We start from the raw sequence: 144179 nt of genomic DNA on the forward strand, positions 1-144179 counted from the left end.
TAGATCGCTATGGGGAAAAGGACTTCTCAGATCAAACAAATACACCAGTGTTCCCAAGCTGTCTAGAGTAATTGTTTCATACTTATGAAAACTTTCTTTGGCCTTTAACGGCCTACATTTATTGAATTTATATTGGTCTGAATGTAAAGAATATTTTACTTTTACTCTTCTTCATCTTATATAATGATTCTAATGGACGGTTCCCAATTAATGGCTTCATTTACTAGAGTAACCAGAGAGAGAGCATCAAAGGATAAAATTGTGCTGGGAAGTTTCACAGTCATATAAATGTCTTCATAGTTAATAAAAATAGAGAATTGTATAATTCGCTAATCTTTAATAGTTTTTGTGAACTTTTAAAAACAATTTTTAAAAACTTTCTTTGATATGAATAACCATTGTGGAGGGAAAAACTGTCTCTTGGCCTCATTATGCTACTCTATTCCCACTGTATCTACCATGCTACTACTGATGAAGTCACCTCCTGCTTTAGTAAATGCAAGAATGCCTGTGCTTTGATAATGACTGCCATGTTTTTAACTATAATATTTATGAAGACTCTTCAGCAAATGTAATTCTTAGCCGCATCTCCTATATTTTGTCAAATAACAATATAAAGAAAACATGAGAAAAAATAATGGAAATTTTCTTATTATTTTATATTTCATTGACAGTGAAATATCTGAATGTCTGAAAGATTTGAGGAGCATTTATCAAAACATTCCCAAATTCACTAATCTGATTAGCAATTAATCTAATTTTATAATCTTTCAATTTTCTACTTGAACCTTCAGTGGGGGTTCTCTAAAGGAGTGAATATTGATAACATTGTGCTTTTGCTTTGTCAAATTCTGTAAGGTTATTTTATCTCATCTAATTCCAATTACTAACCCAATATTTCCTCTAGTGTTCAGAAAGATACACCGATGAACACAGAGTAAATGACATATCCAAGGTTTCCTTATTAATGAAAAAAAATGAAGAAGAGAAAAATGCTTAATCATATTCATATCTCACAAGTGTAAGGACAGAAATTTTTAGGAGTAATGCTTCTATAACTTGTTGAGTTGCCATTTGCTGTTATTTTAATTTTTTTTGAATTTGAAATAAAGTTTTTTAAAATTCTATATGGTAAAGTAATTAATTTTCTTAGACAATTTTCTCTTTGTTCATTTGTGAATGTGAATTCCTGTGTTCTCATTTTTAAAATAAAAATACATTTTACACCACTGTTTTACCTGAGTTTATTCTTGATGACCTGGTATTAGAAGTCTTATATTATTTTTAGGTCATGGGTATTTATAACTATAGTTCAGTGAAATAATTCTCACCCAAATGTGGTATTTCTATTTTCAGAAATATTTCTATGGTAAGCTTTAAAGAAAGCAGCACGTTTGGATATCAGCAAGTACTTGTTGAAGGAACATAGAGTTTTCAAATATATGTGTATATTTCATGCCCCCTTTACTAGACTGAGAGAAATAGACCATTGAGTGCTGGGATAATGGTAATCTTGAACAGCAACATGTACAGTGCTTACACAAACTAACTCAGAGAGCAAGATAAATTTCTAGAAAAGTAGTAATCCCAGTATGTAAAAACTGGGTTAGAAAATCATTTATATCATAATATGATTTCACCTTACCATACTGGTCATAGCTACTTTTCACCCTTATTCGCTCCCTCTGATCTAACTCTCTCAGTTTCAACCAGTTTCCACAAATGTGTTTGATGTTTCATACAAGCCTTTCTGGGATGCAATAATCACCGTTAACAATCACATTGAGCAATTTGACAGGTGTAACAACCCTAGTGAAATAGCCTGATCAGAACAACATCAGCATCATCAATATTACAGAGCCTCTAGTACCCTTCTGTGAAGAATAAAGAATGGTGTCCTTTGTTGTGAACTCCAACCATGACAGAACTAAGTCTTTTTGAGCATACAAATTATGATAAAATGGATCTCATATATGACTCTATTGCTTATCTAGATGTTTTGAAAGCCACAATAATGGAGACTTCTCCTACTTAGGTTACTGGTATATAATGTCACCTTGCCCATACTTTTCCTCTAAAAGTATCCACTCCTTTTCCCAGAGACCTGGCTGCTCCATTGGTACTTTGTGACATTTCTTTACAGCTAGATTGATTAAAACAGGAGTAAATGTGCATTTCAAGGGGAACCATGTATAGTCTAATTTGAGACAATAAGATTCTCTTCACTCAAATATTTGAACTAAGAAACAAAAGTAAAGTAAACTGGTGATTTATTACACCAAAACAACTTCTAAACCAAAATTGTAGGGGACCAAACACTGAGAACATTCCCAAGAAAATCAAAAAGCAAGAAAAGAATGGAAATAAAATATGGAAAGATATAGAGATAAGAGACCCTCAAATCCAGAGACAAAGAGATGAAAAGGGTAGTGTCTAAAGACTTTCCAAGACACATAAGAATCAGGTTGGTGGTGGACTTGGCCCAGTGGTTAGGGCGTCTGTGTACCACATAGGAGGTCCACGGTTCAAACCCTGGGCCTCTTTGACCCGTGTGGAGTTGGCCCATGTGCAGTGCTGATGTGCACAAGGAGTGCCCTGCCACACAGGGGTGTCCCCCACGTAGGGGAGCCCCACGCGCAAGGAGTACACCCCATAAGGAGAGCCGCCAAGCGCGAAAGAAAGTGCAGCCTGCCCAGGAATGGCGCCACACACACGGAGAGGTGACACAGCAAGATGATGCAACAAAAAGAGACAGATTTCCGGTGCTGCTGATAAGGATAGAAGCAGTCACAGGAGAACACACAGTGAATGGACACAGAGAGCAGACAACGGGGGTTGGGGCGGGGGGAAGGAAGGGAAGAGAAATAAATAAAAAATAAATCTTAAAAAAAAAGCAATGAAAACCATCAGCGTATATAAGGTGATACTAGAAAAGTGAGTCATCAGGAAGGAGAGGAATTTAAGGGGTTCCATGGAATGCTCCTGTATCTTTTCAATAACCTCATTTTCCCCCCTTAAATTTGAATTGCTTTCTGTCCTCTGCAAAGGGAAAATAATTACCTAGCAGATCCCCTGGCAATCCCTCCCTGTGGCAGATTGAGATTATTTTGTGAATCCTGAAAAGAGAAATATTATGTTTGTAAACTAATTTATTCCTCTGGGTGTGATACCCTTTGATTGTATTAAATTCAGTTGAGGAGCCTTTGATTAGATTACTTGATAAGCTCATTTAAGGCTTTTGATTAGATTGCATCAGTGAGGTATGACTCAGGTTGAGTCTTTAGCCGCTTGCTGGGTCTGATATAAATGGACACAAAGAGAAAAAAGGGAGCCAGCATTTATGTGTGCATGTGTAAGAATCAATTTTATTGATACATATTACTAAACCATAAACCCATCCAATGTGTATAATCAGTGGCATTTGGTATAATCACATAATTGTATATTCATCACATCAATCATTTTAAAAGCATTTTCATTATACCAATACCAATAATAATATTATCAAACAAACAAAAACATCACTTGTCAACCTCTCTATGCTTCCCCTGCCATACATAGCTGCTATTCTGTTTCTATCTCTCTAGTTTATTAGTATTTATATTTTGTAAAAACAGTCTTATATATGCAATATCACCCATATTCATATTTCACAGGAGGTTTTACTGTTTTACAGTCCCATGTTACATGTTTCAGCTTTCCTTCTAGTAATATAAATGACTTAGATTTACCCTTTCATCTACTCTCATACTAATATAATAGCTCTGCTAATTGCAAACACTATGATGTGCTTTCACCATTTCTATTCATTTCCAAAGATTTGCAAACAAACATTTTATCAATTCTGCACAGATTTTGATTTTGATTCTACAATGTGAAAGAGAGGATTGCTAAAGAACGAAGTCCCCAAGAGGGTGGGCCCCCTGAGCACATGAAGAGACCAGTCCAGCTATATGACTGATAGCTTATAGTTGAAATTGGGAAGAGAACTGAACAGTCAAGATCGATATGAGAGGCCTGGAAAGAGACAAGCCCTATACCAGGTGAAATGGGGAAGAAAGTGGAGCAGCTGAGCTGGAGAGAGGAAGCTCAGAAGTGAAGGCAGAGACCAGACAGAGATTGACTATTATCTTGCTTCAGCACATGGCAGCTGAGTTTGGTGAGAAAACACCTGTTAAATAGATTCATTCATCATTAGTAATTTGTCAAGTACCTACTGTGGGTTATGGGGAGTACTGATATGAATAACTCAAAGTGTCCGCTCAGAAAGTATCTCACAGTCCAGAAGGAGGGAAAAAACAATAGAGTGGTAAATGTGATATGAAAGTTAAAGATTAAAATAATGAGAAATATTTGATATTCCATTTATAGATGTAAAAAAAGTTGGAGTTTAATAAGTGCCATAAGAAATCTACAGACAGAAACAGTGAGAGACATTTGGTGTTTACTGTTTATTTTGTGAAATCATGATCCATAAATACAGACAAAGCCCCACACTTGTATGGAGTAGGTTCCTAGAGACCTAACGAGGAAAGTCATCACAAAAAGAACTTGAGAAACAATTTTAAGTTCCTGCCTCCCATTTCTGTTTGTTTAAACTGAGGTATGCATTATAAAATAATATTTGCTTTCTTTTAGTTTATTCTGTATGCCAACAAGCCCATACTGGCTTGAGCATTTCACCTGCATTATTTCATTTAAACCTTATAACAGCCATTTTAACTATTATTTTAAAAGAAAAATCATAATTTGCACCCCAAATATGAGGAAAAGAAAATTTAAAAAAAAAAAGATTTTTCTTGTCTAATAGCACCTGACTGGTAAGCTTCAGAGTCAGCTTATAGAGTCAGTTCTTATTAACTCTCTGTTAATATTGATGTAATGCAGTGGAAAAAGAAAATATGGAGAAGACTGTGGGAAATGACTGGAAGAAACTGCTCTTCTTCAAACACAGAACCCCCAGATGATGATGATTTTTTGGGATATTCAGGAAGATGCCATTCAATTATTGAGATATTACAGTCTACAACATGAGCAAGTTTTAGATAAATGTTGGGTTAAAGTTGGCTAAATAAGAAATCATTGCCTAATGATTATTTTCAATATTTTAAGTGAACTCATAGATGTCCTATTTTCAAAAGAGCAATACTTAACTAATATAATGACATAGTGGAAAAACTGTTGGACTTGACATCAGTTGCATCTTACCCATTACATAAGTATGGCCAATGTTTCTTGGCCTTAGTTTCATCATTGCAAAATAAAAGGGATAGAATAATTGATTTCAAAGTTGAGTTTTTTTCTATAGTCAGATAGAATTGCATAACAACTCATGGCTATTGTGGCAGTTGGAGATTATTTATGAATCCCCAAAGAGAGATTACATTTGTAAACTAATCTAGTCCTCTGGGTATGATACCCCTTGATTGTATTAGATTCAGCTGAGATGTCTTTGATTAAATTATGTTAAATTAGGGCTTTGATTTGACCACATCAATAGGGCATGACTCTGGTTGAATCCCTGCTCCCTTGATGGGCTGATATAAACTGACATTCAAGAAGAAGAGAGAGAAAACTGTCAGTTTTGATCCTGGAGTCCCAGGGAGAGATGAGTCATTAGCCTGATAGTTAGCAGCTGAAGAGAAGAGAGTAGCTGAGCAGCTGATAAGACCTGGAAAGAAATGAACCCTATGCCAGACTGATATAAGAACCACTGAGACCTTCATGTTACTCAAATGTGGCCAGTCTCGAAGCCAAACTCAGCATGTAAATGCAATGCCTTCCCCCCAGCGTGGGACATGACACCCGGGGATGACCCTCCCTGGCAACGAGGGACCACTATCAACTACCAACTGATGATGCAACTGGAAAATGACCTTATACGGAAGGTTCAATGCGGATCAGCAGAATATCCATGTCTACATAAAATACCATGACTTTAAAATGCTGTTTGACCTAAAGTAAGGGGGAAATGGAAAGGAGAAATGAGTTTATATGGCTACGAGTTTCTAAAAAAGAGTCTGGAGGCTGGCAGAAGGTTTGCCCTCATGCACAACTGAGCAGAGTCAGAGAGACAGATAAAGCAGATACAACCCCCAGATATTGGTTCCTTTGAGGGCTAAAGAGACCCATGGGAGTTATGGTCATGGCCGATGGGGTTAACTACCAGGGCAGATGGCCCCTCTTTGGAAATGGTGTTTATGTGTGATGAATCTGGACTCAGATGGGATCTCCCTTCATAAGACTTTCATGCTAATGTGCTGGAGGTGCAGTTAATGTTGGGGTTTAAGATATATTTAGGGGATTTGAATCTCTGGACTGACAATGTGATAACCAGATCCTGAGCCTCAACAGACTCCAGCACCTACAATCTGATTTATTGGACTTACCACACTCAGCTAAGATGGAGGTGAAGAAGGACAACCACCACACCATGGAGACTAGAGTGATTACAACTGAAAATGGGAGGATTGCATCCAGCATCCAGGTGGAATCTGAGCCTCCTCTTGACATAAAGGTGCAATGGACACAACCAATCCAGTGTCCACATAGAAGAGGTGGCATTGGATTGGGAAAAGTGGACATAATGGACAAAGGGTATGGGGAAAGGCAGGAAGAGATGAGAGGTGGAGGCGTCTTCGGGACATGGAGCTGCCCTGGATGGTGCTTCAGAGGTAATCACAGGACATTGTAAATCCTCACAGGGCCTACATGATGGAATAGAGGAGAGTATGGGCCATGATGTGAACCAATGTATATGAGGTGCAGAGGTGCCCAAAGATGTACTTACCAAATCCAATGGATGTGTCATGATGATGGGAACGAGTGTTGTTGGGGGGGGGGAGAGGGGGGGTGGGGGGGTGGTGTTGAATGGGACCTCACATATATATTTTTAATGTAATATTATTACAAAGTCAATAAAAAATAAAAAAATAAAAAAAAAAAAAAAAAAAAAAAAGAACCACTGAGAGACAAGCCCTATGGCAGCCTACAGCTGAGATCAGAAGAAGCTGAAATAAGAACAAGGCCTAGAGCAGCACTGTGCCTGGGAATTTCCTCCTGACAGCCTTCATGTTACTCAAATGTGGCCAGTCTCGAAGCCTAACTCAGCATCTAAATGCAATGCCTTCCCCCCAGCGTGGGACATGACACCCGGGGATGAGCCTCCCTGGCACCGAGGGATCACTATCAACTAACAACTGATAATGCAACTGGAAAATGACCTTGAATTGAAGGTTCGATGCGGATCAGTAGAATATCCCTGTCTACATAGAATAATATGACTTTAAAATGCTGTTTGATCTAATGTAAGGGGGAAATAGAAAGGAGAAATGAGTTTATATGGCTATGAGTCTCTAAAAAAAAAAAGAGTCTGGAGGCTGTCAGAAGGATTGCCCTTATGCACAACTGAGTAGAGTCTAAGAGACAGATAAAGTAGATACAATCCCCAGGTATTGGTTCCTTTGAGGGCTAAAGGGACCCACGGGTTCTATGGTCATGGCAGATAGGGTTCACTGCCATGTCAGATGGCCCTTCTTTGGAGCTGGTGTTTCTGCGTGATGAAACTGGACCCAGAGGGGATCTCTTTTCATAAGACTATCATGCTACTTTACTGGAATTGTAGTTGGTATTGGGGTTTAAGATATATTTAGGGGATTGAATCTTTTTACTGACAATATGATAGCCAGGCCCTGAGCCTCAACAGACTCCAGCTCCTACAATCTGATTTATTGGACTCACCTCACTCAGCTAAGATGGAGTTGAAGAAGGACAACCACCACACCATGGAGCCTAGAGTGCCTACAACTGAAAGCAGGAGGATTGCATCCAGTAACCATGTGGAATCTGAGCCTCCTCTTGACATAGAGGTGCAACGGACACAACCAATCCAAGGACCACAGAGAAAAGGTGGCATTGGAATGGGAAAAGTGGACATGGTGGCTGATGGGTATGGGGAAAGGCAGGAAGAGATGAGATGTGGAGGTGCCTTTGGGACTTGGAGTTGCCCTGGATGGTGCTTCAGGGGCAATCACCGGACATTGTAAATCCTCCCAGGGCTCACTGGATGGAATGGGGGAGAGTGTGGGCCATGATGTGGACCAATGACCATGAGGTGCAGAGATACCCAGAGATGTACTTACCAAATGCAATGGATGTGTCATGATGATGGGAGTGAGTGTTGCTGGGGGGGAGGGGTGTGGTGGGGGTGGTGGGGTTGAATGGGACCTCATATTTTTTTAATGTAATATTTTTATAAAATCAATTAAAAAAAAAAAAAAGAAGAAGCTGGGCCCACAGAGCCTTAAGAGGAAGAAGGAAGGAGAGACCAGGCAGAGATTGCCCACAATTTGCTTCAACACGTGGCAGCTGACTTTGGTAAGAAAGCAGCTTTGAGTTGGACTACTTAGGGCCTATAACTGTAAGCTTTTACCCAAATAAATACCCTTTACAAAAGCCAACAGATTTCTGGTACTTTTCATCAGCACCCCATTGGCTGACTAATATGGGAATGAAGGTCACAGTGCTGGTCTGATACTCCCTACCCCTCAGTGAAGTGCCTAATTTGTATAAAGACCACACACTGAAGAAAAAGCTAAGAAGAAAGGATTAAAGCACAATGAATAAGCACAGAGTATAACAGAGTGTGTTCATAGTGGAAGAATTCCTGAGAATTTTTTGATGGGCATATTTTAATCCTTCTCCAGTTTTCTTCCTTCCCCTCTAGCTACCTGTATTAGTCAAAACTCCAACATCAAAACTGCAACTCTGTCCCTTGCCATGTCTTTTATCTTTGAGTCCCTGCCCCTTGGTGGCCACCCTACTGATGTGCCCCAATCACACCCCTAATCATAATTTAGTCATCCCAGGTACATACCAGTTTACAAATATATATCCAATATCTATTTTTGGAATTCATGAATAATAACAAACTGCTACACTCCACCCTCTGAATTCCAAAAATACATTACAATATTCAAAAAACCTTAAATCAGTAACAATGCTCAGTATAGAATCACAATGAAATCAGTTTAAAGAAATACAGTTTATCTTGGGGCAAAGTCAGGTCTGCTACAGACCTCTGAAACTTACAAAACAATTTATCTACTTCCAATACACAAATGGACAAAGGATAAATATTTTCATTACACTAAGGAGAAATTGGGAGGGAAATGAGTTATGGGTCCAGAACAGTTCAGTATACCTGCAGGACATCTTCAATTTAATTTCAAAGTTTGAGAGTCATTCTTAAGAAGATGGTTTCTTATCCTTGGTGCCCAATGAGGACCTATCCTTTTCACAGGCTTGCCCAATGGCAGTTTTCTTGGTTCTACCCTCATCAAGCATCCGGATGTTGACCAAGCTCTAGACCTCTCCCTCCGAGAGGGTTGGGGTGATTGCCACAACTTACCCAATCTTTGGGTTAGAGACTTAACCCCCCTAGTATAGTGAGGTTAAGCCAACATCCTCCTAACCTTTGGCATATAGGCTCAACTCTCTCAGAGCAACAAGTTAACAACCTGGCTTTCCCTAATCTATGGGAGACAGGCACACACCTCTCAGACCTATGGGATGCAGACCTTAACTGCCCTAATCCTTGAGGAATGTGCTCCACCCTCTCTGTACCCTGAAGTAACAAAACTTTCCCTGAACATCCTGTGGGAACATCCACCCTCTTCAGCTGCTGGGGCAAACTCACCCTCTCTGTACACATGGGTGGGGTTCCTCTCTTGGTCCAAGGTGATGTCTTAATTCCAGATCTCAGCTTTCCTGGTTTTCCTCTTAAAGCTGTTCTCCTTCAATGTCATCTTTCAGTGTGCTTTTTAGTCCAAGTTGACAGTGGTTTTTTTCATACAGCTCTCTCAAAAAGTTTGTTGGTTCAGAATGCAAGAAGCAGGGGTCCAAGCCATCAGACAGTAAGACTTTCCACAAGTCTTTCCTAGATAACTTCATCTTTAATCCTGATTTACAAGTTCCAAGTTTAGTTAAGTCCTCAACTGGGGCTCTATCTCCTGGGACCTTGATTTCCAGAGGATTGGAATTTCCAGAATCAGTTTCTGTTTTCTTTGTGCCTAACAATTTAGTCCTCAGCATATTTCTCTTGTCTAGCATTTTGCTATAAGCTGCAAGGAGAAGCCAAGCCTCATTCTCTGGGTTTACTTTGGAAAGTTCTTCAGCTAAATACCCAGGCTCACCATTTTCAATGTCTACCTTCCATAAAAAATCAGAAGTCAATCTTGCTAAGTTCTGTGCAATTTTAAAACATGGATCACCTTTCCTCCAGTTTCCAATAATAGTTTCATGATTCACTTTGAAGGCATCATAAAAAGTCTCTTTAGCATCCATATTGCTATCAACAGCCTCCTCAAAGTTCCCTAGGCATTTTCCATCAAGCATTTCACAATTCCTTCAAAAAAATACCCTTTACCCATTTATAAAACCATTCCAGCATTTTGGTTATTGCAAAAGCACCTCCCCACTCTTTGGAACCAAATTCTGTATTAATCAGCCAAAGGGGTGCTGATGCAAAATAATAGAAATTGGTTGGTTTTTATAAAGGGTATTTATCTGGAGTAGAAGCTTATAGTTTCCAGGCCATAAAGCATAAGTTACTTCCCTCACCAAAGTCTATTGCCACGTGTTGGGGCAAGATGGCTGCTGACATCTCCCAAGAGTTCATGGGGCTCCATTATTTTTCTCTGGACTCAGCTGCTATGCTCTCTCCACAAGGCCAGCTGTAGATGATCAGGCAAATGGCTCTGTCTCTTTCCCCAGGGCTTCTGCCATGTGTAAGGAGCCATCTCTATTCCTCTGTGTTCTTCTCCTGTGTGTTCACTTCCTGGGCTCCAGCTCAAAACTCCAGCATCAAAAACTCCAACTCTGTCCTTTGACATGTCTTTTATCTGTGAGTCTCCACCCTCCAAGGGGCGGGACTCAACACCCTACTGATGTGGCCCAATCAAAGCCCTAATCATAATTTAATCATGCCCTGGTACAGACCTGTTTTACAAACATGATCCAATTTTTGGAATTCATGAAGCATATCAAACTGCTACACTTCCTGTCTCTAAATTTCTTTTTTGAACAAGAGTGGTTTGGAGTTGTTGTTAATAGGTGTCTTCACTTTATTTGTCAAATGACCTCTCTCAGCTAGTAGACTCATTTCTCATTCCTGACCATGATTATATTTTCGGCTATGACCTCCACATTGTATTTTAAAACCTTGGCAATAGCTTCACTTAAGAGAAAACTTCTCATGTGATTGATTATGATTAATGATCAATTATGTATGTAGGTAACAAAATATATTAATAATAGAACTGTGACTTATTTTACCAGAGAATTCAGATATTTTCATAGCATAATACTGTTGTTGCAAATATAATGAAATATAATTTTGTTCATTACTATTTTGAATTCACCATTGCCTTCAGATCTGTTACTAGATCTTGTTATTTAATGTGTTAATAAATAAGCTCATATATTACTATATCACAAGATTGTTTTAAAATATTTTAATAACTATTTTAGCATTATTAGTTTTCTTTATAACCATTTGAATTTTATGCATGTGATAACGTCTTGAGAGGGGGTTGAGCCGTACTTTTCTTTAGAGTACCAAAGGGATTTGCACATAAATGGAGGGAAGAGCCACTGCACTAGGCAAATTCTAAGGGTCTTGTGATTTCTAAAAGTTAATGAATTTATGGTTTGTGGCAACTGCTGCCAAGCAGATTTACAACAGTCCATCATTATGGTTCTAAAAGATTTATACTGAAGTCAATAAATAGGAATTATATTCAATAAAAATAAGAATTATATAATGAATAAAAACTCATTTCTAAATCTCACCATATGAAATAAGCTTTCCTGAAAAAAATGTCTCAGCATCTCTTAAAAACACTTTCAATTAGGCCACACCATGTGCATTTCTGAATATAATTTTGATGATATAATTAAATTAATTTCAAATTTTAGGTACTTAGTAAACTCAGCATTTATCCAGATTTCATCTTCATTTAAATTTCTAGTTCTAAGCACATAAAGAATGATTTGCCATTAGAATGTGAATGAAATAATGAGTTACTAGAGGATAAATTATATCCATATTTTTCAAATGATGAAATATAAAAATAACTGGCATAACAAATGGAATTTAAAATTCTGACTTAGGTTCATTTTGACCTTTCACAATGGCTACCTTAGATTTATACTAACTCTATTCCTCCTCAGAAACAATAATAATCTATCTTCAAAGACTCAGGGGATGGAAGAGCATGTTCAACAGATTTTCATGTAAAGAAAGGGCTTTCTAAGAATATCTGTTTTATAATAGTCATCGTTGTCACCATTAATATGATTAATTAGCATTTTGTCACCAACAAACCTTTTATTTCTGAGGCAGTGACAAAGATGAATAATGAAAAGACTTCATCAGTCTATAAAAATGCAGTTTTAAAGAAAAGCAAATTTTATGAGGAAAGAAAGAAGTTGGCTGAATTATGTGCAAACTGCAATTTGACCAATACTGTTTTTCATAATAACAACTTTTAATGGGTGAGCCATATTTCTCTTTTTGCAGTAAGGACATATTTGTTTGAACTGACAGTAAATTATTTTTTCCTGTCCTTATTCATTTCAGGTGGTTCTGAATGATTAAAATGAAAACTTACACACTTCAACAGATACATTTTATTTTTTTACTCCCATCAGAGATAATATTTTGGAATCCATTCATTTTGGAATCCATTCATTTTGGTAACAAAATCTGGGTCATACTTCATCATTTTTAGCACATTTAATATAGTTTACTTTGATTAAGACCATTTATGTCTAAGTGTAAATAAAGGACAGTGGGGTGCTTTTGTTACTTACACTTGTGATGATGAATTTTCTTAGCAAAAGAGATTTTTCTAAGTCATATTCTGTAGGTTTGGAAAGGAGAATTTATTTACAGGCTTCCAGATTTCATCCATATAACGAATCCTTTAGTACATTTTTACTTTTGTTAATACATATTTAGAGTTTAAAGTTTGAGTATAATTTTGTAGATAGAGCTTTTTGCATGTTTAAAATACCTTAATATTTGTGAATATTTTTATAATGTGGAAAATATAGGGTCACAGAAATAACCACTTTATAGAATAGAATATACTAAAGTATTTTGTATATGCTTAGAAATTCTATAGTATTTTTTAATGAAAAAAATAAAGATTGAGAAGTAGTTTCCTTAGAACCCCACAAATACATTCGTTGAAGATTTTAAAAAATGTTTCTCTTCTCCCCCCTGCAAAACCTTCCTTGTATTGAGTAAGTGTAAAAGAGTATTGAGGGTCAGTGGGAAACAGTACAGATTAAATTGAACTATGCTTTTATTTTTTAAATGAGGCAAGTATAGACATATTATTTTATAAGCTATTGGTCTTTTAAGTTAAAAATGAATGGAATTATGAAGTCAAAATTTGGCATTGATCTCCTTGCAAATGGCAAAGAAAACTGAAAGCCAGCTTATAAATGCTAAGCCATTTGTGATTTTTTCCGAAGTTATAAAAGTTATAGGAGTGTTTAGTACAGTCACTGCTTTGTTTTGTAGATTATATAGTGTATTTGGAATCCAATACACATATTTTAAGACAGTTTCCATATGTGAAATATAAAACACAGGCAAATCTTGGGCTAGGAAATTACACTGACAAGCTGTATTCACAGTTAAATACAAGACAACAAAGCAGAATAAAGTCAAGGGAAAATATTTAATCCTTAACCAAGTTACAACACAGAAGCAATATGCATGTACGTATGTATGTGTATATATATATATATGTAGGTATGTAGTTGTGTGAGTATATGTATATAAGTGAATGTGTATATATGTATATGTGTGTTTGTATCATACCTGCTTGGGAATGAAACTAGAATTTTAGAACAACATCAATTATTTGCAGTAACGCAGCTAGTCTTGATGTCATCAAATGTCAAGAAAAAAAGCAAAATTTTCTCAAAATAACTGATTATTAAAATGTTGCTCAATTTTTTAAGGAAAATTCTGTTTTTTTCTATTTGTTTAAATTTTATAATAATTTAAGTCCATATATTATGTTTTATTGCCTGACACTGGTATTTAAAAGTTTAAAAAGTATCATAGACATGTCACAGTTATACATGGACTTAGATGTCTAAGCTTAAAATCTCTCTTACTATCTCATTTATATATATATACATACGCACATATATACATGTATGGATATCTGTTTATCTAATTATCTATCTAAAATAATGGCTCTCTGTTAAGGACTTACTATGTGAGAGGCACCGTGTTACCATGTTACAAATTTTGGAAGATATAAAAATGCAAAAGAGACTACACTCAAATATTACATACACTCAAAACAGTTTTCCCTCTGGTACGGGAAGACAGTGCACAAATGTAAGGCAGAAAGTGGTAAATATAAGAAAAGTCTTGATATAATGTTCTGCATATTCATGGAAGAGAACAACTTTAAACTGGGAATCTGTGGAGACCTAATGAAGGAGGTGATGTTTAAACGTGAAATACATCATATCGTGCTACATGGAAAGACAACGCATTCACAATGAATGAAAAAACTTGAGCAAAATCCAGGGAGATGTGGGCCATATAAAAATAAATAAATAGGTGCAGATATGTCTAGTTTATAAAATGAACTTAGAAATGTAATTTGGAGAAAGGGGACCCCAAAGAACCTTGAAATAGAGGACCAGTTCAGACTCTGCTGTGTATAATAGGTACATGAAAATCCTTGAGCAAGAAAGTATCATCACGGGAACTGGGCTTTGGAGCAGCATTTTCAGTGATTTATTATGCATAATACTAATTCTCTATATGTCTTACTTGGAAAATCTTTCCCTTTACCAAATTCATGAAGAATTATTCTCTAATATCTTCAAAAGCTCTATTGTTTTATGGTTACATTCAGATCTTCAGTGCACTTGGAAATGATTTTCGTGCAGAATATGAAGTAGAAGTTAAGATTTCTTTTCTCCAAATGGAGGAAAAATTTAATCTTTTTAATAGACTAGTTTTTGGTGGAAGCTTCACTGTATCATCAAAATATTAAATGGCAATCATTAACAATCAAAGAAACAAAAAGTAGAATGGCATATATTTTTTTGTCTGATTGAAAAGACTTTAATAATGTTAATATTTAATGTTGCTAATTAGAATAGTCTTGGCCTAGGAACAATCTTTTGAGAAACCATTTTGGCAATTGTTTATTAAGTAACTTAAAATATTTCTATTCTTTGACTTTGTAATTATATTTCTAGAAATGTAATGAGAGAAAGAGAAAAAAAGAAAGGCAAATAAGGAAATAAAATAAAGTAGAAATAAATAAAGTAGGAAAGGGGTTAGAGATTGCTCAATTAGAAGGTTAAACTTTTAAATAGGATACTTAGGAAGGCCTCACAAGTAAGGTGATACTTGCCCAAAGACCCAAAGGAGGCAAGAAGGTAGCCATGACCATATGTCTGGGTGTAGAGAAGGGAGGAAAGGCAGTCTCAGGATTCTGGGCAAAGAGTATGGTGGATGCATTTGAGGAGCAGCAAGATGACCAGTGAGTTTGAGGGAAGTAAAATTAGGTGAAGTCAGAGAGATAACTGCACTAAAACAAGAATGGTCTTTTTAGAACCTTGTCCAACCTTGACTTTTACTTTGAATGTTTATCTATAAGGTGAATTTGAATAGCCACATGATCTTATATATGGTTTAACAGATTTACTGTAGCTTTATGTTTTGAATATAAAGTAAGGACTTAAGAAATACACAAAGTTAGATGGAAATTCAATAATCTTGACTAGAGATGATGATTTTTCAGATGAAGGTATAATCAGGGACAGGAGTGAGAAGTGGTCAGATCCTGGACATATCTAGTAGGAGAAGCTAACAGGATTTTTTGTCATGTTGAATTTGGGGTATATGGAAAAGAAAGAGTGAAAATACTTTAATGCTTTTGGCCTGAGTATTAGAAGCACATAATCACTCAAGCAATTGGTCTTCTGCCTACCATATGGGAGGACCCGGATTCAATCTCTGGGGCCTCTTGGTAAAAAAAAAAAATTGTGCCTGCATAGTGAGCCAAGTGCCTGTGTAGTGAGCCAGTCCCTGTGCAAGTTAGTCATGCAGCAAGATGATGACATAACAAAAGAGAGACAAAGGGGAGAGTCAACGTGAGGCATAACAGAAAACCAGGAACTGAGGTGGTGTAAGTGAGAGGGAACCTCTCTCCACATCAGAGGTCCCCAGGATTGAATCCTGGTGAATTCTAGAAGAGAAAAATGAGAAGAGAAGACAAAAAGAGAAATAGATAGAGAAGATCACACAGCAAATAGACACAGACAGCAAAAACAGCTGGGTGGGGTGGGAGGGGAAAAAGTATATAATTGCTATTAAATGAGATGTGTGACACTGTAAGAGGAAAAAGCTTTGAAAAGAAGCTAAAAAACCTGAGTTTGGACATAGATTTGATTCCTCCAAGTAGAATAGAGAGTTGGAAGTACGAGTCTGGTATTCTGTGGAAAGGACTGGACTAGTGATAAACATTTTGAGATCAGCATATGGATGCTGCGGCAGATTAAATAATTTCTTCCACAAAGACTTGTTCCTGGTCCTGTGGGTGTGAACTCATTTGAACAGGCCAAACAGAATCAAAGTGGGTTTTAATCTGATATGACTGGTGTATTAGTCTGCCAAAGGGGTGTTGATGCAAAGTACCAGAAATCAGCACATAGTCTTACTGAGGACCCCTTGTATATGGCATATTGCTTCTCCCTTATAGTTTTCAGAATTCTTCTATCTTTGGCACTTGAAAATGTGATTATCATAAGTCTTGATTAGGTCTATTTGGGTTTATCCTGTTTGGAATTCATTGAGATTCTTGGATATATATAGTGATGTCTTTCACTAAATTTGGTAACTTTTCACCATTATTTCTTTGAAAATTCTTTATACCCCCCTCTCTCTTTTCTTCTCTTTCTGTGACTTCCACAATACATATATTGGTGTGCTTGATGATGTCTCACCGGTATCTCAGACTCTGTTCACTTTCTTCATTCTTTTCTTCTTCTTCTCAGACTGAAAAATTTCAATCGTCTTATCTTTATGTTCACTGATTCTTTCTTCTGTCATCTCCATTCTGTTGTTGAACTCCTGCAGGGAATTTTTCAATTTCTGCCATGTGATCAGGTTTTTTCCTTTTCATAATTTCTTATCTCTTTATTAATGTTCTTGTTTTTTTCCACCTATAATTTTCCTGATTTCCTTTAGTACTTCATCCATGTTTTCTTTTAACTGTTTGAACATATTTAGGTCATTTTCATAAAGTCTTTGTCTGGTATGTCCAACCTGTGGAGTTCCATGATGATGGTTTTTAATTCTTTATCCTGCTCCTTTATACAGGTTGTCATTCCCTGTTTCTTTGTATGTCTTGTAATCTTTTATTGCAACTGGGACATTTTGACACTTTACTGTGTTATCCCTGAAATTTAAACACTGGGTACCATTCTTTGAGTTGTATTCAGCTAGTGTAATGATAGATTTCCTTGAATGCCAAGAACTAACAAAAAAAAAAAAAAAAGGAAAAGAAAGAAAACATCTTTCTCAGTCCTTGTGGATTTATCTATACTACTGTTCTTTTTCAGAGATTAGCTCACATAACAATAAGTTTATATAGTAGCCTGAGGATAAAGAGGTAGTACCCTCCCCAGTACTTTCTATGTATGCATCTTGTCTTGAGCATGTTCATGTGGCCAGAAGAAATTTGCCTGTTTACAGGTATGAGGGTCCCCTTTTTCACAGAAAGTTGTGCTTCTTCATAGTCCCAGGCACTGCACTGTGTGCCCACAATCAGAAAACCTTTGCCTCAGAGAGTTGTGATACAACCACTCTTTTATAGCACTACTTTAAAGAGCTCTGTTATCTGCAGGGCAAGTTCTGGGCAAGCAAGGTTGTGACTCCTACTTGAAGATTACTGAACTACTTGGATATGTAGATTAATATTTTCCATCAAATTTTAAATTTGTTGGTCATTATTTCTTCAAATATTCTTTCAGCCCCTTTCCTCTCTCTTCTCCTTCTGGTACTAATATTACATGTATATTGGTATATATTGGTATGCTTGATGGTGTCCCATAATTCTCTAAGGCACGGTTTCTTCATTTTTTTCCTTTCTGTTCCTCAAATTAAATAATCTCAATTGACCTATCTTCAAGTTCACTCTGCTGATTTTTATTCAGCCTTCTTAAAGGTTGTTGAGCCCCTCTAATGAATTTTTCATTTCAGTGGTATACTTTTCCATTTCTGAATTTTTATGTTTTTTTACAAAATAATTTCTACCTCATTATATTTTCTATTTAGTGAGACAATATTTTTTATAGTTTTCTTAGTTCTTTAGACAAGACTTTCTTTAGTTCTTTGGATATATTTAAAATAGCTGATTTAAATTATTTTGTCTAGTAACACAACATCTGGATTTCCTCAGGGACTAGTGTGAGTTAGTTTTCCTCTGATGATTACTTTATACCCTTTTACTCTGACATATGTTTTATTAGTTTTCTGTTGATACATAACAAATTTCCACAAACACTGTTACTGAAAACACACACACACTTAGTATCTCACCATTTTTGTGGATCAGAAGGACAGGTATGGCTTAGCTGGGTCCTGTGCTCAGGACAGGCTGCAAGCAGGTCTACAGCCTCATCAGAGGCTTGGCTGGGGACAGATCTGCTTCTAAGATCCCTAAGTTGTTGTCAAATTCATTGCTTGCAATTGCAATAACTGAGGCCCTATTTTCTTGCTGGCTTTTGGCTGGGGCCTACTGTCAGCCATTAGAGGCTGTACAAGTTCTATGCCACATGGCTCTTTCATAACTCTCATCACCACAAGGTAGTTTATTCCTTCAGGCCAGCAAGAAAGAAAAGTCTTTTTCTAGTTTTCAAAAACAGCATTATGTAATTTAATACAAAACCGGTCAAGGGAGTGACATCTCATCCACTTTGACATATTCTGTTGGTTAGAATTAAGTCACAGATGCTATTCACTCACATGGATTAAACAGGACATGGATATAAAGGCCTCCATAGAGTTTGTCCTACACGAAGGACGTTTTCATTAACATTAATTATTTTAAATTTAGACAATTTTAAATTTCCTTTCCAACCAAAGTGACTGCTTTATTTCCATTTAGACAGTTATTTACAAAAATATTTATTCATTTCTAGTTTTATTGCATTGTGATCAGAAAATAAATTTTATTCTTTATATTTTATGAAACTTACTTATGCTTTTTCTATGACCAATATGTCTTTTAAAAAATATTCCATGGGTCCTTGAGAGGAAGATAGTCTCTATATCAGAGTAAAAGGGTCCCAATATATCCATAAGATCTACTTTTAGTAATTTGTTCTTTAGTTATTCCTTATCCATATTTTTGATCCACCTGACCTGTCTTTTACTAACAGTGATTATTTTAAAGTCTCTTGTTCTTAGTTTACTTCTGTCTATATAGTTTCTCCTTTATAAAGGTATTTCCTATGTTACGTGATTTATAAATACATAATTGCTTTGTCTTTATTGTACATTATGCTTTAAATATTGCAAAGCATTCTTCTTTTCCATATTTTATTTTTCTGACCTGAATCCTGATCATCTGGATTGTCTGATACCTGGATCACTAACCCATTTTCTATTTCCTGTTTCATATTTCTCTGTCTTTTTACTTTCAGTCCTTCTGAGTTACTGTGATGTAGGTATGAATCTTATGTACCCATAAATAAAATGTGAACTGGTGACTTGTTTTGTGAGCCATTTGAACACGTAAACACATTTACATTTATTGATACAACTGACATATTTGGTCTCACAGCTGTCATTACTTTATATTATATTTACTGTGATTCTGTCTCAATGTGGCCTATTTCCTTATATTTTATCTCTCTCTCTCTCTATCCATCTATATGTATCAATTTATTTATCTACCTTTCTATCTACATACCTACTTACCTATAAATGTTGACCATAGTGCCCTTTTCCTTACATAGTCCTCATCTATTTGGATCATCAGCTTTATGATATCCTTTGACTTCTACTTAATAACTATGTGACAATTAATTAGATGTAATTTGTTTTCCCTCCTCTATCTTTCTTTTCTCTGACCATATTTAGTCATAATATTTTACTTTTTAAGAGCATGTAGCATTCATCTCAACTTTTTTTAGTCTTGTATCTACAATTAAAACTAATCATCAGTCATCATTTCCAAAAACTTTCACCAGTCATCTTTCAGTTGAATAAAGTTTATCTTAGAGTAGATTAGGATTGGCTCATAATTACAATTCTGTATATGTGTGTATGTATGTAGTGCTATTACATTGTGGTTTTGCTTTGTATATTGCTTCTGGGAAATCTTATTCTAACATGATTTTCTTTTTATTTGGGATTAATTTGGTCTTTTTGCCTGAAGATCCTGGTTATTTTCTGTATTATTGAAGCTTCTAGTTGACTGTTCTTCAATTTTCTTAGACAAATAATTGGATATATAGATAGGTAGATTCATAATTTCATTTATTTCTGGAAAATGTTAAGTTAAATATCAAATAATAGTTATACCCATCTTTATTGCTCCCAGAGATTCCGACTATATAAGGCAAACTCTTTGCCAATTGTTTATGTTGATCACATTCTGCCTGGTTAATTTTACCAGCTGGTCTTTAATTTTATTGTCATGGTGTTCATGGTTTTCATACCTCTCCTAAAATCCCTGCTTATAATTTTTATCAAATATATTCTTAATTGAGCATATTTTATTTAGTCATCATTTTTTTTGTTTCTTTACTTTTACTACTTTTCTCCCTGAAATCAGTCAACTTTCATTTGACATTTCCTTGTTTGTTTGTTTTGCCGTCTTTCTGTCTTTTTAAAGCAGACTTGAGTCTTTCATGTTTGATAATTTTTAAGTACATTAATTCAGTTTTTGGTGTTAAGTTTTAGTTTACATTTGCTTCTGGGTTGATTTTGGGGGTAGAATTTTTATCAACTAAAATGTTTTGTTTCTCATTTTCTGTTTTCTTCTTATGATAATAATGCATAAATATTATCTACCACTATTTGTTTATTTCATGATGTTTTATTTTCCTGGATTAGCAGCTAGATTGTGTGCAACCATGGTTGAAGGTTTTATTTGGTTCAGTATGATTTTTGGTTTACAAATAATGTATTATGTGAGTTTACTGAATTGTAGATTTTTAAATAGATGACACTTTATATATATATATATATATATATATATATATAGGGTAGGAAGAAAAGGCTTGTTATGTGCCTATTTTGTGATTTTCTTTTGTTTCTTCAGGATTTTTAATTTAATTGCTTATTTCTTTCCCTTTATCACAAAACCTCTGAGAGGCATCATCCCCTCTGAAGAACTTCATTCTCTCCCAGACAACTCTTTTGTCCCATTTTCTTTTTTTAAAAAATTATTTATTTACTTAGTTAGTTAACATTCTTTTTCCTAATTTTTAAAATATTTTTTCTTCTTTATTTTCTTTTAAATGTTACATTCAAAAAATATGAGGTCCCCATATACCCCCCACCCCACCCACGCCACCCCTCCCACATCAAAAACTCTTCCATCATTGTGGCACATCCACTGCACCTGGCTGAATACATTCTGGAGAACTGCTGCAGTACATGAACCAGGTTTCAGTCTTGTTCTTCATAGCTCACTCAAGGTAGGACTTTCTATTTCTGAATGTGACTTTACCTACAATCTGTAGATCCTCCACTTTCTTCTTCTCCTCCTCATACAATATTTGCTGATAAGTGGGTAAGTTCTAGAGGTGGCTCTAGATTTAAGTGTTGGCTCCTATTTAATATATAATATAAAAGGTTTTATGAAGGTTTTTAGTAGACTCTGTGTCCTAGTTTGAATATGAATAGCTTATGGATGGATTTATGTACTCTCCTTAATGACCTCTATGTTCTGGGGGGAATCTGTAGAGAGATTTGAATTTAAATGACTTCTAATAACCCATAGAAATCCAACAACTCTCCCTCATTTTCATTATGAATATAATTTTTTGAGTATTGAATTGTTTGAATGGTGTATCTACATACACAATCTGCATTAGTTTATTTCAAAATGTTCTAAAAATGTTTTGTCCTGTCTTTTATTATACATACCTCATCTGGAATCCAAATTTAATTTTACCCTTCTCAAAATTATTGAAGTTGCCCTTGTCTTATGCTTTATTGTGAAGTGCCATTCTGGTTTGTTGTCCAGAAATGAAAAACATAAGCAAAAGCTGGTGGGGAGAAAATAAAACCCTGAGGACAAACATCATAACAAAGAAGAGACCTTCTAAATCTAGAACTTGGCAGTCTCCAAAACAGACCAACTACTGGTTTGTTCCTTGCTGCCTAAGGGCTCTTCCAAACCTTGAAGTTACCCTGTTCTCCAGCTGTCTGACCTGCTATGTTCACTCCCCATGAGGAAGCAACTACTTTTCCCCTAAATAAAGTAAAAATGCCAAATTCTAAAATTTGAGGGATTTCCAGTGATTTCTCAGAGGTAAAAACTAATAGGAATTCTAGGTAAAAACCTGTATTTACCTTTCTCCTTTTAGTGCACTTAACTATTCTATAGTTTTAGACAAATAAAAATATCAAAAGAAGACTTAATATCTTATGCAACCAACCCACCTTAAATGGTAGCACATATGAAATAGTAACATTTTGTACTTCAAGTACACAAATTCAACCCCTAAAGTTATTTCATTATTCTTAGTATTTTTAATTGAAAATGTAAAAAAAAAAATCCAGCTCTTTAATCGTAATGCTCTAATGCCAATTCTGTGACATAGCAAACACTAACTCCATTATTTGATTGGCAAGTTTTTTAAAATTGAGAATTGCCAGTTTATTTACTAGACAAAATGCTCTAAAATGTATTCAGTCTTAGTACAGCTCACGAAATCATGTTTGAAAAAATAAAACATGCTAGAAAAATAACAATATGCAGTGGTTTATCTGGCAGGCAACATCAATGAATGTTTCATTATTTTGATTCACTTATGAATATAATGATGCCCTGAAGTTTGTTTATTTAGACCTCAAATAAATTCCCCTCATGTTTCCTATTAGTTTGATTTTGTGGGTGACATGATGGGAGATTTTCTTGACTTATAGACATATGTAAACTGCCTCCCCTTCCCTACACTAACCCATGGATAAAAATTGGGTGGGTAGGGATTGTGTGTTTAGTTTGGACTTTGGGCATAGGGATGTTGTCAGGGTATTTAGAAAAGCCTTTTCCGTTATTTATATAATGAATATAAAAACAAATATCTGTCCCTTTGTTCTTTTATTTTCTTTTCACTTATTGGCAAGGATTTATATTTAGAGTTTTTAAATGACAATTAAAACATCAGAAATGAGTGGATATTGCAATATATGCAGCCACTAGACTTAACTACTTGGGTTTTATTTGACTGTGTCCATGAAATGCATTTAAACATTACTAACCCAGAACTAAGCACTTCACATAATTAATGTAATCCTTACAATACAAGTCAGTATCTATTATTATCTCATCATATGTATGAGGAAACTGAGGCACAGAAATTTAAATAAATGGCCAGATTATGTATACAGGACAGGCAGGACAGGACTAGACTGAAGCCGTCTGGCCCCAGGTCTGCACACCTAACCTCCACATTCTCCTACCTCTGTCTGGATATTGAGTAAATTATTCACATGCAAATTTAGATCTGAAACTTTCTATTAGACAAAGTGATTTGGGGATCTGAGTCATTCGGCAAATAATTATGAACTCTATGCATGAATACTATCCTAGGGACATTGGGGCAAATGTTATTTCTTTCTGAGCTGTGCACACATGGAGTTTAAAATAAATACATGCAAAAATTAAGTGTCTATTGAGCAGAATGGAAAATTCATATGTTAAGTATTTTTCACTGGAACTAACAGAGACTCGCTTAGGCCACATTAGAAAATAGGGCTATTGTAAGGCATGATAGTGATTAGAAATGAAAAGCTATATGGGTTGTATGCAGGTCCAAAGACTGGCCCATCTGCCAGTCATGCCATTCGTCCTTTTGGCACTTCTGCTTCTTTATTTGTGTCCACAGTTTCTCTGTGTGCTTCAGTCCAGGTTGTAACAGAAGTTCATCTGATTGGATGAAATTACCATCACACCTCTCAAATGAAGCACCTCAATTAGGGTCATATGATTAGGATAACCATATAATTTATTACTCACACTAGGATACATTTGAGAGTGAAAGTAGGAACTAAGTTTACAAATTTTGAATTGTTTTTACCAAAAGTTGATTTTACTATATGGGTGACCATATAAAATACTTCTATTCAAAATTCATTTTCAAAAATAAAACACTTTCAAAAAGTTAAAAATACCATATAACTATATTTATTGCATGCTTTAAAACATAGGGTGCATATTCATATTTTAATGTTTTTTAATGAATTTTATTCTAATATTAGGTCAGTATTTTTCTGAAAAAATATTTTTCAATATATTATATTTATTCATAAAAATCCTTTCAATATTCTTCAAAGTGGTACTTTATGGTCAATACATTTGAAATTGGTAAATTTAATTTACTTCTTTCTATAAGACATGCTATTTCTAATTGAGAGAATATTTTCTCTAAAGCAATTAGGGGCTATTGATAAGATTAAAGAAAATTTTGCTAAACGGAGTTTAATATTATTCTATTTTTTTTCTTTGGCCCTCATCTGTTTGCTCATTGTCTGCTTGTTGTTTTTGCTTGTTGTCTGTTTTATTCTTTAGGAGGCACTGGGAACCAAACTCAGGACCTCCCATGTGGAAGGTTGATGCTCAACTGCTTAAGCCACATCTGTTCCCTGCTCATTTGTTTTTGCTCATTGTCTGCTCATTGTTTTGCTCCTTGTCTGCTTGTTTGTTTTCTTGCACCAGGAACTGAACCTGGGACCTCCCATATGGGAGGTGGGCACTCAGTTGCTTGAGTCACATCCACTCCTATTATCTTATTTTTAATTGAGATATTTAAAGATTTCAGTTAAGATACGTATTTTTTGCTCCCTTCAGATTATCTTTCTTTGACAGATATTTTCATAACACAACTCATTAAAATGATTGTTTCTTTCATGATTCACTTGATATTATAATTGCAGTTTATTATTCCATGCATAATTGCATAATTAATTTATTCCACACTACAGAATAGAAATTTAACCAACCAAAAATAAGACCTCCATCAAGATATTCTTTCCTTAAGGTTAAGTATCTTAAAGCAGAATTATAGAATTTCAAAATTAAATATAATGCCCCACCTGAAGTCATAATTTGATTAGGTTTACAAAAGAGTTCTACAGAAGTGCATGTGTTTATAAAATCCAACAGTTGGTGGTGTGTAACAAAGACAGAAAGAGTACACTGCCATAGTGATACATTATAATTTAACTTAACATCAACTTTGTCTCAAAAACTTTATCATTCATTTACTCTAACTCTGAATGTATGCAACTCTGTATATTTTCTCAGTTAGGACTTCTATTTTGATTGGTAGGGTATCTCAGTTTTTGTGAATGTAGCTTTGAATTATGTGTGCACAACAATCAATCTCAAATTCATTTTTGCTCCATCGTCTTCATAATAAGGTAGAATATTGCTTTTTCTTATGACTATGCACTTCATCCAAATTTGAATCTGTACTATCACTGCAAAATAAATAGCTTTTTTCTCAAAATTGAGAATTTTAATTGAATCAAGTTATCTCATTTTTTTTCAATCACCAGAATGAACTTCCACAATTTTACCTTGATTCCAAGAATTGGATAAATAATCATCAAACCATGATTGGACTTAATTAATTTTCTATTTGAAGCATCTGAAGATTCTGACATAAAATTGATGTCTTTTTTGTTTGCAAGGTTCTTTTACTAACTGAGGCAGCACTCTAGCAGCTATTATTTCACATTTATACAAGAAAACTTGGAATAAGAAATAAGTGGAATTAAAGTTGAAGAACTGTCATTTCCTCTAAGTGGAAAAATTCTCCTCACCAAATGACATGTAAACCACACCTCTGTCAGTCCAGGTAGAATAATTCTCTCTGGGTACAGTGTTTTAAAAGTAATTATTAACTTTTGAAGTAGACAATGACACATTTTCAGTAGGTTTATATCTTCTGGTTTTTATGTGGTCAGTGATTTCAGGATGGCCCCTGATGTTAAATGCTGATAAATATTTTGGGTGTCATGTGTTCATAATCAAGGTTTGTGAAAAATACAAATTCAGTATTTATTTTTTATTAAACATTCCTTCTTTTTGAGATTATTTCTGCTGAGGGGTTTCATGAACAAAAAAAATTTTACCAAACAATAGAAAAAATACTTGTCGATTACACCATGAGTAAATGTCAAATCCACTGAACTAAGAATGCCCTGATTATTCTCTATTGTCACATGTGAGAGAACGCAAGCTCTATTTCCCTCACTTGACTCACAAACCCCTTAATACTATTTTCCTTATTTCCCACTCACCTTCTGGACTGGCAGCCTTGCATCTTTGTCCATCTCTAAAGGCATAGCTGGTTGCCATACTGTTGAATTCTTCTTCCTAGAATCAATTTACCTCTGTGTGCAGTTCATTTTATCAAAGTGCCCTTTATGCGTTTCTTAAGAGTAAAGTGTTAATTACATTTACGTTGCATTTGAAAAGGGCTGGAAAATTAGAGATTTATTTCTGATCAACTTTCAGATTTAAACATATTTTTTAAAAAAATATATGTATTTATTTCTCTCCCCATTCCCCGCCCCCCACACCCCGGTTGTCTGTTCTCTGTGTCTGTTTGCTGCGTCGTCTTCTTTGTCCACTTCTGTTGTTGTCAATGGCACAGGAATCTGTGTTTCTTTTTGTTGCATCATCTTGTTTTGTCAGCTCTCCATGTGTGCAGCACCATTCCTGGGCAGGCTGCACTTTCTTTCACACTGGGCGGCTCTCCTTACGGGGTGCACTACTTGAGTTTGGGGTTCCCCTACGCGAGGACACTCCTGCGTGGCAGGGCACTCCTTGTGTGCACCAGCACTGCACATGGGCCAGCTCCACATGGGTCAAGGAGGCCTGGGGTTTGAACCGCGGACCTCCCATGTGGTAGATGGATGCCCTAACCACTAGGCCAAGTCCGCCGCCTAAACATATTTTAAAGATATAACTGTTCACTGCTAAACGGGACTATGCAGAAGCTGGATGGGCAAAGTAGAAGCCTTTCAAATTTATTGTGGTCTATTATAATGCAGTTTTAATAACACTTCATTATGAAAGTGGAAAAATCCTGGACAAATGCTAAACTGAGAAGATATTGAGAGAACAGGCATAAACTAGGACTGCCCCAGGCAAAACAGGATTCTGTCTACTGTACATGTATACTGGAGTCACAAAGTGCTTGTTGATTCCTCGAGCAGAGGGCCATGGGGAGAAGGATATCCATGGCACATAGCCTAATAGACTTGTCTAGTAACAAGGTTCTCTCAGGATTCTAGAGTGAAGATCACAGTGTGGGATGCCTGTGGAGTGTAAAGATAGGCTCTAGATGGCCAGAAAAGCTGAGAGTAAGCCTTTCAGGTAAGGATAAATATTGGTTTTCCTACAGTGGGGAGATAAACCCCATGCTATGACCAAATCACAACTTTTGTCTTGCCAGCTAGCAGGAATGAATCAAGCCTCCATTTGTTTGTATTCCATAATTTTGCCTTCAGTGACTGCCAGTGTTAAAGATAGATTTCTTTTTAACTGTGGAGAATATTTTCTTCATTGTTATGGTTTTGCTTCTGTTCATAAAACTTTGTTGTTATTAGTTGAATCATTATTTTCATGCAACATTGACTTAAAACAAAATAAATACCAAGAAGAAATATCTCATTTCCACAGCAACAACTTAAAGCAAAGTCTAAACTTTTTTATTATTTTTAAAATATTATTGAAGTATGTCATTCATACATCAGCATACTTAAACAAGGAGTGTATGTTAAAAGTAGTGAACTTACAAAACATACATATCATTATACAGGGCTCCCAGACATCACTCCACCACAAACACCTTGCATTGCTGTGAAACTTTTGTTACAAACTATGAAAGAGCAACGTCAAAATGTTTACTACTAGCTATAGTCTATATCTTACATTTGGTGGTATTAATCTTCTAAACAATTCCTTCTTCAATGCATACGCATATATATAGGGCAATATATTTCTGATATTTCATCCTATGTAGAGACAAAATCAAGAACTGTTCTTATCTAGGAAATGATTAGATGTTTTTCTGGGTTCATAAAATAATTAGGTTTATGAAGGGGAGTGGTGTTAGGTTCCACTGGAGCCAGATTTTGGAGGAATTTAGGTTTGTCAGTGGTAAGTAAACACTGGAGAATTTCAATCATGAGCGTAAACTGATAGAATGGGATTTGCAGAAAGTAAACCCTAAAGTCATTTGCAGTATGCAATAAGAAAGGCAAGAAAAGGAAGCCAGGGAAGTTATATCCTCCTGTATGTATCTAGATAAGGCAGGGAATAAGTAAGTCAATTCAGTACATTATTTAACAAATACATAGGATTCCCCCATGTGTGTATTCCTCACTTACTGCAAAGTTCTCCAAACTCTAGACTTGAGTTTACATTTTTAAAAATCCATGAATTGTTACAATTTCATTTATATTTATTCCCATGTGCATGACAAATATCAAGCCTTAATATAAACTTTTCTTATTAGAAATTGGCATTTTCAGATACTCTGGGTGATTCTTTTTCTTCCTATTTACATTGTTAGGGAATGTGTTACTTGGGGGTTTGATGGCAGGAAATGCCACTTCAAAACAAATTATTATTACTATGTCCGAGAAGATAATTCATACCTAATATATTTTAATGTATATATTTTTACTTAAACTGTTAAAGACCTAGGCTATAAGAAACTGAGGTCTTATTTTTTTTTTTACCTTTGTAACATCAGCACCAGCATAATACCTACTATAGAGGAGGCACACAATAAACAGGGCATACCGAATGAATACAGGAAGTATCCCAATCTTGTGACATCTCTTCTATCACTGATTTGGCAATTTAACAGTCTAAACCACACTCTACATTTATGCGTACAGTGTTAGGCACATGATTTTAGTTACTGGGTTGGGTTTTAAGGTCCAAAAGAGTTCTAAGACTCTTTAAAAGGATAATTCAATATTATAGGCAATAATTAGGGTTATAGGAATCCAATACACTGTACTGCTTTTACCATGAAATTTATTATTTTTGGTAAATTCTTTAACAAAAATAGTTGAAGGAGTAGTTTCTGTTTCATGTCATGATATTCTATTCATTTGGTGTTTTCCACAAAAGAAACAAGAGAAATGCGGGGAAAAAATTTAATGGCCTTTCACATGTCAAAATGATTTAAACATCATTGAAATGAAATAGGATATAATGCATCATTAACTTTATGTTATGTGAATTTTACCTCTTTTTTTTCAGAAAGAAAAAGCATCCATAGTTTACCATCCAGGAACCTGAGCACTGTTACTAAAGAACACAACTATATTATCACAGTTTTTAATTCTTTAAAGAGCATCAATGCTATGTATATCCCGTCAAATCATATTAAAATTAAAGATTTATTTTTTATTTATTTCTCTCCTCGTCCCCATCTAGCCCTCCCCGCCCCCCGCCAGTTGTCTGTGCTTCGTGTGCATTTGCTGCGTGTTATTCTGTGTCCACTTTTATTCTTGTCAGCAGCACCGGGAATCTGTGTTACTTTTTGTTGCATCATCTTGTTGTGTCAGCTCTCCGTGTGTGTGGCGCCATTCCTGGGCAGGCTGCACTTTTTTTGTGCTGGGCAGCTCTCCTTACGGGGCACACTCCTTGCGAATGGGGCTTCCCTACACATGGGATACCCCTACTTGGCACGGCACTCCTTGCGCATCAGCACTGCGCATGGGCCAGCTCCACACGGGTCGAGGAGGCCCGGGGTTTGAACCTTGGAACCTCCTGTGTGATAGGTGGACGTCCTAACTGTTGGGCCAAATCTGCTTCCCTGTATTAAAATTAAAACTGGCAAAGAAGGAAAGCTAACTTCAATAGGTCCACAGTATTTGTTTCATTCATCTCCATTCAGTTTTGTCATATGAAGAGAAGAATGTCTGTTGTTTACCCACTTTGGCCAAATCACCATGATGGGTTTGATATATGGCAATTATTCATCCTGAATTTCCTCTAAAATAATGACCCAGAAGCATGTAGGCCATGCTTATCAGCAATACACCTTCAGAGACTATGGTGAGATGATCCCAGTCTGCTGGCTTACTTTGCAGGAAAAGGATGGTTTGCTATACTGTGTTTTGAAACAGATTCCACATTTAAACATGAATTCTGCCTTTCCATATAAGAAGAACCTTCTAGCCCAGTTTTAGTCCTGGTCTCATTGGGAACTGAGGTGCTTAAAAGCCTTTCGTGTTTCTGTATATCACATAATTCTAGGGGTAGAGAGAGCGATCCAAACTTTCTTCTCCTGTCCAAAGCAAATGATGCCTCTTAATATCTTGGCCAGCATTGTTTTTTCAAGGAAAACTTTTCCTTCTCCTCCTTCCTTTTTTCCAACTTCTCCACTCTTCCTTCCTTCTCCCTCCTTTTTCTCTTTCTTCTTCCTCTCCACCAATTACTCCTCACCTTTCTCCACCTCCTCTGCCCCCACCTTTTCCTCCTCTTTCCTCTTCCACAGCTTTAAAGAAATATTTGCATTCTGTGTGGTGACCTACTAATAAGTATTTAACAATTCTCCACACAGACAATGGAGTAATCCAGTAGAACACAAGTTTAGATCCTGTTACTCCTCTACCCGAAACTCTTAGTGGCTCCCGTCTCACTTCAAAGAAGACCATGATTTCTTGAAATGGCCTAAAAGAAATGTTCTTACCCAGAAATTCTTATGAGTCCTGCCCACTCCCTCGCCTCCTTTAGGTCTCTTTTTAAATGTTACCTTCTTAGTAGGGACTTCTCTGCTCACCTTATTTTATAATTCAGGTCTGCCAACTCTCCCTCCTCTCCTTTTCTATTTTAATTTCTCTCTAACCCCTATCATCATTTTACATGCTAGAGCATATGTCAGTTTCCTTTATTGTCTGTATCCCTGAGCTAGAATGTAATCTCCATAAGCATGTAATAAGTGTTTGTTTAATTAATGGGTGCACTCATAACACACCCAATAAAACAACTGAAATAGGGTAAAATATTTTGCACTTTTTATATATATTGCAGAGTGTACATATCATCAGATCATGTTCTATTGATCTATACTCACACACACACACACATACATTGTATAACCTATGGGCCACTTAAGAGATATGCCATTTTTGTCTTTTGCTTTATGTTCCTTATGTGCTGACTTTAGAATTTAGCATCATATTGAATTTGTCTCCACTATCATGTGTCCCAACACCTAACATCTTTAATAGGTTGTAGCGATTTAAACAGCTTTGATGTAAAGAATATAAAGTTTATGTCACTCAATAGACACTAGTTTAGGAATGAATAATACTCATAATAGTAGTAGTAAGTAGTAGTAGTAGCTGTAATCATAGGGATATTGTATCAAAATTATGTATATGTATGTGTGCATGTATGTATGTGTGTGTGTGTGTAAAATTGATACAAATTTAGTAAAATGGGCATTTATCCATAGCCCATACAAAGGAAATTCAAAATTTGTTAAGTTTCTTGTGTTTCTTTGAGGGTAACTCAAGTTAATTCTTGAAATTTTAATGGGGCTGAAATGAATGGAATCCCTTCCTTCTCTCACACAAATTTATCACTTCTCATGGTTCCAATTATCACCTCTATTTGTGTAATTCCCCCATCTACTTTTCAATCTTGACCACTGTTATAAACTCCAGCATCACATTTCTAATTGCCTACAAGGCATTTTCACATGGGAGTCAGTGTATCACTGCAAATCCAACAGCATCTGTCATTACTCCCACTTGTATCTGTACCTTCTCCCCCATGTATCTCCTCCTCCTCCTCTATTAAAAAGATGTTGCATCTTGATTTACCTTTCATGTATTTTAGGACTCACAATCTCTCTTATTTTACAAACATTTTAAAGTTTCTACTATTTTTTCCTCGATAATTATTCCCTAACCCTTACTTCCTTTCTGTTTCCATTAATATAAGCCCTCATCTTCTCATGCCTATAGTAACATAATTATTTTGAACTAGTCTTCCTTTTTTCTCTTCTCCCATCAAAATATTTTAGTCGGCTTCATTTTCAAAAATGCCTTTAATCATGTCACTGCTCAGAATTTTAAAAATTGTTCTTAAGAATAATCCTAACACTATGGCAAATTAAAAAAAAAAACACATTTTCAGCCTTATCACAATCTTTTGTTAAATACAAACTGTTTTTCCAGTGTCAAAGTTATTTGTTTTGTTCCTTGAACATTCCTAGTTACTTTCCATTATACATTGCTTCTTTCATAACCACCCGGATCCTATCCAGCCTTACGGGGTGTGCTGAAATTTCCCTTTCATTGTGATGTTTTCCCTGGTCACTGTAACTCATGATAATTTCACCCTCTCAGGATATCTGGGTCTGGTTCTGGTGCTGTCATTAGCAGTATTGCTTTCAGCCGATCATCTTTCATATTTTACATTTGCCTCTGTAAAAAGTGAGAGTTGGAGTATGTAATGTCTTATATTTTTGACCACTTAAAATTTGATTGATCTATAACATATTCTATTTACATAATCATTTGTACTTGACCACCTATTGTTTCTTGTTGTTATTTATTAATCTGGTCTCCTCAACTTGTAAGTTCCTTGAAGGCAGATACCATAATAGTGTGTTTTTTTCTAATTTAGTATCATAGTTCTATAATAGAGTAAAGGCAAAAAAAATTGTGAATTAGTAAAATCTCCAATATATTCACTGCCAAATTTGTTAAACCTTAATAGCATTAGCTAATCACTAACTAACCTACTAACTCCTGGATATATAATCTGCTGAGAGCCTAATCTCCAAAGTTCTGCACATAGTTATGACTTTGGAGGCCCAGATACTCAGGAAAAACTTTCCCGAATCATAGGGAAAGTTTAGCCATGACAAAAAAAAGGGGGGTGGGGGGAATAGCATGGGAAATGAAGAGGTTTCCTTTTGTCTTACGACTTGTTTTCCCATCAAAATTAACTTTCATATCCATCGTTTTACACATGCTCTCTTTCTCTCCCTTTTGGTCATTTCTTTACACCACTCAGTTATTCTTGTCTTTATCCATTCTGATTACTTTCATACACAGCTGTTTCTTTTAACTAGAGTGATTATGAACTCTAGGTATTTGAACATTAACAAGTATTCCAGCAAATCTATCTTTTTCACTTAATGACAGAACAGACACATATAAGCATAGCTGAGTAATTGGAGTTTTGAGACATCCGTTCACTTAAATGTACCCTTATTGAGCAATATTGCATACAAGATGACTTTCTACTAGAAAAATAATGGTGACAATTCAAACTTGTACTCAAGGGCCTTTTCTGGTTGGGAAGTCATTAGCCCTAAAAATTTATCATCATTAAATCTATACTAGGTTTCAGGTCTACATAAGCAAGAGACAAAATTCAGTCAGATTTCAAAGGAGGTAGTGATTATTTTTTAAAAATGGGGAAAATCAAGAAAGCCTATATGAAAGACAGGTAGGATTTTGCTAGAGCAGGTGGGTAAAAGGTCTGTGAGAGATGGAGATGGAGGTGCAGGAAGAAAGTTAGAAGGTATGCTAGAAGTGGAAGGGAAATCTGAAAGAGAAGCCCAGAGAAAAGACAAGCAGAGGCCAACATGGACTACACTGTACAGATATTGGAGTTAGAGTGAGTGTAAAGGTAGGGGAATCTACAAAGGCATTTTAGCAGGGGTGACATCATCAGTCCAAAGTTCTTCCCTTCAACTTTTTGATACAATCCACTTTCTGGATTCTAAGTCACATTGTGTTTATTCACACCACTGTCCAATGGGTGGTTCACAGGGGTTGGTACTGTTTCATTCTCTCTTCGTAAGCTACATCTTCAATTTGGTTGTAATTTTCACGAAATTTAAAGTAGCTGTTTAATTTGGAGCAACCCCTCTTTGGTGGGCATTCTTTCTAAATTTTAAATAGTTTTCCACCTAAAAAAGCAAACATAGTGGAGCGAATACGATAAATAGAGTTTTTTTTCCTATCCGTATCTGATTGCTACCGTCTTATCTGGACTTGCCCTTCCTTTGTCTTTCAAGCTGTGTGTGTGTGTGTGTTTGTGTGTTTGTAAGAGTTAGAGAGGGAGAGAGAAAGAAGGAGACAGGAGAGGAGGGTGAGAGAGTAAAATTTAATATGCTGTGAAAGAATAAAACTCTCAGAAGTAGGGAAAATGTTACTCTAACTTTATTAAGTCCAGGGTTCAATAAAGACATGATTACATACATGGAATTTTCTTTGCAATCCAGGGTCTTAAAATGAAGGTAAAGAAAAATAAAAATGATTAATGTGCCCTTAGTGAATTTATATAGCTTTATCTTAATTTTTGGAATGTCTTTTGAAGATCATAAAGTAGTTTCAGTTGCATCACAGAAAGCTGCCCCTTTTAAAATTTTCTGATTCCACATTATTCCTAAAATCTTTTTGAAAAGTTCTTCCTCTTTTTTGGAGAAATTTATTCAGAGTGCTATATAAACAGACATGGAAAAACAGTTTCCCAGAGTGCACAATAGTTTTTTTTTTTTTAAGTCAACTATATAGCTTTTTAAAAAACTTCTTTTTAGCAATCCTTTACTTTTTTCTGTACCTGATTCTTCATAGTAAAATAAAATGAGAAAGCTTATGTTTTGAAAGTTTGTTGAAAGATGCTAATCGAGAACTTTTCCTGTTTTAAAATTTATAGAAGGAAACAATTATATTAATTTTCCTTGAAACATCGTGATAATGAAAATAATCATCTCAACACCAGTTCAGGAAGTCTCAAACAAGAATTAGACAGTGCTTGTTTCAAGTTTAAACAATGAAATGGACCCTTAACCCTTCTGATTTCATCTAAGGATACTGCTTCCCATCATGTCCTTAATTTTATCCCTTTGCTTATGAAATTTTTGGATCTCAAGTGTGGTTTTACAGCTTGGATGAGCTGTTAAACTTGGCTCTGAAAAAGTAATAAAAACCAAGAGGAAAAAAAAGCATTTCTTTTTCCCCTCTTCTTTTAAAGGGCGTTTAAAAGTTTAATAATGTATTGTCCTAGTATATGCATGCAAATTTGTGAAGAAAAAGAAAGTGTAACAGTTGTTTTCAATTTGTTTCTATGGAAAGGAGTGGAGATACTCTACCTTATTTATTTGCTTCTACCCAAGTTGTGGAGAAATGCTGACTCAATAACAGTAAATATATAAAAATGGAAGCATAAACCTAACGACAAACCAAAGATTTTTATAACTGAGACTGAATCAATACACCAAGTTGGCATTTACTTGCCTAATGTCCTATTTTAGGAATCTTAACAGAGAAAGGCATTCTTCCCTTTGAGCCAGGAGGACAGAAATTTTTCAGTCATTGTACTGAACTTTACTCCAATTTAAGTAGAAAGAGGGCTTCCATAATGACCAATTTAACTTTGTACAGAGAGATTCAATACCAAAATGATGCATGTTGGAAAGCACAAACAAAATAGTAAGTGTATGTGCAAATTATAGAATCACATGATTGCTTTTCTTTGCATGGAATCATTGTGATAGGCATAGGTCTGCTATAGAAAGCTAAATGTAAGAGGAACCTAATAAGCTGACTCCCTTTTTCCAATGACAATACAAAAAAATACCTTTTTCCAATTTATTTATTTATTATTTAAAATAAAAATTTTTTAGGGGGTACTGGGGGATGAACCCAGGACCTCACACGTGGGAAGCAAGTGCTCAACCACTGAGCTATAGCCACTCTCCCTTTTTCCAATTTAAAAACATAAAAATTTAGAGTAATTCATTAAACAGTAAAATATATACTTACATAGAAATTTTGGGCAATATAAATTTATTTATTTAACTAACTATACATATTTCTATTATGTAGAATATAAAGTAATACATCAACTTACAAAAGTTGTCTTTTTTTCTCCCAGCATCCTCTCCATCATTTATCTTTGGGATCTAGCTAAGGAAAAGTTGAAATGGTAATATTTGGTCTTTGTTGTATATATTCATATGGTTCACAGTTACTTCCCTGTGTAGTTATATTATTTCTAGAGAGGTTTCATAAGCCAGCAAGTGGCAGAACTAACATTCAAGCCTGCCTGACTCAGATGCTAAGGGTCTGCTCCCTAAGTTACATTGCCTTTCACATTTTTAGTGATCCACCACAGGCCTTTGATTTCTTAACTTAATGGCAGATAGTCCATCTTCAGCCAGTTGCTAGGATTTGACACTATTTCTGACCATCCTACCTGGTCCCAATACACTTTATTCAGCTTGTTCTTGGTTGTTGCCTTAGCTGCACACTACTCTCCAGCCACATTCAATTCCCTGCTTTGCCAGGCACCATCTTTGCTCCTGCGTTTCCCTCAGCCTTACGTGGCTTTGCCTATTCACATCCTTGTGAATAGTCACATATTTAACATGAACCATTGATATTGAAAAAGATAATATAAAATGCACAAAACTGGCTGATGAGCATCATCCACCATTCAAAGAGTTTTTTAAAATTAGTCACTACAAAAGAAAACTCGAAATGCATGAACTCCTACCTCTCAAATAGGAAAGAAACTTGAAAGAGGCTTTCTCCATTTTGACAATAGTCCTAAATATTTACCTATCATTGACACTAAAGAACTGGTGACGGTGTAAGAAATTTCTCTAAATTACCAATAATAAGAGTAAATTTTAAGCTTCTGTTTTAATTTCCTTGGCTGCTCGAGCAAATACCACGCAATTAGTTGACTTAAACAATAGGAATTTAATGAGGTTAGGAGAAAAAGGCCAAGTCAGGCGTCCTGAAGGCACTTTGTACCTGAAGACTACAGCGCTCTGGGGCTGGCTGCTGGGGACCCCGGATCCTTAGCTTGTCACGGGGCAGCCTCTTCCGGTCTCTCCTTTCTCTTTTGGGTGTTCCCTTGATGTTCAGCTTCTGACTGCTCCCTCTGTGACTTTTTCTCTCTGTTCAAGTATTCTGCTCATAAGGAACTCTAGTAATAGGATTTGACTTATCCTGATTGAGTCAGCCACATCTAACTGACGTAACCTAAACAAATGGTCTTACGTAGAGTGGGCTCAAACCCACAGGAATGGATTATATTTAAAAGCATGTTTTCCTGGGGTGCATATAGCTCCAAACCATCACATCTTCTACACTACAGAACAAAATGAATTATTTTATATTTTCATGGTAGAAAAAATGATATAATAAAATCATTGTCATATGAAGGGGCAAACAGAAAGTGTGCTTCAAAGAAAGCAAGAAAAAATATTATATAGGAATGTTTGGCAATATATTCTTTCCCTATGGCTGCTGTAACCACAAATTACCAGAGACTAGGTGGTGTAAAACAACAAAAATAAATTCTCTGAAGTTCTAGAAACTAGAAGTCTGAAATTATGGTGTGGTCAGGACTACTTTCCCTCTGAAAGCTCTATGGGAGGATCTTCCTTGCCTCCTCCAGCCTTTGGTGGCTCCAAGTATTCCTTGGTTTGTGGCAGCAAAACTGAAATCTCTGACTCTGTCTTCACACGGTCATCTACTCACTGTGTGTCTCCATTTCTGCATCCCAATTTCTCTCTTCTTAAAAGGACACTACTCATTGCATTTAGTGTTTACCCTAATCCAGGATGACCTCATCTTAACTAATTACATCGGCAAATACCTTATTTTCAAATAGTATCACAGTCACATTACCTAGGGTTAGGATTTTATTTATTTTTTATTTCTTTCTTTCCTTCCTCACCCCCCTCCCCCAGTTGTTGGCTCTCTGTGTCCATTTGCTGTGTGTTCTTCTGTGACCGCTTCTATCCTTATCAGCAGCACCGGGAATCTGTGTTTCTTTTTTTTGTTGTTGCGTCATCTTGTTGTGTCACCTCTCCGTGTGTGCACCATTCCTGGGCAGGCTTCACTTTCTTTCGTGCTGGGCAGCTCTCCTTACAGGGCGCACTCCTTGCACATGGGGCTCCCCCAGCGGGGACACTCCTGCATGATATAGCACTTCTTGTGCGCATCAGAACTGCACGTGGGCCAGCTCCACAGGGGTCAAGGAGGCCCTGGGTTTGAACCACGGACCTCCTATGTGGTAGGCGAATGCCCTATCCATTGGGCCATGTTTGCCTCCCAAGGGTTAGGATTTAAACATCTGTTTTGGGGGGTGGGGCAAAATTCAACCCCACTTCTCAATTAATAAAAATTTAAGTTAGTTTTCTGAGTGCATTAGCTTTTAAAAATGCATAATTCATAGTGGGATCTTTTACATTCTAAAAAAAATTTCACTTCTTTACCTAAGTGTTATTAATAGCTTTGCAGCTTCTTTTTCTTAGAGTTCTCAAAATTGTGTAAGTGTTAGGCTCCACACAATTTGGATCAGTCCTTCAACAGGTAATATTTTATCCCCACTTTCTGAGGAAGAAATGAACATTCATTGATGCCAGGTAAGCAGTGTTCCTAAGATTACATGGCCAGGAAGAGGCTGAGCAGGGATATATTGAATCCAATCATACTGTCCTGAGATCCTGCATTGTTATATTAACCTGCTTGTCAAATTTGGATGCACATCTGAATCACAGGAGGATTTAAACATACCAATGCTTGGGCCCCATCTCTGACCAATGAAATTATAACCTCTTGGGATCTTAACCGTAGTATTTTTTTTAAGCTCTCTAGGCGATTCTAATATGTAGCTAAGTCTGAGAACCACTGCATCATATCATATCTTATCAACAAAAAGTGTTGCCTTTTGTGAAGGAACTGTGCAGTATCTAAGGCAATCTAATTGCAGGAAGTTGTGCCAACAAATTTTTCAAGGTATTTATAATATCTTCCCTGGTTCATGTTCCTATAGCCCTCTAATTCTTACAGCAGGCATTACTTAGTATACATATGGAAACTCGGTCCAACCAGGTTATGGGACCAATCTTGTTCTTAGAAGCCCAAAGAAGCAGAGATCTATGTCAGCCATGTAACATCCATTATCTGTAGTCAATTCACTTTTTAAAAAATTAATTTATTGAAATATATCACCCACACACAAACATACATAAACAATAAGTGCATAGTAGTAGTTGTGAACTTATAAAACAAACATATATAACATCATAGAGGACTCTCAAAAGTCACCCTACCACCAACACCTTACACTGTTGTTAAACCTTTTTAACTAATGATTAAAGAGCATTGTCAAAATATTACTACTAAACAAAGTGTTTTCCCCCAACCCTCCCTATTATTATTATCTTTATGTCACTTATAAATATGAATAATACATAAACAATTAAGTGTATAGTAAAAGTTGTGAGTTTACAAAAGCAAACATGCATAACATCATAGAGGGCTCCCATACATCAACCCTCCATCAACACCTTGCATTGTTGTGAGAAGTTTTTGTTACAAATTACAAAAGAATATTGTCAAAATCTTACTACTAATTATAGTCCTTATCTTACATTCAGTGTTTTTCCCCAAACCCACCCTATTATTATTTTTTAAATATATTTTTTTATGACAGAAGTTGCAAACTTATAAAACAATCGTGCACATGTGCAGAATTCCCAAGCAACACCCCTCTATCAACACACTGTGGTGGAACATTTGTTATGGATAAGATAATATCATCTGATTGTTACCATGTCCATAGTATACATTTGGCTCACATTTTCCATACTGCCCCATTATCAACACAGTACATCTTTGGCATAGATGCAAGAATATTATATTACTACTGTTAACCACAGTCCATAGGTCATTCCAGTTGTATTTTTCCCATGCTTACCCAACACCCTGCAGTAGTGATATACATTTGCTCTAGCTCACAAAGAACACTCTTGCATCTGTACCATCAACCACAATTCTCATCCCCCTCTTGGTTTACTGTGCTGTTCAGTTCCTGGATTAGTCTCTAGCATTCTGTCAATTGGCATTTACATCCCTAGACTACCATTTTCAGCCACATCCCCATTTATAAACTAGCTGTTACTCACTATTTGTTACCATCCATTCTATCCATTTCCATTTCCACACTTTTACAGTAAAGTTAATTAAAACTCTTACATACATTAAACATCAGTAGTCCATCTCAGTCCTTCTCTTATCTCCGTTAAGAATCCACCACTTACCACCAGGTCTCGAAGATATTTTCCTACAATTTCTTGGAGGAGTTTTATGGTTCTTGCTTTTATTTATAGTTTTTTGATCCATTTTGAGTTAATTTTTGGATAAGGTGTGAAATAGAGGTCCTCTTTCCTTCTTTTGGCTATAGATATACACTGTTCTGCCTGAGCTGTGAGGGTTTGACAGGCTAGTCAAAAATCACTTGACCATATGTGAGAGGGTCTATTTCTGAACCATCAATTTGGTTCCATTGGTCTATGTGTCTGTCTTCATGCCAGTACCATGCTGTTTTTACCACTAGCGTGGTAGTACGGGATTTAAAGTCTGGAGATGAGGGTTTGCTTTTCCTTTTATGATATTCCTGGCTCTTTAGGACCCCTTACTCTTCCAAGTAAATTTGATAATTGTGTTTTCAATTTTTTTAAATGCTGGTGGAATTTTTATCAGGGTTGCATTGAATCTGTATATCAATTTGAGCAGAATTAACATCTTAATTATATTTAGTCTTCCAATCCATGAGTATGGAATGTTCTTCCAGTTATTTAGGACTTTTAAAATTTCTTTTAACATTGGGTTGCAGTTTTCTGAATACAAGTGCTTTACATCATTGCCTAAGTTTATTCCTATTTGAGTTTTATCTATCCTATTTTATTTTCACCATGCTTGATACTCTTAGTTACTTTCATTGATATAATCTTCATTTCTAGCCCCTCTTCCAAGCTCCTCTCTCCTGTCTTTTCTTTTCAAGCTCTAGCACATCCTTTAGTATTTCCTGAAAATCTGGGCTCTTGTTTAGAAATTCACTGAATTTCTGTTTATCTGTGAATATTCTAATTTCCCCCTCATTTTTGAAAGACAGTCTTGCTGGATATAAAATTCTTGGCTGGAGTTTTTTCTCTCATAGTATCTTAAATATATCAGACCACTGTCTTCTTGCCTCCATAGTTTCTGGTGAGAAATGAGTTCTTAATCTTATTGGGCATCCTTTATATGTTATGCATTGTTTTTCTCTTGCTCTTCTCAGAATTCTCTCTTTGTCTTTGGGTTTTGACATTCTGATTAGTATGTGTCTCAGGTCTATTTGGATTTTTTCAGATAGGAGTATGCTGTGCTTCTTGGACGTGGATAACTATGTCCTTCGATAGGGTTGGGAAATTTTCTAACATTATTTCTTTAAATATTCCTTCTGTCATTTTTACTTTCTCTTCTCCTTCTGGGACAACCATGACACATATGTTTGCACATTTCTGGCTGTCATTTAGTTCCATGAGACATTGTTCAATTTTTTCCATTCTTTTTTTCTTATCTGTTCTTTTGTATGTTCGCATTCAGAGGCCATTTTTTCAAGCTCACCAATCCTTTCTTCTGCCTCCTCAAATCTGCTATTATATGATTCCAAAGTTTTTTTACTTTCATTTATTGTGCCTGCCTTTCATTCCCATGAGATCTGCTATTTTTCTATTTTTGCTTTCAAATTCTTCTTTGTGATCATCCAGGGTCTTCTTAACATTCTTAATCTCTTTAGCCATCTCATTGAATTTATTAAGGAGATTTGTTTGAACATCTATGATTAGTTGTCTCAACTCCTTTGTGTCATCTGGAGGCTTATCTTGTTCTGATAACTGGGCCAAAGTTTCTGTTTCTTCATGTGGATTGTTATTTTGGTTGGTGTCTTGACATCTGGCTTACTAGAGTGTTTTTTCTGGGTGCAGTTTTTCTCTTTAGTTTAAGACTTCCTGCCCTTTCTCCCTTGCTGGTTGTGCAGTAGGAGCCAAGGATGTAATTGGTGCTTTAAGCTGTGGAGACTCAGGCTGCCCTCATTGCCCCAGGGACCAATGAAGCTTCTCCCAACTTTCTCCTTTCCCAGAGGTAGGGACAGAGTCACAGTTGTGTGGAATAATCCAAGTTGTGCAGGCCTAGAAAGACTGATGAAGTTGCCCAGAGAGACTGATGAAGCTTCACGCACTTTTCTTCCCTGCCTGGGGCATGGCTGGAGCTGCAGGTGTGGGCAGCAATCTATGCACTTTGGGTGAATGATGACTGCAGTTGCCCTAGTAGACTTCCACTTATTCAGTTTGTGCCAGCCAAAGCTACCCTCAGTTACCTGGATAGACTGGTGCTGAGCTAGCCAGCCTCCTCCCTGCCAGAGGTGAGACAGAAGCCTAGGTTAGGGCTGCAGGCTGATCCCCGTGAAAGAGCAACTGTTTCCTACCATCACTGTGATATTTGGTCAGCCTGGCTTCCCCTCAGGCTGGGGGAGGAGTAAAAATAGCGGCCACTGACCTCTTTCTGACTTGGACAAATTCACACCCCAGCTGTTCCTAGGGTTATTCCCTAGCCATCCGAGTCTACCAATCAGTAGCTGAAATCGGCAGCCAACCATCTCCTCCCCTGCTTGTGGGAAATGGGGCTTCCAATTCCAGTCACAGAACAGCTCTTGGGGTGACTGGTACCACCAGAGTAGGACAATCACTGGCTTCCATGGCTTGGCTGGCAATTTCCCAGAGGCTGGCACGGGTCCCTGCAACTTCCTCACTGTCGGAGGTGACACTGGAGTTTAAGTTAGAGCTGTAATCTGACCTGAGTGGAAAGAAGCTGTCCCCAGTAGCACTGGAATTCTCAGTCTGCCCTACTTCCCCTTGTGCCAGGCACGGAGGTAAGATGGCAGTTCCTGGCCTCTTTCTGACTTGGACAGGTTCAAACTTTAGCTATTCTCAGAGTCATACTGTAGCCCAATGAATTTCCTCATCATAGCTGAAACTGGTGCCCAACCGTCTCTTCCTCCCCCGTTATGGGGAAGTGGCGCTTTCAATCCCAGCTGCAGAACAACTCCTGATGTGGCTTGTACCTCCAGTGGAGGATGGGCACCAGCCTCTGGGGTGTGGAGCGCTCTACTTAGGAGTCTTTTCTGCAGACAGGCAGTCTCCTCTTTCCACTTCATCAAGGATGTTGCAGGATGTCCTGGACTCCTGAAACCCCCAAACAGGTGCTTCAGCTAGCTCAGAAAGCTCTAGGTATTTACTAACTGCCCTATGGCAGGAGCTGATTCTAGGAGCTCCTTACTCTGCTGCCATCTGGCTGTAATCTTCTCAAATAACTTTTAATTCTTCATCCTAGTGGTTTATAATCACATTTTGTAATTATATGCATCATTATGTAATACAATTTTACCAAATGACCAAATCATTGCTCAATTTTTATTTTTCAATCTTACCTTTAATATTCATCAATTTATTGCATATACCATCTTTATATCATTTTATTTCCTGGATTCTATATACAGAAGTACAAGTATTGTATAATTTACAACATGATTTATCATTAGTATATGTGTTGTTTTTGTTGACATATTTAAAATCAAAGATTAGTGCTTGTTTTTGAGATTGGAATGTGAAAAATGTGACCAAAAGCTAGTGAAAAGTGTTGGCTAAGAAAATATATTTCTTTTGTTGATAGGTTCAAAACATTGCTCCTTTATGTGTAAGTTTATTCATCTCTGCTCTTTGCACAGTTGGCACAATGCTAAAAATCATGTTTAAGGACTTCTAGGAAGATGGTGTTGAAGTAGGTAGGCTGTGCTCAACTCTCTCACAACAATGGAGCAGCTTTGGGGGTCTGCAGACCAGGAGAGTGCTACACATCATCCAGGAAAAAGAGACAAAAAGGCCAAATGAAAACCTTGAGTTACACACCATGAGTTACTCACTCCTGTGGCTGGGAATGGCACATTTACCCTACCCTCAAGGCAAATAGCCTTGGTAAAATGCCTGGCTCACTGCAGCCAACTGAGTGGGAAAGAACATTCCTTGGGAGGAAGAAGGGTCTAGCAGAGGGTGGAGAATGGTTTCTCTTCAGTGAGTTTGGCTGAGCCCCCTTTGAATGTCAAAAAAACCCCAGCCAGCACTGAAGCAGCCCCAGGGAGGGGGGATCTGCTCAGGAAGATCCAGTAAGGTTGTCACATCTAGCCTCTCTGCGAAAGAGAAGTAGGTCAGTGAGGAGATAGGCAGATACAGCCTGACAGAGAAGGAAGCCAGGAAAGATAGCTGGTGAACAGAAGCCTACCCCATCTTAGGGAAATGGGGCAGGGAGAGCCTGATAAGCTTTCAGAAGCCCACCTAACCTGTGGGGTGGGTGTAGCTCAGAGTAGGAATGCCTGCCTCACATGTACAAAGTCCCTGGCATGATTTCCTGCACCTCCTAAGAAAGGGATCCAGATAGTGATCCACCAGTTGTTAGGCACCCAACTTGCAACTTATGACAGGGAATGTATAGACTGAAATGTTGTTTGTTTGGTTTAGGTTTTTCAATCTGTTATTTTTTATTTTTATCTTTTTTAAAAAGTTCTTTATTTTATTTGCTGAAACTTGGTACCTCCCTTGTGGAGGGAAGTTCTGCAGAATGATTGAGAGATGAGAACTGGCAGCCTGAGATGGTTCCTAGGAGCATAAGAGGGAAGCTTGTTTTTCCTTGGTTGTTTTTTTATTTTTGTTTTGTTGTTATTTTTGTCTTTTCTTTTCATTATTTTTATACTTATTTTCTTTATTTATTTTCTTTCTTTCACTTTTCCCTTTTCTTTTACTTTTATTTCATTTCACTTTTTCTTGTTTGGTCTTCATTTTTCTTTTTCTCTTTTCCTTTTATTTCCTACTCCACTCATCTTTCAGGACTTTTTAAAATTTTTATTTTTTCTAATTTCATTTTTATTCTTATTCCTCCATATTTTTAATGATTTTCTATTCTTATTACTTATTTATTTTCCTGTCTTTTGCATGACTCCTTTTCTATTTTTTTTTAAATTATTACTGTTATTCTATTTCTAGTCTTCTGTCTTTCCTTTTCTATGGTCTTAATATTTTCTCAGGGGGACACAGACAACTGCAAGGATATAGAATAAGAATTCTTACCCCTCAAAAAAAAAAACAAAACACCACAAAATAAACCCTAGAGTTGAAAGAGAAGCTAACCATCCAAATAAGCCCATCAACATAAACAGATGCCTAGACACCAATAAAAAATTACAAGCAATACTAAGAAACAGAAAGACATGGTCTGATCTAATGAGCAAACTGAAAAACAGAAGTAGATGCAGATGATGGAACAACTAATCAGGGATGTCCAAACGAATATCATGGATCAACCTAATGAAGTGAAATAAGAGATAAAGAATATTAAGAAGACACTGGGGAACATACTGAAGAAATCATAAATGTACATAAAAAGATAATGGATATAATGGTAATGAATGGCACAATGCAGGAAATAAAAAATACACTTGAAGCACGTAGAAGATTTGGACAGGCAAAGGAAAGAATCAGTGATGCAGAAGACAGTACAGCTGAAATCAGACAGATAGTAAGATAGATAAAAAGATAGAAAAAAGTCCAGGTGGGACTCAGGGAATCGAATGACAACAGAAAATGCACAAATCCATTCATTATAGGCATCCCTGAGGGAGAAGAGAAGGGAAAGGAGGCAAGAGGAGTGTTGGAGGAAATAATGGCTGAAAATTTACCAACTCTTTTGAGGTATAAGAATGTACATGTCCAGAAAGCACAGTGCATCTCAAACAGGATAAATACTAACAGGCTTGTACTGAGACATACATTTATCAAATGTCCAATGCTCAAGATAAAGAGAGAATACTGAAAGCAGCAAGATAAAAGAGATCCATCACATACAAAGGAAGCTCAATAAGATTAAGTGCTGATTTCTAATCTGAAACTATCAAGGCAAGAAGGAAGTGGCATGACATAGTTAAGTGCTAAAAAAAAATACCTGTCAAACAAGAATTCTGTATCCATCAAAACTGGCATTCAAAAATGAGGAAGAGTTCAAAATATTCACAAACAGAAAATAAGAGAGATTGAAAGGAATCTTCCCTTCAAGAAATACTAAAGGGAGTTCTGCAGGTTGAAAGGAAAAAAATAGAAGAGTGAGTAGTGAAGGAGAGTGTAGGAAGGAAAATTATTAGTAAGAATAACTAAAAAGACAAAAATAGAAATAAAAACAAAATGTAACATATATACCTAAAGAAAATATGACTAATGTAAGTAATGCCTTAATGGTAATAACATTGAATATTAATGGATTAAACTCTCCAATCAAGAGAAACAGATTGGCAGAATGGATAAGGAAATATGACCTATCTATATGCTGTCCACAAGAAACTCACCTTAGACCCAGGGACACAAGAAAGTTGTATGTGAATGGTTGGAAAATGATTTTACTGTAAACACTGACAATAAAAGGGCAGGGGTAGCTATACTAATATCAGACAATATCAGACTTCAGGTGAAAAACTATTGTAAGAGACAAAAAAAGACACTCTATATATTAATAAAAGGGGTAATCTATCAAGAAGAAAGAATAATCTTAAACATTTATGCACCTAATCAGGGTGCCCCAAAATACATGAGGCAAACATTGGAAATCTAAGTGGAGAAATAGGTACCTCTACAATTATAATGGGGGACTTTAATACATCATTATCATCATTAGACAAAACATCTCAACAAAGGATCAATAAAGAAACAGAGACCTTGAATAATCCATTAGATGATCTAGATCTAATAGACATAAACAGAAGATTACACCCAAACACAGTGGGATACACATTCTTCTCCAGCACACATGGATCGTTCTCCAAGACAGATCACGTGATAGATCACGGAACAACTCTCAGTGAATTCAGAAAGATTGAAAGTTTATGAAACACTTTCTCTGGCCACAGCATAATGAAGCTGGAAATTAACAAGGAAAAGAAAACCAGAATAAAATACTCTTAAACAATCATTGGGTCAAGAAGAAATCAGTAACTACCTCAAAGTGAATTAAAATGAGAACACAACATATCAAAACTTATGGGGTGCAGCAAAAGCAGTACTGAGAGGGAAATTTATAACCATAAATACCTATATTAATAAAATAGAAATAGCTAAAATCAAAGACCTAACTGCACACCTGGAGGAACTAGTAAAAGAACAACAAACTAATCCCAAAGTAAGCAGAAACAAGGAAATAAAGATTAGAACAGAACTGAATGGAATTGAAAATAAGAAAGTACTAGAAAAAAAATTAAGAAAATCAAAGGCCAGTTCTTTGAAAAGATTAATAAAATCGACAAACCCTTAGCTAAACTAACAAAGAAAAAAAGAGAGAAGATGCAAATACATGAAAAAAAAAAAAGGAAGGAGGGAATATCACCACTGATGCCATAGAAATAAAGGGTATTATGAGAGCATACTTTGAAAAATTGCTTGTCAACAAGATGGATAATTTAGATGAAATGGACAAATTTTGAGAAATTCACAAGCAGTTTACAATGATGAAGGAAGAAATTGAAGAACTCAACAGGTCAATCACAAGTAACTAGATGAATTAGTGATCAAAAACTTCCCAACTAAGAAGAGCCCAGCACCAGATGGCTTCACAGGTAAAGTCTACCAATCATTCCAGAAAGAACTAACAGAAATCCTGCTTAAACTCTTCAAAAAATAGAGGTGAAGGGCCCTCATTCTATGATGCCAACATCAGCCTAATACCAAAGCCACATAAAGATGCCATAAAAAAGGACAACTACAAACAAATATCTCTAATGAAACTGGATATTAAAACCCTCAATGAAATACTTGCTAATCATATTCAACCACACATCAAACAAATTACACATCATAACCAACAGGGTTTCATCCCTGGTATGCAAAGATGGTACAATTTAGAAAATCAATCAATGTAATGCATTACATTAACACTGCAAAAGAAAAAAAAATCACATCATCTCCATTGATGCAGAAAAAACATTCAAAAAAATACAGCATCCTTTCTTGTTAAAAAAACACTTAAAAAGATAGGAATAGAAGGTAACCTCCTCAACATGATAATGGGTGTATATGAAAAACTCACAGCTAACTTCATATTCAATGGTGAAATTCCAAAGATTTTTCCTCTAAAATCTGGAACAAGGCAAGGTTGCCCACTGTCATTGCTCATATTTAACATTGTTTTAGAAGTACTTGCTTGAGCACTGTATTAGTCAGCCAAAGGGATGGATACTGATGCAAAATACCAGAAACTGTTTGGTTTTTATAAAGGGTATTTATTTGGGGTAGAAGTTTACAGATACCAGGCCATAAAACATAAGTTACTTTCCTCACCAAAGTCTATTTTCACGTGTTGGAGCAAGATGGTTGCTGACGTCTGCAAGGGTTCAGGCTTCCTGGGTTCTTCCTTCCAGGGTCTTGCTTCTCTTTCCTCTGTAAGCTTAGTTCCCAGGGCTCCAGCTTAAGTCTTCAGCATCAAGCTCCAACATCAAAACCCTTGCATCAAAAGTTCCAACTCTGTCCTTTGCCATGCCTTTTATTTATTTATTTATTTATTTATTTATTTATTTTTATTTTTATTTTTATTGACTTTGTAATAATATTACATTAAAAATATATATGTGAGGTCCCATTCAACCCCACCCCCCCACCCCCCCTCTCCCCCCCCAACAACACTCGTTCCCATCATCATGACACATCCATTGGATTTGGTAAGTACATCTTTGGGCACCTCTGCACCTCATAGACAATGGTCCACATCATGGCCCATACTCTCCTCCATTCCATCCAGTGGGCCCTGTGAGGATCCACGATGTCCGGTGATCACCCCCGAGGCGCCATCCAGGGCAGCTCCACGTCCCAAATACGCCCCCACCTCTCATCTCTTCCTGCCCTTCCCCATACCCATCGTCCACCATGTCCACTTTTCCCAATCCAATGCCACCTCTTCTATGTGGACATTGGATTGGTTGTGTCCATTGCACCTCTATGTCAAGAGGAGGCTCAGATTCCACATGGATGCTGGTTGCCATCCTCCCATTTTCAGTTGTAATCACTCTAGGCTCCATGGTGTGGTGATTGTCCTTCTTCAACTCCATCTTAGCTGAGTGTGGTAAGTCCAATAAATCAGATTGTAGGTGCTGGAGTCTGTTGAGGCTCAGGACCTGGCTATCACATTATCAGTCCAGAGATTCAAATCCCCTAACTATATCTTAAACCCCAACGTTAACTGCACCTCCAGCAGATTAGTGTGAGAGTCTCATGAAGGGAGATCCCATCTGAGTCCAGATTCATCACACATAAACACCATTTCCAGAGAGGGGCCATCTGCCCTGGTAGTAAACCCCATCGGCCATGACCATAACTCTCATGGGTCTCTTTAGCCTTCATAGGAACCAATATCTGGGGGTTGTATCTGCTTTATCTGTCTCTCTGACTCTGCTCAGTTGTGCATGAGGGCAATCCTTCTGCCAGCCTCCAGACTCTTTTTTAGAAACTCGTAGCCATATAAACTCATTTCTCCTTTCCATTTCCCCCTTACTTTAGTTCAAACAGCATTTTAAAGTCATGTTATTTTATGTAGACATGGATATTCTGCTGATCCGCATTGAACCTTCCATATAAGGTCCTTTTCCAGTTGCATCATCAGTTGGTATTTGATAGTGGTCCCTCGTTGCCAGGGAGGCTCATCCCCGGGTGTCATGTCCCACGCTGGAGGGAAGGCATTGCATTTACATGCTGAGTTTGGCTTCGAGACTGGCCACATTTGAGTAACATGAAGGCTGACAGGAGGAAATTCCCAGGCACAATGTTGCTCTAGGCCTTGTTCTTATTTTAGGTTTATCAGCTCACCAGCATAGTTATTAGCATCAGGGGCTCACTGTTGAACCCTCACTCCCTCCCGGTCCCCGCCGCTGTACCTGGGAGACTATCGCTGCTCCCCTAGGGACCACGACAGAGCACCACTGGCCAGGAACCCAGTACCCCCCCTGCTGGGTTTTTAATTGTTGCCACTATGAGTATATCCAATCGTTACCATGCACCCTGGACATATGTTCTGTACAGCTCCCTGACAGCCATATATCACCTGTCATTGGTATCCCATACCAGTATCCCTCCATTGCCATTGTTGAAACACTCTGTGATCCAGAACTCCCCGAAATTTGAAGCCCAATATAATGTCATGGTCCCTTACTAGGGAATGTGCCATGCCTTTTATATGTTAGTCCCCATCCACCAAGGGGTGGGGATTAAATGCCTTAATGATGTGGTCCAATCAAAGCTTTAACCATAACTCAATCATGCCCAGTAGTAGACCAGATTACAAACATAATCCAATATCTAATTCTATATAACTATATCAAACTGCTACAAGCACTTAGGCAAGTAAAAGAAAGAAAAGCCATCCAAATTGTCAAGGAAGAAGTAAAACTTGCACTAATTTCAGACGACGTGATCCTATACACAGAAAGTCTTGAGAAATCTACAACAAAGCTTCTAGAGCTGATAAACAAGTTCAGTAGGATATAAGGTCAACAAGCAAAAGTCAGTAGCATTTCTATACATTAATAATGAGCAATCTGAGGTGTAAATCAAGAAAAAAATTCATTTACAATATCAACTAAAAGAATCATATACCTAGGAATAAACTTAAAGATGTAAAAGATTTGTACAAAGAAAACTACATAGCATTGTTAAAGGAAATCAAAGGAGACCTTAATAAATGGAAGAATATTCCCTGTCCATGGATTGGAAGACTAAACATTATTTAGATGTCCATCTTACCCAAGTTGATTTACAGATTTAATGCAATCCCAATAAAAATTACTACAGTATATTTTACTGAATTGGGAAAGCTAATTATGAAATTTATTTGAAAGGACAAAGGACCCTGAATGGCCACAAACATATTGAAAAAGAAAAACAAAATTGGAGAAATCATGTTACATTACTTTAAAGCATACTACAAAGTTACAGTAGTCAAATTGCAAGGTATTGGAGAAGGATAGACATACTAACCAATGGAACAGAATTGAGAGTTCTGATATAGAGCCTCACATACTGACATTCAACATGGCCACCAAGCTCACTCAACTGGGACAGAATGGCCTTTTCAGCAAATGGAGCTTGGAGAACTGGATATTCATATCCAAAAGAATGAGAGAGGATCACCATCTCATGCCCTATACAAAAATTAACTCAAAATGAATCAAAGATCTAAATATATGAGCTGCGACCATAAAGCTCCTAATAGATAACGTAAAGAAGCATCTACAAGATCTTGTAGTAGGAAATGGTTTCATAAGATTTACACCCAAAGTCCAAGGAATGAAAGAAAAAATAAATGGGACCTCCTTAACATTAAAAACTTTTGTATTTCAAAGAAGTTTGTCAAGAAAGTGAAAAGGCAGCCTACTCAATGGGAGAATATTTGGTAACCATCTATTCAGTAAGTGCCTAAAATCCAGCATATATAAAGAAATCCTACATCTTGAAAGTAAAAGGACAAGCAATCTGCTTAAAAAGTGGGCAAGAGATTTGAATAGACACTTCTCCAAAGAATAATTACAAATGACTAAAAGCACATGAAAAGATGTTCAACATGACTAGCTATTAAGGAAATTCAAGTCAAAACTACAATGAGATCTTACATCTACTAGACCGGCAACTATTTTTCAAAAATCTGAGGACTACAAGTGTTGGAGAGGATGTGGAGGAAAGGGAACACTTGTCCATTGCTGATGGTAATGTAGAATAGTGTAACCATTGCGGAAGACAGTTTGGCAGTTCTTCAGGAAGCTATATATAGCACTGCCATATGATCCAGCAATTCCACTTCTGGATATATATTCAGAAGAATTGCAAGCAGAGACACTAACATATATGCACACCAATGTTCATTATTACCATTGCCAGAAGTTGGAAGCAACCCAAGTGTCCATCAACAAATGAATGGATAAGCAAATTGTGGTGTATATATACACTGGAATATTATTCAGTGGTAAGAAGAAATCAAGTATTGACACACAGGATAACATAGATGAATCTTGAAGATCTTATACTGAGGGAAGTAAACCAGTCACTGAAGAACAAATATTACATGACCTTACAGATGTGACTTAAGCAAAGTGAACAGACAAATAGTGCTAGAATCTGGAAGACAGGGTAACGAGATAGAAAGGGAGCCAATTCCCATATGGGCAAAATCTTTGTTAAGGTGGAAGGGTGTGGTTGGCAGTGTATGTGGGTGATAGTGGTGCAGTGATGTGATTGGGTTCATGCATGCAGGAATGTGAGGGTGAGTTGGGTGGGGGTGTTGGGCTGGACTATCCATGGAACCGGATGGAGGGTTGGAGGAAGAAGCAGGTGAATTCTGGGTATTTGCAGGGCTATGGTTAAAAATACCATGGTGGGAAGATTCTTCTGGCAAATATGACAGGGGAGGATTACTGGTGTAGGATGAAGGGGGTGTGGGGGATATGCAGGACAGAGCACACCTGGGGCATGCCTCTATAGAATATGAAAGTGTTCATCTTGTCATATTGTTTTATATCAGTGGAAGGAAAACCATACAATAAACAAGAAAAAAATTAAATTCCCATCCTGGAGAGTCTAGCTATGCTTTCAATTATAGGGGCCAGAATCTCTTGAGAACATAGGCAGTACCTAATAAAAGAAAACAGACCAATATATCAAGTTGTCATATTACCGCATGTAACTATGAACCTTCGTCTTCAAAAATTGCAACTTAGTGGTTACTGTAGGTTCCGAGGGGATGGGGAGGAAAGAATAGAATAGAGGGAATTTAGGGTATTTTTAGAGTGTTGGAATTGTTCTGCATGGTCTTGCAATAGTAGATACAGGTCATTTTAAATTTTGTCAATACCTATAAAAGTGTATGGTGTAAAATGTAAACCATAATGTAAACCACTGACCATGGTTAGTAGCAATGCTTCAATATCTGTACATCAATTTTAACAAAAAACCATGCACATGAAAAATGTTATTAGGGGAGAGTGGAAGAGGGGGAAGGCATTGGATATGTGGGAATCCTCTATAACTTCGATGTGACTTTTCTGTAACCTAAAGCTTCTTCGAAGACAAGGAGAAAAAAAGACACTGGGGGAATATATGGAAGAAAATGTCACTGTACATAAAGACAACAGATCTTTCAGTGAGGAAAGAAATAATGATTTAAATTTTTTGTTCATTTGTTTAAATTTTTAAAAACTTTTTATTTTTGTAATTAACTTATTTATTATTGTTTTATTTTCTTATCAATTTTGTTGTTTTAGTTTTGTTTTTGAGGAGGTTTTTTATCACAGAAGGGTCACAACTGTGGCAGGGGATGACCACAGGTGCGAGGTGTCTGTGATGGGTGTGTGTGTGGGAAGGGATGCACCTGGGCATGCTTCTAAGGCATATGAATGGGTCAAATGCTCATGGGGCATTGTCTCAGTGGGTGGAGACCCATACACTAACTGAAAGAACATTGAATTCCCATCCTGAGGAGTCCTGCTGCATTCTTTCATAGAGCAGCAAGAATCCTCCAAGTACTTGGGCAGTGCCTAGTGAAGGACAGACCATTACACCACACCATTGATTTGATGATTGTACTCATGAATCTTGTTCTTGTGAAATTGAAACTTAGCCTAATATTGTATATTGCCTAAGAGTTACCTCCTGAAAATGTCCTTGTGGCTTAAATGTGGGATCTCTCTAAACCAATGTCAGCATATAAATGCATTACCTTCCCCCGATGTGGGAAATGTCTCCCAGGGATAAGCCTCCCTGGCATCAAGGGATTATTACCAAGAGCTGACTAGCAGTGATGAATCTGGAAAAAGCTCTTGACCAAAAGGGAGAAATATTAAATACAAATGAGTTTTTATGTCTAAAGGATTTCAAAGTGAGTCAGGAGATTATCCAAAAGTTACGCTTATACACATCTCAGCAGGTTCTCATTGACTGCCATTTTTAACACTGCTTCAAGCGGGGTAGCTCCTGGGGGCTCTAGAGACATCTCAACACTATAAACAGGGCAGACAATCTCAGGAATTTGGCACCCCATCAGTGGACCTTTCTTTCTAATATTCTCCCCTAATGTATCAGAGTTAGAATCATTTATAATTTCCCAACACATGGCTCTTCTGCCCCTTTTATTTGAACCTATAATTAACACTATATTTTTTAATTATATGTCCCAGAGACTTAAATCTTTGGTCTGTTCATATGCCAATTGAGCCCTGAATCTCAGCAGAGTTGCAACACCTACTCTCCATTTCACTGGATCCACCCAGGACACTAACAAAGTGATGATGATGGACAATACCAATCCCAAAAAACACAGAGTGTCTACAACTGAAGCAAGACAATTCCATCCATCTACCCTATGAGATCTAAGCCTCCTTTCAATCAGAAAAGGAGTGGCATCACCATCCCCAAATCCTCAAGATTGGGGAATGAACAATGAGTTAAATTAGACTTATTATTCTATTAGTGTTCTATTATAGACTTATTATTCTTAGGAATAGAAGAACTTGTATTATTGATAAAAAGGCAGTAACCACCAGAGCTTCTGAGTGGATGGAGAGGGAAGAAAAGGTGTAACTTGGGGGCATTTTGGGGATATTGGAATTGCCCTGTATGACTTTGCAATGATGGAAACAGGCCATTATATATATTTTCTCAAAATCTATAAATTGTGCAGGGCAAAGTGTAAACTATAATCAAAACTGTATTCTATGCTTAGTAGCAATTGTTTCAATATTCATTCATCAATTTTAACAAATGTACCACATTAATGAAAGATGTTGTTAATGTGAGAAAGCATGGGAGGGGAATGGGGTGGGATATATGAGAATCCCCCATATATGTTTTGTCTGTGTGTCCTTTTTTTTTTAATTGTATAATTCATTTATACAGAGAAATCATTTGGAGTGATTTATTTATAGTCTTTTCCAATTTTCATTTCCATTGATTAAATATATTTCACATAATAGTCAACCTTTACTTGAACTAGCACCATTATAAACATTCCATGACTTAGGGCTTTTGGTCCAGACCCCCTCACCTCCATCCCTTTTAAAGACTATGAATTCACTGTTATTTTTAGCAAAGATAAATTAAATTCTAATTTCACTTTCTATATATCTCCCATGTAACATTTTACAGTTAATGATTCACCAGTCTTTTTTCCACCTTACTAATAAATCCACTAAAATTGATTTAATATTGTGGAATTTTCAACACATTTCATTTGTCCTTTTTAAGCTTATTATTTGCAAGTATTATAAACCAAGGCAAATAAAGTTTACTTCCTCTCAAGCTTTCTACAACTTACTAACAGCCTCAAGTTTAGCTTTTACAATCTTCTTTCACATTCTGGTGGAACCAGACATTTTTATTTTAAGACAAAGCTACACTCTTTTATATTCTTCTTCTTCTTTTTTTTTTTAGGTTTCAACAAAATTCTTAAGGTGGTTTTCTTTCAATAGTTTAGAATATAATAAGTCACTTCATGTGTGTTCACCACTTCAACCTGCCACATTTTAAAAATTGCAATTTTCTTAATTGGCTCAAGAACAATATGACTTGGGTTCACTTGGTAGAGTTACTATGATTTAAGGAAAAAAATATATGCATGTACACACATTTTTAATTAAAGAAGAAAAATATTTTAAAGACATGCCAATCTGAGAAGGCAGCAAAATAAAAAATAAAAGCTAATAGTAAAAACTACTTTACAACGACAAAAAAATTAAAGTAATTGGCACGTTAAATGGATGAAAATGAGGAAAATGCGGTGAAAAAATTGATAAAATGTAAAAATTTCAATTTTATGGTTTTCTAAAGAAATTATTTTTCGATGTAATTTTTGAAATACATGTATATTCCACATAGATTTTAGGTGCCAGCGTTAAAATTTCAAATTCTGCATGCAAGATTTACTAAAGGAACACTGGTAAAATACCAATATGTGCAAAATTCTAAGTTTTAGCAAATTTTGTAAATATCACAATTGGTTGGTATTGATAAGTCAGGATGAATCCAGAATTAGGAGAAAATCTATTTTATAAATATTTCATTTGATTTTAAAACACCATGTTTTAAATGAACTCAGAAAATTATATCTTTAAAAATTTAGCAGTAATCTGTATACTATTAGAAGCCATTGAAAAATAAAATCCAAAAAAAAAAAAAAAAAAAAAAAACCCAGAAAATGTTACGAGTGGTACCCAGGTTCACCTTGGGATATTTCACGTATTGCCTCCTGACATTTGATTTCTCTGCCGGCAGCTTGGTAATGGTGGTTGGCTTACCTGAGGAATTCTTGGTGGAGCTGGCTGGCATGGCAGGAGCTTCATTCTCAGAGCTAACAGTGTCTGAACTGTCTGAAGAGCTTTCCGCTACCTTCTTTGATGGAGCTGGTTTAGTGGCTGCTTTAATGATGACTGCCTTAGCTGGGGGTTTCTTCATCAGAACCTGAAACAGACTCAACACTGCTGTTCTCACTGCTTTCCTCTGGCTGTTTCTTTTCTGCAGCTTTCCTGGGGGGCCGGGTCACCAGGAACTTCTTCAGTGGGGGAGCAGAGGATGGAGGGACTGGACTGTCAGGACTTAGTTTTTTTATTCATGTTTTTTTTCTGTTCCTCTTCCTCCTCACTGGAAGAGTCCTCGCTGCTAGAACTCTTCTGCGTGAGGTGGCAGCTACTTTCCCTAGGGCCTTGGCCACAGCTTGCTTTTTAGGTAGCCTTCTTGGAAATGGCTGCTGCCTTCTTCTCCTCCTTCTTCTGCTGCTAGCTGTTGGGCCGTTGCTCACTTTAGGTGCTGCCCAAGCTGTTGTGCCTGGTTTAGCTGGAGCTTTTGCCTGAGCTTTAGCTGCCACAGGTGTTGTCTTTGGCATCTGGTTCTTTGGTGCCTCATCCTCTGAGCTTGAGTCACAATCAGACTTAGAACTCTTGGCCTTCTTGGGAGGAGTATTAGCTGCCTTGGCTTGGGGCTTAACTCCCTTCTGGACAGACTTTTTCTTTTTGTCCTCCTTTTCCTCCTCCTCACTGGATTCTTTACTGTTGCTGCTCTCTGATGCTTTGGCCACAGCCTTTCCAGGAGGAAGAATGACCTGCTTAGCAGATACAGCACCTTTCTTAGCTGCAGTTCCTAGGGCTTTTGCCTCCTCACTGCTCTCCTCACTACTGTCACTGGAAGAAGTCTTCTTAGCCTTCTTAGTCACTTGTTCATTTCCCTGTACCTTCTGCTTTGGGACCTTAGCAGATGTTGAGTCAAAAGGGAGGAAGAACTGGCATCCTTCTGGGTAGTACCTGTTACCTTGGTGAACTTCTTTGCCACCTCCAAGAGCTGGTTATTGCGCAGGAAGCTGAGCATGAGGGGATAAAGATCACTGGGAACCAGTTGGCACAAACAGATGTCCGCCAGCCTCCAGGCCACTCATTGCCACCGTTGTGGACACAGTGCTGCTTATGAACTCCAGAACCCAGGAGGTGGGCCTGCATATATCTTTTATGTAATATTTTTGTAATCTAAAGCTTCCTAAAAAATAACAAAAAAAATTTTTTAATAATAATAAAATAAAAATCATGTTTGCTTTGAATGTGTAGATGTTAACATTTTAAATTATTTACACTGTACACAAAAGAAGAGGGGATAAACTGAAAAAAAAACAAAAACCTTGTCCAGACTTTAACATTTTTTTTTTCTTTTCAATAGTATTTAAAGACATAAATGACAATCTTCTTTTCATGCTTATCAACAGCACAGTGCAGGGCATAAGCTAGGATCTCAATAAATGTAGCTGATCTTGCTACAGTGACTTGTGACCCTTTTCCTGTCACCTGACCTAGGCAGAGGAACTTCTTGCTTCATGTTAGAAGCATGCATGGCATCACTGGAGACAGTCACAGTAATTCTGGAATGTGAATTGGTATTTGTCAGTGCATCATTTTCCTGCTGAGCTAGTACCTGTTGACTTCACTTTGCTCTGCTCCTTGGTTTGTTTTTTTTTTAAAGGAATTTTTTTAATGTGCACTTTTTTCCTCTCCTCATTCCCATCCCGCCCCGCCCCCCTGCACTGTCTGCTCTCTGTGTCCATTCACTGTGTGTTCTTCTGTGTCAGCTAGCATTCTTGCCAGCAGCACCAGGAATCTGTGTCTCTTTTTATTGCGCCATCTTGCAGGGTCAGCTCTCCATGTGTGCGGTGCCATTCCTGGGCAGGCTGTGCTTTTATTTTTTGCGTGGGGCGGCTCTCCTTATGGGGTGTACTTCTTGCACATGGGGCTCCTCTACGCAGGGCACACCCCTGGTGGCACAGTACTCCTTGTGCGCATCAGCACTGCATGTGGGCCAACTCACCACATGGGTCTGAAGGCCCTGGGTTTGAAACCTGAATCTCCCATATGGTAGGCAGACGCTCTATCAGTTGAACCAAATCCACTTCCCTGCTTCTTGGTTTTGATCTCTATTTAATACATTTCCTTTATATTTCCTATGTACATGAGGCTAGGTCAGTAGTCTTAAAAACATTGTACTAGAAATCCCTACCAATTTTGATACAGGTATATGACTTATGTGCTTCTGTTCTGAGGGTGGAATAAACAGAGAGAGAAAACCCAGGAGTGTTACAATAATTGAACTCCTTCTGTTTGGAAGGAAACACCAGGAATGAGGAATGGGGAAGAATATTCACCTGCAACACGAGATTCATGACAAATACTCAGTTATTTTGGTGACTAGGAGTTAGGCTGTAGCAGGCCTGGCTACTAAATAATTGATTTAATATCGAAGGGAAAAAAGAAGATAGCAAGTAAGATATTTCAAGGCAAGATACTTGATTAATTCAATAAAACTCTAAGAGGTATTAAAAAACAACCACAACAATGAAAAATAAAAAAGGAGTTGGTTATTATTTGGTCACGTTACTTTGTGTAATAGGATGTACAACTGGCTGACATAGGTTCCATGACTACAGAACTATTAGTACTATTTTAATGAAAATCTTAGTTTAACTTTCGTTCACATTTTAGTTTCCTTTTGGACACTGTAATAAAATTCTGGTAAAAAAATAATATTAAGATATTGTTGTTTTAATTTGCATTGTTTCTGGACTCCCAGGAAAACAGATGAAGACAAAGACTCTAGAGGACTGCCCCTCCACAGCAGAGCAGGCTGGTGGGCAGTCCCAGATCACGAGACAGATGATTCAAAAGAGACACTGAGATTAAGAGCTAACATGTATTCTAATCAGTTCCTTTGAAAAGTGGCTTGAGAGACAGGCAAGTTTCAGGTAGGAGGCAAAACGTTGAAGAAAGCAAGGACAGCTAAGGAAAGCAGGAGTGTAAGTTAGAACAAAGGAAAGGAGACAGAGCCTGAAGATTCCGTTGGCCTCGTGGGTCCAGCTGTGGGCACATTGTATTAGGGGTCTGCCTCCTCAGCTATGAAACAGGGAATTGTATTTAAAGGCACCCAATAAACTTTAATGTCATATTTGTAAAATAGATACTTCTGACTATGGCCTTTTACAGTTTAGAAAACTGGACCTCAGGAAGGTTAGACTCTTCATAGAATCACACAACTGGTGAAGGGAAGTTCTGGTAGTCTTAAATCTTTGGAACCTCTCCTCCACGTGTTCTCTATAGTCTGCTTATATCTGTTGTCTCCGTCTTCAGTCTTGCTCTTCTTATTTCTTCACACTGACCTCAGACTTATTGTAAAAACATGGTTGATCATAGTATGCCATAACTTAAAGCAATTTAATCTTTTGCCACCATCAAGTCTACCTTCCTACACATCACTCACTTGGTCCTTTAAGGATCTGGACTTTCTGCACTGCCTTACTTCCTGTATACCTTCCATCCTGCACTCTGTGATTGAGTCTTTGCATCCTCCATCCCTTAGGCAGCAATCTGAACATAATACGATTGCAGAAAAGATGTGGCTATTATACTGTGTCATTGATGTTATGTATTTCTTAGGTTACAATGTCATTAACTCATCTGAATATTTGCCTCTTTGCTTTCCATGGTGTATTCTATGTGCTTTACATGTATTATATTATCAAATCCTCATGCATAGAAAAACTATGAAAATACATAGACCCTCAAGAAATGACTAAAATGAAACTTTGTTCTTTATCTCTGGGAATAACACTGTCTAATTGTCTTGAGAATGTTCAAGTTCTTTTTATTTGGAGGATTGTACTACAAACACTCCACTTTAAACATAATTCCTTACAGACGCATATTTCTTAAATATGCTCTTAAGAGCCTCTCCTAATTGAGCAATTGATTAATTAGCACTTTTTACCTTCACCAGGGAGTGAGAATTTAGAGAGTATTACTGTGCTAATCAGCTTACACCTTTCTATTTTAAACTGTTTTCAATTTTGGGAATACAAATCCCTGAGACAAGAAAAAATAAATTCTAAATCTTTTCATCCGTGCAAAATGCAAAGTAGGTCACCCCACCTGTTTCTACTTGACTAGTCTATTTGATGAGGTAGGAGACACTTCCCTCCACATTTCTGTTTCAAATCTACAGTGTATTTGTTGGGAAATTTGTTATCATAATATGTAAAGTAGCAAAGAGCACTAAGTTGCAGACTGATGAGAAAAGAGATATAAACCCGATGTTTCTCTGTTTTATTTGCCAGTTATCTTCTAATAAGTTCAAATTCATGTGTTTCCATTAATAAACAATTTGTATCAGGCCAGTTGAAGTATACACAGTGAATATTTATGTGTTCATAGAAAACTCTTACATTGGGGAAGAGTTTTGTGAAAAGAACCTTTTGTGAATGAGTCCTCTGACACTTGAAAAAAAGCCCTGCAAAATGATAGAGAATTTATCTAACAGAGCCAGTCCTCACTGGAAAAGAAGGCCTGCCATGGAATGGATCTTTTTTAATGGGTTTGTAATGAGCTGCAGGTGGTGGTATAGGTTTATCTTGAATTATGAGGCTATCACTGGCATTGGAGGAAAAGTCAGTCATCAGCACCAGAGTTTAATAGCACTTTGAAAAGATTTTTACCCCAATGAAAAGTTTCCAAATCCATAAAAAATAGGATTGTGTATCTTTTAAGTATGTGTATGTAGGGGAGGTGAATTTTCTTAAATACACTGTAATATATATTGGGTATAAAATTGCATTGCAGAGCTGACTGGTTTTATCTATCTTTTTAAAGCCCATTTTAAAAAGAAACACAAATAACATTTGTTAAATTATTTTAAATAATTCCTCATAAGTCACAAAAGGCTACATTTCATATGTCACTTTGCATTATAAAATAAAGTTATTCAATATATTAACATAAGTTGATCTATTTAATTATTGCTGACTGACTGACATATATTACTTTCTTGGATTTTTTTTCCAAAATTCTATGTTTAGAAATTATTGGTAAGGAACAGTTGAATATTTTCCTCTCATGTTATCCATTACTTCTTTTTTCTTAATTCTGAAATGTTGCAAGTGGAACTCAGGAAAAAGAGTAAGAGTCCCCCATAAATATGTGACTTTAATTAATACTTGAGACACATCAGGGTGAAATCAGGTATCTGCAGAAGGCATCTAATTAGAACGAGTACCATCCAGATCAAAAACTGAAAGAGCAGGGCTAGACTACCTAGTTATGATGTGTGTACCCATGTAAAGGTAAAGATATAATGGTTTATTGTTGAGCATAGTGCTTAGAAAAAAAGAAATAGGGATAAAAATATATCTGTTTTAATCCAGCACTTTCAAGGGGAACAGGTTCCAAATCCAGAGATATCTAGGCAGCCAAGTGATAGTTCTCAAACAGTGATGATTTTGCCCCCTATGGGACATTTAGCAATGTCTGGAGACATTTTTACTTGTCACAACTTGCAGCGAGCAGTGGTGTGTGCTGCCAGCATCTAGTGGGTACAGGCCAGGATAGTGCTAAACATCTAAAGTGCATAAGACAACCCCGTCTCACCACCACCAAAAATAATCATCTGGCCTAAAATGTCAATGGTGCCAAGGTTGAGAAAACCTAGCCTAGATAATTTAATTCTTTTTCAAAAGTGGGAATTGTTTCAAGATGTGGAAAGCAAATCAAAATAAGCTTGTAGAACAAAAATGCTTTTTTCTCCTTTTTTACACTGTCATGAATAAAGCGAATAAAAGAATCCTTAAACTTATGCCTCCCTAAGAAATGGCTGGAATAGATTCTGTAGGGATGTTTTCATAACTGTTCATTTAAAATGTTTTTGTTGTTGATAAAACATAAATAATGTTGATTCTATCGATCTTGGTGTCATACCCCATTCTTCAAAAGTGGAGCCAGTTAAATTTCCTTGATATTACTTAATTTCTTTTAATTAGATAATGATTCCCAACCTAATCATGGTACTTTTTCCTCTTTTTTTTTTTTAAGTTACTATAGTCAAGGATTAAGCAATAATAGGATGGTTTAAAAAAACAAAAGGCAGAGCCCTCACACAGGAAGGACTCCTCAGGCAAGTCACAGTGTATAAAGAGTCCAACCGATTGCACAGTATAACAGAGCAGCCTGCATTATCACAGGTCATGCTGATAATAGCTCAGCTCCATATTCATGAGTCTCAGTTATTCCTATAGGAGATGAGTGCCTTCTCCATGCAGAGAACATTGTGGCAATCTGATTACTGAGCACATTGTCGAATATGTGTATTCTAATGGCTCATTTGTTTCATACCCACAGAGACAGAAGTTAGTCTGCTCTGTATTGTTCATCTGGTCATCCACTTATTCAACAAGCAAATGCAAATGATATTTATTTACTGTGCAATCTTCATCAAGTATGCTCTTTTATATACATTTTCTCATTCAATCATCACAGTACCCTGAGATACCAGTATAATGTTTTGTTCTAAATTTATGCTCAGGGATTTATAAATGTTCTCAGGATTTCAAAGCTTGGAGGTTATTTTATATTTTTCCACCCAAATCTATTCTCCATCTTCTCTGCCTTGGGAATCTGAATTCTTAAATCACTTCACCCAGATTCCTTTGCCTTCTGGCTTCTGGTTGGCTTTAGCCATTGAGAGGCACCAGGAGATACCAGGTTGAGGAGAGAAAACAGTGTGGTTTATTGCTTCTGCTCTCCCCCATCTCACAGTGGTTGCTGAGCTCACCTATTGGTCCAATGTCCCTTTTCCAGGGCTCCAAGATCTCTTTGGATTCTGGCAATACCACTCTTTCCTTTCTCCTTTTTAGGGCTGTGTCTAATAATGGCTTCCTGCTGTTGTTGGTCCCAGGAGCCTCAGAATCCCCTCTGGTTCCCTTGGCCCTGCTCAAACCGCCGTAAGTCATCCTGCCATTAAACTTTTTGAGCGTGTCTGCTGTGACCACCACAGACACAGTAGTAATTCAGAATTTAAACCAAGGTTTTTCTGACTTGGAAGTCTGAGCCTTTTCTAGTCGACCTTGATGCTTTCTTGTGTAAGGATACAAGGATACAAAGAACATGCCCTGCTGTTAAGGAACTTCCAGTTTGTCTGAACAGAGCCACACTAAACAACTTACTATGATATGGTAAATGCTATGATAAAGGAATAAGGAAACAAACCAAAATACATCCTTTATCCCTGATGATGAAAAGTGATAAATAATATCCATAGGTTTTGAAACCTTGAATCTTAAAATTTTATAGTCATGGATCCTGGGGGGACTACAAAGATTAACCACCTCTCTTTATAGAATGAAACTGAGACTCCCTAAGGATGTATAGGGTCTAGGTAAGTCCCACAGACTGAGTTTGTGGCCAAGCTGGGACTAGTACCCCAATCTCTTATTCCTAGCCCAACACGCTCATTCCTCTTTGCTAATAACCTGAATAGACTCCTAAAAGAGAGAAAGGATACCACGAAAGCAGCTCATATATCAAGGGATATTTTACACACTCTCTACATATATTAGTCCACAAAATTATTTCCCTGCCTGAAGAATATCAGAAAGCAAAAATAAAAGTGTAATCTTCTCTCTGCTGTCTCTCCCCTAAAAAAAACAAAATAGAGTACGTAAGAGTATACTAAACATGTGCAGAGTTGTCTATCTAGACAGAGATCATAAACTGTAAACTCTTTTAGAAAAAGTTTTTCCAGTTTAATCTAAATCTTGACTTTTTAAAAAAACTTTTCCTCATTTAAAAACAGAAGTAACATATTTGCATGATAGCAGAAAGAGATGCTATTGAATGCTCAGTGTGTCAGCATTTGTAATCTCCTGCTGGCCAGTGGGTGGTGAAGTGGTTTATATCAAGTTGAGAATTTACATGAACATTCCATTGTGTTTATTTTCTTGAAAATAGCTTTTGAGTAGCAATTGAAGCACTAAACAATCCATTGCTGCTACACGATTTTGTTTATTTTTATGTAAAGTAGTTCCAGTATTAAGACTTAATATTTTACATTGCTTGATTTTATATATTCAAAAATTTCAGATAACATCAAATTGTTTATTATACTTTTTATTTAAATTAAGATAATATCGATAAAAAGCAATAGGCATTTTCTACCGAAAAGGGGCTTGAACAAGGCCTGTGGTGTAAATCATAATAAGGCAGCTCTCTTATTTGTGTATATACTAAATTACCTTGGGAACTGAGTGTAAAATCAGGATGGAGGAGGTTATTATTCCAGGACTTTATTTTATTTTTCATTTTAAACTTTTAAGTAAATTCAACTTAACTGAGATTGAGTTTCCGGCTGCTCCTTTTCATACTGAAGTAATTTGTTATTAGAATAGGATTCAGGTGATGGTGCACAGTATTCTATTTTCTTTTACTTTCCTCTAAGCTAAAATTTACCTCTTTACACAAAGGGTGTAGGAAACTTTTTCGAAGCACTGTTTTCCATTGATAGTTTCCATCCATACCAGAGGCACAAGTGCCAAACTTTCTCAGGAAAGGCTGCCCTTGTGACTTTTTTTGGCAGGGACCTGAAAAGCAGGCAGTAAGTAGAAGGCATATAGAAAATTTTGTTCTTCCATGATTTCCCTTAAGATTCTAAATGGACCAGGATTTAAGACAAGAATTCAAACAATGTCCAGTGTCATTTTGAATTCATATCCTGCGTAAGCGTCATGACCCATAGGTCTGTATGCTCTTTCAATGGAACAAATCAATCCATGATCAGACAATTCACTCTGATAAGATTGATGAGTCCTTAGAATGTGCCAGACTTTGCATAACAATGCTGCATATAAAAAGACAAATAACATACGACAGTTGCCATTTAGCCTGAGAAGAGCTCAGAGTCTAAGGAGAGGGGAGAGAGAGAGAGACAGAGACAATCTCAAGTACATTCCCAAAACAAAGATACCTTCACAAACCTATTTCAGATTTCATTAACTGTCCCAATAATGCCCATTTTATGAGTCTGTACAAGAACATCCCTTGTATTTGGTTGTCATATCTTATGAGGCTCCTTCAATCTGGAAGAATTCCTAATTCTTTCCCTGTCTCTCACAGGCGAGGTGCAGTTAGACTATAGACTTTTCATTTTCTAGGATTACCTCAACCTGGTCCATGTGATTTTCCTTATACCAGACTTAGGTCTTTCACTCTTGACAAAATGCCACAGAAATGATATTGTGTCCTTTTTAGTCATCACATCAGGAAGCACTTTTTCTTTTACCGGTCTTGCTTCTGGTGATTTTGTCCCTGATCATTTGGTCAAGTTTGTGCCGATTAAGTGTTTCCACTAAAGTCACTATTTTCGCCCTTTTTGCTTGGTTCATTTGGTCTCATTTGTGGAGAATTATAGCAATATCATGCTGTAATATAAACAAACATCCATCTATCACCCAAAGGATCTATTGATGCCTCCTGCCTCTATCACCTATATTATCAATTTTAAGCATTCTTTATACAGTTTTAAATTGGTATTTTATTTTTAGAAAGAACTTTACTTTCTATCCTATTATTTGTATGTATCTGTGTGGTTTAAAATATTTCTGTTTTATTCAATGAGTTAGAATATGGTATTCTCATTATTTACTTTGAGGTTTTAAATTGTAGATTTTGCCAGTTGGAACCCCGTCAAGCTGGCTCCTATGTCCTTTTGATATATCCTTTGTCATTCCCTAAGCATTTACTTACTATCTGGTATAAATATTTCCAGGGTCTTTTTATATTTTCCTTGATCCAGTCCTGGAATCAGCTATTTACCTAAAACCCATGACTTCTTTTAGTGGAGATTGGTATTTAGAAGCAAGATTTGAATGCTCACTGTGTTCATTGCTACTGAGTGTCATTGCTTCCAGACAGAGCTAGATAATATTTGTATGTACAGAAATATACACATACATAACTGCACATGCATATTTATGCATAGACAGATGCATACACATGCATCTATAGCTACTTCTATATGTATGTATATACACATACTCAAACATCTATGTGCATATGTGTGTGTATGAATTTATATTGATACTTCCATTTCCAAACCAATACCTTAGAGTCTGTCCTAGTCTTTACCCTTTCCATATGGGTAAATCCCCTCTCAGACAGTGAAAATCTGGTCCCCATCATTCTCAATAACTTTGCTTATTTAACCCTTTGCAACCACTCTGACTGCTCCTCTGCCCACCATCTGTGTGTCCTTTTCCCTCACTGCCTCCCTTCCTTGCACACCAGCATCTCTGCACCAGAATTGAAGATGGAAAGGGAAGGGAGGATGGGTGTTTTAGTTTCGTGGCTGCTAAAACTATTTCTTGTAACAGAATTTGGAGACTAAGGGAATAAATATATACTTAGAAACATAAATACTTGTATTAAAATGCTTTTATTTTTTCTTACGGTCACTTTCATTAGATTGTGACACTTACTAATAATCTGGAAAGTATGCCTAAGAAAACATAATAAGAGGAAGGGTCTTTATGGTGAGGACAAGGAAGGTGGAGGCAATTTGACTTTTCCCAATAGTGTATAAAGATGGCATTATTAATGCCTGTATTATGAGAACATTACACCCCGAGCAATTTATTAAGTCTATGCTTAGTTGTAGTGATGGGCATATTTAATTATTGAAACTGGGCCTTTCCTCATTGAGTTAATAAGACACAGGTAAGACAGTCTGAGACCTGCAATAAACAGAAATAAAACCAGAAACAAAACTATCTAATAATTATAAACTTAACAATTGTCTTATCTATATAAGTGCTAAGCTGAATATGACTTAAATTACAGAACAAGGGGTAAAACAAATAAGCTGTATGTCCCAAAAAATGGGGGAAATTAGTTCTACCCCACCACAGTCCCTTTTCAACATAGACCTTTTCCAGGTTACAATATTTCACATAGAACATGGTGTTGCGTTTTCATGAATTAGTTTAAATAAATTAGATTTATTGGGTTGACTCCTGCCCTACTACTGTCTCCTCTAAGTAACGCAAAGTAAGGCCCATAGCATGGGGGAGGAGAGTGAACTTTATTTGCCAGGTTGCTATTATTACTGCAATATTTGAGCCAGGAGAATGTGTTTCAACCTTTTCCCAGTTTCTTCAGTGATGTGAATTCTTGAAAGAGGTGTGGTCATGTGGAAATAAAACTACATAGTTTACTACCATTGACTTGGATTAAAGTCACTGGAAAAACAGTCATTAGATACCATACTTAGAAGTGCTATTAGCAGACAGCTAATATTTGCCCTCTCTCACTCTCTTTCTAGACCTTCCACCAAGTGGAGCCAAGCAAATTACATTTTATAATTACTCCAACTACTCTTTCTGTCATTTGCAAGCTTTATTTTCATAATAATTTTATGTGCATGAAAGTAGGCATCTTATTTGCAGTACAGTTAGAAAGGAAACTTTAACTTTATTTGGTTAAATTTCCACTGTTTTTTTCTTTCCCTTTATTAGGGAAGTTGTGGGTTTATAGAATAAACATTCATAAAACACAGGATTCTTATACCACCCCACCAACAACTTGCATTAGTGTGGAACATTTGTTACAATTGATGATAGTACATTTTTATAATTGTAATATTAATTAATTTTTATTATGGTTTAACAGGGTTCACTGTATAGTGTTGTTACATGGATTTTTTTCTTAATTTTTTATTGTTACCTTTTATATAATCTAAAATTTTCCCTTTTAATCACATTCAGATAAGTGTTTTGTGCTCATCTCACTTTTTTAATTACATAAATTTCACATTCCATAGTTTCCCACTCCTTGTTTGACTTCTTTATACCAAAGGATTTATTGGCTTATATATGTTTTCCTAAACTCACTGGCTTTTCATATTCTAAATCTACTAAGGAATTTTTTTTTTCTACTAAGGAATCTCAATAATTAAAACTCCTTCAGTGTAAAGGATCCATTCCTTCTATTCAGTACTGCCCACTTGGCATACCAAACAATTTGGGACTTTTATATGAGAACGCATCCTTGAGTGCAGTACAGAGCTTGAAGCCAAGTAGATATCCTGAACATAATTATGGAAAATGTCCACAATGACTCAGCTGGGAATAATGAAGAATTTCAAAGAAGCACATGTTAGGGACTTCTAACCAGCTTTATCCTTTTGAAAGTGCCTTACTCTCTAACACGTCTTCCTTCTTATACAATTCATCCATACTTGACACCTACCAAAACTATTTTGCCACAAGTTTATACCTTTCCAAACATTGACCCATTTTGTATACCAACAGAATTTATAGGAACATAACAATTAATTGAAATCACTCATTACTTTAGACCAGGTTGCTTTAAATTAAAAACAAATTCTGGACATGAACACAAAATAATATGTATGTTGGGTCATTGAGAAGCATTCTTTAAATAATTAAATATTGCATTTGGACAAAGAGAACATCTATCAAGGTTCTGATAATATTTTAAAGTCTGAATTTCAACCCCCCCCCCACATGCCCTTTATGGTTTTCTTTGAAGATAAAATATTTTACTAAGAATTGCTTTAAGGGAAAAATTGGAATTTATGATATGAAAAAATATTGTTTTCTTAAGGAAACAAGCCTGTGAAGCAGGGCCTTGAACACAAATCTGCTTTAGTCCACCAGCATGTAAGCCAGAGGGACATAAATAGCAGAGTTATATTTCATTTTTGGGCTCAGTCATGGCTCAGCCTCCTTAAGGTAATGCTCTAACGTTGACAGGGGGCATTAAATCTTTGGTGGGCTCACGAACTGTAACAGGGAACTTTTCATGACATCCGGATCCCAGAAGTGAGACGCCAGTGGCTAATCTCTGAGTCACTGAGCTCCTTTGACCTGTTCTCTTCACATTTATTTCCATATTTCATCTGCTCTGGGCTGGGGTTGCTTTATGATTTTGGTTACGTGTGAAGAAAATCAGTGTGGCAGATGGAAAGAACTCAAGCTGTTCTTTACCAAGTGCTTTGTTTCACGTAGCAAAATCCCTGACATGTCGTTTTCCAGTGTGTTGAGAAATCCTTATCACCCTCCAGTTTAAGTAATATCAGATGTAATATTCCCTCAAAGAGGACAAAGAAAAGAACTCCATGTTGGTTTTTATGTTCGTGACAATGTGGTTGATGGTGCACAACTACATGAAGGAAATACTATTTTAGAAATAGTGCCCAGTTCAAAGCCATGGCATTGCTTTTGGTTCCAAGTTATAGAGATGTGGCTGAAACTTACACTGACAGCAGTTGAGGACAATGTGAGCAGTACTACACTTGACCCACATCCTGATTCAGTGAGCTTGTTACCCCCTCACAACCTAAGTTGCTGCAATTGTAAATTCACAGTAAGGCTGACCTCGAAGAATCTGAAAAAGAATAAGTGAGATAATGAATATAAACTTGTCTGTAGACTGAATATCATCTTATAAGGTGTTTTGATCCTCCCATTCCATGACTATAGTATTTTCTTTTTGCAAATTTCATCTACATATAGCCAGTAAATCTATTAATTCGTGGCTATCACATCATTTTAATTAACATATTTTTGTGTCTGACTTGGTGCCAGTCACCCAGTTGGAAATTATGATGTTTAGTCAATAATCTGGATTACATAATATATATATACATCTTGACATTTTTTATGCAAAATTGCTACACTTCTGATGGAGAGTTTTAATTTTCTTTAACATTATATAAACCCAGACTAAGAAACCCTTTGTGAACTGTTCCGAAGAACCTCAGAAATCTAGGAACTGTGCAAAATTATGTGTAGTTTTAAAACAGTAATTATGTGTAGTTTTAAAATAGCAATTCTTACGAAAAACTAAGCACAAATGGTTCAGAGTTCAAATACAAATAAATAATCATCACTGCCTCTCTAAACATGCATTTATATGTAATAAGATACATTAGTAAGAAAGAGAGTATTGCAATTATATTGTAGAAAGTAATGAGATAGTATGTGCTATACAAATATGAATTTGTATATTCAAATATTTATGCAAATATATATATTCATAAACACATCTTTGTGAAGCCAGTATCAGGTCCCCATCTCAGAACAATTAAGTCACATATATGGAAGTGGGGCTTCAGCACTATCCATATTAAAATTTCCCCAAGTGATTTTAATGTGTAGCCGGGGCTAAGAACTCCTGCTCAACATTTACATCAGGAAGTCCTTTGCATAAAAGGTATTCTGTATACACTTAAATTACACTGGACCATATGTTTCCACTTAGACTAGAAGGACAATACTAACAGCAATATTAAAAGTCTTCAACCGACACAACTAATTCATTGAAATTTTTTCATTGCCTCCTGAAAAATAAAAGCAGACATCAGTTACCATTCTGGTTTCTCATTGAATTAGACAGAGGCTCTGTGTGTTTGATAATATGAACAAATGAAGTGATGGAGCTGTGAATGTAAATTGTTAGAACATAATGGGGTCTTGAAAAGAAAAAAGAAAAGAAAAGAAAAGGAAAACCTACATGGAGGCAGAGATGTGAATGTTGAAACTGAGAAAACCAACATTGGAGATGAATGGGGAAGAATGATGCTTGTACTATAAAATCAACTGAAATCCAGAAAAGGCTTCATTTATACTCCCCGGAACTCCATGCAAACGACCCTGGGCCGGGTTACGATGAGGTGAGTGGACACAGTGATAACCCTCATCTCCACAGACTACAGTCATGTTTAGGAAGAACGATCGCTTAATCCTTAGAGATAAGTTCTTTTACTTTTATTTTCAATTGAATGAGAGTTTGTTGACAAGCCCTATCCATAAACAAAGAACCCACTTAAAATTTATTTCGTTTAATACAATGTTTGCACGTGTGTTTGTGTTTATGGAAATTGTGTTCATGGGACTTACCCATGCATATGTATTCATGGGGATTGCCCAATTTTAAAGTAAACAGTTCTCTCCTCACTGAGATTTGAAATGTTTAGAACTTAACCAGGAAAAAATGTCACAAAATATATGCAAAAGGTGGCATATCAGGCAATACAGTACACTATAGTATCTTCTGACACTCTTCACACTGTGCTTGGCATATACTCGAGGGTCTATACATATATATTTAATCACTGATGACTTGACAATCTCTATAAGAGACCCCATGATTTACACTATTAGTCACATTTACAGTTCATCTGTAGCCTCCTTAAGCAAATCACATATGCCACAATTAATTTTCCTATAAATGTCCTAAGAGTTTTATCAAATTTTATTGTGCATGCAATCACCTGGAGATCTTGTTAAAATGGAAACTCTGATTCAGTCTGGGTGGAGCCTGATATTCTACATTTTTAATTAGCTGCTGGGTGATGGCAAAGTTGCTGTGCTGTGACCAATGCTTGAGTGGCAAGATGGATTAATAAGAACTCATATTGACCGTATTTTAAAGGAACTCTTGACTATCTGGGCTTTCTAAACCAAAATAAATAAATAAAAATAGAGAGAAACTAGAAACTTAAAACAGCAAAGAAAACTCACCACCTGGCTTTTGAATAAGTACTTAATGCTACTCCCCAGTAGTTCAGGTTCCTCCTGCTGTCCTAACTACATTTTAGTAATTGGTAAATGTTAGAGGCATGCTGAGATTTGCTGCCTGGCTCAAGAGTCAATCATTCAAGTGTCTATAAGGAAAAACAAATTTTTTAATATACTTCTATGATTTGTAGTTTCATGAATGTTATTCTAATCCTATTCCTCACAGTTAGCAAAACAGGAACGTAGTAATTTCTTTATTTCAACACACAAGTCATCATTAATCTTGGGATCCTATTATAAAAGACTGCACCCCATGGACTTCATCAATATACTCTATGTTTTTCATTCCTTCTCCCCCTTTTCCTGTGTCATTGTTATATCCAAGAAACCAGAATACCAATTTCAATAATAATCTCTGAAATTCTTTACTTTGACAGAACATATGAAGTTCAGACTTCCAGATTTTTCTTTTACTCATGTCAGAAAGGGCTAGCTCTTTTCTTCTGCCACTTCTAATGGGATTGCTTTTATAGAATAGAATATGTGGCATGAGAGGACTATTTGTCACCTGAGGTTCTCATTGAAATGTCTCTGAGCCTCAGTTTGCTCACAGGTAAAGTGATATTATAAATAATACAAAAACTATTTATTATTTCTACTATGACTATGAGATATGAGCTAATGAATACATTCAATTCCAAAATTTTTGAGTGATGTTATAAATCCTCATAAGAGATACACATGTGGACCATTCCTTTTCCTTTCTTTGCCCGACTTAAATGTAGTTTGGCAGCTGAGTCTCTGGATACAAGGGGAAAGTTTATGATTATTTGTGGCTCTGTCAATCACTTTTATTCTCGGCATTTACTTCACAAGATGGATAGCCTCATGAGCACAAGAACAATGTCTGTTTTTTTTGTTTTTTTCTTTTTTGCCACTAAGTAGTGCCCCCAACATAATGCCTGGCACATGGGAAGCCCCATACTTGCCAATTAAACACATGAATAAAAATCATTTGTCTATGACACATTTAGTTCCCTCTAAGAATGAAAGTTGAGAAACTTTGGTTAGCAATTTGGAATTGAAACAACAGTTTTTGCCTGATGACAACTAACATGTTTAGCAGGCCACTCTTTCACATTATTTTATGTTCTGTTAAACAAGAGCTCGGTGGGAATCTGCATTTATTAGTAGTCCTAAATCTTCCAAAATATAAGGGAAATCAATTTTTTAATCAGCCAGCTCTGTGGTATTTGCAGGGGAATGAACAGCATTTATTTCCTCCCTTTCCTTGCCTTTGCCATCTTCCCTCCACATCCCATCAGCATACTTATGCTGCATCACTACCTTCCAGATCCTGAAGCTCACACAGTCCCAGGAGGGTCCAGGTGCTTGGGAGTCGTGACTTATGTAGACTCACTAGGACTCCAGGACCTCTGCAGAACAGCAGCCCTTCTGGGGTGGCATGGGAAGACAATGGAAGGCATAAATTCCAGATAGTAAAAATAAATATTGAAAAAGTAAACTGTCCAGAATTTGGAGAGGTCTATTATGTGATTGTGAGAAAGAACAGAAGTTCCGGAGAAGAAAGCATGCTCAATACCAGCTACTCGCTGATCTAGTCTTTTCCTTAGTATCTTCATCTCAATTATTTCTAAATTCTACTAGCAAATTGAGGAAAGAAAAGAAGCTTTGTTTTTGACTTCTGGTTTTATTATTGTTTCTTTTATTGATTTTAGAAAAGATTTCTTTCTGTAAGCTCTCATACTCAGAAATCTAATTAAATCACAAATTGGGGAGTTAAAAAGACTATATTACTCAACTGTTTAGGTGACTGATGAAATATTATCTGTGAACTATGATCAAATACACCATGTATACTTTTCCAATCAGTCTGCAATTTAAAACAAACTAAGATTTCGCTAGAGGTCAACTGGCCAAATTACTGAAAATATTTTGTTATTTCCACCTAATATTTTTTAACCCTAGAGCAGGACCAGTTCTGATACAATACTAGGAAGAATTTGGAAATTGCTTTCTTTTTTCAGATGAATAGAAGTGCTTGTTTGTTTCCCACACCCACACCCACACCCAATGCATTTTTCTGGTATTCTGGAAAGTTTGATCTGTCTTTAAAGGATTATAACAAGTTAATAATAGCATGCACCTCATCTAATTTCTCTTGACATGAGAAGTAATCCAGAAATTTCAGCACATTCTTGTTATTAATTATTGAAAATTATGGAGTATTTTGGAATATCCCACCCAAGGATGGTCAATGGAGAGAACTAATTTAAGGTATTAGGTCTTTTTTAGACATACTTTACCTAAGATTTTAAGAACCCAAAGAACTGATTTCCTCAATAGTTCCTTATGAATGATTAAACTCTATTTCTCAATTAAAAAGATAAAACAGTCGAATACAGGACACTTTTCTGTCCCTGGCCAGTCAAACACAGATGAGTTTCCTTAACCTCCTCTTTGCCTTGCTATAGTTTTATTTTTCTCCTGCATGAAGCACTTATGAGGAATAAGACTATAGAAGAATTTTGGAGATGGGAAAATGTGATTAAAGGCCTGGGCCACTGGGAATGAGCTTTGATAACCAGAGTATCCAAGAAATATACATTGTATTAATCAGCATGCAGAAAATTGTGAGCTGCATGTGAAAACTGATCTTGGGATGGTGAGCAAAATGAGGGGATCCTTCAAGAGAGCACATTCTTCCTATAAAAATACTACCAATGAAAGCATTTGGTATAACATGATGTGTAAAATATTTGAGATTCACCTTTATGAGTCAATCATTTGTTTACTAATATTCCTTTTTTTTTTTTTTTTAGGTACAGGGACTGGGGATTGAACCCGGGGCCTCATGTGTGGGAAGCTGGCACTCAACTACTGAGCCACACTGGCTCCCCTGAGTTGGTTTTTCCATTCCTTTATAGGCACTCAACCACTTGAGCCACATCTGCTCCCTCATTAATATTCTTGATTAAAATTTTTAAAGTTTTGAAATAGAAAGGACTAAAATATCTAGGGAAGAGGCTGATTTTTGTTTCAATATTAATGAAGAAGGCACCTCCTGGGACCACAGAGTAACTTGCCAGAGAATGAGGCTGAGTCACCAGGACAGGTATTATGACGATTTACTTACAGACGATGGCAGTTAGGAATTGGCAAAACTTCTAGTTTTGATATGTCTCTTGTGGACCTAACGTTTGCTAGTACTTGTCCCGTTTTATTGGAAAGGATTAATTAAATACTAAAGGAATCCAAAATAACCACAATGATGTCACAGTTGCTAATTTATTCTCACTGAGAACAAATATATGGTGTTGAGAACATAAGAGTGGATAATTTTCCATTTACCCAGATCCCTTGAAACTCTACCTTTTTAGATGCAGAATTTTAAGTAGCATTGTTAAGGTCCAATGTGCACTCTTTAAAATGGATATATGTGTGTCAACTGTAATTGAAAAACAACTGAGTTTCAAATTCTAGAGTCATTTTTGTGGAAAGGGCGCATATTGCTCCAAACTTCTTGAACTGTTTAAGAATAACTACCTACAACTATTTTCCTATCAGATATTTTTTTTACAAACCTGAGCACTGGAGACAAATTACCTTACCTGTAAGCCTGACTGAACTGACTACTAGCTCTTGTTTCATTTTATTGTACTGCATTTCCTTGTCAGTTAAAAGGGAATAATATAGGTACCTTTTAGGAGATAATTGTTCATAAGTCCCTTTTTCTGCATGTCTCTTTGAGCAGAGGAATTGACTAGCTTTTTTTGGATTATACTTTTAAGTATAATGGCTGTACAGATAACAGTCTTGGAAAATAGAGATTGTATCTTTCTCTCGAGCAATAATTATTATTGCCCATTATGGATGTTTAGGATTCCTAAACTTAGGGTTCCTTTCTTGTAATGCAACCCACTGTATGGGAAGATGTAACCTGGCTCTTTTTGCATCACTCTACAGAAACTGGGATTGTGGAAACTGGTAGAAGAAAATGTAGATACACTGGCAACTGTTAGTACTGAGTGAAAAAAAAAAACCTATTTTCTCTGATCCGTGAGTCTCATGTCTTCTGCTAGCAACCACAAAACTGTGGTAGACTGACTTGCTAACTTGTAAGTAGGATAAGACAGACCCTTCACAGTTCTTGACATTACCTACCTTATAATGTTATTGTGAGGATTAAGTAAAATAATGTATATAAACTACATACAACATTATCTGATATAGTAAAACCTTTGAATTTCATAAGAAACAATTACAGTTATACCGTGGTACTTGACTGCTTTTCATCGAATTTGGTACTCCATGCATTTTGATGTGAAAAATTTGGCCCAGTTCCCATTGTTTGTTTGATACTCAACATGCAAGCTAGAACTTAATGTCAGTTGCCTCATGACTCACTACTCTTTCCAGCAGAAACGAAGGGTCACTGCTAGTCACTTGGTAGCTCTTGCCCTGTGCACATCCCACTGTGGTTTTATCTTAGCTTCTGTGGCCAGTTTATGTATTCTTACAGGTTTTTTTCTCATCATGGGTCCTAAGAAAATGAGCAATGATAGCGCTGCACAGAAAAGAAAATTACTTCACACCACCACTGAACAAATAAAAAGAAATAATAGGCAAATATGAGACTGATATTTGCATTACTGATCATGCTACGGAATACAGTATGCCTAGAACAACGGTCTCCACCATCATTAAGAATAAAGAAGCAATAAGAAAGGCTGATGTTGTGAAAGGAGTTAAAGCAATAATAAAACAGTGTTCCCAAACACTCAAGGAAGTTGAAAAGCTTTTATTACTTTGGGTAAATTGAGAAGTAGTTAACAGGTGCAGGGTATGGGAAGACATGAAAAAGTGAAAGTGTTGCATGCTGACCTTTTGAAAAACAAACTAGAACTGAGTTGTGAGAGTGCTGAAGTTTTTAAGGCCGGCCATAGGTAGTTGTATAATTTTAAAAAGAGGATGGGCATCCATAGAGTCGTTGGTGAGGCAGTGAGTGCTAGGATAAAGGCTGCTGATGAATTCATCAGTGAATTTCAAGACTGTGTAGAGGCTGAGGGTTTTATTCCTCACCAAGTTTTTAATGTGACGAGACCAGAGGTTTTTGGGGAAAAATGCCAAGTAGAACCTACATCATAAAAAAGCAGAAGGCATTACCAGGCCCCAACTTGGATTTGAGGCTGACCTCAAGCCTGTAGGTAGAGGGTATGGTTGTGCAGGATATTATATTTTTGGGCCAATCCATGGGTCTGGAGGTTGATGCTGCTGATGTGGAGGAGTCAGTGAAGGAACATTGTGAAGAGCTCAACAGTGAAGAGCTGCAAGAATTATAGAAGGAGCAGTGACAAGAGGTGGCTGAAGAGATTTCTTCAGCTGAGGAGGAGGTAAGGGAGGATGTCCCCAGTTCCTAGATAAAAGAAATGTGTGCAAAATGGGCAGAAGTTCAAAACTTTGTGAAGAAGTACCAGATAAAGCTCTGACAAGCAGAAATGTGAATTTATTGAGTGACCAAACAATTCCACACTTTCAAGGAATTCTGAAAAGAAGACAGAAGCAGCCCTCATTGGATAAGGTTTTAGTGAAGGTGACAAAGAGTGTGTCAGAGCCTGTGGTGCAAGTTGAAAAAAGACAGAAAAGAGAAAGAACACCTGAAGTGCAAGTGCCCCATGTTCTATTGGAGGGGGATTCTCCTTCCAAGCAACACTCTGTGTAACTTCTCCTCCTCACCACCCTCCTCCCACCATCCCATTAGGCCAAGAACTCTTCTCAGGGCAGGTAAAGTGAAGTTTTTATTTTATTTAATCTAAGTATTTATTAATTTTTAGTTTTTTTTTCATGTAAAGTGATGATATACAAGCTTATCTTTCTACATATTACCTTAAAAATGTGCATTGTCTTTGGTTTGGGAATGCAGTAAATTTATTCACATTATTCCTTATGGGAAAATTTTGTTTGGTACTCATTGTTTTTGGTACTCATCACACCTCCAGGGAGCAATTAATGATGAGTACCAAGATACCACTGTATTAGCTATTTATTATTAGTCCTCAACTCTTTTGACATGTAAAGACCTGAGGATATTGAAAAATTCCAAATTTCACTGATGTTGAATAATGAAAACATGGACTACAGAATCACTGAGATATCTCAAGATGTTATGCATTCTTTTTCCAGTTGCCAAGAAAGAGGTGTTTTGTAGGATTGAGAAATTTATGATCATATTGGGCATTACTTTAAATATGCAAATTTCATTCCATATAGAAATAAATGAATAAATGCTAGAGTATCATCCACTACAAATCATTTCTCACATCAATATTTTTTCTACTGAATCTTTTGCCTACTAATGGTCAATATGATGCTAATGCCTCTGTTTCCAGCAATTACTTAAGACAAATTCTATTCACTGTCCTATGAAAATATGTTTTGATTGTTTGACTGGATATCTCATGAAAGTGTCAGAAAGGGAAAAGTGGAGATTAGTGTTTATTCCATTAATGAATTATGAAAAGTTTTATATAAATAAACTCATTCAAAGACATCATTTCTGGGAGATATTATTTAAATAATCTCACATGACTACCATCCAACATCAAGTTGACTATTTGAATAAGTGAAAAACTGATGCTTCTAAACTTTCTTCTAATGTTAATCATATGAACCCATCAAGTCAATCTATCACAATGAGCTTCTGTTCCATTCTAAGTCATTACTTGAAAAAAATATATATTAGGCATAGGCTGAGCAAACATGGTTTTATCAATTACATAAGGAATTTGGGTGATTATACAGCTGTCAATTTTTGAGACGTCAGTGTATGAAGGTAAGGCTTCCTGGTGATGTTAAGAGCTAGGTTAATATGTACAGAGCCCTTTCTACAGCTCATTATCACCAAGGGAAAGTAAAAAATATGGAATTACTTTCTCCACACATGCTTCCCTACTCCTCTTGTGTTTTAAGACAATCACAATACTCATTTTAACTTACTTGTTTTGTATTTTAAAAGCAGAGAAAGATATATTTGACACACACTGTATTTTTTCCTACTTTCCATACACCAATAAGATAGCTTAACTGTACTTACCGAGTTTAGAATTGAGATGTGGAAACAAGAAGCACCCACGAAAATGTTAATTCATGTGTAGAGCAAATCAATACCAAATGAATGGTTCTGATAGGAAATGCAAAGGGGCAACAGTTTTCAGGGTTTACCCTGTGAAAATTATTCTTTAAATGTTATCTTAAGAATACCCCAATGGACACTCCGGAGATCCCCAAGTACATCCAATACAAGAGTTTGTAAACCACATTTTCAGGCAGGGAGGTACCACTCTCTGGGTCTACTACAGAGTGAATGGAGGTGGTACATCCCATCTACCTGCTCAGCCCTCTCCAAGAACTGATTTTTCACTTACTTAGTAAATGATCATTTGAACTCTAGTCTATCTGAATGTGAAGGTGATATATTTTCATTTTCATCATTGTGAACAGTTGCTTGTTGGTTTCCATTACACAATGTTACATCCATATAGGCTAGCCAGATAAAATGGCCAGCTATGACTTTCATATAAACAATGAAGGGTTTTTTTTTTACATAACTGTGTCCCAAAGTTTTCATGAGACATATTTCTATTAAAGAATGATAAGTTGTTTGTCTGAAATTGGAATTTAAGTTAATGCCATGTGTTTTATTTGCTAAATCGAGCAACCCTCCATGGGGAGACTTCAGGAAAAATAAGACTTTATCTGGACCAATAAATATGGGCAATAGATATAGAGAGAATATTTCAAGAGCAAAAGAAAGACAGATTATCTGTATTTGTGAAATCTTACTACAGATCTAAATATATATTTTCTAAGTACCAGAACAGAATTCAAAAGCATTAAACTCTCTATTAAGAGACCATTTTTATCCAAACGGTGAAAATCTTCCCATCCTACTGTTTAGTAGAATTGTCAGAGCGCACTTGATGATGTTATACAGAAATAAAACAGAATGCCAAAGTGTGAGAAAGAAGAATATTGGCTGGATTTTCATAAAATCATAATATATTTTTCTCCCTTATGTATGAGAAAACAATTTCACCCAGTATTTGAGAATCAAATTTACTCCAAATTTCTCCATCACCTTAAAAAAAAACATTCAGCATAATTAAGAAAATGTCATTAAGGAAATATTAATAGCTTTTAGTTAAGTAGGATAGGAATTAAAAATTTGTCTTCAACATGTATTAGACATGTGGCTTTGAGAAAATAACTTAGATACAATTCACTTTCTTGCCTGGAAAATGGAGCAAACAGTGTTAACTTTTTAGAGTGGTTGTGAGAATTAATTGGGATGCATTTAAAAGAAACTACTATAGTTAGTACCTAAAATTTACTGTGGTCACATAAGTGGCAGCAGCATTTTAAGGTCCTGGCTAATCAAGTGCCACATTTCTCAAGATTATTATAGATTGATTTATTTTATTAAACTGCTCAGTTCCATAAAAAATCCATCAAAGCAGTTTTATCCATTTCTGTTTTGTATATCTTAATCAGGAATTATGAAGAATAAGAGCAATATATACTGATAAATCTCTATGATATTGGAATTCACCAATTAGAATGGACACAGCAGCAATTAGGACAGATACCATGGGTAGCACGGCAGCGCCAGTATGCCCCTGACTGGACAACAGCCATGTTCCTAAAACAGAGACTCTCAACTCTCATAAGGAATGCTCAGATCTAACTAAAGCCCTTAAACAAAGAAGAATTAATGTGTTTCTTGTGAGTAGAGTTGAAATGACATTTTTAAAATTTTTAAATTTTAATTTTAATTTTTAAAGAAGCTTTAGATTCCATAAATATTACATTAAAAATATAGGGGATTCCCATATAATTCATCCCTTCTTTCTCCCACACTTTTCCCATTGAACAACATCTGTCATTAGTGTGGCACATTTGTTATAATTGATGAATACATATAGAAACATTGCTACTAACCATGCACTATAGTTTGCATTACAGTTTATACTTTGCACCCACAATATTATAGGTGTTGATAAAATATAGAATGACCTGTATCCATGTTACAAAATAAGACTGACAGATACTATATGTAATTTACCCATCACACAAATATATCTATTTCCAAAATCCATGTTCTTACACATGATGCTCTCCTACCTTCAACTATAATCTAATAAAGCAAAAATATAAAAATCACAGTTCAATCAAAATTGCATAAACAATAACAAAAAACATGGTATTAGCCTATTTGATAACCATCACCAAAGTGATGCAAAGGCCATGCCTCAAAGGAATTCCTTTTAGTGGATATTGCCAATCAAACAATCAAAACTTCTGAAAACACTTGGTAAAAAAACATGTAAAAATGGTTTTTATTCTTTTCTCAAGCAAAAATCAAACATGTTTCTGTTTTGGTTTTTATTCTTTTCTCAAGCAAAAATCTACATGTTTCTGTTTAGCCAGATGTGGAGTAAAAAGAAAGCATTGTAATCTAAGCAAATCTTGCACCTGGGTATTCCCCTGTCAGTAGCCATACTAACATTGGGATGTGTTTTTGTTGACATCAACCTTTCCAAGCACTGCATAATTCTTCTGGATTCTAGTTTTATCCATATTCAAAAGTATGTATACAGCCATGGTTTCAACTACTTGGATCAACACATGCATTGGAGTATGTTGCTTTGCAGACTCTACAGTGATTCAGATTTGTGAGAAAAACTAAGATCATCTCACCAAATCTTACCTCCAGCCAGGATTGTGTATTAATCTGTTCTCAAGAGCAATTATTTAAGAGAAGAACACAAAAATCCAGGAGAACATGGGCACCAGTCTCTGGAATGTGTGGACTAGTAGTTTGCACACTGTGTTCAGAAGGTCCATCCTGGCATCAATGTTATCATATAGGGAAGTCAAGGGCGCTGAATTGGCAGGACTTCACATCCTTTTGTTACTTGAACTAGAACCACTATGCTTTTGACTAGTATGCATATTCAACTTCTATTTTAATTTCTTTTTCAGTGATGAAGGTATTTCATAGCTAAAAAATATTAGAAAACTACTAAATATATTAATATATGTTTTTAAAAATGTAGCAGACATTGCTAGTTGATGTCTTAAAATCCATTTACCCTTCTCTAATTTACAGAATTTATTGTTAGATATTTAAAGTACCTAACTGCACAATGTTATTTCCCAGCTTCCCTTTCATTTCCCTCTTCCTCTTTTTTACTCCATTGCATCCATCCTATAACTAACAAAGAAATTTGAGACTAGAAACCAAATTCTATGGATGGAAGAGCAGAAAAATAGATGGGAGTCTGGGGCAATAATATAGCATACTCAATTTATAATCACCTTTGGAATGCCTGTGTTGGGACAGTCTCTTATATGAGGGGAAAAAAAGAGAAAAATCTTACTTATGTAGCTGTTATTTTCAGATCTTATTAGCAGCCAAATATAATTCATAAGTATTTTTTACTATTTATTTGTGTGTTTACTTTCATTTGCGTGTCTGTGTGTTGAGCCAACCCTCTTGGGAACAACGCTTTGAAACAGTGTTAATGTGGGCAGAAACAAAGAAATCAGGTATAGTCAGGATTTAGTCAATTATTTGAAAAGTTAAGTAAATTCATCTTTGCAGGTTCTATTTAGGATCTTAAGGTTTTCAAAGAAACAGTAAAAAATTTTACATGACGTTTTGTGAGAATAGCGTGCTTTATAATATCTAAATGAAGAATATTGTTTCTCTAGCTCTTTACTTTTGCCAGATTTGAGACCTGGGAGAACTTTACTATTATACCCTTCAATGTCCTGCCCCCCTTAAGAGCTATTATGATCTTTTTTTAGCAAAGAAGAAGAAACTGGGGGGTAAACAAAAAGAGTAGGTCCTTAGATTACAAAACACTTTTCATTCCAAATTCTCAAAATGCTCCATAAAAGCCACTTAACAAAATTATCTACAAAATTCTTATAAAGTGAGCAAATAATAGTAATTTAATGGACAAAAATAAGAAGAAAAGGACTAGGCAAATTGAAAAATAGTATCAGTAAGGGTAATATATGGTAATAAAAAGTAAGAAGGTATAAAATGTAACAAAGCTAATTCTTCTATGAATGTTGAGTTTTAATGGTTTACTAGGTACCATTTAGAAAAGGTGATTTATAGTAATTTGTAACCTAGACGGAACCCTACATGAGTGTATATGCATGTACATTTATATATAATCAAATGGCTTTGACTCACCAAAATCAGCACGTTTGCACTTTACAATAATTGAATAGATTTATAAATAAGCAGAAATAATTTTGAAAACTAGCTGAGGCTTGTCTATTAGTGAGACATTTTTCATGGATGGTAGATATTTGGAGTAAAAGATTTTCCTTATGAGAAAATGATCCTTTTCAGTTAAACAGGTAAATAGTCAAATCAGCAGAATTGACAAGGGTAATTAATGGGATGGCAGATGTTGCAAATAAATTACCCTCAAATTCAACATACGTTAGGAAAAATTTTCACATTTTGTTGTGGGCAAAAGATTGGCTTGAGGTATCTCTTTTTTTGCTTATCTTGAAATTAGTGATAAGAACAGCCCTCACTCCATTTGAAGGGAAGGACAGTATAAATAAATATTGATTCACAATTAAATCTGCTTCTGTGTTGTTAACACCATATTGTCATGTAATCATTCAGAAAATTTTCCTAAAAACAGTGGGTCTTAAACCATAATCTGACAGACTCTGGCACTCTATGAGGTAGACCAAATATATTGCCTGCAAGACTGAAAAAAATATGTTTATAGATAGGATTTTCTTATTTTAATATTTTCTACCAAAAATAGTTCATAGGTCTTTTCCTTTATCATTTATCCATTATTGAGCACTATCAAACTACAAATAAACTAGCAGAGTAGTCAATAATTAATACTGACTAAGCTAGAAATGTTCTTAAATATTTTATATAATAACATTTTTAAAGTGTGAATGACAGCATATATTTAAAATTCACTCAAATTTTCCTGAGTTGCATAACAGAATTTAATATATTGTCATAGTGCCATTTAAGAATCATAAAAGTCATAGAAACCTGACTTCTGTGATTCTACTGACTAAGGCCTTTTCAGAAGTCTTGTCCTAAAACAATGTCCCTGAATGGTATTTCTCTGGAGATGGTCACATAAAATTCAAATTTGCTCTACTACCTTTAACTTTCCCTTTCTGACTTATTTTTGTAGTTAATTGCTTAGAGTGATTAATTCCTTACTTTTTTTCAATAAAACCTTAAATAAATAGGCCAAGGATGTCATCAGGTTAGATTATGTTGATTGACATTTGCTTCTCTGTCACGTGGACTCTTACGACAGCTTCCTGGCTGGCCTTCCAACTTCCTCTTTTCTTTCCAACAATGTCTATTCACACACTATGCTACATTCAGAACAATATTTTCAAAGCATAAATCTGATCAATTCACCCACATGTGCACATGGGCACCCTCCCACGCACACATGCACAGTTTTGTTTAAAAAGCTTCAGTGGATTTCCATGATTCTCCTTTTAGAAGATTCTTATAAATCAAAATTCCTAGCAACATCTACATGATCTCTCCTCTCCCTCACAATATACCATGTCTCGCTGAATATTCCCCGGCTCCACCACCTTGGATGCCAGCCACCTTTACCAATTTTTAGATTCTTTTTCATTTTAATTTTTTAAAGATACTTAGATTACATAAATGTTACATAAAAATACATAGTGGATTCCCACATGCCCCACTCCTACCACTCCCACACTTTCCCACATTAACAACATCTTCCATTGGTGTGGTACATTTGTTACAATTTATGAACACATATTGCAGCATTGTTACTAAGCATGGATTATAATTTACACTATAGTTTACACTCTGTCCCAGACAATTTTGTAAGTTATGACAAAATATGTAATGGCCAGTATCTGTTATTGCAATGTCATTCAGGACAATTCCAATGTCCTAAAAATGCCTCCATATTACACCTATTTTTCCCATCTCCCTGCCCTCAGAACCTCCAGTGGCCACTGCCTCCACATCAATGATAAAAGTTCTTTCATTGCTAAAATAATAATGTCTATAGTAGAATAGCATTAAGTCTACTCTAGTCCATCATTCATTCCCCAATCCTGAGGATTCTGGGATAGTGATGCCCACTCCATCTCTAATTGGGAGGGACTTAGATCCCATGGGACAAATGGATGGAATTATCTTGCTTGCATTGGTAGACTCTCTCTGTTCCTTGGGATGATCATTGTCCATTGTCATCTCCTTGTCAGTTGCCTTCGGTGAGTACATTGAACTGGAAAATAGGTGTTGCTACTCTGTTGAAACTTAGGGCTTAACAGGCACATGGACAACCCAAAGATTTAAGTCTTTTGTAAACACACCTTTCAACTCTAGTACTAATGTGGCTTCTTTCTAAGCCAAATTCAGCATATAAATGTGTTACCTTCCTCTCCCCATCCCCCACCACCCCTGGCACTGAAGGATTACTACCAAGCACCCACTAGCAATGCAACTGGAAAAAAATCTTGAGCAAAATGGAGACAGGGTAGAGACAAATGAGTTTATATGGATAAGGGACTTCAAAATGAGTTGGGAAGTCATTCCAGAAGTTATGCTTATGCCCATCTCAGCAGGGTCTCACAGACTGCCACAGTAAATATTGCCTCAAATGGTGGGTCCCCTGAGCACTTTGAGACATCCAGACACTATAGGTAGGGAAGGCAGCTCAGGAGTTTGGCACCTTGCCAGTGGGTCCTACTTTGGTATTCATGTTGCCCAGTGTGACAGGTTCCATCCAGTCATGGTTTCCATCTTTGTGATTCTTGACAGGTCTAATTCCTCCCTGTTACAGTGACAATGAATACAATTACTCTGCCTACAATACTCTTTAACTGACAACCAACTGGACATTATGACATCTTAGAGCTTTGCTATAAACTATTGCTTCCTTAGGCTAAACTTCCCTGAATATATTTCTTTATGCAATATTTGATTATTTTCTTTTTTATGCTCTAGACTATAAGCTCTATGAGGTCAGGAACTTGGTCAGGTTATGTTTGCTACTGCCTTCCTAAAACTTTTCACGTAGTAGTTTATTAAATAAAGAGTTCATGAATTAATCATTCTAGGCCCTAAAAGTATGAATGATTTTGTATAGATAATAAATAAAACCTTTGTCATAGTCTTCTAAATGGTCAGAGTAAAAGCACAAATAATTGTTTTCTTAATTAAATTTTTTCCTGATGTTCTTATTTTGTCTTTAAATGAAATGTTACTTCTTATCTCTATTCTTGACCCTGCATGTACTCCAAGCATCTATTATATACTAAAGCATTACTAATTTTTACTGATTCAGATAATTCAGATAATTTTAGCACTGATTATTGCATTATAGGAAGAAATGCACTTTTCCTTATGTTAATCAATACTTTGGCACACATGCGCACAAATACACACTATTATTTCTTGAACTAAAAGTGAAAACATTTAAGACTACAAAATATTTCACTCCATCTTTTCCCTAGAAAGTTTCCTTCTCTGCTCTCTCATTGTTATCATTTTCTAACTAGGCTGTAACTTCAATTTTTATATCCTTTTTGACTCAATGGTTGTTTTGCAAAATATTTTTGTTCTTTTGTAAAACTGCCAAATAGCTGAAGTTTTATTATTGTTGTTGAGAAAACATTTATATAAGTTTTTAATTGTACTGTATTATTTTCACAGGGAATGTGGCCTATACTATTTCCAATTTGGTACTTTGTTGACTTTTTTGTGATGTAATAAATGACATTATTTTTTAAACATTGTGACTATTGTGTGAATATTTGAAAAGAAGGCATAATATTTATTGAGACTTTGTCAACCTTATAATATCATCCAAAGTACTCTATATTTATTTATTTCTGCATAGTTAATTGATGATTGATTGAGGCAGGCTGATGTTTTATCTTATTTTGTTTTTGACAATTGTCCTTAAGTTTCAACCAGTTTTTATTTTATAGTTCATGAGTCTATGCTATTTAGTAGGTAGTACTTTTAATTTTAACTTATTTTGAAAAGTATATTTTATTGAAATAAAATTTAAAATTACATCTTATCTCAGGTAAATTTCTTTAACTTTTGTTATTGCTTTGTCTGACATATGATTGTACCATCTTGGTTTATTGTCATTTGCATTGTTTGATATATTAGTGTTCAACACTTTATACTCAGTCTTCCTCTATCATTTTAAGTATACCTACTGTAAATATTGTATTTAGGGTAGATGAGGTGGAGTTATTCTTGATGTTTCCTAGCATATCTTAAATATCTAGTAGGATTGTTTAATCCACGGAGATTCCTCTTTGGCATCGCTTGCCTTCACAGAGTAGCGCTCTGTTCTGCTCTTGAATTATGTTGTAATTGTGGTGGTAAAGACACTTCTACTATAAGAGTTAGCCTCTAATTATTCAGTGCTCTCTGGTGGTCAAATCTATCAAACCCAACGACTCTGGAAGCTATCTTTGCGGCACGTCTAGGCCTCATTCTTCAGCAAATCTATCAGTGATAAAACAGATATTCTGATCCCCATTTGCCAAACACTGAGTCTCATTTAGATTAATTTGCCAATATCCAGGACACTAGTAAAAGGATTTTGAGAAACAATGAGTGGGCTCTGGCTAGCAGTATAATACTTGGAAAAGGAAGCAGACCATGTGGGTTTTTAATATTGTCAGTTCCTAATGACCTATTTATCCATGTGAATGGTTTTTACAGTTGTATAGTCAAATTTTAAGCGAGGTGGCCTGGCTGGAGAATTTTAGGAATCAGCACATTTGTCAGATTCCACAAAAGCACTGTCAATACCATACCTAATTACATAGGTGCACTTGGTGTGGTATTATAGGCAAGGCTGATGTCAGGAATGAGTTACTAAAAGAAACCCTTTCGTTTCGAGTCAAGGCTCACCTTGAACCAAGCAGAGTTTTTGTAATAATTTTTGATGCTTTATTTGTTTTTAGAGCCAGTTCCTGAAATGACTAAGTTGCATTGAGATCCAGAGCACTAATAAGTATTTAAATTGGTAAGGTCAGTTCCAGTAGAGCAGAAGCTGCTGGCCGTCCTCCCATAACCGTGTTCACTGCTTTCTATAGTAAAGTTTTTTTGGCTGGACACATGGCTGCCCAGGTAAGAGTATTTTTTCCACATTGCCTTGAAATTCTCTGTGCCCATGTGATGGTTCTGGCCAAGGGGAAAGGAGCAGAAATTATGGTAATAATTTATGTGTTGTGCCCTTACAAGGAAAGAAAAAACTTCTCTTTCTTGTGTCTTCTATCCACTGGCTAGAAGTGTGGATATGGGAATATGGATAAGGCAACATCCTAGGTTTGACAGGGCAACAAGATAGAAGGAACTTTATACCTTAACATCTTGATCTATTGTACCAGGTACCAGCCCAAGACCTGCTCTAACATGTGAGAAAAATAAAAATTAATCTCTTTAAGCAGATAAATATTGGGATTTATTTTTATAGAGACCTAGATCCTATTCTATCCAATGCAGAATTTGTTACCCAGAAGTGGAGCACGATTGTAAAAACATACCAAAATATTTGGCATTGGCTCCAGATGGTACAGTGTACAGTATGCTTTCATATGAAACTCAAAAACTTGTTACACTGTGAGAATAAAATTAAATATTGTAATTTCTGTGGTATCTTAGAAGGCAGATTAGAAGTAGTTGGAAGCAACAGACTGTCAAGAATTGGAATGTGTATTAGTTTCCTGACTTGATCGGATTTGAGGAAGTGAGGCTCTGGTTACCAATTTTATCATTCGGGGACCCATCAGGAGACAGAAACTACAACCATTATTTCAACAGAAAGATACTGCAAAGAACTTCATACCCTTCTAACATTAACTACAAATCAATTCTGACTCCACCTAGAGTTAGGCCAGACTTCACAGATTAAAGGCAATCCTCTACAAGATGACCCTTAACACACCAGCCACAAGTGCAAGGGCTCAGGACGCCTTAATTTCTGGCCAAGTGGCTACAAATTAGGGGGTTCCCACCTTCCCTTAGTGTAAGGTAAATGGCCAATAGGTAAATGGCCTAAGTGTTCTGGATACTTCATTGCTGTACCTGGGATGCAGTACCCAGCATAACTGCACACAGCTTCGGGGGGGATGAACTTGAAACTCTACCGACACACGCACCAGCTAATCAGTATATGTAACATGATAGGTATGACACTGTAAGAGCCCATCATATATTCTGATAGTAGTAACATAAAAGCAGCTGCCATGTAAACAGAGGAGTGTAGAGAAAAAAGAAAGGTTAAAGCAGCAGGAACCAGAAAGAGCACTGGAAGGAAGAGAGCATGGAACAAATTCAATATGTATAAACTCCCTGACTCCATGTGCCTTCTGTGCAAACAGCCCTGACTCCCTGCTTCTGACAGAGGATCTTGGACCCGGCATGTGGCAGAGTCGGCAGGACCATCCAAGCATGGCAAAATGCTTGATTTCACTTTGTTTTTTTTAAGAAGCTTTAGATTACATAAATGTTACATTGAAAATATAGGGGAATTCCCATATACCCCAACTCCCCCCACACACTTTTCCCCATTAACAACATCTTTCATTAGTGTGGTATCTTTGTCACATTTGATGAACACATATTGAAGCATTACTACTAATCACGGTCAATAGTTTACATTATAGTTTACACAGAGGAAGAAAGACAGCTCCTTAGACACAGCTGAGGCCCCAGGAAGAGAGATGAACCTGATAGTATCTGTGTCAAGTCTGTGTCAATACTTCATTCCTTCTCATAGCTGAGTAATTTTCCATTGTATGTATTTACCACATTTTGTTTATCCATTCATCTGTTGATGGATACTTCGGTTTGGCACTATTTATGAATTCCAAAAATAGATATTGAATTATGTTTGTAAACTGGTTTGCTCCTCTGGGCATATTAGACTGTGTTGGATCCAGAGCTTTCACTTTTACTTGATGAAATAATGATTAAGGCTTTGATTGGGCCACATCAGTAGGACACTGAGTCCCTGCCCCCTTGGTGGGTAGGGATTCACAGAAAAAAACACACAGCAGAGCAGACAGTGAAGTTTTGATGCTGGAGTTTTGATATTGGAGCCCTAGGAAGTAAACACACAGAGAAGCAGATATGTGAGGAAGGAGAGAAGTCTCCATTAGACCTGGCAGAGACCCTGGGAAGAAGAATGAGCCATTGTCTGACAGTTTATAGCTGGCTTTGTGAAGAGACTTGAGCAGTTAGGCCCAGAAAGAAATGAGGCCCAGGAAGAGAGATGAGCCTTAATCAGCTTCCAAGGGATGAACTAGAAACTACTAACACATGCACCACCTAATCAGTATATGTAACATGATAGGTATGCCACTGTAAGAGCCCATCATATATTCTGATAGCAGTAACATAAAAGCAGCTCCCATATAAACAGAGGAGTGGAGAGAAAAAAGGAAGTTTAAAGGAGCAGGAACCATTAAGAGCAAAGGAAGGAAAAGAGCATGGAATAAACTCAATATGCATAAACTCCCCTGGCTCCATATGCCTTCTTTGCAAAGGGTCCTGACGCCCCCCCCTTTTGGTAGAGGATCTCAGACTCAATACTTTGTACCAATAATTTATACCAATAAGTTGTTAAAACAACTCACAGAATACAAGAAAGCATTTTACTTAACAATTATATTTTTACTGTAGGGAAAATGATATAAGAAAAGAGTAAAGTATAGGAGGTTCTCAAATGCAGGCTTCCATGTCCTCCAGAAATCCTCCTCCTGGTACGTCAATGTCTATTACCAATCAGGGAAGCTAATTGGAGCTTCAGAGCCCAAGAGTTTTTACTGGGTCTCATTTTGCATAGTCATGATTGATAAAATCAAAGTCCAAGTGTTTGATCTCCATTTTCAGCCACCCTCCCTTTCCTGGAGCTTGGTTGATATGACATGGCTCAAATTCCCAAGCCTGGGTCATCTCCATAGCTTAAACTACTCAGGTGTGCTTTGGGGCCTCCAAATTAACAAAAGACACTCCAATGGTGGGAAATTCTAGAAATTTAGAGCATGTCTCCCAGGAATTAGAGACAAAGCCCAGCCAAGTTCTTTATTATTCTACAAATAATAAATATAAAAAATGATTAAGCATGTATCAGAGAACTAAAATAGCAAAAAGGAAACCTAACAACAGCAATAAATAACCAATCTTTGAACTTGGAAAACAAAAGAAAATGTTAAAATTATTAAACTTAGAAGCTTGCATTAGGGAGCCTTAGAAACAAGGGACTCAGACTAGCTGCTACACTGGTACTAGTTTCTTGTAGCTTGAAAAAAAAGGTACTCTTTATTGAATAGTATAAGCTTGATTCTATGGTGATTACAATTATCATTGACTTTGAACATGTAGTATCTTTACTGGAACAAAAGATATAGATCTTGGCATCTCATATTCAGTTAGTTATCTGACAAATTGCTTTTTTTCCATATTAAAAAATGACATAAGCTTGTGTGCACTTGGAGGTATACTAGTAAAACGTCACTGTCTTATAATGAATATGTCAAATCTTCAAGCATCCCTCTCCTATAACTTCATACAGATTGTAATCATCTTGCTACACACAGAATATCAAGCTGGTCTAATATATTTACAACACCATTCTGATGGGACTAAATGAGCACTAGATAGCAAGTTCCTTATAAGCCAAAGCATGTCCTTATATCAGAGTAAGGGAGATCAAACCTATGAAAATTAAGAGTTCTGTTATTCCAGTGAAGTTTCTTAGGGTCCTTTGGTTTGAAATATATGTTCCTTCCAAAATGAAAGATATGTTACTACTTCTGTCTCCACTAAGAAAGAAGCAAAATTCTTGGTTTTACTTTGTTTTTTTTTTTCAAGAAGCTTTAGATTACATAAATGTTACATTGAAAATATAGGGGAATTCCCATATACCCCAACTCCCCCCACACACTTTCACCCATTAACAACATCTTTCATTAGTAGGTATCTTTGTCGCAATTGATGAACACATATTGAAGCATTGCTACTAATCACAGTCAATAGTTTACATTATAGTTTACACCTTGTACCGCACGATTTTGTAGGTTTTACCAAATCTATAGTGGACTATATCCATCATTGCAATGTCATTCAGAACAATTCCAATGCCCCATGTTAAACCTATTCTTCCCTCTTTCTTTAAGCTAAAGCTTCTTTGAAAATAAAGTGAAAAAAATAAGATATTGGGGGAACATACAGAAGAAATTGTCATTGTACATAAAAGATACCATGCTGTAAGATTTCATACCTTACAGTAATGACACAATGAAAAAACTTATTTTTAATTTTTATATTTTATTTGTCATTATTATTTTATTTTTAAATTTTTATTTATTTATTTTTAGCTTTGTTTTTGGGGAGGTTTTGGATTGCAGAAGAGTGGCAACAGTGACAGGGGAGGATCAACAGTGCAGGGTATTGGTGATGGGGGAATGTATGGGAAGGGCTGCATCAGGGTCATGCCTTTATAGAATAAAGATGTACTTTGGGGTTTTTGAATTAACATTTGTGCACTCTGGTCCAATCCATTGATCAAATGACCAGAAATCTCAGAATGTTCTAAAAAATTTGGAATAAGAGAAGGTGCTTTAAACTGATCCAGGCTTTGTATAAGTAGTTCTGGTCCTTGGGCCTTATAACCAGGAGATCCAGTATTGTTCAAAGTATCTTTGGAAGATCAGGGCACTGTGTTGATCCTGTGACAAGTCTGAAAGAATCATATCACAGCCACGATGTTTTTTTTTTTTTGTTTTGTTTTTAAAGATTTATTTATTTATTTAATTCCCCCCCTCCCCTGGTTGTCTTTTCTTGGTGTCTATTTGCTGCGTCTTGTTTCTTTGTCCACTTCTGTTGTGGTCAGCGGCACGGGAAGTGTGGGCGGCGCCATTCCTGGGCAGGCTGCTCTTTCTTTTCACGCTGGGCGGCTTTCCTCACAGGCGCACTCCTTGCGCGTGGGGCTCCCCCACGCGGGGGACACCCTTGCGTGGCACGGCACTCCTTGCGCGCATCAGCGCTGCGCATGGCCAGCTCCACACGGGTCAAGGAGGCCCGGGGTTTGAACCGCGGACCTCCCATATGATAGACGGATGCCCTAACCACTGGGCCAAAGTCCGTTTCCCAAGCCACGATGTTTTTAGAGCAAAGTCATTCTGAAACCAAATGTCTGCCAGGCCAGCAAACAATCTGAGCTGCCTGTCATGAAGTGATATCTAATCCATTAAGAAATAAAATTGGGATTGTACAGTAATACTACACATTGGAATGTTACATACAAAATCTTCCTCAAGAAGTTTGCAGTCACAAGGCCATAAAGTACAAGTTACTTCCCTCACCAAAGTCTGGAGCAAGGTGGCTGCTGGTCTCTGAGGAGATTCAGCCTGTCTTCCTCCTCTTCAGGCTCCATGGTTCCAGCTTCTTCCAATCTCAGCTGTAGGCTGGTATAATGCTTGTTTCTCTCCCCAGGGCTTGTTTCTTCCCGGGCTCATTTGCTCTGTTCTGTCCACCAGGTCAGCCATAGACTCTCAGGCTCTTCTGTTCCCAGGGCCTCTTCCATGTCTATGGAGCTATCTCTATTCCTCTGTGTTCTTCTCCTGTGTATTTACTTCCTGGCACTCCAGCATCAAAATTCTCTCCTCTGCCACGTGGTTTTCTCTGTGAGTCCCTGCCCACCAAGGGGATGGGACTCACTGTCCCATTGACATGGCCCAAACGAAACCCCAGTCTTAATTTAATCAAGTAAAAGTGAAACCTCTGAATCTAATACAATCAAAGGAGAACATGCCCAGAGGAACAGACCAGTTTAAAAACATAATCCATTATCTATTTTTCTGAATTCATGAACAATGCCAAATTTCTACAACAGAGAGTTTTTGGTAATTTGTTATGCAGTAATAGAAAACTATACAACAGATATATAATCATGAAAATTAATTAAGTTGGACACTTAATATTTGGTCATTTTCCTCTATGCAAATTATATCAATAAAATATTGTGAAACGAAAACAAAGAAGTTCTATATACAAGTTTGCAGAGCAGATTAAGAATGAGATCATGAGGCAAGAATATGAGTTATGTGTAAATTGGTTAAATTGGGTTTTCCATAGAAAAATGAGTTATTGTTTCTCTTGGTGACTGCAGATCAGTACTAACAGTAAGCTACAAACTGTGCGGTCACATAGCTGAGTAGCCAGTACTTACATTTGCCTCTCTGCTTGGAAGAAATCAATAGAAATGAGAACTCTTTACTGAGAAAATGTGTGTGTTCATTCTTTTGATGACTGTGTAGGAGTTCAGCATATCCAGGTACCCTGCTACTTGTTTGTCTCACATGTTCTTACTCTCCCAGCAGGGTTGGACCTACCACAGAGCAGAGTGTAGATGAAGGAGTCAATATACTGATTGACTTATGACTATGTAAGAGGCACTAACAGACAAAGTTTCCTCCCCAGCCTTTCCTTTCTATAGCACATGATGTAGCCACTTCCTTTCCAAACACATCTTCCTCATAGACAACTGCATTTTTCCACTGGCATGCTTTTATCACAGTGTTTTGTTATATTTAGCAGTTCTCTGGCCCCAGGAACAACATGTGGAAATGCACGGATTTGTTTGCTATACATGATGACATTTTAGACATTTTGTAATGTCAGCTAACAATCCAGCGAAGGTTTTAGTGAGCAGGCTTTGACAGGTGATCTTCCCCAGGTTAAGGGTAGGAAGCTTAGGAACACCCCATGGCCTTGCTCTTTCTTTTGAAACAGTCTTTTTTTGTAGCTGAAGCAGTACTTTAAAGGGACCTAAATCTCTTACAGCTGTGAAACACTCTCATCATGCAATAGGGCAGCGGATCTCCCCAGGGAGTAGAGGGAATGGTGCAGCTATGGACAGCCAGCTGTAAGAGCAAACATAAATCTCTTTGGGGACTTATATGCTGTCATATTTTGCTAGGGCTTAGGATGACTGAACTATTTTAATCATTTATCTCCATTTATCAAAACACTCCAGCCCAACAAACCCCAAACTGTTTTCAGCTGTGAGCCTGCTTGGCTATAGCAGCAAGTTACCATAGAGTATGGTGATGTCTTTGTGATAAACATGTGCTTGTGATAAACATGTGCATGCATAAAAGCTCCCTTCGGCCATGGGAAAGATTTGATTCATTACTGCTGGTGAAAACAAACCAACAATCAAGAGCTTCTTTGTAGCTGACATTTTAGAATATATATACCATGAACTGCTTGGCCAAGAGGCTGCCTGCATTTGCATTATACACCTCATTTTTAGTTATTTATAGGCATGTAAAACTCTGAACCATGGAAAAATAGATGTATTCCGCAGAGATTTTGTTTTTGTTTTTTGTTAGTACTATCACTAAATGGAGAGAGAATATATTCCTTAATTTTTTAAAATAATATTTAAGATATAGGTAGAAGATAGTCTATTAGACTTCTTTCAGGAATTATGAAACTAAAAAATATTACAGAGAAAAAATACTGTAGACTTTCTTTAGAATCATTGTAGGAATTAACAGAAATAAGGTATTTAATTTTTTAAATGTCGTATCTGCAAGATGAGTAAGTCATTCAGAAGTGGTTAATGGTTGTTTGAGTAACTTTTCTATTTGTTTGCAGCTATAATTAAGGTAACAAGATTCCTACCCACTAAACTGTGGTTATTATTTCAGATACAGGTGGAAGGAGGAACACAGATTCTTCTTTCAGTGTAATCCCCACTTTGAATTGGTAAAAAGTATGTTTGGTGATGAGCCAGCTTTGATTCCTCGGTCAGACTGGGGGGATGAGAGACACCTCATCAACCAAGCCCAAGGCCTCCTTCTTCCTTTAAATGTGACTGGGTCAGAGGTGAAGAGATTGCTATGAATATGATTCATTTTTTGGACTATCTCATTGATCTTAAATGTGAGAATGAACTGCTCACGCATTTGTTCAAAGTCAACACGAGAATTGTGTTCTAGTTATTATCACTGCTTACTTAAAATGGAGAATTGTTCCCAACAAAAGCATCAAAGCTGTAAAATTTGCTGGCAACAGTGTATATATTGTATTGTGTTCTATGGGTAAATGCAAATATTTTATGTATTTGAAGTAGGTATAATAAAGGAAAGGACAGAATAGGAATACTTTTTATTTTTTTAAATAAGTAAAGTAGAAAATGGAAAATGAGTCCTTCTCAAAAGCATAGGAGTTCACTGCTGATGAAGTATGGATGCAGTGTATGAATTGGACATGGAGAGATAAGCAAAGTTAGAAACAGATGTGCCTGGTAGAAGGATGAGGCCCTTTCTTTCCTAATCCCCATGGTAAAGTAGATTAATAGAGTGCTTGTGGCCAGGTCACAGGAAGGCCACTGGATGATCAGAAAGTTGTCTGTGGGTGCATTTGTTGCTAGATTACCCTGATGTCCCAAATCTGGATGGTGTTCTATGGTGCACCTTGGAAAAGTCTGATTCTCAGTTAATAGCATAACTTAGGATAAGTTCTTTCCAGTGAAGCATGGAATAAAACAAGAGTTTGATGTTTTAAACATGTAAATATAGGGGTCAGATAAATATTTACTTGTTTATCATTTTTTAATATTGTGCTTAAATAAGATATGTTCCAGTTTGATTACAAAATTTTTGACACAATTAGTAAATCTATATTTAAATGACAATGTATATTTCTACTTTTTCTAAGAAAAAGCTTAGTACCTGCTTTTCAGAATTCTATAGAACATAAAAGTAAAATGCCTGAAAATATAGGGTCTCAACCCTGTAGAACTCTCTGGGTAAAAATTTTTTTAGGAAATAAATATACTGATGATTGCAACTTTTTATAACCCAAACATATATATCACCATTCATGATCTGGCAGAAAGCTCATTCACTCTGCAGGCAAGCATAGAATTGATTCCCAGATTTACCTTTCACTCTAGGCGTGAACCAGCAGAATGTGCTTAAAATCTCTGGGCCTCAATTTTCTTTTTGTAAAATGGGAGTAATAACACCAATACTACAGAATGCTGTGAGTAGCAGTGACAATGTATTTTAAGTAATTACCTATTGGTCAATAAAAATTAATAATAATGGTCTGCAACAAAACTAATTTTCAAATAACTGATGTCAATTTAGATATAACAATTCACAAAACCATGCCTTCATTCACTCATATGTTTAACACAAATTACTGAACATCACTAGGCATTTAGGATATATGAATAGGATATGAATCTTGACTTCTAAATCTTGAAAAAGTATACAGAATTTTATAAGCATATTTATGAATTCTTTCAGTGAAAGGAGTGTATTTTTGCCCATTTTGTTTCTCCGGAGTAGATGAAATACAGGAGATGTAATACAGATTATTTTGGCTAAGGTTGGAGCTTAATTGTAAATTCTTATGATGTAATTTAAGCAATACTTGGACATGTTAATTATTGTTTAGAAGTGAAATGATAAAACATGTGCAGCTTACCCCATTTTACATTCTCAGTGTTGAATACAGGAAACATGGGATTAATTAATATGAAAATGAGATTATGACTATTGAATCGAAAAATGTAATAACATCAAGTGCTATAATGTGTGGTAACACATAAACAATTCTATTTAGTGATTTCTATGCTTGTCCAAGTTTAAGGATCACTGTGGCCAACCAATGGTGAAAAATCAAAATAAAAAATAGCTGAAAGATATCTGGGCATACAACTATTCTCTCTTTAAGATAACTATTAAATCTCTAGATGAAATATATATCTAAATGTGCCAAAAGGGGAAATTTTAGGTTATATATATGTTACTAGAATAAAATAAAAAAACAAAACAAAACTATAGGACTGTACAACACAGTAAACCCTAGGGTAAATCAAGGACTATAGTTAATGGTATAATTATAATATTATTCATAATATTCTTTCATCAATTGTAATAAGGTACCACACTAAAACAAGGTATTAATTAAAGGGGAGAAATATGGGAACTCTGTATTTTCTGCATTTTCTGTAAATCTTTGCCTTCTCTAATAAAAGAAAAGCTATATTTAAAAAAAACCCTAAGTGAAAGGATGGATGAAAATTTCTGAAAATTTCTTGCTTATTTTTGTCTGTCTTATTATTACACGTTTATAACTTTAGTAATGTTGAAGTGTAAAGAAGTAGCAGAGCTTAAGATATAAAGTCAGCTATAGGAAGCAGACTTGGCCCAATGGTTAGGGCATCCGCCTACCACATGGGAGGTCTGCAGTTCAAATCCCAGGCCTCCTTGACCCGTGTGCAGCTGGCACATGTGCAGTGCTGATGCGAGCAAGAAGTGCCCTGCCACGCGTGTTCCCCACGTAGGGGAACCCCAAGCGCAAGGAGTGTGCCCCGTAAGGAGAGCCGCCCAGCGTGAAAGAAAGTGCAGCCTGCCCAGGAATGGTGCTGCACACAGGGAGAGCTGACGCAGCAAGATGAAGCAACAAAAAGAAACACAGATTCCCGTGCCACTGACAACGGAAGTGGACAAAGAAGACGTAGCAAACAGACACAGAGAACAGACAACTGGAGTGGGGGGAGGAAGGGGAGAGAAATAAATAAACAAATCTTTAAAAAAATAAATAAATAAAGTCAGCTATAATATGTAAATAAATGAAATGAGATGTCAAGGTTAACCTATCTCCTTTTTCCTAAGGCAAAACCCTCTCCTATACTTTGGAACCTGTACCTCCTTTTTGCCCAGGCATCTTACACTGTTGATTATCTCTTCTTTCCTTGTTATTGATTTGGTCCTTCTCAATTGGCTCCTTACCATAAATATTATGAATCTTATTAAAATCTCTTTATCTAAAATCAATACATAAATAACCAAGAATCTGTACAACTTTCCAGATATTGTCCTTTTCTCTCATCTATCCCCAGATCATTTTCTTCTAATAATTATCTCTGTGTACAGTGTCTTTTCTCAGCTCACTCATTTCTCAACAATACAATGGGACCCTTATCACTCTTGAAGTGCTACTTAACAAAATCAGCAGTGATATTCACAGTGTTGAATTCAATATTTATTTTTTCCTCTTCTCTGTATCCTTATCAGTCCTATTTAAAATGCTTTCTTCACTTTTTCTCCTCTCTTTCTCCATATTCTTTTGTTGGCTTATTCTTCTTTACTCAATCATTAATTGTTGATTATCCTTAAGACTCCAAGATTCTCTTCACATATCCCTTTATATTCTGACCCTGAGCAATCTTAATAACTCCCATAGCTTTTTTACCATCTATACATTAACACTCCCACTCAAATATCTCTGAGCCCATCTCTGCTTTGAGCTCCAGACTATGCCAAACAATATTCTATTTACCATGCCCACTATCTCAGAGGCATCTGCAAGGATAGGATAGGTTCATCTAAGACTGAGCATGTCCTCTTCTTCCTTCTACCCAGCACCACACTAAAGCTAGACAACATGCCATATTACATATTTGATTCATTGTCTCAGTATCCATCAACCTGTAGAAACCAAAATCCCAGGCATCATCCTTCACATATCCCTTGTCCTCAACTTTTATATTGAACCTTTCACCATGTTCTGTCAATTTGCTTTCAAAATGTTATTCAAATCCATTCACTATTAATTAGTGTCCTCATATTCTCTTCTAAACTTTTCCAAAACTGTCTGCATTGCTGGCAGATTAATCTCTTTGAAGTGCCATTCTGATGCCCTCAACCCTCATCTTAAACATTATGGTTTTTCATAATGGGTTTCCTGCTGCCCTTGGAATAAATAACAAAATCCTTAACATGGTCCAGAGGCTAGAATATGATCTAGTCTCCAACCATCTCTCCAGGCTCATCTCATAATAATCTCTATGCCATAGTCTGCACAGCTGCCACTCCAGTCTTTGGTTTCTCAAAGGTCCATGGGGAGCTCTATCACATTCCCCAATGGAACAGCAACAATCCTCCAAGTGCAATGGCAAAGACCAATAAAGACGGATAGTCCAACAATGAGCCCTTGACACTGATGGCTACAATTATGAGCCTGTGCGCCTGAAATATGAACTAGGCCTAGAGCTACAGGGTGCGTAAGAGTTACCTCCTGAGAGCCTCCATGTTGCTCAAATGTGGCCACTCTCTAAGCCAAACTCAGCATGTAAATGCATTACCTCCCTGCCAGCGTGGAATATGACTCCCAGGGATTAGGCTCTCTGGCACCGAGGGATTACTACCAAGCACCAGCTGATGATGTAACTAGAAAAAGACCTTGAATAAAAGGATCAACTTAGACCAGCAGAATATCTCAGCCTACATGTAATATTAGGTGCTAAAAACTGCTTTATGATTTTGGATATAAGGGGGAGATAGAAAAGACAAATGAATTTATATGGCTATGAGTCTCCAAAAAAAAGTTGGGTGGTCATCAGAGGGGTAATGCTTACACAAACCTCCGCAGGGTCCCAGAGACAGCCAAAGTAGATACATCCCCAGGTACTGGTTCTCCTGAGGGCTACAGAGACCCATAAGTTCTATGGTCATGGGAGATGGCTCTGGAGTTCAGTGCCATGTCAGTTGGCCCTACTTTGGAGTTTGTGTTCCTGAGTGTGATGGAGTTAGACACAGATATGACCTTTCTACACATGCCTCTTCTGTTACTTTTACCAGATCTGTGGTTGGTGCTGGGGTTGGTGTATACTCAGGGAGACCTGAATCTCTGAACTGTCCATGTGACAGCCAGGCCCCGAGCCTCAGTGGACTTGCAACTCCTACCGTCTAGTTTATTGGACTTACCCTGGCCAGTTAACAGGGAGGTGAAGAAGGTCAACCACCACACTAGGGAGCCAAGAGTGCATACAACTGCAAGCAGGAGAATTGTATCCATCATCCATGCGGAATCTAAACCCCCTCTTGATATAGAAGGAGAGTGGACATAACCATCCCAGGGTCCACAGGATGGAGGAATAGAGTATGGATTAGAGTGGACTTACTGACATTCTACTATGGAACTATTGTGATTAGTAATGGAAGAAATTATAGCATTGATGTGGAGAAAAAGTAGACATGGTAGCTGCTGAGGGTGGGGAAAGGGAAGAAGAGATATGATGTGGGGGCATTTTTAGGGCTTGGAGTTGTCCTGAGTGGTACTGTAGGGACAGATGCTAGACATTGTATGTCCTGCCATGGTCCACTGTGTGGACTGGGGAAGAGTGTAAACTACATAAACCAATATCCATGTGGTGCAGCAGTGCTCCAAAATGTTTTCACCAAATGCAATGAATGTCCCACAATGATGAAAGAGGTTGTTGATGTGGGAGGAGTGGGGTGAGGCAGGTGGGGGGGTATATGGGGACCTCATTTTTTGAAAGTAACATTTTAAAAAAATAAAGAAGGAAAAGAAAAAAAGATCCATGGTCTCTTCTGCCTCAGGGTCTTGCACAAGCTGGAATACCGCCTGCAGCCCCAGCCCCAACCCCTACCGTAAGTAGGTAGAAGCAAAAGAACAGAAAATTTTAAAACATGGATATTTGAGACATAAAATCTAATAAGTATTACTAAATTAGGAGTAGGTTTAAAAATTTAGAGGGAGCTAAGGAATAAGGACTATGAAAAGTAGTAGAGATGTGAAAAAAATTAAAAATCAACATTCTGAATCTCTAAAACATTACTATAGCCCTAGCATACAAAGAAGAATTTGGAGGTGTCCTTGTCTTCAAAAGGAGCTTACAATTTTATTGGGAAATAATCTCATTTAATGAGTGCTGTATATTAGGCAATCAAGTAATTGAAGAATAATGCAAATCAGAACTAAATAAATAATAAAGAACTAAACAGTGTGGTGATATCATAGTCCTTATTCCTTAGCTCCCTCCAAGGTAAGTATTATGAGAAATATGGAGTACTAGATAATGTGAACACTTCAATATTTTATTATTATTGATGGCTTAGGTAGTCTTTCTTTTTTTGCCATGGATTCCTCCCCAATAACTTCAATTTAAATCAATATCTTTGCTTTTGATCATTCATTGGAGTTTTTGACATTTTTTAGTGTGTGTTTCTCAAATTCTGCTGTATGAACAGGTTATATTGCATTAACTTAGGTGCTTGTTAAAAGCACATATTCCTGGACCTCTAAGAGGTACCAACATTTCTAAGTCAGTAGCTCTGAATTTGGGTCCAGGAATATGTGGCAAAGGAAAGTTGGAAGGTTTTTGGAATGTATTTTTCCAAAGTTGTAAATTATAACTTTTATGTGTTTTTAAAACTCTTTAATTACAAATATGGTCATCTTTGAAGAATTACCAGTCTTCTAAATTTTGATCTGCAGGAATATCTACACTAGTAAATATGTAAATATAAAGAGGGTTTACAAGTGCATTACGGAAAATTTTTATTTCATCTATTTTTTTTTTCTGAATAAAACATTACAGGAATAATGAGGGAAGCTTTAGAATCACTTTCTCTGTAAGTTTTTAAACAGAGTCTCAATTCTCTGGCATTAATTGTGGTCCTGCCTGAAAGTGGGAAACTTAAGATGTCATTCTGGTCCTGCTTTCTATATTCTATTGACGAGAACTTCATTCAATATGCAAACTTTGAGTGATTATTGAAAGTATAAATTCATAAAGGTGCACTTAATCATCTGGTGTAGGACACATAGATTGTGCTCTCTAAAAATTGTTGAATGAATGAATGGCATCCAGTACCCTGCACCTGATGGAGCTGCCCAGAAAAGTGAAGATCAAGATGAAAATATGGCAGGTACCAGCAAAGAATATAGTCTGAAAGCATGGAAGACATAACCAAGGACAACCACAGCAACATTAAAATAATGCTGATTGTAGCCTCTGAGAGAAAATAACTTAAAACATTTTCCAAATTTGGGGATTTGATAATAGTGGGTTTCGATGGACAATTACATCAATACTGAAAGGCAAGGCTTCTGCAGCAATAATGTGGATGAGCTGGAGAAGTAACTGCTCAGCTTTACAGCCTTTTTATTTTCAATAGTCAAAGAGTGTTTCTTTGAGATCTTCAATAAACATGTATCTTTGATTTACACAGAAAATGGCAAATTAGATTGTTTGGATACCATAAGGTTTAATGTATTACTCTAACTCTTAAAATCTGTGGAGAGGGGGCAAGAGCAGAGAGAGTGAGGGGAGAGTAAATTAAAAAAGGAAAATGTAAGACTGAAAGAGTATGGAAAATATTTCTTGGTCATGTAGTATCTTTATCTTGACAAACAGCATCAGAATTCTTTTAAGGTAGGAGTTCGCCTTTTTAAATAACCTGATAAGTACTTTGGTCAAGAGATGGAAGCTTGGGAAGAGAGCAAACATATTCTGAATATATCAAAAGGAAGAAATATTTACTTTATGGAGTTGGGAGTCTCAAGGAAATAACTTTACTAAAATCTCAGAAGAGACAGGAGCTCCCAGTTAGATTCTAGAATTCATAGATATAAAATATTATACAAGGTGTTGTGGAGAAAAAATACACATAAGACAGTGCCACTGCCAGTAGGAGTAGAAATTCATGGAGTAGTAAAGAAAGTCCAGATACCATAAATTCAAGATGGAGAAAGATAGGCACTATGAAAATCTTTGTTAAGAGTGAAATGCCTTGGAAATGCAGGGCCCTATCATTATTCTAATACTATATATACTAATTATTAACTAATTTTTAAAATCCTAAACTATGTATCTTTTAAACTAAAGAAACTTTTTAATAACCAATACATAACAACCCTGAAAAATAGGAATTCCATGAAGGTATCTTGTACCTTTTTCACGTCCCCTTATTTTCCACAATTGAATTAAGGACAGAAACCAGAGAATAAGTTTAAAAATACCTTAAGGCATACATTTTCTCTCATCAATTGCTTTTTCTAACTCAGATTTGTCCATTGTACGTATACCTTGTGAGGTAAAAAATAAAAAGAAAAGGCCTGATATTACTGCAAAGGATATACATATATAAACTCCAAAGTGTTTTGTAACATTCAAAGTCCAACTTTTGAGTCTCAAAGGCATAAACCATATATTAACATTATGGTCACTGATTGATGTTATAAAGATATGGGTAATATGAATTTAAACTAGATGTTTCATCCTATCATATAAGGAGTTAATTAGCCATGACACAATCAGCTTATGGTAATCTTTGAGAAAAAAAACACATCTTCTCTTAATTTATAATTTCTTTATTTCTCTTCTCCTTGACTCCTCTATCTTTTTCTCTTCATGCTTTATATACTTTTTCTTTGAACTTGCAGTGTTTTTAGTTATATTATGAGGTTTTTAAAAAAAGTCTGTAAGTCTGTGATTGTGGTATAACTAAAAAATTCTCAATAATTTATTCTATCTGATAAAAATCCAAAGTTTTGTACTTCATTTACATATAATGTATATTCCAATCATAAAATTGTACTAAGAAGTTTGTTTTTTAGAAAATATATTTAAACTTTGGCCAAGTAAGAGAAAAATTTGTCAAAAAGAGGTACAGAATGAATCTCAGTACAATATCAAATATTTATAAAATTCAAAATTTAAAATCACAAAGAAACCAGCATCAAACAAATGGTGCAATTTCATTTCAGCCAATTTTATCTACTGTACAGTATTTTAGCATGGACTAACTGATTTTCATTAAAAAGCAGATTTGGAAGAAATAGAAAATATCTATAATATTTAAAGCTAAAAATAAAAGATTTAGACATTGTATTAGTTGATTTTTATAAAGGGTACTTATTTGGGGTAGAAGCTTACAGTTACCAGGTCATAAAGAGTCCAACTCAAGGTACCATAAGAGGTACTTTCTCACCCAAAGTCTAGTGCCACGTGTTGACACAAGATGGTGGGCGATGTCTTCGAGGGTTCAGCCTTCCTCCTTCCTCTTAAGGCACCATGGTTCCAGCTTCTTCTGATCTAAGCTAGAGGCTGGCATAAGGCTTATCTCTCTCCCTGGGGCTCATTTCTTTCCAGACTCAGCTGCTCTGTTCTCTTCACAAGGTCAGTGCTAGACTTTCAGGTTCATCTCCCTTCCTGCAGTTGTCTATGGAGTGATCCTGTCTATGGAGCACTATTCACTTCCTGCATATCTGTTTCTGTGAGTCCACTTCCATGTGAGAGTCTGTTTTATCAGCCTAAGGGGGCTAGGAGTCAACGCTGAGTCACACTCTCATGATGTGGTTGAATCAAAGCCCAAATCTTAACATCATTTAATCAGATATCTCAATTGAATCTATACAATCAAAGGATATCACACTCAGAGAAATAGACCAGTTTACAAACATAATTAATATATCTTTTTGGAATTCATAAATAATATCCAACTGTCACAGACATACTTACAGACTGAATCTGATAACTTGTAGGTAAGTTTAAGTGCTTCTTAGCAATCACTAAAATCCTAAGCTCATTATAGCTACTAATGGTAGAGCATGTGATATCTGATGTGGTCTTAACACAAATGGAGTTTAAAATCAAGCGAAAGTCAATGTTCAGGAAGGAAATTAAGTATCCACAAATCACTTTTGGAATATGCTCTAATAAAATCACTCTATCTTACAATGCAGGCAAGTACATCTTCATGTTGCTGATTGGAAGTCAAATTTCAAGTTGCCCTTACATCCTTCCCCATCAGAACATATGAGAAGGAAAGTTCACTTTTCAAATAAATAAGCAAAGGAAACATTGTTTCCCAAAGGTCAGCCTTCTTACAGTTTCCCAGAAATCTTATTTTTGCCTCTTAACAGAACACAAACCTCAGTAAGAGTCCTAGACCCAGCATCGCGTTTCTGCTGTAAGTTGATGATGTTCACCACAGGCACAACTGGGCAGTTGTCTGAGGTGCATTTGGATGACCTTGAAGAGTCACCAAGGTTATAGCAAAAAAAATGGAAAATACCCAAATCCATTATCATCACCACGGTATTTAATTTCCCTTAAAAAGTATAATGATGCAAAACTTCATGAGGATTTTTATATGCTTGCTTATGGATATAAAACCACGAGGCTGCAATGAGATGGGATGCTGGGTGGTTGGCTAGCTTCCATCTTCCCTTAAGTGAGAAATTTCTCCCATACCAGCCTCACAATGTGCACAATGCCAATACGTGAGTTAGAAAAAAATGTAAATCACCATGTATCATGGACATTTGAGGTCACTTCTAAACAGGAAGAATTTTAAAAGCTAAAATCAAGCATGCCGAAGGTGTACCACACATCTGAGAGGAAAAGAAGAGGAAACAGAGCTTATTGAGTACTTCTTTGTGAAACATTCTCCTGGGCAATGTGCACATCTTCTCATTTGGTTTTCACAGCACTTGTGTGATGATCTTATTATTACTCCCATGCACAGATGAGAAAACAGACTCCAGGTGAAATAGTTCTGTTATATAGAAGTAAATCCAAGCAAAGTTTGAATAAATAAAAGGGAAAATTTTTACACACAGGGAAGATTATTTTTCCATGCAAAAATGCAATATATTGCAAACAGGAATTGAAAGGATTAAAATATTTCATTCTTTTAAAACTGTAGATTCTAATGGATGGAATACTATAGAACTAAAAAAAGTTATAATGAGGGAATTAGCAAATAAGATTTGTCTATTTTGGAGAAGTACTTAAATGTGTGTGAAGTGTCTTAACTCTACCTCAATAACAAATTTGTAAAAACAGAAATTTCTAGAAACCATAAAAATAAAATGTAATTTTTCTATTTACTACTTAATTATATATTAGATATAGATCATTTGCTTCCTTATAAATATAATTTACTGAATGAACACTTATGTATGACTTTATATTTACTATGTGCACAGACACTGACCTAAATCACAGCTATATAAACATTAAAGCTTTTGGTGTATGAAATGGAGGGGCCTAAGGCATATGAATAGAATTGGATATAATGTGATAAATATTTCAGTGGTAATATGGTGAGATTAAATTGTAAAGTACTAATCAATTAGTATTTTCTCCTATCATGCTAGCTTGCCTATATGTAATTATAAATTTAACCTCCTCAGTTTAGATTACAAGGATCTCTAGTTTCTTTTTTTCCCCAAAGGGGAGGGTTGTTATGGCTCAACCGGAGAGCACTGATGGCAAATTCTTGATTTTAAATTGCAAAAAGGTAAGATAGAGTGAGCAGAAAACTACACAGGTATTGATTTTTTTCTACCCACAGAAGAAATGGAATTCCTAAAACCAGGGCTTAAATATTAGAGGCAGAGAATTAGATTCCAGTAATGATTTTGAGAAAAGGCCTAGCACCCTCCCTTGGCCCCTGTTAAAAGGTAATTTTCCAAACAAGTTAAACTCATGACTTTCATGCTGATACATACAAGTGAATGCATGTTGAAGGTTTTATTTAACTCATTATTAGTGAGGGATCCTATAAGATGTAACAACCAGTTCAAAGAAGTCAAGGAAGAACAAATTTACATGGAATAAAGGAATGTTGAAATGAATTTATAAAATGAGTATGAATCTGGCTCTTTCTAAAGGGGAGATAGGTCAACTGAACTTCCACTGGATAGAATTATGTCTATAGCCAAGAATTATTTTGCACTGCTGTGAGTTCCTATAGCTTACAGAGTTGTAAAAGCAGCTCAAATTCAACAAAAGGCTAGAATCAGATGACCTAGAAGGCTGTGCTCCAAACAATACACAATTTTTTACTAGGTACACCCAGTAAATATTTTTTACCCTTCCCAAATTTCCTTACACCTGCAAGATCTAAAGTATCTGGGGAGAAAAATTAAAAAGTCAAATTTGGGGATTTGATGACAGGGATGTTTTAGTCTATTTCCTACCTGAAACTGAAGGGAGCTGCAACTTCTCTGGAATTCCACCCCACTATGACATGGAGGAAATATGTAAAGACATTTTCGTGAAATATCACAAGTATAGAAGTTTTCTGACCTAACCCTACTGTCTCCTCTCAATCTCAGAGGGCAGAATAGAAGAGTCAAAATTCCTGGATCTCCAGAAGATGAAAGTTATTTGAGATAGAGGGAGGCAGTAGACTTGAACGGATCTCCAGTAGCAAAAAAAAAATGTTTTATTATGAAGCTTCAACCCTATGACTATTGACTAAAAGGGAATATGAGCAATTCTATAGATGCCAATGTGTGGCTAGAGGTCATAATGTAAATGAGGAAGTAATGGGAGAGGGGAATTAAAATTGTGGAAATGAGGGGGGTGAATAATAAGCCTTGGCATCCTCCTCTTTGAAGCGACAATGGGCAAAAAAAGAAAAAAAAAAAAGAAAGCAATTAGATCATCATTTTTGTGAAATTCTGCCTTAAACGTGTGCAGGAGAAATCATTATTTTTATTACAATATAATAATAATAATATGATATTCAACTTTGTCACTGCTTAAATTTCCTTCTGAATGCAGGATGGAGAATTTTAGAATAAGTTGACCATTTTTACAGTAACTGTATACTTTTATTAATGAATACAAAAACTAGCTATCTTTTAATATAGTACCAAATAAAATTACTGTGAAGCTAAACAAAAATGGTGTATAAAAAAGTGAGGTGAGGAGCCCCCGCTTCTCTAGCCAGGGGGCTCGGGGTGGGGAGGCACAGGCGTGAGAGGACGCACAGTGGCTCGAAGGACAACTGCGGAGACGAGGCGGATGGCACAGGTCTACTTTATTGAGGAAGTACAAGCAGTTTTATAGAGTATGAAGAGAGGGGATTGGTGGAGGGTGATTGGGTTCTGATAGGCTAGATTAGCTGTTGTTACCTTATAAGGGCATAGAAGCAGAACCCGTCTACTAGGCTGGTCAGTAGTTACTAGGGAGAGCTTAAATTTGAGAGGGCTGAGCTGGGTAGCTTGCTGATAGGTGGAAGAGAGCAGGCGTGTCTTTGCGAGGTAGGAGGCCCTGAGATTGGCCCAGACGGAGGTGGTGTGAGGGGGCTTGCCTGAGATTCCCCTGCGGGGAGGCGTAGGTGCATACCTCGTCCCGAGGGGCCAACCAAGGGAGGCGTATTTCGTGCCTCAGACCTCGGAGGCGGCCAGTTCTGAGAGCCAAACTTTTGCAGGCTTGCCCTCAAAAAAGAAAGTATAAATATGGTTTCATTCATGCTACTTGTATTGAAATTTCATCAGAAAAAGAAAAGTGGAAAAATTTACTCAAATAAATATTAATTAAACTATTTTATTCTTCCAGAGTATATACTTTGATATTGTAAACATAAATAATTTCAATCATGTTAATTCTAAAGCTTGCAGGACATAGAACAATGAGAATTCTTTCACAAGCCTCTAGTTACAAGATTCAGAATAAAAAGACATATTATCCACAAAGAAAGATTAAAGTAGCATCAATATCATGAGTTAAATGAATATTTAGTATATAGGAAGCCTATGTGAAAGAACAAAAGTAAAGCTGATTTTGTGCTTTGTGAATTATGACTAGATATTCACCGTTACCCTCACTATCACTCTACTGCCCAATCCTTTCCTTAGATTGCTAAAATTTGTATGAATGGATTCTACCTTTATACAAAAATAAATATAGCATATATTTATATAGCTTTCCAATGGAATGATTTTGAGACTTTATTCCAACATTTAAGAAGTGTTAGCATAAGAAATGATGATGAATAGATTAAACTCATTAATCATTAATAGATTAAATTTAACACCCATAGATTTTTTTAAAAGATTTATTTATTTGTTTATTTATTTATTCCCCACCACCACCTCTGTTGTCTGTTCTCTGTGCCTATTTGCTGCGTCTTCTTTGTCCACTTCTGTTGTTGTCAGCGACACGGGAATCTGTGTTTCTTTTTGTTGTGTCATCTTGTGTCAGCTCTTCGTGTGTGCGGCTCCATTCCTGGGCAGGCTGCACTTTCTTTCACACTGGGAGGCTCTCATTACAGGGCGCACTCCTTGTGCGTGGGGCTCCCCTATGCAGGGGACACCCCTGCATGGCAGGGCACTCCTTGCGCGCATCAGCACTGCGCATGGGCCAGCTCCACGCGGGTCAAGGAGGCCCAGGGTTTGAACCGTGGACCTCCCATGTGGGAGACAGACGCCCTAACCACTGGGCCAAGTCCACCACCAACACCCATAGATTTTAATATAGATTTGAAAATTTTATTACTATAACACACAGATTTTAAAGTTTCTTTATTTGAATTCTTTTACCTAGTGGAAAGGTATTAAAAATGTCAAATAATTCCATCAATAATAATAGAAGCCATCTATCCACCAGGTGTTTTGTGTGTGCTCCTTATATGCGACCTGCCTTAGAATCTAGAAGATAGATTCTGACACTAGAATTACTAACTCAGATTTGTGAAAGCAGGCTCCAACATCTTCTTTGTTAAACTAATTTGTCAAGCTTTGGACAAAGAAGTTTGAGGACCAATGATGTAATTTATGTGTAGGCCCATGCAGAGTATATAAAGGTATATGGCATAACTGCTCTCTTGAGTCTTTTGAATTATTTATGTCTTGATAAAATTAGGTATAATAATTACTCTTAATAAAAGGGTTTAGCACTTCTTAGTTTTTTCACATCAATATAATGTGTTTAAGTAGACTTTAAAAATTTGTTTCTAAATGGTTCAAAATTTTTCCTCTTAACAGGTGGCATTTAAAGGAAATTCACATTTTCAATTCTATTTCTTTCATGTAGCATGACAGTGTACCAATCTCTGGTTTTGAGACTCTTCCAATTATGTATTAGGCATTTTATATCTTAAAATTTCTAAGTCAGTTGTAGTGATCAGTTGTACTTAGAGTAATCCAGATGAATATTTGTTGCTTCCATTCATGTGAAAGATAATATTAAAGAACATACATTGCATTGTTTGACTAACAAATCAGTTCAGACCAAACACCAATAGTATTTTAAATCAATATTTAAACTAAAGGGTACACTGCTAGGCAATAGAGTTTTACATTATAGTTTCATGGTGGCTTTTGTTTTATTCACCCATTTTCAATATTTGAAAAAGAATTGTTCAGCCCAATCATTTTTATCTGTGTCAGTATCAAATGCCTTAAAAGCTTCTAGATATTTCAACCCTATTTTCATTTCCCAAAGGAAGACAATATCTCTCTCCAAGTCTACAACCATAAGGAGACAATTGTGTGGGTATTTCATTCACAGCAACAGTGACGTTTAGTGTTATTTTAAGGAAAAGAACATATTTTGGTAGGTGAGATGGCAGACCTTCTAATGTGGATACTGGGTGGGAGTGCTCTCTTGATAGTGACTTGCATGAAACTGTTAAGGAGTGAGGCAATGAATAGAACTGACCAAAGTATAGGTATATTCAATATGGGATAGCACACAGTTTACAAATCTTGTGGTACCTCAAAGGAAGTTGGCACCCAGTCAGGGCATCTTCCCATGTCAAAAGACTGGCTAAAGGTGGGTGAGGTGCTTATTTCAAAGGAGAACAATGTTTGTCACAGTGTTGGCATGAAATAAATATCTGCTGAATGAATTAAACAACAGATTAAAGTTGAAGCTGTCCTCAGTTTCCTGAAGCAGGGCAGCTGGCTTCCACTGTCACACTGATCAGGACATTGTGGATTGCCTGTTCTCCCAATCATTCCCTATAATATTATGGTCAGAAAAATAAGCACAACTGAGCAGAGTCAGAGAGACAGATAGAGCAGATACAACCCCCAGATATTGGTTCCTTTGAGGGCTGAAGAGACCCATGGGAGTTGTGGTCATGGCCGATGGGGTTAACTACCAGGGCAGATGGCCCCTGTTTGGAAATGGTGTTTATGTGTGATGAATCTGGACTCAGATGGGATCTCCCTTCATAAGACTTTCATGCTGGTGTGCTGGAGGTGCAGTTAATGTTGGGGTTTAAGATATATTTGGGGGATTTGAATCTCTGGACTGACAATGTGATGGCCAGGTCCTGAGCCTCAACAGACTCCAGCACCTACAATCTGATCTATTGGACTTACCACACTCAGCTAAGATGGAGTTGAAGAAGGACAACCACCACACCATGGAGCCTAGAGTGATTACAACTGAAAATAGGAAGATTGCATCCAGCATCCATGTGGAATCTGAGCCTCCTCTTGACATAAAGGTGCAATGGACACAACCAATCCAATGTCCACATGGAAGAGGTGGCATTGGATTGGGAAAAGTGGACATGGTGGACGATGGGTATGGGGAAAGGCAGGAAGAGATGAGAGGTGGAGGCGTCTTTGGGACATGGAGCTGCCCTGGATGGTGCTTCAGAGGTAATCACCGGACATTGTAAATCCTCACAGGGCCCACTGGATGGAATGGAGGAGAGTATGGGCCATGATGTGAACCATTGTCTATGAGGTGCAGAGGTGCCCAAAGATGTACTTACCAAATCCAATGGATGTGTCATGATGATGGGAACGAGTGTTGTTGGGGGGGGAGAGGGAGAGTGGGGGGGTGGGGTTGAATGGGACCTCACATATATATTTTTAATGTAATATTACTACAAAGTCAATTAAAAAAAAATGAATGAAAAAAAAAAAGAAAAATAAGCTGAAAGCCTTATAGAAGGAGATTGCTAAGATTGGGCAGAAATGTGTCAAAATAGTCTTTAGAGTTTGGATAAAATGTCTACATATAATAACAGGAGTTAAAAATGCTGTTTGACCTAATGTAAGGGGGAAATGGAAAGGACAAATGAGTTTATATGGCTATGAGTCTCTAAAAAAGAGTCTGGAGGTGTCAGAAGGATTGCCCTTATGCACACCTAAGCAGAGTCTCAGAGACAGCTAACATAGATACAACCCCAGGTATTGGTTCTTTTGAGGGCTAAAGAGACCCACAGGTTCTATGGTCATGGCAGATGGAGTTCACTGCCATGTCAGTTGGCCCTTCTTTGGAGCTGGTGTTTCTACATGATGGAGCTGGACTCAGATGTGATCTCTTTTCACAAGCCTTTTATGCTACTTTACTGGAATTGAAGTTGGTACTGGGGTTTAAGATATATCTAGGGGATTTGAATCTCTGGACTGATAATATGATAGCCAGGCCCTGAGCCTCAACAGACTTCAGCTCCTACACTCTGATTTATTGGACTTACCCCACTCAGCTAACATGGAGTTGAAGAATGTCAACCACCACACCATGGAGCCTAGAGTACCTACAACTGAAAGCAGGAGGACTGCATCCAGTATCCATGTGAAATCTAAGCCCCCTCTTGACATAGATGTGGAATGGGCACAACCAATCCAAGGTCCACAGAGAAAATGTGGCATGGTGTGGGAAAAGTGGCCATGGTGGCTGCTGGGTGCGGGGAATGGGAGGAAGAGATGAGATGTGGAGGTGTTTTGGGGACTTGGAGTTGTCCTGGGTGGTACTGTGGTACTGTAGGGACAATTACCAGACATTTTAGATCCTCACATGGCCCACTGGATGGAACGTGGGAGAGTATGGGCTATGACGTGGACCACTGACCACGAGGTGCAGCAATGCCCAGAGATGTACTCACCATATGCAATGGATGTGTCATGATGATGGGGGAGAGTGTTGCTGTGGGGGGATTGGTGGGGTGGGGGCGGTGGGGGTGAATGGGGACCTCATATTTTTTTAATGCAATATTTTTAAAAAATGAATATATATATATATAAAAGATGCAGAGCCAAAGGGGGTGGGGCAGCCTGGGAGAGTAAGCTGTGAACACTACAGAGTAGGTTCAGGGCTGGATACCCAGGGTTAGAACCAGCTGGCATAGATGATATGCTCAATAAATATGTGTTGATAATTCTCAGGACCAGGAAAATCTAGGACTGCATGATCTTTTTTGATGTTTCTAATGGATTTTACTATGGGTGGGTCAAGACTATGCAAAATCTGTATTAATTTACTTTTATACCTATTGTCCCTTCCTTCCTTCCTTCCTTCCTTCCTTCCTTCCTTCCTTCCTTCCTTCCTTCCTTCCTTCCTTCCTTCCTTCCTTCCTTCCTTCTTTCCTTCCTTCCTTCCTTTGTTCCTTCCTTCCTTCCTCCTCCCTCCCTCCTTCCTTCCTTTCTTCCTTCCTTCCTTCCTCCTCCCTCCCTCCTTTCCTTCTTTCCTTCCTTTCTCCCTTTCTTCTTCCCCTCTCTCCCTCCCTCCTTCTTTCCCTTCCTTTCTTCATTTCTTTCTTAATTCCATCTACCCTCCCACCCTAACCTAACCCTTCCCTTTAACAATATGATTAAAATTATTTTGACACTTTGTAATATGATAGCCAATAGAAAATCAGAAATGAATAAGATACAGTCTCTGTCATTACCAAAGTATGCGTGTGGAACAGAGGTGGAGAGACTAAGAGGTTCAATGTCCTGCCATCTCAACTTGATCCAAACTCTAAGCTTTAATGTGATTCCTTCTGTACAACCAGTGTCCTAATGTCTTGGCGTTAGCGGGAACTATAGCAAGGAAAGGACTAGAACCTACTTTTTGACTACCCAGAGGAAGGGATACACTTTCAGAACCCATACACCAGCTTATTCTTTTGTCAAAATTTGTTCCCATAGGGTATTTCATCCAGAAGGGTGACTAAAGCAGATTGATATAATTGAGGAATTCCAAAAAGAAATATTGGATTATGTTTATAATCCGATCTGTACTTGGGCATGATTGACTTATCATTAGGGCGTGAAGTCCCCACCCAGTCCCCACCCCTTGGTGGATGGAGACTCACAGATAAAAGGCCTGGCAAAGGACAGAGTTGGAGCTTTCGATGACAGAGCTTTTAATGTTGGAGTTTTGATTTTGGAGTTTGATGCGAAAGACTTAAACTGGAGCACTGGGAAGTTAGCATGCAGAGGAAAGAGAAGCCAGCCCCAGGAAGGAAGGAACTTTGAAGCTAGAGTAAAGCAAGCCCCAGGAATGTAGGAACCCAGGAACCCAGGAACCCAGGAAGCCTGAACCCTCACAGACATTGGCAGCCATCTTACTCCAAACAGACTTCATGAGGGAAGTAACTTATGCTTTATGGCCTGGTATCTGTAGGCTCCTACGCCAAATAAATACCCTTTATAAAAACCAACCAATTTCTGGTATTTTGCATCAGCACCCCTTTGGCTGACTAATATAGTGACTTTGTAAAAGAGTTCCCACAGAGAAAATGTTTTTTTCTAATTCATATCAATATGTTATATAATAAAAACAGCTCTGGATGGTCTTGACTACCAGAATCTTGATGGAACATGAGCATCCCTGAAATCACAGATGTAAGAGATGGACAATGTTGCTTCCATGGAACTTACATGCTAATCATGGGAAACAGACAATACCCAAAGGAAAAAAAGAGTGATAACTTTAGATAGCACTTAATACCATGAAGAGAATAAATTACAGTGATGGAATAAAAGTAACTAATGGCAGTGGTGTAGGCAGGGGTTGCTATCTGGAATATTCCATGATAGTTTCCAAGCTGAGGATGACAAAAAGCAATGAACAATGTAATGATCTAGAGAAGTGGCATTGCAGGCAGAGGAAAACCTGACAGTGAGAATTATTGTAATTTATGAACCAGAAGTTCATTATTCTATTTACTTCAGCATAATGATATATATTCATCCAGATTTATAGAAAAACAAAGAAAACCTCAGATTGCTATATTTTGAAGGAACCTAATACTATCACATCAAACATTTCACTTTCAATTTCTAACCAACTTCTCCTTTCCCTCCAAATTAGACCTCCAATAAATATTCTTATGGGTACCTGGATAAATTAAGCCTGAGGAAAGTTCTAGTGTATTTAGGGTAAGATTCCAGAAGTTGTGATGTATTTACTTTGTACCTACATAATAAAAAGAGTGGGCAAGTAAACCAGTTGTAGCCAGCCAACAATTAGGCAAGAAGCCTGGAAGCTGGAGATAGTTGGTAGTTGATGGTAAACAGAAATAGTCAAATCACTTTGTCTTTTTATTCTTTAACATATCTTGTTGGTCAGCTCACTAGTAAATAACATCTAGCCAAATGGCTGCTAAGCATATATAATGGCTATCACAAACGTCACTGCCCTTCTTCCTCACCACCTTCCCGCCAGAGAAGCCCGCGGGCGCCAACTTCAAAACTACGTCATCCAATCAAGTAGCTGCTTCATATTATCCCAATCCCCTTAACCTATCTATAATTGACATGTCACCTCAAGCCCCCACCCCTGCCTATATAAGCTGTACCACTTCCCCAGTAAACTAGACCTGCGCCACGAGCCTGCGTCTCCGGAGTGGTTACTATGTGTTTAACCCGGCTGTGTGATACCAGGGCTCCGTGTCACTTACCTCGCAGACAGGCAGCCTGCTCCAACCGGGCGGGGATTAACAGCAATATCTGACCATTCTTTTTCACATAAAAAATAAGTTGGGTAACAAAAAAGAAAAAGAAAAAGCCAACACCTTTCCCTACTGACATATGTAGCCTAAAAGTATCCATGAAATTGAATTTTATATTATTTTTCAAAATTTTGGGCTGAAGTTTAATGAGGGTACTAATCATAAATCATAATTGGATATATTTCCCCTGATGCCATATCATTTCATAAAAAGAATTTCAGAATTAAATTCAAAGATATTTCTATATTTTGATCTATTATATAAATATTCAAGAGAGTGAATTATAATATAGGTGAGTTCAGGGAAGCAGACTTGGTTCAATAATAGAGCATCTACCTACCACATGGGAGGTCCACGGTTCAAACCCAGGGCTTCCTTGACCCTTGTGGAGCTGGCCCATGCGCAGTGCTGATGTACAAAAGGAGTGCCGTGCCACGCAGAGGTGTCCCCCACATAGGGGAGCCCCACGTGCAAGGAGTGTGCCCCATAAGGAGAGCCGCCCAGTGCAAAAGAAAATTCAGCTTGCCCAGGGGTGGTGCAGCACACATAGAGAGCTGATGCAGCAAGATGATGCAACAAAAAGAGACACAGATTCCCGGTGCTGCATACAAGAGTAGAAACGGACACAGAAGAACACACAGTGAATGGACACAGAAAACAGACAACTGGGGTGGGGGGGGTGGAAGGGAGGAAGGGGAGATAAATTTAAAAAAATAGGTGAGTTCAATAAATTAAAGGAAATGAGGAATATGGGCTCTGAGATGACATAATTATTGGGAATAGTATTGGAAAGAAATTAACCTAGACAGAAGTCAACAAAATTCTGATTTTCCAAAATTCATACAACATGTAAGTTTATTTATTACTATTGCACAATTTCTATAGCATTTTTGGGATATTGTTGCTTGTACTGATGATCAAACATTGAGGCTAATAATATGATTGTGAGTTGAGATATGTAATGAACACACATACATGCATATTTATCTTTGATGAACAAATAGGATGGATATTAAACATATCATATTTCTTATTATTTTGCACAACTTCACATTTCCCATTTAACCTGACATTTCATCTCTCTTTTACTTGTGATTTTATATATTTCATTTTTTAATCTGTCAGAGAAAAACCAAGTGTGTCTCTACTTTGCTTACAGAAATATATAGAATAAGACAGCTATCAAATGAATTTACTTTTTGGCAAAGTAACCATGTCTTAATTACATTCTAAACAAAGAAATAGTTATTGATATTTGAATTTCTACTCCAGATATGTGTAACTATTGCAATTGCAATGATATCACAAGGTTCAAACAATAAAAAGAGCTTTTAATATATTTTTCAGGATATGTTCAGGTATGTTCAAGGTATGCAAAACACAATTGGGTCCATCTTCTCCATGGGATCTAAGCCCCCTCTCAGTTTGAGGTGGAGTAGGCATCACCATTACAGAATCCTCAGGATTGGGGAATGGATGATTGACTAGAGTAGACTTACAGTTGTTCTACTATAGACTTGTTGTGATCCTAGCAATGGGAGAACTTTCATCATGGATGTGGAGGCAGGGGCAATGGAGATTCTGAAGGCAGGGAGAGGGAAAAATAGGGGTAATTCAGAACTTGGGAATTATCCTGAAAGACCTTGCAATGACAGACATTGTATATCTTGTAATAACTTGCAAAAATGTGCAGGAGTCATGGGCTCTCATCTTTTAACTGGAAAGCCCTAGAGTAGAATAGGCTTCAGCTTTGGTTATTCTAGGGACTCAATCTTATCGAGATCCAGCTCACCTGTATCAGCTTCATGCCAAGGCTGGCTATGTTGCCAAATGGCCGAAGAAGTTCCAGGTTTCCCATCTACATACACATAATCCAATGAAAGAATTACTTCCTCCCAGTGCACCAAGCTCAGTTCTGGAGAGTCACCCATTTGGACTAATTTAGGAGACGTGACCTGAACTGAACCAACAGTCACAGTCAGAGAAATGGAAGATGCTGGTTGAATTCAGACAGTTAGGGGTGGAATAAGGTGAGTTTTTGCCAGAGTATGTGGCCTGCACAGGGGAAGGTTAGATATCTGAAGGAAAATCTGAATACTGGTAGGAAGGAGGAAGAATGAAATAGAAAGATAGCCAATAAATGTAGACTACTGATGGATCTTTACCCCTTGCAATTATGTTCCATTTTACATTACCTAGTATCACTTCACCAGTCTGTCTCCCTCATTAGATTATTAATTCCTTGAAGACAGGGCCTATACTTCAAATCTGTATATTTGTTGTATGTCTCATTTCTTGGCAGAGTAGGCTCTGAATGAATATTTGCTAAATGAATAAGCAATCATAGAAAATAGGTGATATGCATATGATTTTATTGCTATCATTTAAGGTCTTGCACAAAAAAATGATGTTTGTTTTCTCTGAATTCTCAAGGTACAGTAAAATTTCTCAAAATAGCAGTTTATACTTTCTTTTTTCCTGAGGTACCAGACGAGGGATTGAACCCAGGACCTTGTACTTGGTAAGCTGGCACTCACACTGAGCCACATCTCCAATGAGTTGTTTTTTTCATTTGTTTATTGTTTGTTTTTTGTTGTTGTTGTTGTTTTTAAGAGGCATCTGGAACAAAACCCAAGACCTCCCAAGTGGGAAGCAGGTACTCAACTACTTGAGCAACATCTGCTTCCCAGTTTATATTTTTAACTTCTTTTGTCTGCCTACAAAATCACTCCTTAATCTACTGCATTCTGGCCATCACCCCAACAGCTCCACTGAAATTTCTCTCACTGAGGTCATTAGTAAGGTTCTGATTGATTATCCTTAGCATTTGCAATGTTGACCATCTGCTGTATCTTGAAATTATCTCCTCTCTTACAAGCCAGTACTGCTCTCTCCAACTTCTTCCACTACCTCCCTTATTCTTCATTAATTGGTGCCTCTTTCTCAGCTTACCAAGTAAATTTTGACCTCCCTAAGTTTCTTATTGATCTAAACACACTCTTTTTTCCTAAGGGTTGGGACTGCATTGTCCTCTCATCTGTATTACCAACTTTACATACACATTCTATTTTAAATTTTCCTGGTATCAGAACGAATTTACTAGTTAGAGAATACCATCAACTACTGTCTTCAATTTTTCAAGGTTCATTCTTTCAAATTCAATAATACCTTAGTGTTCGTTAATTGTTTGGGTGTTTTCTTTCATTGCATTAGCTATCTTTGTTTCAACTGGGTATGTAAAAATATCTGCAATCCTCATGAGGAAAGGCTATTATTGTTTCTTCAAAATGTGCCTGCAAAATGCCTTTTGTGGCTCTGATAGTAGGAGTGGGCATAAAGGGACCTCTGTTTTCACGTGGAAATATAGTTATAGGTTGCCTGAAAAATGACATTATTGAGAAACTTTTTCTTTTTTGGCTGTTTCTTTTCCCAATCAAATATTCCACTGGGTGCAATAGCTAGCCATAAAAAAGTCATCACCTTTGACAATAAAAAGTTGCCAAGACATAAATTTGCTGTATAACTATACAACACTATAACTGCACAATATTTATGTTAAGCCAAGAGGTATAGCTCACTTATGAATCTTTGAGTTTATAATTTCTAATTATCTGCAAAAATGGAAGCTGTTTGCACTGCTAGTTGACCAAGATGGTGGTGTAAGATGCATCAGAGTTTTGTTCCCACACAGAATCTTTAAACAACTAGAAAAACTTCCTCAAAACCCCAGAAAATAATTAAATGGTTGCAGTAACTGGACAAGGGCCAAATCAAGGGAAAAAACTGCTTTATGAACAGTATGCATGGTAATTTGAGTCTTTTGTGGACTCCAGGAAAGATCATGTTCATAGACTTAATCTATTCCTACAGATGTGAACCTATTGTAGGTGGGACCTTCTTTTAGATTACTTAAGTTAAGGATATTTGATTGGGTTACTTCAGTAGAGTGTTACACAGGGTGGATTTTAATCATTTTACTGGAATTCTTTATAAATGAGATGAATACAGAGAGAAAATCAGGAACTCAGAGAGGAAACCACAGAAGCTGGGAGAGAAAGCCACAGATGGAGCAGCCAGAAGCTGAAAGCAACAGAGTCCTGAAGAGAAAGCAAAGATTGGCAGATGCCACCATTTGCCTTTCCATGTGATGGGAGTCCAAGATCACCCACAGCTGGTCTTTGGGGAAAGAGCATTGCCTGATAATGCCTTGATTTTGTATACTTTTCTCAGCCTGAGAACTCTAAGCTTGCAAGCCAATAAACCCCCATTGTAAAAGCCAACCCATTTCTGGTATATTGCTTTTGGCAGCTTTTAACAAACTAAAATAGTAGGAGAAGCTTGTGGCATCTTATCAGCTCCTTCCAAAAGTCCCCCTCCCTTTCACTGTGAGGAGCTAGCCTGCATTCCCATTTAGGAGCCCTGACACTGTTTTGGAGGGAGCAGAGTAGCCACTAAGTGCATACTGGGTGCCTGTATTTTAGTACAAATCTACCAGGTGGCAGCCTGAAAGCCTGAACAAGGAAATAAATCTCTGGCTCACCCTCTGAAAACTTGGCTTGAAGTAGTTCAGACTGCTGAAGTAGTTCAGACAGTTAAAGCAGTGTAACAAAAAATTAAGTCGAAGTGTCCTGGGGCAAATGATTACTGGCTTTAAGACATAAAATAGAGTACCTGGGAAAGTGGGAAAGTCTATTTCAGAGGAAGAAAAGGAAGTATTCTGATTACTCCAAACTGGGGAAATCCTATGGCCACAAGCAAGTGTAAGCCCAAGAAAAGAGGGAGGCTCAGAAAAGACAGAGATGATTCTGTACTTCATTTCATCTTAGGCCTAACTTATTGATAGGAAGGTAATGCAGAGCCAATGTGAAAAGACTTTCAAAGATTTTTTTTTATTATTAATGCATTTGTTTGTTTATCTTTGTTAGTGTCTGCCACTCAAGGAAATTTCTGTCATTTCACTAGATGCAAACATAAGGAACAGACAGACAAGGGACTAAATCCCAGAGTTAACTTGTTAAGATATTAAAATATACACTGTGTAACCAAAGATTACAAAACAAAGAAATGAGAAATCATATCCCATCCAAAGGAACAAGATAAAATCTCAGAAGCAATAAAAGTAAAAGAGCAGACTTTGGACATATCAGATAAAGACTTTTAAAAATGACCTTCAGCATGCCTCAGGACATAAATGAAAACATGGAAAAAGAACTACAGACCATCAGGAAAATTATGAATCAACAGTATGAGAATCTCAGTAAAGAGACAGAAATTTTTAAAAGGAACCAAATGGGAATACTGGAGATAAAGACCATAAAAACTGAAATGCAAAATTCCCAAGATGGTATCAACAGATTGGACCTGGAAAAAGAAGACATAATTGAACTCAAAGAAAAGAAAATTGAAATGATTCAAACTGAGAAGCAGAAAAAAAGAAAATGGAAAAAAGTGAACGTAGTTTAAGAGACCAGAGGGACACCATCAAGCACACCAATGTACAAATTATGAGATTACTGGAAGGCAAAGAAAGAGAGAAAGCAGCAGAAGGAATACATAAAGAAATAATGGCAGAAAACATCTCCAATTTAACAAGATATGAATACACACATTCAAGAAGCTCAATGAACTTCAGACAGGATAAATTTAAGGAGAGTCATGCCAAGATACATAATTGTCAAGCTGTTGAATTCCAAAAACAAGGAAAGCTGCAAGAGAAAAGAAACATATTATAACAGGAAGCCCAAATAAGATTAAGTGCCAGTATCTCATCTGAAACTTGAATCAAGAAGACAGTGGGGCAAAATGTTTAAAATGCTGAAAGAAAATGGGAGGATTGCATCCAGCATCCAGGTGGAATCTGAGCCTCCTCTTGACATAAAGGTGCAATGGACACAACCAATCCAGTGTCCACATAGAAGAGGTGGCATTGGATTGGGAAAAGTGGACATAATGGACAAAGGGTATGGGGAAAGGCAGGAAGAGATGAGAGGTGGAGGCGTCTTCAGGACATGGAGCTGCCCTGGATGGTGCTTCAGAGGTAATCACCGGACATTGTAAATCCTCACAGGGCCTACATGATGGAATAGAGGAGAGTATGGGCCATGATGTGAACCAATGTATATGAGGTGCAGAGGTGCCCAAAGATGTACTTACCAAATCCAATGGATGTGTCATGATGATGGGAACGAGTGTTGTTGGGGGGGGGAGAGGGGGGGGTGGGGGGTGGGGTTGAATGGGACCTCACATATATATTTTTAATGTAATATTACAAAGTCAATAAAAAATAAAAAAATTAAAAAAAAAAAAAAGATGAAATAGGCTTTTAAACAAAAAAAAAAAAAAAAAAAAAATGCTGAAAGAAAACAATTGCCATCCAAGAATTTTATATCCAGAGAGACTTTTTTTTTAATGAGAGATAGATTAAGACATTGCCAAATAAACAAAAGCTGAGGGAGTTCATCACTACTAGACCTGCCCTATAAGAAATACTAAGGGAGTTATTCAGACTGAAAAGAAAGGATACTAGACAGTGGAAGAAAGCAGCATAAATAAATAAAGACCTGGGTTAAAGGCAACCATATTGTAATTATATATGCCAATACCATGCTACTGCATTTTTTTGTTATGTAACCCCACTTTTCACTTTTTACAGTTTCTAAAATACAAATATATAAAAATTATGGAAAATCTACATTGACAAAAATGTATAAAGACAAAACCTGTAACTAGTTCAGCAAAAATATAGATGGACAGAGGAGGTATAGGAGCAATGTACATGTATGCAATTGAAGTGAAATTGGTATCAAATCAAATGTGACTGTTATAGATTTAGGATGTTAAGTTTAAGCTGCATGGTAAACACACACACACAAATCTGAATAAATATATATACATGAAATGAGAAGGTACTGAAAATAATATAATACAAAAAAATGAAATTAATATGAAAATAGGCATAAGTAGAAGAATTATGGGACAAAAGAGGTTTAATACTAATAAAGACCAAATAGGAAAATGACAGAAAAAGTCCTGCATTATCAGTAGGCAACTTTAAATGTAAGAGGATTAAATTCTCCAGTCAAAAGGCAGAGATCGTCAGAAGGAATAAGAAAGCATAAACCCACTATGCTGTTTATAATAGACTAAACTGAAATTCAGAGATGCAAGTTGTTTGAAAGTGAAAGTATTGAAAAATATACTGTGCAAATAGGAGCCAAAGGAGAGCTGGGGTAGCTATACTAAATATAAGAACTAGGATTATGAAACTCCCAGAAGAAAATGTAGGGAAGCCATCTTCAAGATCTTGTTAGTCAATTGTTTATTAGACTTTACACCCAGAGCACAGGCAGTGAAAGAAATAATAGGTAAATGGGAGCACGCCAAAGCTAAAAACTGTTGCTCATCAAAAGATTTTTGTCACAAAGTAAAACACAACCTACTCAATCAGATAAGGGTTTAATATCCAAGACATAAAAAGAAATCCTACATTCAGCAATACAAAGACAAACAATCCAACTAAAAAATGGGCAAAAGACTTTGTATTAGTCAGGGTTCTCTAGGAAAACAGATTCAACAGGAGATGTCTGTCAAAAGTATGAGATTTTATAAGAGTTTCTCACGTGACCATGGGGATACCCAATTCCAGGTTCCACAGCCAGGCTGCAAATCAAGGCTCTGATGAAAGTCCAATAAAGGTCTCTGATGAGTTTCCAAGAAAACTTGTCAGTCCAAAAAAAGTTGGGAACTTCTCTCTGAATGCTGAAATCACTTCCCCTCTTAAGGCATTCAACTGATTGGATAAAGCTTCACTCAATGCTGATGGAAATCTCCCTGACTGATGTTGATATAATTAGTTATATATGCAGTAAAGTCACTGGTGACCAAAGTCCATAAATGCCCTTATATTTCAATTAGCTCAGTGCTTGCTTGACCAAACAACTGGGCACAATTACCTGGCTGAGTTGACACATTAGCCTAACCATTCAGACTTCAATAGACATTTCTCCAAAGAGGTATACAAATGGCTAAAAACCATATGAAATGATGCTTAACATCATTAGCTACTAGAGAAATGCAAATCAAAACCACAATGGCATATTATTTCATACCCACTAGAATGGCTACTATTTAAAAAAAAACACTATAAGTGTTGGAGAGGATGTGGAGAAATAGGAACACTAGCTAATTGCTGGTGAGAATGTAAAATGGTAAAATCACTGTGGAAGTCAGTTTGGCAGTACCTCAGGAAGCTAAGTATAGAACTACCATATGACCTGGTAATACTGCTTTTAGGTATATATATACCCAGAAGAATTGAATGCAGGGACTTGAACAGATATTTACACACTGATGTTCATAATGGCATTATTCACAATTGCCAAAAGATGGAAGCAACCCAAGTGTCCATCAACCAATGAATGAATAAACAAAATGTGATAAACAAAGACACAGAAAAACTATTAGCCATAAAAAGGAATGAAGTCTTGATGCATGTGACAACATGGATGAACCTTAAGAAAATATTTTGAACGAAATAAGCCAGACACAAAAAAACAAATATTGTATCATCTCAGTGATATGAACTAATTTTAATAAGCAAAGTCGTAGAGTTAGAATAAAAAATATATAGGATAGATTGGGTTTGGAGCATGGAGAGTTGATGGCTAACTTGTACAGAATTTCTCTTTAGGTTGATGGTAAAGATTTGGAAACAGATTGTGGTGATGATAGCACATTATTGTTAATTACATAAATAACAGCACTGAATTATATAGGAGAATATGGTTAAAAGAGGAAACTTAAGGTCAATATGTTGTTAGAATAAAAATTAATGATAAAGTATAAAGCCATATGTCTTAGTTTGCCAAAGATTGCCAATGCTAAAGTACTAAAATGGGTTGGCTTTTATAATGGGAATTTTATTAAGGGAAAATCTTATAGTTCTTAGGCCATAAAATGTCCAGATCATGGCATCAACAGATGCTTTTTCCCTAAGATCAACTACTGGAGACCCTGGCTCTCTGCCACATGATGATGGGTCTACAGTGCTCTCTACTTTCTTCTGGATCTCAGCTGTGGGCGATAAGGCATATGGCTTGTCTCTTCAGCCTTGAGCTGTTCCATGGGCCCAGCCTCTTAGGAGCTTCATGCTTAAGCTTTGGCAGCTAGCAATCTTCAACTCTTCTCTCACATAGCAGGATCAAATTGTTAGCTTCCTTTCTCTATGTGTCTCTCTGTGTGTTCTCAGTTTATTTTAGACATAGCAAAAGGGTAGAACCTAACCTGAGTCATGCCTTACTGATGTAGTCTAATCAAATGAAATCTAACCAAGGTCATTTATCAAAATCTAATTCAATCAAAGGGTCGCACGCCCACAAGAATGGATTAGTTAAAAAACATAATCTTTTTTTTTATTCACCAAATTCAAACAGTCACATCGCAAAACACAGTGAACCCTATTGTAGAAGCTGGACTATAATTAATGGTACTATAGTTTACATTATTATACTAATATATACTATAACATAATAACAATAAGAGTATTATACAGTAATAGTATAAGAATATAAGTATAAGAATAATATAGTAAGAGGATAAGAATGTTCCTTCATGGATTATAATAAATGCATGACACTAATACAAGGTGTTAAAAATAGGGTGAGCTGTGGGGAAAATATACTTAATATGAACTAGGGATAATAGTAATATGATTGTTTTAATAATCTTTCATCAATTGTAACAAAGGTGACAACTGTTAAAAAATAATCAATTACAAAAAAGTGCTATCATCAATTGTAACAAATATTCTGCACAAATGCAAGACTGGTGGTGGTGTGGTAAGTGGGAATCCTGTATTTCATCCATGATTATTCTGTAAGTCCACAACTTTTATAATAAAAATCTTAAAAACACACACACAAAAAAAACTACAGGAAAAGTTTGCTGCACCCTTGCTGACTCTTCCTCCACACCTTTCTCTGTCCAGTGTGGAACCAGGCTGCATTCCCATTGTGATCCCTGGACTGTTCTTGAAGGAGATGTGTAACTCCTATGCCCATACTGGGATGCCTGTATATCCCTGTCAATAAATTTAAAAAAAAAGAAATGAAAAGGGAACATTACTACTAACTATACAGAAATACAAAGGATTTTTAGAGGACACTGTGAACAACTGTACGACAACAAATTAGAAAACCTAGATGAAATGGCCAACTTCCTAGGAACACAGAAATACCTGCACTGACTCAAGAAGAAATAGAAGATCTAAAAAAACCCAAAAGCAAACAAACAAACGAAAATCCCATCCAGTGACAGGTAAAGTGATTGACTCAAAAATCAAAAACCTCCCAACAAAGAAAAGTCTAGGAACAGATTTCACTGGTGAATTTTGCCATATATTCTAAGTAGAATTACCACTAACCCTGCTCAAACTATTCCAGAAAATTGAAGAACGAATACTCCTTGAATGTCCTTCATTCTGAAGCCAGCATTACCCTAACACCAAAGCAAGACATAGCTCCCGCAAGAGAAGAAAATTATAGACCTATATCCCTTTTGAATGCAAAATTCATTAACAAAAATACTAGCAAACTTGTTCTAATAGCACATTAAAAGAATTATACACCATGATCAAGTGTAATTTGTTTTAGATATGCAAGGGTAGTTCAACATAATATAATATAATATAATATAATATAATATAATATAATATAATATAGCACATTAATAGAATGGAAGGAAAAAATCACACAATAAACTCAGCTGACACAGAAAAGATATTTGACAAAATCCAGCCCTTCTTGATAAAAACACTCAGAAAACCAAGAATAGAAGAAAACTTCCTCAACATGATAAAACACATATAAGAACACCCACAGATAGCCTCATGCTAATGGCAAAATTCTGAAATCTTTCCTCTAAGATCAAGAACAAGAGAAGGAGGTCCACTGTCACCTCTATTACTCAACACTGTACTGGAAGTCATAGAGCAATTAGGTAATAAAAAGAAGTAAAAGTCTTTTAAATCAGAAAGGAAGAAGAAAAACTTTCCTATTAGCAAATGACTTGATACAGAAAACCCAGAAAAATCCACAAAAAAGGTATTAGAGCCAATATGTGAATTCAGAAAAGTGATGGGATATATGATAAACACACAAAGTCAGTAGTTCTATACATTATACACTAATGATGAACAAACTGAAGGGGAAACCAAGGAAAATTACATTTAAAGCATGAATTATTTACTATGGTAGTCAATGAGATCTTTCTAGTATGTGTGAGGCTCCTGAAGGGTCTAGAGACATCTGGACACTATAAGCAGGGCAGACAAACTCAGGAATGTAGCACCCTGTCAGTAGGACTTACTTTGGAATTTATGCTCCTCAATGTAACAGAATTATTCATTTATAATTTCCCTACACATGGCTATTCTGCCTCTTTTATCTGAACCTATCATTAGCAATATACTGATTAAATATATGTCTCAGAGACTTAAATCTTCAGTCTGTTCATACACCAGTTGAGCCCTGAATCTCATCAGAGTTGCAACACCTACTCTTCAATTCACTGGATTCACCCAGGACAACTAGCAAAAGGATAATTTGGGACAAAACTCATGCCTAACAACAGAGTATCTACAACTGCAAGCAAGACAGTTCCATCCATATGCTCCATGGGATCTAAGTCCCCTTTCTATCAGAAACTGAGTGGGCATCACCATCCCCAAATCCTCAAGATTGGGTAATGAACAATGGACTAAAATAGGCAAATTTATTCTATTATTATTATATTATAGACAATATTATTCTAGCAGTGGAAGAGCTTGCATCATTGATATGAAGACAGTGACCACTAGAGGTTCTGGGGGGAGGGAGAGGGAAGAATAGGTATAACATGGGGCATTTTGGGGGGACTTTGGAATTGTCCTGTATAACATTGCAATGACCGATACAGGTTGTTATACATTTTTTCAAAACCTATAAAATTGTGTGGGACAAACTATAAACTATAATGTAAACTGTAGTTCATGGTTAGCGGTAATACTTCAATATATGTTCATCGATTGTAACAAATATGCAACATTAATCAAAGATATTAATGGGGAAAGTGTGGGAGGGGGAGGGTGGTATAAGGGAATCCCCTATATTTTTTATGTAGCATTAATGTAATCTAAAGCTCCTTTAAATATATATATATACATATATAAGAAACATATGTCCAGGAATAAATTTATCCAAGGATATAAAGGACCTATACATGGAAAACTGCAAAACCTTGTTGAAAGAAATCAAAGAAGAGTGAAATAAATGGAGGGACATTTATTTGGTTTGGAAAACTAAGTCTTTTTAAGATGCCAGTTCTACCCAAAGCAATTTACAGATCTAATACAATACCAATCAAACTTCCAAGAACTTTCTTTGCAGAAATGGAAAGACAATCATCAAATTTATATGAAGGATAAGGGACCTGGAATAGCCAAAACCAACTTGAAAGAAAAGAATGAAATTGGAGGATTCACACATCTTGATTTTAAAACCTATTACAGGGAAGCAGACTTAACCCAGTGGATAGGGCGTCTGTCTACCACATGGGAGGCCTGCGGTTCAAACCCCGGGCCTCCTTGACCCCTGTGGAGCTGGCCCACATGCAGTGCTGATGCACACAAGGAGTGCCATGCAGGGGTGTCCCCACGTAGGGGAGCCCCACGTGCAAGGAGTGCGTCCCATAAAGAGAGCCGCCCAACGTGAAAGAAAGTTCAGCCTGCCCAGGAATGGCGCCGCACATATGGAGAGCTGATGCAGCAAGATGACACAACAAAAAGAAACACAGATTCCCATGCTGCTGACAACAACAGAAGCAGACAAAGAAGAACACACAGCAAATGGACACAGAGAACAGACAACCGGGGTGGGGAGGGGGATGGGAAGAGAAATAAATAAAATAAATCTTTAAAAAATAATAAAATAAAACCTATTACAAAGATAATAGTGATCAAAACAGCATGGTACTGACACAGATACATTTAGATCAATGGAATCAAATAGCGAGTTCAGAAATAAATCCACATATCTACGGCCAACTGATTAAGGTTGCCAATAAAATCCATTCAAATGGGAAAGTATATAAATGTTCCTGGGAAAACTGAACATCAATATGCAAAAGAATGAAGGCAGACTCCTACCTACACAATACAAAAAGTTAACACAAAATGGATCAAAGACCTAAATATAAGAACCAAAACTACAAAACTACTAAGAAACCATATGTAAATATCTTCAGGGTCTTCTGTTAGGCCTTTGTGGTTGTTTGCAGCTGTATGTACCCCAAATAAACATGCTTTTAAATCTAATCCACTCCTGTGAGGCTACTTCAGTTAAAGTGTGACCCATCTTAAACTCCTCTTCCTGCAGTTTTTTCTAAACAGAATGAACACATGAATACAGAAAAGGAGAGAGAGAAAGCCATGGAAGCAAGAAGTTTGAAATTAATGAAACCCAGCAGAGAAGGTTGAGACCAGTGATACCATCACACAGCAGAGGTGCCAAGGGTCACCCGCAGCTGGTCTTTAGGAGAAAACATCACCTTGATGATGCTTTGATTCGGACATTTTCTCAGCCTCAAATGATAAGTTAATAAATTCCCATCATTACAAGGCAACCCATTTCATGGTATCTGCTTTAAGCTTTCTAGATAACTAAAAGAAAAAGGAAAGTGGGCTGTCATTGCAAATACCAAAAATGTAGAAACAGCTTTGGAATTGGGTAGTAGGTAGAGACTGGATGAATTATGAGGTCTTGGTAGAAAGCCTAGATTTCTTTGAAGAGAACATTGGTAGAAATGTGGACAATGAAGGTTACTTCTGATGAGGCCCTAGACAAAAATGAGGAATGTGTCATTAGAAACTGGAAGAAAGGTGACCCTTGTTTTAAAGTGGCAGAGTGCTTAGGAAAATTGAGTTCTGATGTTGGATGGAAGGCAGAATTTGAGAGTTAGGAGCTTGGATATTTGACAAGAGATTTTCAAGCTAAATGTGGAAAGTACAGTCTGGTTTCTTCTTGTAGCTAATAGTAAAATGTTAGAGGAAGTGAATAAGTGGAGAACTTAACTCCTGGGCAAAAAGAAACCAGAAATTGATAGTTTAGAAATTAAGTGAGTTCCCGGAGAATAGTACTCCATGTGAGTCTTTAACTGATGCAGTTATCCAGAAAGGATCTGCGGAAAGTTGAAATGTCTGATAGTTTGGACTCCTGTGTATTACATGTAAAACAACAAGTACTTTTGCAAGATCCATATGAACAGAACCACTGCAGCCTGGACTAAAAGGGGCAAAAGAGACAGACCAAAGGAAAACTCACTTCAAGGGCAAAGCCATGGACACAGATGTCTGGACCAAAGACATTTTCCTGAGTCAAGAAAGCAGACCTACCCATGTATATTTAAAGAGTGATTATGCCCTGGCACTTGGAAAGGTTGGGCCTTCTGCCCCATTGTTCAGGAAGAGTGCTGTTGCCCCATTCTCCAGAGAGAATGAAGCCTATTTCCTGGTCATTGTGGAAAGTCTGGCCACTACCCTATTGTTCTGAAAGGGTTGAGCCTATGCTCCAGAGTTTGCAGAGAATCTGGCTATTACCCCTTGTTTGAAGAGGGTGAAACTTTCACCTCAATATTCAGGAAGTACATGGCCATTGTGCTAGCACTTGGAATTGTTGGAGGTGCCAGTCCGTTAGGCTCAGAGGACAAAACATTGTTCCATAGATGGCTCTTAGACCTTGAAATCTAATGGAGTATGTTCTGCAGTTTTCATTCTAATTTATCCCTGTGAGAATGGGATGTTTACCCTATGCCTGTCCCTCTTTCATATATTGGAAGCAGATAAATTGTTCCTGAGGTTTCACAGGTCCACAGATGGAAAGAAATTGTGCCCCAGGACAGACTATACATATAATCAAATTGGAAATGCCTTAAGGCTATCAGGATATTGTGATGGAATGAACGCATTTTTCATGTACAAAGAATATGTCTTTTTAGGTCCAGAGGGTGGAATGTGGTAATATGATGTTCTTTTAACCCCAGAAAAACATCTTAAATACAATCCATTCTTGTGTGTGAGGACCCACTGTGAGTAGGACCTTTTGATGACACTACTTCAGTTACTGTGTCACCCATCTTATACAGGATGGGTCTAAAACCTTTAATTGGAGTCATTTTTAAACAGAATGAGAGACAGAGAGAGAGAGATAAAGAGAGAGATACAGAGAGAGAGAGAGATACAGAGAGAGAGAAAGCTATGGAAAAAAGAAGTGGAAAGCAATGAAACCTGGCAGAGAAGGGAGAGGCCAGAAGACATCACCATGTGCCTTGCCTGTGGAAGAGGAGCCAAGGATTGGCAGCAGTTGATCTTAGGGAGAAAAGCCTCACCTTGATGATAGCTTTATTTGGACATTTTCTTGGCCTCAATTTGTATGCTAATAAATTCCCATTGCTTTAAGTAGACCCATTTCATGGTATCTCCTTTAAGCAGCCTAGGAAACCAAAAAAGCATTGGTTTCTTAGATTTTGCACCAAAAGCAAGTGCAACAAAAAATGTTTGGATAACTGAAACTTCATCTATTGATGAACATTTGGGTTTCTTCTATCATTGTACAATTGCAAATAATGCTGCTATGAACAACAGCATGCAAGTATCTGTTTGAGTCCCTACTTTCAATTCTTTGGGGGTATTCAACTAGAAATGGGATTGCCAGGTCATGTGGTAATTCTGTATTTATCCATCTGAGGAATTGTCAAAATGTATTCCATTGTGGCTGCATCATTTTATATTCCCACCAAAAATGAACAAGTGTTCCAATTTCTCCACATCTTCTACATTTCTTATTTTCCGTATTTTTGTGGTCTTGATTTACATTTCCCAAGGAGTTAATGATGAGCATCTTTTCAAGTGCTTACTGGCCATTTGTATATCTTCTTTGGAGTAATGCCCATTCACATTTTTGCCCATTGAAAAAAAAATTGCGTTGTTTGTCTTTTTTATTGTCTAATTGTAGGAGTTCTTTATATAATCTGATATTAAACCCTTATCAGATATGTGGTTGCCAAATACTTTCTACCATTTTGTAGGTTGTCATTTCACCTTTGTCACAGTCCTCTGATGCTCAAATTTTTAAATATAATGGACCATTCTACACTCCCACCAACAGTGAATAAGCACTCCTATTTCTCCTCATCCTCTCTAAAGCTTTTAGTTTCTGGTTTTGTTTTTTTTTATTAATGGCCATTCTAGTAGGTGGGAAATGATATCTCATTGTAGCTTTGATTTGCATTACCCTAAATGCCAGTGATATTAAACATTTTTTCATGTATTTTTATCACCATTTGTATTTCTTCTTTAGAAAATATTCTGTTATTTTGTGCATATTTAATTGGGTCATTTCAATTTTTACTGTTGAGTTGTAGGATCTCTTTATGTATCATAGATATTAGACCCTTGTTCGACGTGTGATTTCAAATTTTTATCCCATTGTGTTGGCTTCCTTTAAACCTGCTTCACAAAGTCCCTTGAAGTGCTTAATTAAGTAATTAATTTTAAGGAGGATCCATTTATCTATTTTTCCCTTTCATTGCTATTGTTTTGGGTCTAAGGTTTAAGAGACCATCACCTACTACAACATATTGAAGATGTTTCCTTACATTATCTTCTAGGAGTTTTATGGTCCTAGATTTTATGTTTAGGTCTCTTTGATTCATTTTGAGTTGATTCTAATAGGGGAATTAGGGGTACGTTTTCATTCTTTTGGTTATGGGTATCCAGTTCTTCCTGCCCCATTTGTTGAAGAGACTGCTTTGTCCCAGAAAAGCTGTCTTGGCAGGCATATCAAAAATCATTTGACCATAGAGGTGAGGATCTGTTTCTGAATCTCAGTTCAATTCCATTGATCAATGCATCTATTTCTATATCACTACCATGCTGTTCTGAGCACTCTAGATTTACAATACACTTCGAGGTGAAGCAGCACAACTTCTCTGACTTTGTTCTTCTTTTTTAGGATGTTTTTAGCTAGTCAGGACAATTTTCCATTCTAAATAAATTTGGTAATTGACTTTTCTATTTCTGTAAAGTAGGTTTTTGGAATACTGATTGGTTTTGCATTGAATTTATAAATTAGTTCGGGTAAGATTGACACTTTCATGGTGTTTAGTCTTACAATCCATGAACATGGAATGTCCTTCCATTTGTTTAGGTCTTCTTTGATTTTTTTTATTTTTTTTATTTTTATTTTATTTTATTTTTTTATTTTTCCCAAGTTTCTTTTTTTTTTTGTCTTTATTCATTTTTTTAATATTACATTCAAAAAATATGAAGTCTCCATATACCCCCCACGCCCCTCACTCCACTACTTCCCCCCATAGCAACAATTTCCTCCATCAATCATGAGACATTCATTGCATTTGGTGAATACATCTCTGAGCAACATTGCACCTCATGGTCAGTGGTCCACCTTATGGCCCACACTCTCCCACGTTCCATCCAGTGGGCCATGGGAGGACCTACAATGTCTGGTAATTGTCCCTGCAGCACCACCCAGGACAACTCCAAGTCCTGAAAACACCTCCACATCTCATCTCTTCCTCCCATTCCCCACACCCAGCAGCCACCATGGCCACTTTCTCCACACCAATGCCACATTTTCTTTGATTACTAATCACAATAGTTCATGAATAGAATATCTGTAAGTCCACTCTAATCCATATTTTATTCCTCCATCCTGTGGACCTTGGATTGATTGTGTCCATTCCACATCTATGTCAAGAGGGGGCTTAGATTTCACATGGATGCTGGATGCAATCCTCCTGCTTTCAGTTGTAGGCACTCTTGGCTCCATGGTGTGGTGGTTGACCTTCTTCAACTCCATGTTAGCTGAGTGGGGTAAGTCCAATAAACCAGAGTGTAGGAGCTGAAGTCTGTTGAGGCTCAGGGCCTGGCTATCATATGGTCAGTCCAGAGATTCAGATCCCCTGGGTATATATTAAACCCCAGCACCAACTACAATTCTGGTAAAGTAACAGGAAAGACGTGTGAAAAGAGATCACATCTGAGTCCAGCTCCATCACACAGAAAAACGAACTCAAAAGAAGGGCCAACTGACATGGCAGTGAACTCCATCTGCCATGACCATAAAACCTGTGGGTCTCTGTAGCCCTCAGAAGAACCAATACCTGGGGTTGTATCTACTTTATCTGTCTCTGGGACTCTGCTGAAGTGTGCATAAGGGCAACCCCTCTGAAAACCTCCCAGCTCTTTTTTAGAGACTCATGGCCATATAAACTCATTTGTCCTTTCCATCTCCCCCTTGATTTAGGTCAAAAAGCATTTTTAACTCCTGTTATTATATGTAGACAGAGATATTCTGCTGGTCCAAGTTGAACCTTTATTCAAGGTCATTTTCTAGTTACATCATCAGCTGGTACTTGGTAGTAATCCCTCACCACCAGGGAGGCTCATCCCCGGGAGTCATGTCCCATGCTGGGGGGAAGGCAATAAATTTACATGCTGAGTTTCGCTTCGAGACTGGCCACATTTGAGCAACACGGAGGCTCTCAGGAAGTAACTCTTAGGCACACTGCTGCTCTAGGCCTTGTTCTTATTTCAGATGCACAGGCTCACAAGCATAGTCATTCGTATCAGGGGCTCATTGTTGGACCTTCATTCTTTTTTGGTCTATTTGCCATTGCACTTGGGGGATTGTTGCTGTTCCTTTAGGGACTGTGATAGAGCTCCCATGGCTAGGAACTCAGCACTCTCTCAGTTGTTGTTTTTAATTGTTCCCACTATGAAAATATCCAAACATTTTTATGTACCCTGGATATATGCCCTATGGAACTCCCTGCCAACCACGTGTTCCCTGTCAATAACATCCCACACCAGTATTCCTCCACTGCCATTGTTGAACCTTTCTGTGATCCAAAACTTCCTGAAAAGTGAAGCCCAATATATTGCCAGGTTCCCTTAATAGTAAAATGGAATATAGTGATGAGTTTAAAGGTTAGATATAGAATACATATTAATTTGGAAAAATTCTACATCCTATCTTTTTCTTTTCTTTTTTCTAATTATTAAGTTTATCTTCACAAGTTTGAGATCACAGTAATTCATATATACAATATACAGTACTCCCACATATCCAACATAAAACCTTTTCCCTTCCACAGCAATAATCTTTTAACATATTCATACCATATTTACTGAAACTGATGTACAGATATTGAGACAATAGCTTTCAAACAAGGTAACATTTATGTTTACATTGTGGTTTATATTTTAGACTATACAATTTTCTAAATTTTTAGTTATCTTATGTTTTACATTATGATTTACATTTTAGCCTATCAGCCCCTATATATTTTTGGTGTAATTTTGCATGTCTTATATCCATCCTTGCATACTGTTGTGAAACACTTCTATTGCCCACACAGTTACATTGGTTCCATCTATTCAATACCTATTTCCCCCTCCCCTTAGGGCCCACAGTGACAGTCAATCTTCATTTCTTGAAGAGCCATGTTCAGAGATATTTGCAACAGTGTTGAGGGCTTGACATGCTCAACTGCCCTAATGCCCTGGGAGCCACCATTTCTATTGAGAGATACAGTTCCCTCTATTTGATGGCATCAGTCCTCCAGGATGTGGGTATACCTTCACTCTCATTATATGGGTCTCTACCCAATGATATAACCGACTCTGGCAAAATGAGCATTTACATATTCCCTAGGAGTCTGTCCTGTGTCAGATTATCCCCTTTAAGTATCTTAAACAGGTATTTTCCTTATTATATTTTTGAAAAGGTTTTCTCAGCATTATACTCTAAACGAACACCTGACAATCTTCTATGTTCGTATGTTGCCCCACCCTCCCCCCAATTTCTTGGGCAATATTACCCATCCTCCCATCCCTAGCCCCCCTCAAGCCCACAAAGCCCCACCCAAAGGTAACCCTATGCTCCCTTTTTATCCCTTCCTTGTACACATACTTACCTCCAGCTTATGATAGATTTCACCCTTGTAGATGTCAGCTTACATCCTTCCTCTACCCCCCAATTTCCTGTAAGCTTATCATCCAGTCTCTAGCTCTCTGAGGCGGCTTAGTTTACTTATTTCATATCATTGAGGTCATGTAGTATTTGTCCTTCAATGCCTGGGTTGCTCCACTCAACATAAGCTTCTCAAGATTCATCCATGTTATCACGTGTGTTTGTAGTGTATTCGTTCTTAAAGCCGAGTAGTATTCCATTGTATGTATATACAACATTTTATTTATCCATTCATCTGTTGATGGGCATTTGGGTTGATTCCAACTTTTGGCGATAGTGAACAATGCTGCTATGAACATTGGTGTGCATATATCGGTTTGTGTCTTTGTTTTCACTTCTGCTGGGTATATACCCAGCAGTGGAATTGCTGGGTCATATGGAAAATATATGGTTTGTTTTTTGAGAAACCACCAAACTGTCCTCAGAATGGTTGGATCCTTCTGCATTCCCACCAGCAGTGGATGAGTGTTCCCATTCCTCCACATCCTCTCCAGCATTTGTAGTCTTCTGTTTTTTCATAGCTGCCAATCTTTTGGGAGTAAGATGGTATCTCATTGTAGTTTTGATTTGTATTTCCCTGATAGCTAGATATTTGGAGCATTTTTTCATGTGCTTTTTAGCCATTTGTATTTCTTGGAGCATTTTTTCATGTGCTTTTTAGCCATTTGTATTTGACTTCTTTTAGCAGTGTTTTATAGTTTTCTGAATATAGATCCTTTACATTCCTGATTAACTTAACTCCTAGATATGTGACTATTTTTGTTGCCATTGTAAGTGGAATTTTTTTCTTGATTTCCTCCTCAGCTTGTTCATTACTAGTGTATAGAAACACTATGATACTTGGCATTGCTTTTGTATCCTGACACTTTGCTGAATTCATTCATTATCTGCAATAGCTTTGTTGTAAATATTTTGGAATTTTCTAAATATAGGATCATGTCATCTGCAAATAGTGAAAGTTTTAATTCCTCTTTTCCAATTTGGATGTCTTTTATTTCTTTTTCTTCCCTAATTGCTCTAGATAGAACTTCTAGCACAATGGTGAATATCAGTGGTAATAATGGATATAGCAGTTTGACATTATTTATGAATTCCAAAAATAGATATTCGATTATGTTTGTAAACTGGTCTGTTCCTCTGGACATATTAGATTGTATTGGACTCAGAGATTTCACTTTTGCTTGATTAAATAATGATTAAGACTCTGATTGGGCCACATCAATAGGACATGGAGTCCCTGCCCCCTTGGTGGGTAAGACTCACAAAGAAAAGATATGCAGAAGGGAGAGTTGGTAGTTTTGATCCTGGAGTCCCAGGAAGTAAATATACAGAAAAGCAGTTATGTGAGGAGAGAGTGAAGGCTCAGTTAGAAATGGCAGAGGCCCCAGGGAGAGAGATGAGCTGTTTACCTGGTAGTTCACACCTGGCCTTGTGGAGAGAGCAGAGCAGCTGACCCCAGAGAGAATCGAGCCCAGTAGAGAGAAGAGACTTATCCCAGACTACAGCTGATATTGGAAGAAGCCAGGACCATGGAGCTTTAAGAGGAAGCAGTAGGCTGAACAGTGGCAGCATCTTGCTCCCAAATGTGGCAATAGGCTTTGGTGAGGAAAGTAACTTATGCTTTATGGCCTTGTGACTGTAAGCTTCTACCTTCAAATGAATAAACTTTATAAATGCCAACAGATTTCTGGTACTTTGCATCAGCATCCCTTTGGCTGACTAATACAGGATTTGGTACCAAGAGTCAGGTAGTGATTTTGCAATTACCAAATATTGGAACAGTTTTATAAATGGATAAGGGGTACTTTTTGGAGGAATTGTGAGATGCTTGATAGAAAAGGTCTAGAGACTGTTGATAGCAATATGGATGCTAAAGAGATTTTTTATGAGCCCTTACAAGTAAATGATGAAACTATTATTAGAAACTAGAGGAAATGTGATCTGTGTTTTAAAATCACAGAGAACATAGCAAGATTAACTCCTGATGTGGAAGGCAGAATTTGAAAATGCTGAACCTGGACATTTAGCTGAAGAACTTTCCAAAGTAAACTTGGAGAATGCCCCTTGGCTTCTCCTTGCATTTTATAGTAAAATGCTAGATGAGAGAGATAAAATAAGAACTGAATCGTTGGGCACAAAGAAACCAGAAAATGATTCCAGAAATTCCAAGTCTCTGGAAATCAAGCCCCCAGACGGTAGTGTCCCATTTAAGGAATTGACTAAACTTAGAACTTGTAAATCAGGATTTGAAATGCAGTTGTCCAGGAAAGATCTGTGGAAAGTCTTACTGTCTGATGGTTTGGACCACTGCTTCCTGCACACTAAACTAAAAAAATTTTGAGACAGCTGTATGAACAAAGACGCTGTCAGCATGGAATAAAAGGGACATAAAAAGGAGAGATTGAAGGGAACCAGCTTTAAGAAGGAATCCATGGAACCTGAGATCTGGAATTAAGACATTTCCTTGGGCCAGTAGAGGAATCCCACCCATGTGTGGAGCTCTCTCTGAGCTTGCCCAGGCAGTTGAAGAGGGTGGAATAGTCCCATCTGCTGTTCAGGGAGAGTTTTGCCACCACAGGGTACAGAGCAGGGGAAACACATTCCCCAATGATTAGGGGACCCTATAAGTCTGAAAGCAGTGGGCCTGTCCCCCATAGATTAGGGAAGGTCAAGTCACCAATTCATTGCTCTAAGATGGTTGGGCCTGTATGCCAAAAGTTAGGGAGAATATTGTCTTCACTTCACTGAAATAAGGGTTTAAGACTCTAATCCAAGTATTGGGTAATGTTTGGCAATCACCCCAATGCTCTTGGCGGGTGAGGTCTAGAGCTTGGATGGCACTCAGATGCTTGATGAGGGTAGAACCAAGAAAATGGCCATTGGGCAAGCCTGTGAAAAGGGTGGGTCTTCATGAAGCCACAGGGAAAAGAAACCATTATCTTGAAATTGACTCTCAGACTTCAAAATTGAATGAAGTATGCCCTGTGTGTTTTACTGAACTGTAGAGGACACATGATTCATATTTTCCTACATAATGTATGTAGCAGTTTAACATTATTTATGAATTCCAAAAAGATATTGGATTATGTTTGTAAACTGGTCCGTTCCTCTGGCCATCTTGCTCCATTACCTGGCAACAGACTTTGGTAAGGGAAATAACTTACACTTTATGGCCTGGCAATAGTAAGCCTCTAACCCAACTAAATACCCTTTATGAAAGAAAACAGATTTCTGCTATTTTGCAATCAGCACCCATTTGGCTGGCTAATAATAATCTTCTTGTTTCCTGTCTTAAAGGGAAAGCTTTCAACTTTGCCCCATTGGTACAATGTTGGCTGTGGGATTTTGTGTAGTAATTTATCATGTTAAGAAACATTCCCTACATGCTTATCTTTCGTGGTGTTTTCATCAAGAAAGGATGTTAGGTTTTGTCAAATGGGTTTTCTGCATCAATCAGGATGATCATGTTTTTTAATTAATTAATTAGTTAATTTTAAGGAACTTTAGATTGCATAAATATTATATAAAAAATACAGGAGATTCCCATATGCTCAACTCTCTCCCCCTCCACACATTCCCACATTAACAACATCCTTCTTTAGTGTGGTACATTTGTTAAAATTGATGAACACATATTGAATCATTGTCATTAACCATGGATTATAGTTTACATTATAGTTTAAATACTGTCCCATGCAATTTTGTAAGTTATGACAAAATATGTAATGGCCTGTATCCATCATTGCAATATCATGCAGGACAATTCCAATATCCCCATATAATACCTATTTTTACTACTCCCTCACCTCAGAACCTCTGGAGGCCACTGCTTTCACATCAATGATAAAAGTTCTTACATTGCTAGAATAACGATAAGACTCTAATAGAATAATAGTAAGTTTACTTTAATCCATTGTTCATTCACCAATCTTGAGGATTTTGAGATGGTGATGCTCACTCTGCCTAACTGAGAGGGAGCTATAACCCATGGGGCAGATGGATGAAACTCTCTTGCCTGCAGTTGCAGACTTTCTCTGTTCCTTGGGATGGGTGTTGTCCATTATCATCTCCTTGTTAGCTCTACTGGATGAGTCCAGTGAACTGGAGAGTAGGTGTTGCAACTCTGCTGAGATTCAGGGCCCAACTGGCACATGGATGGACAAATGTCCCTTGGACATATACCTATCAAGTATAGTACTAACTATAGATGCAAAGAGAAGGGGCAAAAGTGTGATGTGTAGGGAAATCACAAATGAGTCCAACTTTGTCACACCAGGGGGCATAAATTCTAACATAAGGCCCATTGGCAGGACACCAAACTCCTGAGCTGTCTACACTGCCTGTAGTGTCTGGATGTGTCTTGAGCCCTCAGGATCCCTGCTATTTGAGGCACTGCTTACTGCGGCAGTCAGTGAGAACCTGCTGAGACATGCATAAGTGTAACCTCTCAACTGACCTCCTGACTCACTTTGAAGTCTCTTTGCCATTAAAGTTAATTTGTATTTACCATTTCCCCCTTATGGTCAAGGTCTTTTTCCAGGTGCATTGCTATTTGGCACTTTGTAATTATCCCTTGGTGCCAGGGAGAGTTATCCCTGGGAGTCATGTCCCATGCTGTGGGGAAGGTAATGTATTTATATGCTGAGTTTGGCTTAGAGAAAGACCGCATTTGAGCAACAAGGAAGCCCTCAGGAGGTAACTCTTAGGCAACATATAATACTAGGTTAAGTTTCAATTTCACAAGGAAAGGTTCATAAGTACATTCATCAATATCAAGGGCCCAGCACAAAGGTCCATCCTCCTGCACTAGGCACCCTGTACTCAGAGGATTTTTGTTATCCCATTAGAGAATGTAGAAGAACTTCCCAGGATGGGAATTTGATGTTTTTTTCAGGTATTGTATGGATCTCCACCCATTGTGACAATGCCCCATAAACACTGGGGCACATTCATATATCTTAAAGGTATGCCCCTGATTAACACTCTCCCATGTTTCTCCCCATCACTGATATCCCTGCCACATTTGTGACCCTTCTGTGATCCAAAACTCCTCCAAACATGAAGCCAAGAAAGTACAGGGGCAATGACTAGTGTCCATTGATGGATCCTTGATATTTATGACTATTCTTATGAGTCTTTGACCTTGAAGTTACAACATAGCCTGGTGTTGTAGGGTGCCTAAAAGTGGCCTCTCTCTGAGTCAAACTCAGCATATAAATACATTACCTTCCCCCACAGCATGGGACATGACTCCCAGGGATAAGCCTCCCTGGCACTGAGAGATTACTACCAAACACTACTGAGCATTGTAACTGGAAAAAACCTTGAATAAAAGAAAGGGTAAAGACAAATGAGTCAAAGGGCTAGGAGGCTTCAAAATGAGTCAGGTGGTCTACTCAGAGGTAATGCTAGTGTATTTCTCATCAGGATCTCATAGACAGTCAAAGAAGATAGTACCCCAAATAGTGGAGCTCCTGAGGACTCTGGAGACACCCAGGTCCTACAGTCATGGCAGATAGTTCCAGGGGTTGGTGCCTCACCAGTGGGCACTACTTTGGAGTTTATGCTCCCTTGTGTGACAGCATTGAATTAAGATATGACTCGACACATGTCATTTCTGTCCCCTTTATTTGAACCTTTAGTTGGTGCTGGAGTTAATAGGTATACATCCAAGAGACTTGACTCTCTGGGAAGTCCAAGTGTATCTGGGCCCTGAGCCTCAGCAAAGTTGCAACACCTACTCTCAAGGTCATTGGACTCACCCAGGACAACTAACAAGGAAGTGAGGATGGGCAACCACCACACCAAGAACTGAGAGAGTCTACAACTGCAAGCAGGGGACTCCCACTCATCAGTCATATGGGACTGAATGTCCCCCTCAATTTGAGGTAGAGTGTGCATCACCATCCCAGAATCCTCAGAATTGGGGAATAAAATATGGACTGGAGTGGAATTACTGGTATACTACTGTAGATTTATTATGATTCTAGTAATGGAGGAAATTATATCATTGATTTGGAGACAGTGGCCACTGGAGGTGCTAAAATCAGTAGAGGGACAAAGAGATGTAATATGGGGGCAATTTCAGACTTGGAATTGTCCTGAATGACACTGCAATGGCAGATATGGGTCTGCAATGGCAGATGTGGGTTATATGTCCATAACCCACAGAATTGAGTGGGAGAGAGTGTAAACTACAGTGTAAACTATAATCCATGATTGGTGGCAATGTTTCAAATGTGTTCATCAATTGCAGTGAATGTACCACACTAATGAAAGTTGTTGACATGGGCAAGGGTGGGAGGTGTGGGGAGTGGGACATATGGAAATCCCTTGTATTTTTTTATGTAACATTTTATATAATCTAAGTATCCTTTAAAAATAAATTTTAAATATATTAAAAAATAATAAAAAGAAATTATAGTTTTAAAAAGAACACAAAATACAAAAAAATTTAATTGAAAAATTTAAATAAAAAATGTAGACATTATGTCTTTCATCACTAAGATCTGTTGTCGTGAATGTACAGTGACATTTTCTGTATATCCCCCAGTGCTTTTTTTTCCCTTTCACTTTATCTTCGAAGAAGCTTTAGGTTACAGAAAAGTCACACAGAGAATATAGGGGATTCCCATATACTCAGCACCCTCCCCCTTTCCCCCTTTCTGCTATTAATAAAATTTTACATATAGATTGTACATTTGTTACAACTGATGTACAAATATTGAAGCATTTCTACTAACCATGGTCAATGGTTTACGTTTTGATTTACATTTTGGACCATAAAATTTTATAAATTTTGATGAAATTTTAAATGGCCTGTATCCATTGTTGCAAGATCATGCAGAACAATTCCAATGTCCCCAAAGATGCCCTATCTTCTATTTATTCTATTCTTCCCTCCCCCACCCCTGGACCTATGGGAACCACTAAGTCTCACCTTTTGAAGAAAAATATTAATAGTTATTTGTAATAATATTGGAGACTTGGCATATCAGTCCTGTTTTATTAAGCACTGCCTGTTCTCAAGAGACTCTTGCTTCTCTATTGAGAACATAACATGACTCCCCTGGATGAGAGTTCAATATTTTCCTGTTTATTGTGTGGGTCTCCAGCCACACTATGACAAGATGATCACTTACATATTCCATAGAAAACTGCTCCAGGTGCACCCTGCCCTGTATGGCCTCCCCCACCCTCCACATCCAACACCCCATACCAGCAATCCTTCCCTGCAATATTTGGCAAAAGAACACTCTGACATTGTGGTTTTGACTACAGGAAGGCAAATCCCCAGAGGGTCCTTCTACCAACCTTCCACCCAGTTCCATGGATAGAACAGTACCCACATTCATAACCCCCTCACAGACCAGCACCTCTGAACCCAATAGCATCACTGTACCACAGTCATTCACCTCGACTTCACAAATAACACCCTTCCACCTTATCATAGATTTTGCCCTTATGGAATAGGTTCACAATCCTCCCTTCCCTTTCTGTCTCCTATAAACCTA

The 144179-nt window shown here is 37.0% G+C and overlaps 1 pseudogene; it reads right to left on the reverse strand.

Moving 5' to 3' along the window:
* Positions 1-47118: 47118 nt before the first annotated feature.
* Positions 47119-118512, reverse strand: LOC101439877 (nucleolar and coiled-body phosphoprotein 1-like; annotated as a pseudogene).
* Between the last annotated feature and the right edge of the window lie 25667 nt (positions 118513-144179).

This window comes from Dasypus novemcinctus, chromosome 1 (genome assembly GCF_030445035.2).
Source record: "Dasypus novemcinctus isolate mDasNov1 chromosome 1, mDasNov1.1.hap2, whole genome shotgun sequence".
NCBI lineage: Eukaryota > Metazoa > Chordata > Mammalia > Cingulata > Dasypodidae > Dasypus > Dasypus novemcinctus.